Source organism: Danio aesculapii, chromosome 12 (genome assembly GCF_903798145.1).
Source record: "Danio aesculapii chromosome 12, fDanAes4.1, whole genome shotgun sequence".
In the NCBI taxonomy this organism is placed as follows: domain Eukaryota; kingdom Metazoa; phylum Chordata; class Actinopteri; order Cypriniformes; family Danionidae; genus Danio; species Danio aesculapii.
This window is the reverse complement of record NC_079446.1, coordinates 28630810-28774988: the sequence shown is the minus strand read 5'-3', so window position 1 is coordinate 28774988 and position 144179 is coordinate 28630810. Positions and strand designations below refer to the sequence as shown.

The following is a 144179-nucleotide window of genomic DNA, read 5'->3' as shown; positions in this document are numbered from 1 at the left end:
TGAATTTAATCAAAGCAAGGACAATTTATTTTGATTATGTTCAAGGTAGTATATACATATACGTGTGTGGGTGTGTGCGCATGTGTGTGTAAGAATTTAAAAAGAAGTTTTAAAAAGGTATAGTGAAAAAATAATAATGCTAGAGGGGCTTTTATGATTAATTTTATTTTTACGACACATGGAATAAAAATCCCCCCCCCCCCCCCATTCTTCCAACCTGGGGCAAAAAAGGCCCCTGGGGAAGGTATACAATCAAGTGTCAACATAATATTGAGTAGCATTAGATACATATTTATTCAAGTTAGGTTGTTCAGACACTCCTGAACATAGTGTAAAAATGTGTGCTTGTGTAATCTTATCAATATATTGTAACATTTCTTTTTTTACATTTAGCATTTGACATCCCTTAGTAATATTTTGTTTACAATATTTAATACTTACAGTACAATGAGCACGATTGAGCTGCATTATAAGCATGTACAAATTAATCTCTTACGTGCAACTTTGCACATGTGTCTTCCTGTGGTTTCAGAGTTTAGGTTGTGATAATATTATATTTGGTTGCATTTTTGGTTCCACTGATACTCATTATTGTCATTATTGTTTTGCATTAACACCTCTGCAAGCTTTATTCTGATGAAATTAGATTCAACCTGCATTATTTTGCTGATAACTAACAGGTATTTAAGAAAGTATTATTGCATTTTCAAATTAACCTTTTATGACAGGAATCTTTATTACATAAGCTAAAATAAGCCTTTGCTTGCAGAACAAATGTAATAGCAGGCTAAATTTGAAATGAGGTTTGTCTTTTTTGTGTTAAGGACATTGCCACAACGGTAGTGTGTTGTGGGTTGTTTCCTGAGTGTTGCTCTGTGGTTTTAGTGGCATTGCATTTTTAAGTAGAGATATTCTCGCTTTTAAAATTGATTTCTCATAGCTGTAATTGAAATAATGCTTATTGGAGTATGTATTACCAGAAAATACAATTTCAGTCTAGGGTCAATCACACAGCAGAAATGTGCAACAATGAGAATCTAAAAGTGTGTTGAAATTAGAGATGTACCGAATTTTCGGTACAATTTACTATTGATTTGTGTTTAATGTGGTGTTGCTTGGTGTTTGCTTACCAGTTGTTTCAAATAAAGCCCCCCATCTAAGTATTTATTTAAGTATTCTTAATGGCAATTTCTTTGCAATTGATTATGAAATTTAATAGTTGAGTATAGTTTATCATACATTAAATCATATACGATTGACATCATCCGTCCAGATTAGTTCCTTTATGGCATGTCTATGTCACATTCATTATCACCGCAGTACATTTGACTACAAATGAGTCTTGAAAAGTTTTTTTTTTAATTCATTGCATTCTTTGTAAATATTTATGGAATGTTGAACTTCTTTAAAATTAAAAAATAAAATCTAGTACTTCTAGATATATATGTACATATTTGCATTTCCCATGGAGTATTAAATACATGCTCATAGGGCTGTATAATATCATTTCAGCATTGATATCGGAATATGTGTGTCCGCAATAGTCACATCGCAAGATATGCAATGTTATATTGGGTTTATGGTTGATAAACAATTAAAAATACATGAGATTTGTGAAGTCATTGAAAAGTATAACCTTAACGGAGTGAAACTTTGTTGAATTTACACAAACAAATTAAATTTAGTAATGTTTACTTAATGTTTTTAAGGTAAGTGGTTGTAAACAATTTATTTTGGCTGAATTTGAACAAATTTAGTAAATCCAAGGAATCATCTTTGAATAATTTTTTCGTTTATTTTTTACTTGTTTCTTAGCCCTATTAACTATTTTTGCTTGCAATTTGTTTATATTTCATACGTGATTCACACTCTTACACAATCAAACCAATCAATCTAAATGAAGGATTTTTCCCGCCAAATAGAGCTATTCAAGCTATCCGGTCAAATTGTATTCATATCGCAATCTATATCGCAGGAAAACAAAATATCGCAATGTCAGATTTTTTCAATATTGTGCAGCCCTATCTTCATTATGCGGTTTTAGTATATTCCAAGACATTTAATCAGAGGCCAGTTGAAAACCAAGGGAAATTCTTTAGAAAAATTTAATTTGACTACATTTACAAATGTCAGTCAAATTATGTGCCTATTTTAGTTTTTATTTAATAGAGTTTGGTTTTTCACACTCGGACTAACTTCTATGGAAGAAAATAAATCAGACCAAGCATTACCCAAACGAGAGACGGTGTAGAAGAAATTAATTTCACAAATAATTACTAAGAAGCACAAATGCATCACAATGAATTAAGCAGTTTTTTCAACAAAGACTGAAATAGTATTTTCTGTACTTCAAAATAAAATAAAATCCCCCATGTCATTTTAACAGTATGGACAAAATGGTTAACTGATTCTACAATATATTTTACTTTTAAGTCAAGTCTTTTATTTTACTTTTCAAGTCCTGCAGATTTGATACAAGAATAAGTGAAATAAGCTTGTAAAAAAAATTATTTTAATAAACATTTCAATCTAAATGTTCATTATGAAACCATAAACTATTTGTATAGCTGATTTTCAAGGAATTGTTTGTGAAACAATAAGAAAATTAGGAAAATAAAAACATTTTAAAAATCCTCATGTTTGTTTTAGGACAAAAATCAGAACATTTGATGTAAAAGAAATTGCAAGTGAATATCACAAATAATTACAAGGAAATTGAGCAAATGTTTTTCAAGTAAGGAAGTAAACAACTGAAAAAGTATTTTCTTGTAAACATACTCCAATAATATTTGTGGTGTTCACAGCTTTGAAAAGTCACACAGTGGAGGCATCTTATTCTGTAGTATTCGCCAGTTAGTGTAAGGTGTTGCACACAGGTAGAGGGTGGAGGGCGATCATGAAAGAAAAACATGTGAATGGAAAAGGGGGAGCAGAATTCCACGGAGAGGACATGACCGAATGACCCCTGCGTCACTGTCCCTGCAGCTATATGGCCCCTTGTGAAGGCAGATAGAGGAATGAGCGTGGCCCTCCACTCCAGCATGAGCACTGCCTCCTGCCTGCTGGGCACAGCCATATGAAAGGATCTTGCCTTTGTAATCCGCCCGGGATTACACCTCCCAACAATGCACAGCTGAAAGGGCGACAAAGACCCAGTATCAAACACAAGCCCGGGCTGATGAGAGGAACCTGCTATGATCTCCTACCACCAACACTGCCATCAGCGCCTCTCATCTCCCCAAGAGAGCTCTTTTAGCATTCACCCGCTCCTTTCTTCTGTCCCCTTATCTGGAAACACAGGCTTTTTTATCTCTGCATTCCTTTTCATTTGCGTTTCACTTGGGGGAGGGGCAGAACTCTGTCATCTGAGAGCCCCCCCTCGCCTTGTCCCATCCTCAACCACCCCGACCTGACAGAAATCACACTCCAATGTGGTCACACACCCCTCCAGAGACCTGGGGTCAATATATGAAGGCATAGGAAGCCATCTTTTTTTGTTATGAGAGTCAATTGCTATCAATCGGCTTATGTAATGCACTTCTGGTTAAATGGTATGATAACATTTTGGCTTGTAGGCTCAATTATGTCAATGGTTTTACCCTTTGAACTCTATGGAGCTCTTTGCTCCTAATTAACCTCTGCACACATGCAAGAGACACTTCAGGCACTTAGAAGATGTTTGTGTTGGTGGTTTAGGACCTGTGTGGTAAATATCTCTGAAGGAGATGTGGGGAAAATATGGTAGTTTGTCAAAAAGGATTTCCAAGGTATCAGTGGATACATATCCATCATGGTGAACTTAGAGGAGCAGTTTTCACTTCAGTGAAAGTAGTTCATTCAGTTATCGGATGTAGCATATAAAGATTGCAACTGTTGAAATGAATAGCATTGGGGAATTCTATGCTAAAAAATGTTGTTTTATAAATGAGAATTAATTTATTGACTTAGAAATGTGCATATGCTTAAAAGAGTTGTTGGGAATAGTTTTTTATCATCATCTTGTTGCAAAAATGCATAAATTGATAAATTTCAGCGGAACACTGTAGTACAGTAGTAGTATTTTTGCTACAATGAATGTGAGTGTGGTCCAGTAATGTTTTGGTTAAAAATATTTTCAGTTTATTACTTTATTGCACAAATAAATAAAGTAATACAGGTTTGGAAAAGTAGTATAAAGTAGAATTTGTCATCACAAAACTCAGTTTTGCAGCTGATTTAATGTTATTTATTGCTATGTTGTTGGTTGTGACATTTAAAGGTGCCTAATAGGTTAAATTGTGGAAAAGGAGACAATGTAAATGATAACGTATCATGTTAATCTTATTACTAAAACTGATAATACTTTGCATAATTCTCATGCTGTTCCAGACCTGTATGCAATTTTAATACAAGTTTAAAAATAAAATGAAATAACTAAAAAATTTAAAATTTAAAATTTTCTTATAGTGATTGGTTTGTGATGGTGAACTAGTGATGGTTTGGACCTGACTGATTTTAAGGGCATGGACAAAAATTCAATTTAATAAATTAATCAATAATATTTTTTCTGCTGCACAAAAATAATGATGTTTGTTCGTCATCAAGCCATGCAATTGTTTTCTTCATTTATTGAACATATGCTTGTTGAATGTAAATGTTTATATAAAAGAAAATAGATAACCTAAAATAGATGTTCAGCTAGTTTGTACCTGAGCAATTCCATGCAGATGTCAATCTGGCCATGAAAAGTTTTCACCAATTCCGAAACCGTTTCTAAATTTTTTGTGTAAGCAAGTATTTTACAGTACTTTAGAAATACTCAAAATGTCTCTGTCAATGTTTTTGATTTACTAAAGTCACACAAATGGCAATTTCACATCGGTCACATCCATAACAGAGAGGTGTCATTTCCATAACAAAGCTTTTCCCTCATAAATGCAAAAATGTTAAATCAAATCAATCATATTTGTTCTATAGTGAGTCAATTCTTACCTTTTTATTAGCATTATTTTTTGGGTTGTGCAGTTTAATTCACAGAATTTCTACAAAGCATGTTGTAAATCGCAGACTTTTTGGTCACATCCATAACGCATGTTTATTTTCTTCATTTAAAGTACAAAACATGTTTACAGACTGATATTTTTCTGATCCCTTAACTCTGTGTTTAGTTGTTCTGGAAATTATGTTTGACATATTATGTTTATATTATGTTTGAATTTAATGTCATATTCTTTCTATGTGAATTTATGTTTTGAGTTTTACTGCAGATGTCACATCCATAACGCTGGAAGGATGCTCACCAGTTTTTGCTGTAGTTCATATAATGATCATTTGCATGTTCTAAACCTTCATGCATTCATTTTTTTCTTTTCCATATTTTCCTGTTCCAATTTTTCTGTTCCATATTTTGGAAGAATTATTTTGTCCATACAATGAACATACATATTTTTGACCCCTCTGAATTTAACTGTAAGGTATAGAAAGTGGTTAAATCTTTCTATAAAGTGTATGTTGCACATAAATATTGGAACCAGGTTGGATCAATAAAATAAACTATATAGCTAATTTTTTAGCTAATCAATTTAGCTTATTTCACTTAATTTCCTGCATTTCCAGCATTATTTCCTGCATTTCGTTGCCCTGTACTTGTACATGTGTGATGACAATAAATTGAATCTAATCTAATCTAATCTTAAGTTTGTAAAATCTAAAAATTTTTGAGACGTTGAATTGTAGAATTTAAAAAAAATTATCATAAAGTAATATCTTGTTAATTATATTAGTGTATTTAATCTACTCTGGTTTTATATCTTCAGCTTCTTCATGCCGTAGCTGATATTCTGCTTGTTGGAACATAAAGCCTGTGGGATTCAGAAGTGGGCGGTTGGTTGTATCAGTATCCACTAATAATCAACCTTCAGCGCCTTCCAAAAGAGAGCAGGGAGGCAGTCCATGAGATCAACGATCTGTCACTGATAAAATGAACTGTCAGCTTTCATTTGTCTCCCTCTGGCACGCACTACTCGCCTCTCTAAATCATATCAATGACAGCACCGGTTACACTTTGCCAAGCTTTAAGATCCCTTACAAACAAAACCACATGCAGGAAATTTGTCAATTCAATTATGCCAAAAACTCTAGTGCTAGTTTTGAGACTAACTGGCAATCTACCAATTCCCTCGTTCTGAGCAGGTGCAATAACTTCACTTCTGTTTGTCTCATAATTTATGTTTATATATTTTTAAATCTTGCACATGCTTGTTTTTACGCTGTCTAAGCCAGTGTGTGCTGGTTGCTCACTGGCAGAAACCCAGCCTGAGAGTTACAGGGTCTTGGAAGCATGTCTTTCTCAGTTACTCAGCTAATAAGGCAGTGGACTGATTAAATCGGCTCATGGGGACGTGGATTGTGGCAGGCCATTTTAGCATTTCATTTATAAACTGCTAGTTTCTATTTTCATACCAATTTTGAAAAAGTACATTTTTCCATTACTAGTACCTCATTAATGCTTAATCTTTAATATGTTACTAGCAATATTTAATATAATACTACTCACTTTTGCAAAATCTACTAGTTTGTAATTAATGATGATATACAAAACAATAATAAATAGAGCTCCTATTTTGCATTATAAAAGGTCATATTTTGGTTTTGGGGGTCTCCAACAACTAGCTGATATGCATGCAAGGTCAAAAAACACTTTCATTGTCTTATAATATGCATTTATTTTTACCTAATTATCCCAATGACTGCCATACGATTTGTTCAGCGATTCATTTATTACCAAAACTCACCTTTACATGAGGATAATTTACTGTGATTGGTCCAATGACCCAGTCTGTTGTGATGGCTTGACTGGGTTCAGCGCGAGATAGCGAGATATACTCAACAAGGCTATAAAGTAACAGAGTATGTGAGAGCCCAATGCAGGAATGCAATAAAGCAATGCAGTTAAACACCAGCATATTACTTTACTCTTAAACCTAACCACAAGTAATAACAATCACACATATTCAGTATTAATCCACACAGTGGCAAAAGTCAAACTGTTTTGAAAATTCACAACATCACGTGTGTGAGGAACAGCTGATAGTGGCCATAGCAAAGACAAACAGCAGAGGATAGTGAGTTCAGAAACACTTTTAAATTGGTAAAGGAAGAAGCATGCATCTCGTTTTTAATGTGGTTTTGGACACAGTATGTGAATAGCCCCATAAAGATTTAACCTGAAACTTACAGTTTACAGTTACACTCCTTCCTTTCATAGCAAACGGCCGATAATCCCCGCGTTGCAGCATAGCTTATTGTATCAAAAATCAGAAAAATGACAGGAACAAACACAGCACACGGTTGGCTGTACTGTGGTATTGTTGTGAAAACTAACTTTAACCCCTTTATTCCCTGCAGCCGAATCTCAATCTGTCAGTGATCGTCATCTTCGTGTCATGATCAATACTGTGATCCCCCATGCTCCGCTAGTGTCACGTTTTTTCACATTTTACCGGATCAGGTACTTCAAATCTGGTATTAAAGTATAGTATCTACTTTCTAATAAATGGGTAGTGGGTCGCCTCACAGCAAGAAGGTCGCTGGTTCGGATCTCGGCTAGGTCAGTTGGCGTTTCTGTGTAGAGTTTGCATGTTCTCCCTGTGTTCGCATGGGTTTCCTCCGGGTGCTCCGTTTTCCCCCACAGTCCAAACACATGCACTATGAATTTGGTAGGCTAAATTGTCCATAGCGTATGTGTGTGAATGAGAGTGTAGGGATGTTTCCCAGTGATGGCTTGCAGCTGAAAGGTCATCCGCTGCGTAATACATATGCTAATAATAATAATAAAAGCGTACATTTTTTCTTTTCAAATATGGCCTCTGACATTCTGAAATGACTGAGTTGCAAGGGTGTTCATCAAAACAATCTGAATTTAGTCTTCGCAATTGCTATCTGTTCTGCTGTAGGATATTTATATCTTGCCCAATCATTAGTAATTGCAATCCTGTCTCCATTAGAATTCCCTTGTTTTATTTACTGTTCATTACTAGGTTACCAATACCACCTTCAGCCACTCAAACATGATGGAAATGCATCCTAATTCACATTTGGAAACAAAAATGTTCTGCAAAGTTTGATAAGATTCATCCTCATGTTACAATGGAAACGTGACTAATATGTACTACTACTTAATATCTAGACCTTAATGAACAATATATCTAAAAATATAATTGTTGCATGAGGTGCATTTATTAGATTTAAGTTTAAATTTGCTTGCCATACATGGATATGACTGAGTGTGAGGGGGATGGTTAAACGGCTCTGCTCTTCCTGTTTTCAGCTAGAGGAGGAGGCCCATCTGCATGTGGCCACTGTCTCAGCTGTTGACTGTATGTCTGTGAAAGACAAGAAGACATATAAAATGACCCCCTGACCCCATGAATAGTGTATACAGAACTCTTTTTATCTCTGACATGCTTCAGAGGGACTTGAACAAGACTCAGGAAGTCAAGCCAGGCATTTGATTTGTAAAAGACCCTGTGACAAGCACACCCAGCAGGGAGAGTTTATACATCGCAAGCCTCAGATCTGCCCCGACATCACCTTTAAAAAGTGACCTGACAGCAAAGGGCGGTGTACTTGTCAATATAATTTTTGCTTAATTTTTTAGAGTGTTTTTTTTTGGTATTTGGATTTTATGAAGTAGCAGTGGTAACTGTTTTCTGTTTGATTTATGTGATGGCAATAAATTCCATTAGAAATAATTCTAATATGTTGAATTGACGCTCAAGAAGTATTTCCTATTATTATCAATGTTAAAAAAATTGCTTATTTTTTTACATTTTGAAACTGCAAAATTGTAATGTCATGAATTCTGTTTAATTTAAATAAGCTATTCAAATATATATTAAAATGTAATTTATTCATCTGATTCTTAGTTGAAATTCTGCATTATTACTTCAGTTTTCGTTTGTCGCTATATTTGAAAACATTCTGATATGATAATTTGCTGATTTCAAAAGAATCACACTGAAGGCTGGGGTAATTATGATGAAAATTTGGCTTCAATTGAATAGCTCAAATATGGACAAATCCAACCACTGGGATAAAAACTATTTTAAATTACATTGTTAACCCAACAGTTAATTTGACCATATGTGGGTTGAAGCAACAGAGAATTTACTTTAATGTTTGTTGTTACATTTGGGTATTTTAAATGTCCAAATTATTCTTCCAAAAAATGATGAAACCAATATGCAGTATTCCCAGTATATTCATAGTGTTATGTGTAACTGTATTTATATATATATATATATATATATATATATATATATATATATATATATATATATATATATATATATATATATATATATATATATATATATATAATAAAAATATACAGTTGAAGTCAGAATTATTAGCCCCCCTTTGATTTTTTTTTTTCTTCTTTTTTAAATATTTTCCAAATGATGTTTAACAGGAAATTTTCACAGTGTGTCTGATTTTTTTTTTTTTTCTGGAGAAAGTTTTATTTATTTTGGCTAGAATAAAAGCAGTTTTTTAAAAACCATTTTAAGGTGAAAATTATTAGTCTTTAGACTGTATTTTTTTCGACTGTCTACAGAACAAATCATCTTATACAATAACTTGCCTAATTACCCCAACCTGCCTAGTTAACCTAATTAACCTAGTTAGGCCTTTAAATTGCACTTTAAGCTGTATAGAGGTGTCTTGAAAAATATCTAGTCAAATATTATGTACTGTCATCATGGCAAAGATAAAATAAATCAGTTATTAGAAATGAGTTATTAAAACTATTCTGTTTAGAAATGTGCTGAAAAAATCTTCTCTACGTTAAACAGAAATTGGGGAAAAACAAATAGGGGGCTAATAATTCTGACTTTAACTGTTTATATTTCTCAATCTTACCATAGGTAATCTTAAAAACAGCCATTCCACTATTCCCAAAACATTAGCTTTCTGATGACTGCACTGCTGCTGACTGTATCTTTCCCACATGCACATCTATTTTCTCTCATCTTTTCACACATAGCCTGTTCCTATGTATATTATTGTTTGAGGATGCTATTTTTATCTTCCTCTAATTCTCTGTATCTGTGCACTGCTTATTTTGCCCCACATTCTGCAGTGTGAGTCGTTTCTGAATGCTGACAAGCTGGTGAAAAACAGCCTCCTCCTTCTCGTCCTCCTGCTAAACATCTGTCTCTGCAGCACTGGAGCTCCTCCACTGATGCCCACAGATGGGACACACAGTAGGAGCCCATAGCCACACAAACCAAAAGGGCAAGCAACAAACATTATATGCTTAATAACTTAATAAGACATGTTAGAATCTTAGACATGTTAGAATCTGTTTCCTTTTGGCTGGTGAATGCTTTTTTTCATATGGTAGTTTTAGCATTGTTTTGGGGGACAAGGGGAGGGGGGTAACAGCTTTGGTTTGGTTGGTTTGGTTAAATATTTGTTTATTGTTAGTTAGTTTTCGGTAATAATTTGTGAAATTCACTAGCCAATTTTTTGAATGAAAATAGTTTCAAAGATGTTTTTTATCAGCATTATATCTTTGCCACCAGTTTTTGTCAATAAGTTAGTTGTATCACATATAGCTTATAATCTTATTAATTATAAATAATTTTCTTAAATGGAGTATGTATTACAAGGAAGAAAATCTAGAAATATTTTAAATGATTTTTTTGGGGTAAAATGTACACACTATTTCTGAATGAAATTGTTTCTCCATAAATCCTTCATCATTTCTTATTTACTTTGACATCTTTTTTATTATAGATTCTCAGCTTTTCATCTATTTAAATCTCAGTGCAAGTTACCTTTAAAAAATCCTTTTATGTACATAAAACTTGATTTTACTTTATTTTTACATATACTGTTTGATTTTCCGTTTATGGTGGATAATTTATTTTGGAAATAGAATTCACTCTGATTGACCCTTGGGAAGACACCCTTCTCATCCCCTGCTGGACAGGCCCATGGCTTTTGTGAATTAATTCAGGCCTGAACTCCAAGTGAACCTGGTCAGTGAAGAGGGTGCTGACAGTGCGTGGCTGCTGGGGCAAATACTGTGCAAACCCAACACCCTGAGTAAATATTGGAGCAGTCCATCAGATGATCAGGAGATTGAAACAGAGTCGTCCAAGTCTTTGCAAACTTTTTACAAGAATTGAGCCTAATGGAGATAGCATCTGGGGATACACAGTTTTTTCCCCTCTGAAATTGCTAAACTGATTGTCTACATTTTTTAATCAGATTTCCTAAAAAAGACGTCAAATTACAAATCAATATGAATGCAAATATAAGCCTTTTGTTTTTATTTTCTATTGTATTAACTATTTAGAAAAAACATGTGGAGAAAAATAAACTATTGGTAGTTTTACATATATTTAACCCTAAACACTGTAAAAAAACAAAACAAAGTTGACTCATCTTAAAATTAAGCCAAAAATTTCAGGACATTCGAGTTAACTTTCAACCCAATTACTGCAATTGACTCGATTTGAGTAAACGAGAAAAAAATTATTTTAAATTCTGCACTGCATTCACTGTCAAAAAGTTGACAACTTAAAATTTTAAGGCAACAAACTTAAGAATATTTTTGAGTTTACTCAACTTAAATCGAGACAAGTGCAGTAATTGGGTTGAAAGTTGGGTAATCTCAAAAACGTCCTAAAGTTTGTTGCCTTAAAATTTCAATTTTTTTACAGTGAATGCAATGCAATGCACAATTCACAATCTATAGAATTAATTTATATTAACAGCACACTGCTATTTGTGTGTAAATATAAAATTTGGATGAAAGTGGCCACAAGAAATATCAAAATGTCTTGGCTGACTCTTTCTAACTCCAAGTCTTAACTTGCAGTATCATCGTGCTGTGCCAATAGGATCGAATCCTCAAATCAGTGAGTGTTACACTGAACACCAAGGAGTGTTTACATGTTTAGAGAGCCTGAAGGCACAAAAAGGTGAAGAGGTCGTAGGAAGCCACCCGATGTGTAATGCAACATTCCTCTTGTCAAACTATACAGACAAGAGCAACACTGATTTAAATTAGCTCCATTGTATTGCAACATCCTCTGACAAAGGACACAACCTTACAAACATCATGAAGAGCCTTTTAATTAAAAGATCAATAAACCGGATTAAATCCACAAACAGATTTCAGAAAAATAAAATATTTATTTATCAGGTCAGATTGTTTTCGAAATCCATAAACATGTCAGTCTTTTTTTTACTTTTTAATACTCTTTCAACAGAGGAATCTGTAGTGCAAAATAATTGACCTGATGTCAACAAGAAGAAAAACATTTGAATATTAAGCATATACCCTGTTAATGCATCTATTTAGTAGTTCTAATGCAGCACAAAAACACACATAGCACGTAAACCATGTTTTTTTCTACGACAGAATAAGTTAAATAGTCCTCCAGTAATTAATCAAAAGTGTGGCACTCATCAAATTGCAGTAGAAGAGTCTGAGGTAGGCGAAGCACCAGGCGATGAGCTGGTTGAGTGGTCTGCGTTTTGACCAGAAGAGCAAAGGGTTGCTCTTTTAATTACCGGAGCCGTTCCTTCCTTCTCGCGCTTCTTCTGCTTCATTCTGCGATTCTGAAACCAAATTTTAACCTGCGTTTCGTTCAGTTCGAGTGTGGCGGCCACCTCCACTCTGCGCGCCCGGGTCAAGTACTTGTTGAAGTGAAACTCCTTCTCAAGTTCCGTGAGCTGCTTGGTGGTGAAATTGGTGCGTATTATGTTCTGCTGGCCATGGATTCCGTATTCGGCGACTTTAACTGAAAATTATGAATGAATAAAAAACACGACTTAGAAACTGTATTTTAATATCACATCATCTATAGCCATTGTAATTTGCCATAACTCACCTGTTTTAGGAGGGTTTCTCTTGACTTTCATCCAGTCAAACGTTGGCGCTTGTTTAATGTTCGTCTTGGAGTCGCTGTCACTGTCAGGAGAGACCTGGTACTTGCTAAACGAACCATAGCCGTGTGTTTCGGCTTCTCCATATGCATATGATTGATAGTGGCTTGCAGAGACCGAGCCAGGCCTGCAGTTTGATTCACTGTAAGTTCCAATGTTGGCTCCCATATTCACGACGGAAAAGCCAGGGGACTGAAGGCGCATGTGGTCATCTGCTTGAGTGAGAACGTGTTGATGTCCATAGTCCGAATGAGGAGGTCTGGTTTGCTTGCAGAAATTGTTGTGTCCAGTTTTTCCCATGTCCACGTTGAGGTGGAATGGCTGCGATTGAATTTGTGCGTAAGATGTGCCATGAGTTTCGTGCGGTGCCGATGTGAAAGTGTTTCCTCCGACTGGCCGTCCCTCGGGAATGTAACTATTTGTACTTGCACAAGCACTTGGCAAGTATTCTTGCTCTACAGGAAAACACCCAACTTTCGAACTATACGTGTTAGAACCACGGTTATAAATCGTATAATCTAAGTAGGAATTCATTGTTGACTGACCAAGCAAAATTGATTAAGCAGGGTCAATATAAGCTGATGTGTGGTCCCAGTGCCCCTACAACCTCTAAGCAGTATGTCAAACCACGCAAAGTTGTATCCGAGCTCATATCAGTTAAGTGACAGATCATGTGACTAATTTTGCGCCAATAGTGTGCGACCTGCGGTAGCACTCTGGGCGTTGCAGGTGTCCATCAAACGATTCGTATTTACATGACAAACACATCAATCGAATCCACCCATCAATCTGATAAAGTCGCAATGTAGGTCTAATGTGAATTAAAGCGAGTACAGCAACAGATAATTTATAGCTATTGTGTATTTGTGACGGTGAGGACAACTGAAGTATTTGTTTAGCGAGCTATAAATTAAAAAGGCCCCTGAAATACATCATGCGCAATAACATCTGACGTGAAATAGTTTGCCTTTGTATTTTTTACCTAATGATCTTCTTGAGATGTTTCAAAATGTGAAGTCCTACTTTAACTTAGAAGACCCCCATGTGCACAAATATAGTTTGTCTTTATCTCTTAAAAGGAGATATGGGCCTCTCTACTTTTAAAATAGAAAACATAATCTAGTAGTCTATAATCTTTCGTTAAAATAAGATATTTATGGAGCTAGGAAGTTTTGTTCCTAATAATCGGGAACTACTGGTATCGAATATGTTTTTTTCTCTCTATAAAAGTTTAAGATAATGATTTAGCTTGTAATTTTACCCTAAAGTGAACGCTACATTCTATTTAGGGCAGATAAAACCTTTTTAAAATAAACGCAATATAAAGTAGCACACTAAAACCTCGTAATAATGGCAATATTTTTTACACAGTGATTTGACTGATTTATTAACCCAAAATAGGTTAGATTATTTAATAAAGTAAGTGCATTAATAAAGCTTAATACTCTATGATTTAAATTAATTTCGCAAATAATACGTGAAATTGGCTTTTTATCATTTGAAGGGCAGCTTTGTTATGGGTTACGCTCTAGGGAATTTGCAGTTTTGTGGAAACGAGGTTGTTCAGAAGAGACAGAATTGTGACCCATTAAGCTGGATATTCATGCCCAGCCATGTGTGCGGAAGGACTTTCACCTTAGGCATTGTAGATGCCATAGCCAACATTAATAAATCTTGTTGAAGTTTCGCGGAAGACAGTTTTGGTTTGCTGCAGAGATGGTCCTACCAAGAGCGACTCTTTTTAAACTTACGAAAACAGATTATAAGTTTGGAACATCAAATGCTCTTGGTCAGTTGTTTACAGCAGTACGTGCTTTTTGAGTCAGTCAATCCTAGCGGGGGGTTCTTGTCGCTCCGGCGCTGATATGAGGTTATTTTTTTACTCTATATTTGGATAAACTTTGAAGCAACATTTTAATTAACAGCGAATACAATATTCTAATATATAATATATTTAGGCCCTTCAAACATTATTACAAAAGTCTAATATTTCATCAAATAGGCTATGCAATCTAGCTTTCTAAATTTCAGATTTCTCAACTAGGCCTATATTTACTCACCATAAAATAACGCCACGCTCCTATTTGTAGTATTTGCTTGCATTCTGTCATCCAATAATATATCCAGTGATACACTTTGGCTACAAACCTGTTGATTTGATATCATCTCTGGTATACGCTAGTTTGCTGGAGTTAGTGCAGTCTTGATTCAGATCTTATAGCCATTTGTTTCGTCCCTCTATATGTCGTCCTGTAATAAATATCACTTTGCATTTTGGTCCTTTTCGGTCGCTGACTCAATATTTTTGGGGATGAATTTTTCCTTTGAGTCAAATGTAGGCTATAACGACCTGGTTCCGAATAATTCCGCGATGTCGTAAGACAGACGATGGTGTTCCTTATCTGCATTTTCTGGACGGCTTTCAATAGTTATGTTGGTCTTTTCTGGAGGTTTAGCAAAACTCTGGCCTCTCGTGTCATGTGACAGTGTGGTTCCGGAGGCCCGCTGGAAGATGACCTGCAGGGTCAGAGCAACACGATGTGAGTCAGGGAACACGAATCTATCATCGCAGTTCAAAGGAAAAAGATATTAGTGGATCTTTATATATGCGAACTATTAAATACCACAGTACCTCACTCCTGCTGACAAAAATGAAAACTCAGTTTTTTCTTTTTTCTTTCCCTTTCTATTATTTAGATATAATTAAATTATTTTAAAAGCGCTATGCAATGTGAGTAAATCACAAACTTAGAATAAAAAAATATATATAGCTAACATACTGGACTACCTGGGACTACATAAGTGAAAAGTTATATTAAATTATCCGAGAAAAGTGTCTTTAAAAATATCTTAGAAAAAGTTTTTCTTTTAATTGCTTTTTTTAATTTATCGTTGGTACACATTAAATGTGTTATAGCCAACAATCTGTTTATAGCTTTACTATTAATACTAAAAGTATAGCATTTAGCAGGTTCCCTTTGTTCTTTCACTAAGTGTTTTGCTATGGGAAAACAAATAAGTTCAAACGTTTGGAAACATCGTTCATCGTGAATCGGATAATACTAATGCATCAAATATTCTGAACGTATACAGCAAAATCTCTATTTTAAACCACTTTAAAAATATGAACGATTACTATGGCATTCACTGTTATGAAAATTAATATATATATATATATATATATATATATATATATATATATATATATATATATATATATATATATATATATATATATATTTGTAAAAAAAAAAAAGCCCTATTTAATACATTTGACAAACTTTACACTCTTCACAAACTTTATACTGTATTTGTTTTAATCATGACTGGGGTAATAAAACCATAATCAAATAATGAAGAAACACTCGCTGGAAAAAACAATGGCAAGGGGAGTGTGCAGTGGTACAGAAGGACGCACAAAGCCCTGTGAACTCGTCTTGAACCTTAGCCAAAGTACTAGGGCAATTAATCACATAGACAGATCCTCCACCATTCACAAACTGAGCTTATTCTTCAGCATCTTGATTTCATAGAGAGCTTGAATTAAGTCACAATTCACTGAGACATTTGCTAATAAACATATTTTACGTTTATACACAGACTGAATCACTTTTATTAGTAATATTAAAAATTGCCTATATAATAATAAATAAATATAGTAAATCAGTTTTAACAATATTCTCTATAGTCGTTTGTTTTCAGCTCCGCATCTTAAATGTCTCTAAATAAGAGTTCTGACTTATTAATACATGTAAATAAAATACTGTCCTCTCTAAATATATAACGACAAAAATGCAATAAATGCTTACCTATAAGCGATAAAGCTCAAAGGATGAAGCCTGTCAAACCCCGCGGTGCAATTATAACATAATGTCACGCAAATCTAATCAGACACATTTTAGAAAAAAGCACGTTATACCCAAACCAAACACGCTACTTTGAGCATATTCAATCTAAAAGCGTACAGTATGGTACTGCTGAAAGGAAATCTTCCTCTTCTGAGAAGATTACATGTCTTGAATGTAAAAGCTGATGGAGGCAAAGAAGGATGTCTCTCGGAGTTGGCAATCGATATAAATTGAACTGCGAAACAAACAAAAATTAAGCAAGATCAGGATGTTGTTGTGAAGAAGTATTGACGTGGTGTACATACCAAACGATCAAGAACGTTTACCTCACACAACACAGACCAAGAATGAATAGATGCGTGCCATTTTAATTAAACAAGCTGCTGATAATGGCTCTTGTAGGTTAGTGACATAAGCAAAGCTTTAAGGCATTTATTTTATCCATAATGAATTAAAAGTGGCCCTGTAGCACGTGCCTTTTTGTTTTTAAATTAGATTTATGCAGATGGTACTGGAGGTGAATGCTCTCTGTATTAATGTAACAATTCTACGATGAATTACTGTAATTATTATTTTTAACAAAAAAATTGAAAATCGTTGATGAATAACTTTAAAATAAAGGTTCCAATTTATGTGCGTTTTCTCAGCGATGGAACTAAAATAATCTAAATAAACCATTTATTCCCTATTGTGAAGAACATTTTATATAATAAAGAAAGTCTTTATTAACTGTAAAGTAAATGCTCAAATGTAGAACATTTTATGAAATGGAAAAACTTTTTCTTCAATTAACCAATACCATTTTATGTACTCCAATATTAGCTAGCACTTTTACAATTAAATGTATGTGTTTGTAAAGGAGACATCTGTTTCGAATTATTCGTGCATGATATTGTAATTAGTGATGTTGAAGATGAGAGAGTACCGCTGTCTTGGGATGGTCCTGCGATCAATTCCCCAAAGGTCCAGGGGCCTTTGATCTCTCAAGTTGATCTCAGTGTTTCATTACTTTGCTCATGTCATTGTAACTGTGGATTCGTCATAGACGGTCTAACCAATCTTGTGCCTTAATCTAATCTTAAACGTTTTATTGATATTACCATTGCTTAACCCAGCCTACAACAGTATCTTACTTAACCAATATATTAAATCAATTAGATCAACTATATTTATATATAGTGCTTAGCGCAAACTACCCTTTAATAAATAATTATTTTCTACGGGATTCTTTACAGTAATGTAATTGTGCATATACCTTAGTCAGTACTAAAGCCTAAATTTGTCCACATATTAATGTTTGGGGGAAAATGTTAAAATATTTTTGTAGTTTGTCATTTTTCTTTTCAGTAATTCCTTTAAATTCAAATAGATTGTCTTTCTATTCCTAAAGATGTTAGGTGACCAAACTCTTGTTTTAATGGATATAACTGTTTAATAAAATCGTTTTGTTTTTAAATACATCGAAACGAAAAACATTGGCTATATTCACTGAGAAATGGATTAAATATTAGTTTTCAAAAGGTGGTTTATGTATACTCATGTATGCTGAGCACTGTATATGTGATGGGCATATCCGTTGCAGTTGTCCAGCCATATGAAACTATTAGCTCAAAAACTGCTTTATACACAAGAAATTGCATAATAGATATAAAACTAGATATATACTTATAATAATAAATATACTTAATGAAGAGATAAAACCATTAAATCCATAATACAGTTTTCGCCAGTGATCAAATATTTGAGGGACGTCTTGTTGTCATTTTAGCTATCATTAAATAGTGTATTCATACAATTTCAGTGGTATTAAAATAAACGAATAATGAATTTAACCCAGAGCGATGGAAAAAATATGCATCTCAGTATTGGCCTTAGCATGTTTTCGTACATAATATCGTTGCAACTATAGCATAGCATGTATCTAAGCTTCTGAAATATATAGACTTACTCACAATGAATGGTGCTTATGCTGTGGTGTTGGTCCTACATTCTCCCGCTTAATTGTCCACAGTAATGAGGACAGCTTCTTGCGAGGGAAAAGCCCCAAGAAATTTCTCCCAAACTCACACAAGTTAAGCTCGGCGAAAAGCCAGTCTTGACGAATAGGCTGCGTTGCCTTTCTGCTCTGGAGCCTCTTCATTAATTATTTAATGAACCACGTGACGTGGAAATAAGGGATGCGGAACCAGTATCTTTTCACTTCTAGCCTACTACATTCACCTCTTCATTCCCAATGAATTAGTCACTTTTGTATCAACGAAAAATTAAAGAACCTTATTTTATTAATTCAAATACATAATAGCAAAATAGTAACAATTACTGCAGGTTCTAGTTTCTCGTTATAAGTAATGACAATTCAGTTGACATATAACAGCACATAGTGAAACACATACATTTATACCTCTTTATTTTGTCACATTCCTTCTTCTCAGTTGTTTGTCCATTTGATGAACACAGCGTCACTGTGATGCACTTGTTGCTAGAAAAATAAAGTAAAATCAGGTTTAACTAATTAGCATAACAATTTTTGAGTAACACCAAACATCAATATTGCAACGTGCCATCACACCCTCAAGTAGGCAATTTTACGATTATTGTATTACTTTGTAGCCAATATGTGGCCTGGGGTCACGGTGGCGCAGTGGGTAGCACGATCGCCTCAAAGCAAGAAGGTCGCTGGTTTGAGCCCCAGCTGGGTCAGTTGGCATTTCTGTGTGGAGTTTGCATGTTCTTCCTGTGTTCCTATGGGTTGCCTCCGGATGCTCCGGTTTCACCCCACAGTCCAAAGACTTGCGCTATAAGTGAATTGAATAAGCTAAATTGGCTGTAGTGTATGTGTGTGATTGCGGGAGTATGGGTGTTTTTCGGTGTTGGGTTGTGGCTGGAAGGGCATCCGCTGCGTAAAACATATGCTGGATAAGTTGGTGGTTCATTCCGCTGTGGCGACCCCAGTTTAATAAAGGGACTAAACCGAAAAGAAACTGAATTTGGCAAGACTGTAGAATATCACAATCATAGTTCAACAATAACTAATGTTTTAATAAAATCCAAAGTTGTGTTTGTGAACATGAACTAACGTATTTAACTTAACATTAACTAACGTTAACTAATATGAATAATAATTAATGTATTAGTAATTGTTTCCTCGTGTTAGTAAATACAATAACATTAACTAATAGACAATTAAAGTGCTACCCAATCTTTTGTTCTTTCTTGTTGCATCTGAAAATAACAGTTAATATAAATAATGCTTTATAAGGATGATCCAGCTTGTTTTTAATTATTTAAAATTCTCATGTTGTCGCCATTTGTCACAACGTGAAAATGATGTAGCGCCATCAGGTGTCTAATTTTCAAGACCTTTACATCCATTTTAAAGCGATAGATAGATAGATAGATAGATAGATAGATAGATAGATAGATAGATAGATAGATAGATAGATAGATAGATAGATAGATAGATAGATAGATAGATAGATAGATAGATAGATAGATAGATAGATAGAAATAAAAATAAACAAAGTGTGCACAATTCCACTGTATTGCGTTGTGTTTATGTCAACTACATATTCCCCAAGACACGAATTTGCGACTGTATATTCACACAAATTCGGATCTACAGGGTATATATAGATGACAGACATCATTGGCATTTGTTGTTATTCTTCCAGATCAGCCTTGCAAAAAAAACATGTGGTTTTCTTTCATTGTGAATTTGTTAAAACTGCTAAAATAAAGCAACAGACAAAGTTAACTTTCATATTTCCCTCGAAACTGCTGTTTTCTACACTACGTCGTTTTCTTATTTCAACTTCATTTCTGCATTATCAAACCAAACCCTACCAATAAGACCTCGATTTAGACTTTTATGTTCAAGCTAAATATCTTAATCAAATGAATACAGAAGTCGTTAAAAACCAAAACAAATGTTATAATCACGCAAATCTGATTTACTTTTGGTTAAACAAATGAGATCACGTAAGAGATAGGTAAACTTACTATGTGCCTTACTGATCTGCACAACCGATGGTTCTCCTCTTGTTTCTTGTTGTCTCTATATTTCATTTGCCTCCATTAAGTATACTTTCATTAACAAATCCATTTGTAACATTTTAAGTATTTAGCATGACTTTTTTCTTTGGGACTTTCATTTCGTGTGTCTCTGCAGGACTAGCCTTTCAACAGCTTAGCATGAGACACCACACAACCTTTTTGGGCGCATAACGATCGATTAAAGATGAAAAATTCAAGATAACCTTAAGCGAAATATCGTTTATCAACTTCATTAGGCATCCTGCTGCTGCACGCTTCGATTAGTGAGCTTTCCAGAACGTGTTATCGCCCTAAATCCAGTGCAAACATACCAGTTAAATAGACCACTAATTAAATACCCAATAATTCTTATTTTAATTCAATTAAAAAAATTTATAGCTGTGCATAAACTATGTGTTTGCTTAAACGTGCTTAAACTACAAAAAATATTTTATTCTGTAAGCTCATTTGCATTTTCATACAAAAACAGCACACCTTCAAGAAAATAATATCATAATTTTATGATATTTACTGCTGTCTGTTGATTTGTTAATATTTGCCTCTAGCTCAAAAGCTGTGAATGGTGCCAGCAATCACAGAACTGTGTGACCTCAGCGTGAACTCAGATCCTTCACCAAGCATCGCACTGTCACGGTTTTCTTTCTTTTTCAATATTCAAAAGCGCTGATATTTGAATTTCCACCATTAATAATTCTATCATATTGTTAATCGTTTTTATCTCAGTAAGTCCCATAGCTATTATGATTATTCCTCGTAGTAATTGTCATATTTTACCAATATTGCTTAGACCTCGGTTAGACACCAAAAGAAAAAAGACAGGAAAGAGACTTCGTTTGTAAACTGTCGCATTAAAAAAACAAAGAACAAAAAACTTTACATTTTTCTACATGTTCTGGAAAATTCGACCTACATTATTTTCAAAGAAAACCTAAAGTGTGTATGCAGAATGAGAAAATAACAGATCAGGAGCTCGGTGTAAGGCGGGCCCTGCTGGTGATGAAGCAACATTACATCAATCTAACTAGCAACAAATCTAACATTTCTGACATTTATGATTCAAAGAAAACAAAATTGATAAAAGCCGAATAGTAAAGATAATCACATTTATTAAGCATCGCATCGACTGTTTGGTTTGCTTGCTCGCACTAGGCTACTGTCTTTCCCTCAGTGTCGTGTCAGTAGTCTACAAAAAAGTCTTTAAGAAAATTACAGTCCTAACTGTTGAGTCAAAATGTATCTCAAAATCACCATCTAGCAAGTTTGGCATGGACCTTGTGCTTCTTTGGGAAGGCATGTGTGCCACTTTCGTCTCCTGACCTCCGAGTGATCCCTTCCCAATGAATAATTGATGAGAACAGCGCCCAGATTACCCCTATCAATATGCAAAACACATTATAGGGGCAAAATGGGACTTTAATAGTTATGAATCGAAGTACTGTTTCTATCACGAGTAAATTGTAGTTACATCCGTGCAAAGTATCTTTTTTCTCAACAAAAACACAACCACATTTTTCTTATCCCCAAAATATTGCACCTATTTTAAATGTCCAAACATATAATACTGTACAAACTGAAAAGACATTCGCTGTAATGTTTCCCATTTTATGATACAAGTACACAATTTACCATGGAATGCCAACATTATTTTACCACGTTACCTTTCTAGAATATGCCGAATAATTATCTATTTTTACATCTTTTTTAGAAATAGGTTTTGGGTTTTGAGTAAAATAATTAAAAAAATATTTCTTCATGTGTTCATTATAATATAAATAAAACGTATTAAATAATCCGCGCACAATAAAAAAAAAGCTTATCCAAATTTCACTTTGCACGTAATTATTTTTTGTAGCAACACAATTATAATTTCTTTTCGCCCGAGTTCAAATCCGCCGTGATTTACAACTGTATTTTTGATCACTGGATATCATGTAAACCTGTGTGCCATTTAAAAAGCTATAAAGTAATTAATTAAAGGAACAAGCATTTAAAGAAGAAACTTGAGACTTACAGAGAAGACGTGTTATCTTTTTACATCCAGCAGAAATATTATGAAAATCATTGTTGACAGCAAAGTCAGCTTGGGATATTACGACTGTCCAGTTTGAGAAGACTCCGCATGCTGCCCACAACCTTTAGAATCCCGCTGAAGCAGTTAAACAGTCAGTTACATTCAAGAATGTGAATTATGTAGCGCATTGTCAACCCCCCTAAAACCATAAAACTAACTTTATGGACCTCACGTGACTTTTTTAGAGCTACCAAGTGCTACATGTTGGTGTTATGGACTGGACTTCAGAAGAAAATAATCGGGGAAGATGATTTATTTGTTGTGTTTCATACAAATAGGGCAGATTGTTAAAATAACATGTAAAATCGTTCTGGTGATCCGCTTAAAGTATTAGCCGTGTAAATTGAAAGTTTAAGCAATTGTTGTGTTGTGATACATTAGAGCTGAGTTTGAATATTGCCCATTATATATTCTATATCGAGATCCAAAATGTTCTCGCATAAACGTGATTTGTTCATAAGTATTCATTATAAATACGTTGAAACTTTATAGCCTAGAGAATTTCAGATGAATATGCACAATGTAAGGGAAACTATTTATAAAATATCAGGTGATTAACTGCTCGATAAAGGGAAAACAGTTGCAGATGTTTTGCCTGGATCAACGTTGGGATCACTAATCAAACAGGCCTACAGACAAACAGAGACATTTATGTGTATGACTGAAAGAAAACTTTATTATTCTTTTTGGATGAACTCGTTTTCATTTTAGACACAAATACAAAAAAATGGCAGAGATACCATTAACGTGTCAATGACAAAACATTTTTTTATCCAACTTTTAACACAGAACGTCCATAACTCACGTTGTGCACTACAAATAACATATTGGTCACTACTGTATAAAGACATTCTTCATAGGACATCTTACGAGCCCAAAGTAATTTTGTGCTGCAGCCTAAGTACACAAATGTAAGTGCGAAAAGATTAACTTTCTCGCGATGTAGGTATCATCTACGAGAAATCAAAAAAGCCTGGCACATAACAAGAATATAGCATGTTGCTTGAATAATACATGACGTTTCAATACAAGTTCATGATACAACAAAAGTTTCTCTCTTTTTACACTATCACTTAAGATAGTTAGGTAGTGCGAGTTGTACTGTACATAATTGTTGTAAGAGATCTAATACGTTGCACGAATAGCTCACATGGAACATGCTTTCCTCCACGAATAAACTTGACACACTTGACATTCACACTCATTTTATGGCAATTGTAACTAGTTTAGCATATGATAACATTCAACAGCTGACAATTTTGAGTTGCACGGGAGAATCACACGTCGTCAGGTGAGAACAAAGGTGCAGCGCTGTAACAGTAGTCGAATTTTCCAATTGATGTGGTGTGATTTGATCAATTTTGAAACGCGCTCCCCGCTGTAGCGAGACTCATACTTTTCAGTTTATTGTCCTTCTTCCATTTCATCCTGCGATTTTGGAACCAGATTTTGATTTGCCTCTCTGAGAGGCAGAGAGCGTGAGCTATCTCTATTCTCCTCCTGCGCGTCAGATATCTATTGAAATGGAACTCTTTCTCCAGCTCGAGCGTCTGGTAGCGAGTGTAAGCTGTTCGAGCCCGTTTTCCATCAGGTCCAGTCATATCTGGCATAAGCAAGGGCAAAAAGATAACAAGTAAACATCACAAATCCATCAAACGGAAATTGACTTAAGCGTCCATCACATTTTGGATGTTGGACTGCTGGTTCATATGTATATTCAAAAAGACGTGTGGTTTAGAAGCATTGCATTTTATGGCTTTACTGATGCACAATAATTTAACATGCAGTCACCTCTAAGAGAGTAGTTATTCTCTGTTTAACATATACTTATGCTAACTCAATGGTCCGTTAAAGCATTCATTTTTAAGACAAACATTAGAGGGTTGCCAATCGAATACTGCTGTCTATTTAAAATAAAATCTGAATAGAGAAACATGCATTTAATCCACGCATAACCTATAAATAAATTTAAATTAAAAAACTAATCATTAAGATAGGACTGTTGTATTTTTTATCATGTCTGAATAAAAAAATACAGAGATGTTTATACCATGGCTAATGTGCAGCTTCCTCATCCAGGGGAATATCTGTGGAGTTTGACCGTCGTTAGGTGTTGTAGTCGAGGTCGCCACAGATTCTTGCTTCTGCGTACGACTGGTGGTGGTGGTCTGTGCTCCTTCCTCGGTCTCGGACGAGACATTGGTCTCATCTGTGTCCGCAAAATGTGTGCTATTGCTGCTGGTGAGATTGTTGCTGTTGGTAAGTCTGTTGTTGCCGGTTGGTGTGCTCTGATCAGATGGAGGAGAGGAACCCTTCAATTCCAGAGTATCGCTGGTGGCACAAGACAGGGGATCTGGAGACGAGAGAGAGCAGCTCGACTGTCTGTACCGGGTCTCCTGACTCGGATTTTGGAAAGCGCGAGAATTATCTCCAACTGCCCCGAAATGGCCATTGTTGGGACGGTTTACACTGAGGTCTATTCCATTGTAGTTGTAACCGAAAGACCCGGAATGCATGCTGGTGGAGTCCCTGTAAGAAGCGTTCATAGCGCCGTTAGTACCATAATTTAGTAACTGATAGTCAGACCCATTCGGATAGCGCCCTGAGAACGAGTTTAGAAAATAAGAGCTCATTTGGATGTTTTAAAATGTCTTGGTTTGTAGATCTTGGTCGTTAAAATCCAGCGCCGCACAATTTATGATGTAATAATGAATTATAGCAATGCACTGTACTTCGTTTTTGCCATGTATGCGGCCAAATATGGGAGAGCGTTAGGGCATCACGTGCCTTTGTTGACCAGTCGTAAATTCTCTCTGATGACTTCAAGAGGTAATTCATGCTCTATGGTTACAAATGATGACGAAATGATGATCGTTTGGTTCAACTCAATGGTGCCTCCCCATCGCGCGCCACATCCCACGTTAGCGGAGGGCGTCACCTACTGGGAGAATTGCAAAATGACCAAACACCTGCACATTTCGGCAAGCCTTTTTACTGCAAAACACTGATTTCACTGCATAAAACTATTTTTTATTAATATACAAATGTATGCTAAATTACAGCAAAGGGTAAATAATCCACTTTGTTTGTATTAGACTTTATTATTAGAATTATTTATATTAGACTTACAAAGCAATTTTGGCTGCTTCATACGTTCATCAGACTCTTTATCAAGCCGTAAGCTATGAATAGGGTGTTTGTAGCTTCTTAACTTTGGTTAGCTTTATTTTTGTCATAACAAGTTATACAAAAATTCATTGAAAATATTAATAAATAAATAACATGGTGGAAATGGACAGATTCTTATTTTGCAATCTGGCCCTCTGATCATAGAGTTTCACGGAACAATGAAGAGGTTTATAATTGAAATAATATACTACAAAAATATTAAAATAGTAAAACAATATTGGTATATATATATATATATATATATATATATATATATATATATATATATATATATATATATATATATATATATATATATATATATATATATATATATAACGAGTCTTTCAGATTTAATATTTTGTCATGTAGTGCATTATCAAAGCATTAAGTTAGTAATGAAACGTCTCTGGCACAATGAGCCAGAGACGTTTCATTACTAACTTAATGCTTTGACAGATAAGACGAGCATGTATTACACATGAAGAAGGGTAAACCACAGTAATTGTTAAAGAATCATTTTATTGACAAAATGACATTGCTAACAAAGTATGGTAGCGTATTATTAATAGTGCATTCACATATACACAAAAGTGACGACCCAATAAATTAAGAATAAAAAAAGTCACATTTTCTTCTTTACTAATACACGTGGACTAAATACAGGACCATTGAACCCAAAGTTTTAAACATGAACTTCTTTTTCAAATTAGTCATTACAACGCTCAAACGTTTGAAAACGTTTATCTTATTACCTTGGATAGTCCAAATAAAATGCACAACAGTAGTTAAAGCACCTCCCAAAACTTTTACCGTCTTTACAGAGGTGAGTTCGACGCCTGTTTTTATAAGAAAGAAAGTCTCCCTTGAAGCTTTTTGGAGTCAACATAACACTTATTAGGTAGCTTTTTTTTCCTGTTGGACAGACCATGTATTAATTAAAACTACATTCTACATGTTATGTACAGTGTTTCTAGGGCTTCGCCATAAGCTGCTTTTTAGCATTTATCCAGCCTTTCCACCATCTTCCTCATCGCTGACCTTTGCCGAGTTCACTGCTTTATTCTCCTTTTTCCATTTCATTCTGCGGTTTTGGAACCATATTTTGATCTGTCGTTCCGTCAAACACAGAGCGTGCGATATTTCAATTCTTCGCCTTCTTGTCAAATATCTGTTAAAGTGGAACTCCTTTTCCAGTTCAAGAGTCTGAAACCGAGTGTAGGTTTGACGACCCCTGCGGCCAGTGCTGCCAGGCATTCCTGTCAAGTAAAGTGAAAGACATTCTAGGTCAACATCCAATAGCCTAGACATACAAACAGTACAACGTAAATACACCACTAGGCAACTAATTGTCCCTATTATCATTATTACGTTGATTATAATTACTGCAGGGACATCAGATTTCACATCTGCATTCTGCATCTACATATAAGACGTGCTTTTATATATAAAAATTATTTTAAATGACTATTTTAAATAAGTGTATGCTACACATTTACGTATCGGGTTACCAAAACCCGCTATTCTTAATTTAGCGCTTGGCATAACTTTTTTTTTCTAAGCACTGCAGACCATGTCTCTTCATTATGTGGGCTATGTTTTTATATGTTGACAGAGTCGTAGTGCTAAGTAGGCTAAAGTAAATTGCTTATCTACTTCTAAGACATGCAAGGAAATCAGGAATGTCTTACCATTACATGAGTTCATCCTCTGCATCCACGGGTAAACCGGGGTACACGGTTTATCTTCAGTGCTAAAATATCTCTCTGTGCCCTGTTCAGTGCAGTCCGTCTTGCACTGGTCCTGGGTTAGGACCAGCGAGTCTTCCAGACTTCCAATAGCGCACGAGCGTTCAGCGGTTCGGTAAATATTGGGTGTTGTGTAGTCACAAGCACTGGTGGATCCGCTTCTCCCAAAAACACCCCCAGCTTGCTGATAATACGAGGAGGTGTAAACCTTGTCCTGGACATTGGTAGCTCCGAACGTAGCGCTTGGATAATGTCTTAAAGAATCTGTATATCCAGAGGAATATAGCGGTATCTGACCCAAGAAAGACTCCTGTCCTCCGGGTAGAGACACGGGAAAAGTTGAGTTGACGAAATAGGAACTCATGGGGTGGCCAGTGTTATTGTCCGTGTGTTATGATTTGTTGTGTTTTATAGTCCAAGTGGTATTTGCCATTACTTTATCTGAGATTTGGTTTTAGCCGAAGGGGGGGTGGCGAGGTTCCAATCTGAGACCGCGGGGAAACGGACCAGCTGATCAGTGCCTGACCAATCCTGAGCATTTCTACCAGCAGGATAACGTGTAAGGTGGGGGCCCTCTTGTTGCATAGAATCGAATCCCCAGGGTATCTCAAAACACTGTACGCAAGTGTATTTCTCCGTTTACCTCATAAAAATAAGAAATAACAAAATGCAATAATATAGCCTAAATAATCAATTACGTCATAAGAGTACGTGGGTAATTATGAATGCACTCTCCAAATTTTCTCAAACGAAAAACTGTCGCAAAGCTCATATTGACGCACGTCATGTTTTTTGTCTTAATTTCAAAATCGCCATGCTTTAAATAATTAAATTTCATCTAATTGGCTCATTTCGTAAAATCATTTTAGATATGTACGGACCCTCGCTTTCCAGCACGAACTTGTACTGACCTTTACCTTTCTATATATTAAATAATATGGTACAACATCGCTGTTTATGCAAACGTCGCGTTCTCGTGCTGAGACAAAAATTAACCAGCCCAATATAGTCACAGACACAACTTGACAGCTATACGCCAATTTGTCAGATCTTTTCAGTTTTTAGGGAGATTGATATAACTTTGGCAGGGTTTAAATAGGCCTTTCAAATGAAAGTTTTTTTGTTTTTTTATCTACCTATCTATACATAGGCCTACATTCATCTTTTTAGGTTTCCCCCACATGTTGTCACTAATATCGAAATACTGTTTAATTTCTTTCCAGACGTCCAACATGCTCGCAATATTTAGTGAAATCAACATAAAAACCTGCTTCAGCAACATATAGCATACATTGTGTTACCACCCTGTACTTTATCAATTTTATTATATTAGTAAAAACTCAACACTAACATTAAATAGCCAGAGGATAAGTTCTAAAAAATTACATATTAAACGCCACCATTTCCATTTTACAGTTCAGTCCAGCCCATGCTATTCTTTGTTGTCGCTTTACTGAAAGGGTTGCTAAAATTATAACACAAGTACAAAGGTTTGGTATAATTAAACAGTTTAAAAAAAGAAAGAAATATTCCTTACTTGTTATTTACATTTTAATTAAATTAGTTAAGCCTTTTGTTAAAACGAAAGCAAGCATCTCAGAAAAAAAACAAAAAACCATTAATCAATTAACTGTTGTTTAAATTAATAAAAATTGATCTTTAGTGGTATTATTGAATATCGATAAGGTGTAACTACGTAAGCAGGCTGCGCTGTGATCCTATTGTTTTAAGTATATCCCTTCAAAGGTTCGGACATCCTTGTATTCTTTAGACTGCAACGATTTTGTCTTTATAATTACAAAAATATTAATTATCTGATTAAGTAGTCAGATCCTTTTTTTTCTTTTTTTCTTTTTTCCTTATACCCTCAGGCTGGAAACAAAACTAATCATTCTGTCATCCTTATGCTACAGTAATAAAACATTGGAAACCCACAACTGAAAAGAAAGAAAGAAAGAAAGAAAGAAAGAATAAAAGAATAAAAGAAAGAAAGAAAGAAAGAAAGAAAGAAAGAAAGAAAGAAAGAAAGAATAAAAGAAAGAAAGAAAGAAAGAAAGAAAGAAAGAAAGAAAGAAAGAAAGAAAGAAAGAAAGAAAGAAAGAAAATTAGGCTACTGTAATTAAACGATCACTGAGCGATGTCAAATTCTAATATCGAAGAAAAAAGACATACACGTTCAAATAATCAAAATAAAAACATCTAAGGCATGAACCATTTTTAAACTGCATTTGTCTATTACTTGTTCATTGTAGACACTTTGACTGAACACATCTAGGGATGCTAGAGAGGTCTATGAGTCAGGTCACACGCAGAGAAAACCCAAACACAGACACCCAGAATTTCACCACAGTTACCAAATCTCGTCACTAGATGACATCACAGAGCAAGATTTAAGAAAAGGTGTGCTTTCTTCAGGAGCGGAAAAGCGCGCAAGAATTATTTCCCATGTAATAGTAATTCAAAATTAAACATAGGCTAATCTTGGTCATTCAGATTAAGAATTATTTTTGTCTAAAAATAAATCAGTTTCAAAGTACTGCATTTTGTTCTCAAATACAAACACATTCAGTAACAATTAGAAAGTTGATTATGCTTTTAAGGCATATTTGTCCTAACAAATGTCTGTTTAAAAAGCAGGAACCCATCACTTTGAAGGAAAATTTCGTACATTTTAACAAATTCCGAGAAACACTATTAAACCAACAGCAAAAATAGCATCCAACTTTGAACAATCCAATAAAAACATTATAGCAAAATGACCGAGCTGAGGCATCACATTGCTATTCAGAAACTCAATATGGAGATTTGTAAACTCAATGTTAATGTAAATATCAGTCTGTGGCGGCCATCTTGTAACTCTGTAAATAAAGCTTATTTCTAAGCATGTATCTCCCGCCAAATAAGCCCTCAGCATTTAAAAAAACACTGACACAAAAGGCCTGATTGCGTTGCGCCGTGTCGATCTTAATAACCATCATACGGCGCTATAACAGTTATTATCAATTTAAATTATCAAAATGATGTTACTTTAATCTGTTTGTGTTGTTATGCAAAACACATGCTCGAGGAAGTATTTTGAAAGGAAATAGGCTATGTGCACATTGGGTTGCATCATGACATCGGTGCAGTGGAATACAGAAGACTATAGGTCTAGTCTTACCTTTTCTTTCCCGTCATCATTGCTTCACTGGAATGATCCAAAACAATCACGCAGGTTCGTCGATTAACCAGGATCTCGTGTCGTATTATTAGATGCACGTGAGATGCAGACAGAGCTCAAACTTGACAAATTAGAGAAGAATGAACTCAGAAGGTCCTCAGTGAATTTTGACCCTTGCACTCCTAACTGATGTGAAAATCTAAAGACGTTTCGTCCTAGCGTGACGTCGAGCTTTCCATCCATATTAACGCACACAATTCGGCAAGCTCAAGAGATTTTCCTTTTCCTCTGCTTTATCAAAACGTAAAAAACATAAAGGACAGAGGTGCTACTGACTGCGCCCTGACCAAAAGAATGCTGCATTATAGCCACTTGGGAAATCATAAAAAGTTCATGTTCACAGAGAGCTGCTCACGTGACCCCCGTCAGCCAATCCACTGGCAGAACCACGCATAAAGTTCTATCACAAAGTTGTAAATTTTCATAAACAGCTGTGAGTTTATTGCTTTGCTTCACCAATAACTCGGTCGCCGCCATCTTTATTCGTTAAAAGAGGGGGAAAAACACATCACTTCATTAACATCCATAGCTTGTGATAGCATTATTTTTTTAAAGATGGGAAAAAAAGGCTGTACTTTTAGATTTCAGATTTAGAGATAGTCCATAGTCAAGCACTACAAATGTTTGTCAATGTTTCTTTCTAAACAGTTAAAATGTGTAGGCCTTCATCTAAAATGATAACTAGCCTATGTAAAGACATACTCTAGTTTTGACCAATTTATGTTTAAACCCGAAATAGACCAATTACCCTAAAATAAAACCGCACAATTGCGTGTTTCTCGATGGTGTGCGTTCTTTTGTCAGGTGACTTTAGGAGAAAAATAGACAAATGGAACGTGAAAGCCTTTTACAGCACTAAACATGCGTGGAGGAAAGAATTGCTTCCTGTATCTTCGAACAAACACTTATTTCCGACATTTATTGGGGCAATAAAACAGTATAACCCAAAAGTGACCGAGCATGGTCTTTGGGTTATACCCTAAACAAGGCAATGCTCTTGAAGCTCAGCAGTGCATGCTGTCCAAAAAGACCTCAAAAGCATCACAAGAGGTATATATTCTGAATTAATTCACTTTTTATCAATTTGTAACACATTTAGTGACGATTTATATGCATTGTATTTGTTTACATTTATTGAGATACTCGGTCAGCATGTATTTGAATTAATTATATGTAAAGAAGGCTGTATTCTGTTTAATAGACTATTTAACATTTCCTTTTAATATTATTTTATTAGTAGGCTATTTTTTATTCTTAATTTTGCATTTAGCATAACAAAAACGAATTTACCAATTTACGTTCTTCGCAATTGTTCTTAAAACTTAATAATCTCACCTTATAACACAAGATTCTCCCCTACATTTAGAAATGAGAGATTTGCATCCAGTTTTTAGCTTATATTAAAGAGGAAAGGAAAAAATGGAAATTGGATTGCATATTGCATGCTAGACCTATAAACATAAATAAATATATTTCAATTGCGTATTTCTTTCAATAAACGGTAAACAAATACTACCATTCGTTTATTTTTAATAACTTGAATGGATAGTTTTATTCAAATATCAAGGATTGTCTACATTTTTTTGCATGCTTCTTTTAGAAGATATAAAATAACATTAGACCGGGATTTTATGTCATCATAAATGCTGGTTTAGGTAATAATAAACATATTATATATATACAGGTCTGTGTATTGTATCAATTTTAATGTTTGATTTTTCTGGGTTCCTCGTTACTTTTTTTAGTTTAATTTTAAAACTAGAAAACTACTGATTTAGTTTATAATAAAAGATACGTTATTTCTCCATGAGATTAAATTAAAGCCCCAACGAAATGTGGCGTACGTGTTGGATTTTTATGCAAGTTTTCGATTTATTGAGAATTAATTCACAACTGAACAAAACATTTTAATTACTGTCTTGAGATTGTTTGTTTGTTTTTGTTAGATTTTTAGGTTATGCTTTTGAAATGATCAGAATCGTGAAAAGTTTTTCACAATAAGCGAAAACACCAAAAATCTGAATTGGGCTATTATAGTTGGAATAGTACAGTTTTTTTAAATTCTATGAACAACGTTTCAAGGTGAATTGATTATTTCTTCAATAGTAGCCTGCAACATATTTTTAAAATAGTTTTTTTTAAGAACAACACCTTCTATCCTATACCTAGGCCTGCCTAACCACACGTCCGTGCTAACATTTTCTTCTGCACAGGCCAAGCTTCAATATTCGTTAATTTTTCTTAAAATAATTAAACTAAATAAAGTATGGCGCTTTAAAGAATGCCTTTACCTCTTGATCATAGTAGGAGAAACAAGAAAATAAATGTGTAATACAACATGGGAGGAGAAACAATGGAAGGAAATGTATGTGTAATATTTATCTCTCTCAACATCTCTCTTTGTTTCGAACAGTTTGCGCCTTGTCATATATATATATATATATATATATATATATATATATATATATATATATATATATATATATATATATATATATATATATATATATATATATATATATAGCTCCTGACATCCCATCTACATTTGTTTCATTCTGTGGCGACACAATAAATATTTTTGTGGGCATCTTAACTTGCTATGGTACATGAATATACTGTTATTTTCGCATAATTAAAACAAAGCCAATTCTCATAACATGGGCCTTAATGTTGAATTAAAACGCGTTAATGTTTTTAACATAATCATAATATCTAACATACTTCGTTTCTCTCCTGCATAAGTTTAATGACACACACTAGGTAATAATAAAAAAATTCAATATGATTTCTGTTGGTATTGGACTTTGGCAGTTCATTTGTTTCGTGAATACAAATGCAGATCAAGTCTAACAAAAATCACGGAATTAGTCATCGAATATTTATATTAACTATTCCCTTATACAGAAAAACGATTATTCGAAATTAAGATAACACGCCTACGACGTTATAAATCGGCTTACCTTTCTTACAACTATAAATGTCATTTGCTGAATTAAGAACAAGTAATTAAACTCCGTTTAAGCAGTTTTTTTTTTTTATATTGAGGTGAATGAAGCCTATAGTCTCTACGATTTTAATTACGAGGACTTTTGCAAAGCCAAATATAACGTACGTTCTTTATAACCAGGTTTTATATTTCTATCTTGTAGTATGCTATTTTTGCTTTGAAAAAATAAATATGAAAATTACATAATCCCTCAAGTCAAGTAAAAGAATTGCATTGTTGATCTTTTTATTACCGCAACGAATAAATGCAATGTAGGCTACACAACGAATACACATAAACATGTAGAATCAAACAACACGACATTTATTGACCAAAAGGAACATTGAGGAGAGCTCTGAGGACTTTAGTATCTTCAAATGTTAATCTCGGGCAATGAATTTCCTATAGGCTCCACCAAGCCGAAATCCCTGAAAGAAAGGTACCACAATTAAGAGGCATCTGGCACTTGGTGTTCATAAATGACGAGACTGAGATCGAGACCAGACTGCTCGGGAATCCAGCAAGAGTCATAAACGCCTGTAAATTGCCTGCATGAAACGAAGTGCTCATAATGAACTTTTGGCTTAGGGTCAAATGGTTTTTCCTCAACACTTTGTTGGAAATATACGTGAGTAGTAACGTTAAAATAATATAAATTTAATAATAATTGTTAATAATAATAATTAATAATAATGTTCCGTTCATTGAGTTTGTAACGTATTTAAGCATAACTATAAATTATAAGATCTCCAGGTCCTTTTTTTTTACCAGACAAAAACACAGACGACCCATGCTTGCCTTAAAGCATCTCACATAGAAAATAGATGGCAAATTTTATAATATTTATATATGCTTTAAAACTGTATCTATTTCAAAGGGATTATTTTAAAATGCACTTATATAATTTATTTATAAATTATTAATGTAATCTGTTTCATGGTTCATTTTACAACTTTAATAATTTTATTTGAAGAAGTAAGTTAATTATTTGCAATTTTACTTTCTTTTAATGGCTGTAAACAATTACAAAAAACACAACAAACTTTCATGAGTTAATCAAAGGGACAGTGGAAAAAAAGAACAAATGCGACAAAGGAAATGTTTTCTTGAATTTTATTGTGGCTTCTTTCAGGAACCACTTCCAGTTGAAGACAATAGAAAATACAATAGACCAGTGCTTCCACGGAACTGCAATATCAAATATTTACACAGCATTTTTTAGAATAACATTGTGCGTTTGAACCATCCACTTTCAGGAAAGCATAACGCATGGATACACTGACAAAATGATTGGCGCAATGACCCACATGTTAGGTAGTTCGGTTGAATATATGTAAACCTGAATAATCATTTCTCGAACAGTAACAAATAACAAAAGTGCATTGTCTTGCAGTAAGATATACACTCACTAATGCTGACTCCTCGTCCCATTTTAATAGGCTGAAACAGTTATTGAAGACAGAATTTCTTAGATTGTGACTTCCACTAATTCGAAGGGAACAGACGCCATGCAGACCATACACAGCCTTCGCCTCACATGCCCTCACTGCATCAGAAACCTCATGAGGACAAGCACACCAGTGAAATCTTACAAAACTGACACTCATTAAAACATAGTTAGCGGAAATAATCACTGTCTGTAAACATAAATGCCTCGTAAGTTTGCAATAAATTGAATACAAGATGCAACAGCCTTTGCGTGTCAACGACGTTTGTGAACTTCAGACTTTTATTTAATTGAAGTTGATCGATTGCAGTGATGTTTTTATGGTCAATAGACTATTTAGAATTGCTTGAAGCCTCCGAGTCCTCTTCTCCAGATGTGTGTTTTTCTGACACCTGGCTCCCCTCTTGCCTCTCTCTCTCTATTTCCTCTTGTTCTGCTTTGCTGCTGGGAAACTTGTCTTTGTTGTGTTCTTTTTTCCACTTCATACGCCTGTTCTGGAACCAGATCTTCACTTGCCTCTCAGTGAGGGCCAGTGCGTGAGACACTTCGATGCGCCGCTTGCGGGTCAGGTAAGGATTGAATAGGAACTCCTTCTCCAGCTCCAACGTCTGGTAGCGGCTGTAGGTCTGCCTGCCCCTTCTCCGACCGGTAGCTAAGGGGGGAAGAGAAGCGTCATTAATACTGGTGAAAGACTTTTTGATTAAGATACTTATCGTATAGTTTTAACGCAAGAGTGGTAATTAGTAACTTTAATCCGGTGTCATTAACCGGATATTTTACCTGCACGCAAATAGTGCGTTATGCTGTAGGCCTACTTTGTTCTTATACATTCCTTAAATAAAGGTTTAAAACGGAGCTTTTATATGGGTGGCATAGAAGAACCCTTTTTTCTGGGATCAGGTCTCTTAAAAATAAAGATTCCTTATTTACACTAATGGTTCTATAGGAACCTGTAATATTCAAGGCAAGGTTATTTGCTGGAAAAAAAGCTTTATTTTAGATTATTACTTCTTTATTAGTTATTTAGTAGTTACTTTATTAGTTATTAAGATTATTCGTTCTTTACAATAAAAAAATATTTTATTTTAAGAGCTCTCCACAATAATCTTTTTTAGTGTGAAGACCATTGGCATTTTGAAGAATATTTTGTGCCAAAGGAAATATTTCATTAATAAGTTAAGTAGTTATTTTTGGAGCCCTCGATGCCAATGAGAAACTTTCTCATTAAGGATTGGGTTCTCAAAAACGATTTTCTTCGTTTGACGAACACTTTGATAATCTAAAGATTATTTTGAGCAATTAAAATATTCAGTGTGCTAGTTGGAACAATCAATGGCACTACAGGATCTTTATCATTAATAGTAATAACTATAATTGTTTATAATGCAAAGATTTTGTGCTTGACACTGTAAAAATGTTGGGTTCCACGCAGTCGGTTTGTGTTGGGACAGTATGAAGGAATTAAGTCAACATATTAATTTTTATTAATTTAAGTTGACTGAACATAAAGCAATTAGGTTGCCAAAAAAAGAATTGTGTTGTTTTAGCTAATTTTAAATAAATAGTTTGAACAAACAGCAAACATCATTATTTTAGTGTATGATTGTTTTTTGGAACATTAATACTATTAATGTCAATCAAATTAAGAGTGAATGGTTATAATGAAGTCTGTGTATTTTAATAAAAAAATACATGTTGTAAAATAAGGTGGGTAGGCCTATATATCTATCTGTTAATAATGTAACGAAGTGTCAAAAATCCTGACAGTTTCTATTCACTGCCATAACACAATGTGTACACACGTAATCCGGATATTCTTAAGAGGTGTTAATTCCTTAGTAATCTATAGGTGCCATAAAGCGTTTAATTGGGGGTCATAAGAAGGCCTAGCATTGTCTGCAGTGTTTTATATGGGACTATAACAGACTAGGTGTTTCTCTTCACTCATCTCACCTTGTGGTCTCATCCATGGGAAGAGCTGCGCTGTGCACGGTTCTGGACTGTCCAGATCATCCCTGATACCGCTGACCTTTAAGTTACAATCCCCAAACTGCGTAAAATCCGAATCTGGCGCGCCGAAGAACGACTGTTTCTGTAAACCGTCCTGGCCCAAGATGTTTCCCGTGGCATCTCCAGGGTACGCGACTGCGCACGGGCTCTGCTGGTAAGACGCGTGGGAGAATGATGATGTACCGTGGTGGTAGAAATCCGGGAACTGAGCCGCGTGCTGAAACGCAGATCCTGTATTGTGACCGTACAGCACAGATGGTCTGCCTCCAAGATCCGGCGCGTAGCCTGAGCAGTCATAGTAGTTGGAGCGCAGAGAATCGCCTCCTTTAAATTTAGTGAAGAGGGAATTGACGAAGTAGGAACTCATTGCTTGAAAGATCAACTCCCGGTGAAACTTTGGCAACCAGTATTGAGATAAAGAAATCTCTAGATAAATTATGTTGTTTGAGCTAATTCAGGTCTGCTATTGCAATAAAAACGAATTCATCCAGGTGGAAATTATATGCGTAAAATGTCGTAAATATTCATGCAAACAAATGTATCCGTAGCTGCACCCACATGACTCCTTAGTGACGGTCCCCGAGCAATAAATAGTTTTCCTTTTTTACTCATTTCATATGGGCGTCAGTTATTGATTCCTTGTATCATTGGATGCGCGCACAATCTCCAAACAGACAAAGCGCGATCTTGTGATAGGAAGAGCAGGAGAGACTGAAAAGAAGAGATGAAAAAGGGGAGAGAGGGAGTTCTCGGAGGTAGAGGGGGAGGCGGAGTACAAGCCTTATTGGTAAACCATTTCAGTGCCAACCCGAGAGCACAAGCACAAAACCAAATGCTTCCAGTGGGATAACAAAAATTCTGATCCATCACATTATGAAGGTTATACCTTATATCTGTTATCATGTTCATATATATGACTATATGATTTGGATATTTGTGTGGCAATTCATCTACTGTAATATAGACTGCTGCAATTAGTGTAGCTACATCGTGTATGACATGTAATCAAGTACAGTAAGAGTGAGTGAATTGACGGTAAAAAGGTTTAAATCAGTCAACTCAAGAAACCTGAGACCACCCGTTAAGTCTGTTTACAGTAGAATATTGCCACACAACTCTCACATCAGAGAAGGGATCCGTTTTAATATTTTACATTTTATGTTTCAATTCACCCAATTTCCAGTCAGAAGGTAAATGTTTATTATTAGTCACTTGGTTTATTTATGTTTTGTATATATTGTATTAGTTTTTTAAAAATAAGTAAGTGTAAATGGTTAGGCTGGAAGAGGCGCGTTATTCTGCCTGCTTTTAGAGTAATACCGCCATCGTGTGGTGGACATTGTACGTTCATTTAGACACATTTGAGCATTTAAAGGACGAGCAAAATTCAGCTCATCTATACTGTGTGATAATGCAATAATATTAATGGGTGTGAACAAGAGCATTCGATAAACAAAGATACCAGCATTTTTTGTTTGCTTATTAAAAATCGAAAATGTTTTAAAAATGTTTGCACCGTAAAAGGGGAACGAAAGGCAAGTGTGATTGTCTGAACAAAATAAGAAAGCAAACAACACGGGGCTGAACAGCTGCGAGATATTTTCAAAGCACAGTTGCTTTCATTTTCCGCTGTAACTTTACGAGCGGAGAAACAACAATTCGATTTTATGCCTTCATTTTATGCACTATTACATCAAGCCACGCGAAATTAAGCGTATGCATAATCTGTCTCGCCAACACAACCCCTGCATTTCTCTTTAACATGAACACGTTTTATTTTTATTGGTTTTATTATTGTTAAAAAACTAAATTTATCTTCTCATAATAGTAAGCATTAAATATATTAATATTATTTATCCTAATAATAAAAAATTAACGAATCTAAAATGTGGACTTTACTAGAACTATGTTAAGCTGCTTTCACTTTTTAGTAATTTACTTTTACGTTTCTCTTTTGGCATTATCAGAAAGCACCGTGAAAATTTTTAAGTGAAGCCACATGCATTTAAAAAGGAATACATTTTTCATATGTGAAATAATTCTAATGGCTACCAATACCCCAAACAGGATAAACTAAAAATTATATAATTGTATAATAATTATAATTTCCAGAAATAATCCAACAATAAGGTTAAGAAAGAAGACGGACATAATGAGCAGCGGGGCGAGGCAAGCCCTTGGATGCGATGTTCTTGTGATTTCGGCAAACAGTGTCCTTTTGCGTGCGAAAATGCATTTATATTTATTATACTGATATAGTTGAAGTTTGTCTGATTATAACTAACGAAACATTTTCCGTAAATGATTCATTAGATTAGACCATCTGAATGGGTGTTGTAACGCTTATTTTACTACAGCTGATGAAACACCCAAACCACCGTTGACTCGTCCTCGTCAGTCCGTAATTGCTCTCGTTATATGTAATTTATTTATTTAATTTGCTTATTTTTATCATTTATGACTGCATAAATTCAACATAACTTACAGCATCATTTTCTAATTCAATGTTTCTTAAATTTTACTATGACATAAAACGTTTGATAAAAATATTTTAGTAATACGTGCACTGGAGATTACAATTTATATGCTCCTAAAACTCCTCATCAGCTAATATAATTTGTAATTATTTAGTTTGTACAATCGAAATGCTGGGCTGGGTTGTCCTTATCTGACATAAGGATGGACGAATCAAACCATTGGGTTAAATTTGTAATTTAAAAAGAAATGAACGCATAATTTTGTCCATATTTGACCATATTTTGATTTAAACAACCCAGCATTTAAAAAAATGTGCATACTCTGTTTTATATAAATTCCTGTGTTTCGAAGAATTATGGGGCAATATTGGACCCTGTTTATTTTCATGTTCTAAAAAGTCATATTGGGTGGACAAGACCCGTAAACCACTGATGAATTGAAATATTTGACCTCTTCTTTTAGATCAGCATTCTAACAAACAAAAAACGTTCATTAAAATGTTTATTTATACTAATTGGCTCAGTGTGACATGAAATAGCTTACAAGACTGTGTTAAACAAAGGATATTCACATTCAATTAATTTAAATCATGAACTTATGGCTTGTTTCAATCCAATAATATCTACAATTAAAGGCTGAAGGAGGCACCAGCCCTCTGCATTCTCCAAAATAGGCTAAAAGATTAACTGCAATTGTAACAAATTACAGCAAAAAAATAGCAAAATGGCATTCTAAATAAAATAAGTGAAGACAAAAATGTGACATTTCCAGTCTGGAAGACAGGTAGTGAATGCGCACCTTCTCACCTTCAACTCTTCACTCATTACAAAACACCTTCCCTGAGTCTTTATTCTCTTACTGAATGACTTGTGTCATCCCCGGTCAGTGGCTGTGCTCATGTGGAAGTACCCTGCGAGGAGCTTTTCGGAGGTCGTGCGAGAGGTGTGGTCTCGGGACAAGAGGAGCCGGGGTGGAGATGATGTAGAGAGAGTTGGGGTCATGAAAAATGGTGGGACGATGTAGTCGTCCTGGACCAAGAGGAGGCACAGCCAACATTGTGGCTCTTGCTCTCGACTCGGCCAGAGAGGAGCTCAGACTGCCTTGACGCCAAATGAAAGACCCATTGACTGTAAAGCAGAGAGAGTGAGAGTAAAGTGTGAGTTTACTCTGAATATTTTACAATAGCATAAGTAAAAGAAAAGTCAATGATAATCACTTGTTAAAGGTATCTGTTGTACACTAGTGGCCTTCATTAGATTAGCCTGCTGCTCTGCATTTGACACTACCATCTCTTCTAGACCGAAGTGTTTGAGAGCTGCTGCTTGGGTCTGGACAGGCTGGAGGAGACCGTGTTCTAGAGAGGGCCAGGGTTTTCGGTTTTGCAGTGATTGGGAATGAACATTCGGGAGACTGGGCCTGTTTCTGGCAAGAATTTGATGTTGCATTGTAGAGTAGATGGTCTTCTGCCTCCACGATATCTCTGCAAGCGTGTCCAACTGGAAAGAGAGTGTAAAAGTAAGAATTTACTAATAAAATCTTAAACATTAGTATGAAATGACTTAAACTCGACAATATACTTAGAATGAAATGTGGAGGAAAGCAAAAAAAATTCATTCATTCATTTTCCTTTGGCCTAGTCCCTTTATTTATCAGAGGTGTCCACAGCGGAATGAACCACCAACATATCCAGCATATGTTTTTTTACACAGCGGATGCCCTTCCAGCTGCAACCCAGTCTTGGGAAACACCCATACACTCTCACATTCACCCTCATACACTATGCCCAATTTAGCTTATTCAATTCATCTGTTGCACATGTCTTTGGACTTTGGGGTAAACCAAGAGGAAACCCACGCCAACATGGGGAGAAAATGCAAACTCTACACAGAAATGCCAACTGACCCAGCCGGGGCTCGAACCAGCAACCTTCTTGCTGTGAGGCGACCGTGTTAGCCACTGCGCTGCCGGCACAAAGTATTACTAAAATGAAAATAATTAAAATGCACAAATATATATATGGAAAACTTAATGAAAATACTAAACTAAAACAAGCTCAAGTGCTAAAAGAAATATATATCAAAGCTAAATATAAATATTTGAAAATAAAATTTTAAATAAAAAAGTTATAAAAATATAAATGAGTAAAACCTAAACTAAAATAAAATGAAACGGAAAATAAAGTTATTTATTGCCTTTTCAACTAAATATAATAAATGTTTAAGCTGAAGCATTAAAACTATTAAGACTGAAATAAATACAAAGCTAAATACAAATATCAGAAAAAAAGACTCATAAAATCTAAAAAAAAGCCTATTATTAGCAAATTACTAAAAAATGAAATAATAAATCAGTTATTATAAATCTGAAAACTGATATATAATTTAAAATAAAAAATACATGGAAAATAAAATGAGAAATATTTCTTTGGGATGCAACAAATAAATTTGATAAGCTACATTTTTTAGAATAAATATATTAATTATAAACGTATAATAATCTTTTTAAATAAAAATATATTAAAGTTGTTAAGAAAGCTAAGCTAAGCTAAGAAAGCTAAGAAATTTAACAAAACTAATCAAATTTACATTGAAATGAAAAACTACAGGGGTCACACGGTGGCTTAGTGGTTGGCACTGTCGCCCCACAGCAAGAAGATTGCTGGTTCGAGTGCCAGCTGGGTCAGTTGGCATTTCTATGTGGAGTTTGCAAGTTCTCCCCGTGGTGATGTGGGTTTCCTCTGGCTGCTCCAGTTTCCCCCACATGTCCAAAGATATGTGATATAGGTGAATTGAATGAGCTTAATTGGTATGGAGCTAATAATATGCCAAAACAATCTGAATTTGAAATGTGTTAATTTGACTTATTGACAACTGTAATTTATTAAATCAGGATGTTTCTGAAAAACTTTGTTGTTTATTTAAATATCTTAATTTGAATGTGAATTTCTTAATTTGAATTTTATAACTTGAATATTGAACATCTGAAATTTAAGACAACTGAATTTTTCAAGGCTGAATTTTTTATGGACGCATTTTCAAACTTCAGATTTTTTGTGTTCTGAATTCAGACTGCAGATATTGAGTTTGTAAAAATAAAGTTTCAAATTTTCAAGATGAAAAAATTCAGAACATCAAATTCAATATCCTAAAATTCAACACCAGAAATTCAGATCTGAAATTCAGACTCAGCAGAAAGTAGGTCAGGGGTGATCAACAGGGAAGAGTAGTCGATCACCGAAAAGTCAAAACTAAGAATCACTTACCTCTGCTTGATTCATGGTTATGAACTAATTACGAGGGTGAGGGGTTGGAAATAGGTAAAATAAACTTTTTTTTTTATCTACATATAGCCAAATGTAAAATTAAACTCATATGTATTTTAGCTTTAAGTATAAGAAAGGCTGCTCTCTATTTCAGGTCACATAAAACAAACATGTTGAAAACTCATCAAATGGCCTTTCCTGTACACTGTTCACACCAGTATAGACTTTAACACCCCTCTTATGTTGTTACCATTTGAAACAAAGTTTTAAGCACTTAACGAACGAGGTTAACAAGAAATCTCTGATGAATTTGTTCATAGTGAGTCACCTAATTAATTTTTAAATGAGCCGATTCAAACAAATCTGAATGAACAATTCAGTGACAAAGATAGAGATTTGGCGACAACCATTGGACATTTTGGTTTCAATGTGTATTAGCCAAAAATAATGTCATATTTTTTAAATATATGGAAAAATCAGATCATTCAAATAAAAATAATAGTAAAGTTAAACATGACATCAAACATATCATTATAGTTTCCCTATACTATATTACATGCTATGCTGTACTATAGAACTATTGTAACAAATAGCATGTTCATCTTGTGATGAAGAAGTGTGTGCATGCAAATATGTCATTTACCACAGTTGTAAAATGCTGGAAAAATTTGAAAATGCACCTGGAAAGAGCTTGAAAAGTCTTTAAATGTGACTTTGGTAAAGGTGTAAGAGGCCTGTGTCTGCTGAAATAACCCATCAGAGGTTACAGTATAGGTCCGAATCAGCTCTTTATCCCTCAAAACACCAAAAACATAAATAAAGTTGATTAACCAGTGAGATGTAATTGAATTAAATATTCGAATTTGGTTCACTGAAGCATGTATATATTTATTACACAAACTACTGAAAATAGCTGACCCCCGATAGTCAGTTGGCAGACAAATTGTGTCCTCATGAGCCTCACATACACCAGTAAACTCACAGCTCAGTGATTGCCCAAAATGCTTAGTTTTGACTTTTCGGTGATCGTCTACTCTTCCCTGTTGATCACCCCTGACCTACTTTCTACTGAGTCTGAATTTCTGGTTTTGAATTTTAGGATATTGAATTTGATGTTCTGATTTTCTTCATCTTGAAAATTTAAAAACTGCATATTTACAAACCCAATATCTGCAGTCTGAATTCAGAACACAAAAAATCTGAAGTTTCAAAATACGTCTATAAAAAATTCAGCCTTGAAAAAATCAGTTGTCGTACTTTTCCTATGTTCAATATTCAAGTTATGAAATTCAAATTCAAACCAATGTTTAATGGCATATAAAAATTCAGATTTAATAAATTATAATTGTCAATAATTCAAATTAACACAATTTAAATTAAGATGGTTTTGGCATATTATTAGCTCCATAAACTGGCCATAGTGTATGTGTGTAAATGAGTGTGTATGGGTGTTTCCCAGTACTGGGTTGCAGCCGGAAGGGCTTCCGCTGTGTAAAACATATGCTAGAAAAGTGGGTTCATTCTGCTGTGGCAACTCCTGATAAATAAAGGGACTAAGACCAAGGAAAATGAATGAAAAACTAAATTTAAAATGATATTAAAATGCATCAAACTATTATACACATTTAATTTCAAAACTGCTTTAGACCCAAATTACATTCATTCAACAAAAGCAGAGATTTTTCAAAATATGATATGTTTTTGGTCACAGTTAAAAAAACCCTTAAACTCTGACACAATATTATATAAATGCTTTTGTATTTTGCCTGAATCATCCATGTAATTATTGCTTTTTCTCTTCCATACCTTGTGGTCGTGTCTGCAGTGTGGAGGAAAGCTGGCTTGTTCATGCGAGTGGTTGATACACTGAGTAAGATGATTGGCACTTTGAAGAAGCTGGCGGACCTGATTCACCACACCCATATTCAACAGGAGAGTCTCTCGCTGCTGAAGCTCTCGGACTCTCTCGGCCTCCTCTTTCTCAATCCGCTCAAGAGAAACAGGTGTCTCTTCCCTCACGCTGGACTGCTCTAGCATTGCTGGTAACTAAAGAAAAGTCCATATGGAATTCATCAGCCTATCAAATACAGGCAACAGAGTCCCTCTAGTGGCAAGTCAAAGCAACTGAATGACTTACTGAGTTTGAGGTTTTATGTGGGGGTTGAATTTTTCTTGGTTTTACTTTTTCTCCTGCAGATTCACCTTGAAGATCCTGTTTGCGTGATCCTTTCTTTTCTCTCTCTTTCTGCTCTTGCTTCAGACGCAACTCTTGCAGCTGCTGCCTACAGATAGATACGAAATGAAATGGGTCAAATATGGATGAACCCAATTGTTGGGATAAAATTGATACTGGAAATTTTGAGTTTCTCCACATTTGACCTAAAATTGAGTTAAAACAATCCAGCAAATCAGCAGTATTTGCACACCTGGCACACTCCTCTCTGGCTTTGGAAGCTGCAGTTTCCTGGAAAAGAGAGCTGCTGTGTTGGAAATACTTTTCATATTTCTCTCCTCCGTCACGAGGGAAAATTCGCCGGAAACCACCCATGTGTTTTGCTTCATATTTCTGCATCTGCTCCATACTTGCAGCTTGAGACTGACGAAGCTCCTCGTTCCTTTAGAGAAATAAGGCATGCATGCATGGTTCAAGGTTAAAGGGTTTCATCAACGCATTTAGGCAGCACTTAAAAGATTAAAAAAACAGTCAGAAGTGTGAATTAAGAACTGAACTGTGAGTTAACAATTTCGAATGTGAGATTTTAAATAAAGCTGCAAGACTCAAAATTGTGCAATATTAATATTAAAGTCTGAAAAAACAGACTTTTTTGTGTTGACAATAAGCCTTTATTAACTAGATCTGTAAAAGGCGACTTCCTCATCATGTCTTTTGGGCTCTTAAATTCATTACTTTAAATGTAGAAACTACAAAACCGTTGGGGTTGCTGCTCATTAAGGTCATTTTCAACAACAAATGGTTGTTAACCAAACATTCTCCCTAAAAATAGATTGTTCAATTTGATTTAATGACCAATAAAAACACTGTAAACCTCATACATAAAAAAATATATTTCACTTCATTAAATTCATTTATTTTCCTTCGGCTTAGTCTCTGATTTATCATAGGTCACCACAGCAGAATGAACCACCAACTATTCCGACATATGTTTTACGCATTGGATGCCCTTGCAGTCGCAACCCAGTACTGGGAAACACTCATACACTCGTGCATTCACACGTGCACTCATACACTACGGTCAATTTTTTTTCACCGAATTCACATATAGCACATGCCTTTGGACTGTGGGGGAAACAGGAGCACTTGGAGGAAACCCATGTGAACACGGGGAGAACATGCAAACTCCACACAGAAATGACTTCTCGTCCAGTAGGGACTCAAACTAGCAACCTTCTTGCTGTGAGGCGTCAGTGCTAACCACTGAGCCACCGTGCCTTCCACTTAGATAATTTACAAATTAAAAAAGAAATGAAATAAGTACATAATAAAGTCAAAATTTTGAGAAGTGAAATATTTAATTTCGAATAATGTCTCATATGTATGACCAAAAAATAAATAAAGAGTAGCCTATTTCAAACTGTTCTTGCTGTTTTTGTCTAAATCATTCATTGAGACTTTTCAGTTTCACTTTGATTAGTTTAGTTAAGTCATTTGATCACAATGAGCAAGGACTGGATTTCCAAACTTGATATTCTCAGCACTGAAATCAGCACACACGTCAGATGGGCATTTCAGACATTGTGAACATGCAGAAAAATGCTTGAATAATATTAATAATCATTATGGACATTTTCCAAGGTGAAATGCATATTGGGTTCTTTCACAAGCTTGAGTAGTGTAGTTTAAATGTAAAAAGGCACGATTTCATTCTATTTTCATTTGTAAACAATCTTGTTTATAGCAATTAAGTCTTTTAACACAAAATAATCTATAGCGTGTGTATGCACTATTTTAATTATGCAGTAAGGGGCCCCGCTTCACTTATGATGCAGTTAGTATTCTACACTACACCAATGAGCTCATATTTTATAGCATACTTTATCATCTACTATACTCTGCAGTAATCTTTAAAAATCAGCAAACGGACCCCAAAATCTTATTATCTTATAATTCAGAAACTTAGTTTGAGATATCAGGGAATTATTCATTGCTGATCGGCAGGGTCATAATATCAATGTTCTGCAATATGCCTCAGTGAATCAAAGTTCTATATTTAATTTAATTGAATCAAATTTATTTACTAATTTATGACTAATTTATTTATCAATAAAAAGCACTTTTTTTTTAAAGGCAATGCTGTGGCGCAATAGGTAGTGCTGTCGCCTCACAGCAAGAAGGTTGCTGGTTCGAGCCTCGGCTGGGTCAGTTGGCATTTCTGTGTGGAGTTTGCATGTTCTCCCTGTGTTCGCGTGGGTTTCCTCCGGGTGCTCACCCACAGTCCAAGACATGAGTTACAGGTAAATTGGGTAGGCTAAATTGTGTGTATGGATGTTTCCCAGAGATGGGTTGTAGCTGGAAGGGCATCCGCTGCATAAAACATGTGCTGGATAAGTTGGCGGTTCATTCTACTGTGGTGACCCCGGATTAATAAAGGGACTACGCCGAAAATGAATGAATGACTTTTTTTGAGGGATATTGAGTGGTTCTCAATGATATTTGTAATATTAATTAAATGGTGACAGGTATGCCTTCCTGCACCTATTAATGGGCATGACCATGAAAGACTGCACAGATTCTTTATTTTACTGTTTAATTTCCATGTACCAGCAAGTGTGTATTAAATTACAAACCATGCATTTAGTTTTATAGACACCTACAGTACAAACCCCTATTTTACAATAACACTTACCCTGCCTAGATTTGCTGGCTAAAGTCATATTTTTGGTGCAAACATGCATTCACAATGGTATGAACCATAATAGGGGTGGTCAAATATATATTTACATTATCTATTATTTTAATTAGTGATAATATTTTAGATAGAGATCATAGCAAACCATTTCATAAGGCAGACTCCCCCCAATACATCTTGTTTTGATGTTCTTCAGGGGGATAAAACATTAATTAGGGGGGGGTTGTCAGAGCCCCCCAACCTCCCCTGTAATTTGCATCCTGGTTAGCACTGTCACCTCACAGCAAGAAAGTCACTGCACAGAGTCCCGGCAGAACCAATTGGCATTTTTGTGTGGAGTTTACATGTTCTCCCCATGTTGGCATGGGTTTCCTCTGGGTCTGAGTCCAAAGACATGTGCTACAGTTGAATTGAATAAACTAAATTGTCCGTAGTGTATGAGTGTGTGTAAATTAGTGTGCATGCTGTTTCACAGTGCTGGGTTGCGGCTGGAAGAACATCCACTGCGTAAAAACATATGCTGGAATGATTGGCAGTTCATTCTGCTGTGGCGACCTATGAAATAGAAACTAAGGGATATAATAGAATATAATATATAATATAATAGAACTAAGGGTGTTTGGGATATAAACTTGCAAATTTGAGAGCAGAAAAACTAAATTATGATTATTTTTTCAGTATTTCAAGTTTTCTTAATGTTTTATGTACAACCTGGGGTTTGCAAACCAGCAGCTGAGCTTTCAAGTGCTTTAGAAAGGAGAAAGTGGTGCAGTCTCCACTTTTAGACATGACATATGAACAGCCACTTGAAGTGCAGCTGTGGTCTCTGTGGTACCTGGCCTCTCTCGAGCGGTTCTGCTGGAGTCTCTCTTTTACTCTGCGCTTCTCCTCCTCTGTGATCTTCCTGCGGTCACAGGCCCCTAGGTTAATCAGCACCAAAGTGTCATACAGCAGGCTGTCCTTCACCTCCCGGTCTAAACGGGAGTCTGTGGTGAAGCTTGGGGAATGGTTGACCTAAACACAACAAAGTTTGCTAGCTTTTGCTACATCACATGTCATTAACTGCTTCATAGGGCGAGCTGAGCCACAAATACAAAATAAGCCTCAAAAGGAGCTCAAACCTCAAGAAGCCAAGGTTTCAGTCGACGATCTAGTAAGACATCAAATCCCAGGATCTCAAAGCAAGCGCTGCCAGACGCGTGATTGGGAAAGCAGGTTTGGTAGTTGTGTTTGAGAATGGGGTGTGCTGATATCAGTGTTTTAATGATGACATCCTCAATATCCGTCCACAACTTCTCAGTGTCATAACTCATGTCTTCCATGTGCTTCTTGAAGCTAGAGAGTTTCCTATAAGGACACAAATAAAGAGCAATCATCTCCTATACTGTTTTAATGAAAAACATCATCTTTAAGAACATACTGTAGATCAGTGTTTCCCTCTGGAGGACCACCAACACTGCATGTTCTGGACGTCTCCTTTGTCTGTCACACCCATTACAGGTCTTTCAGTCTCTGCTAATGAGATGATGATCTGAATCAGGTGTGTTTGGTTAAGAAGACATGGGAAATGTGCAGAGCTGGTGATCCTCCAGGAACGTGGTTGAGAAACACTGCTGTAGATTACCGTTTGCTGCCAGTATCTTCATCGCGTACAAAGTTCTCACTATGCTTGTTGATGGCATAGTTAGTTAAGTGCATGCAAACATCCTCCTGTAGATTTTAAAGAGAAAGATTGAATTATCAACCTATTTACAGTCAGTGTTACCAGATTTTTACTTACTTCTATTATGAACCATTATAGCATTAAGCAATTATAATTACTAATGATTCAACTATTTGATTCGATTTTTGGCTGCTATACAGACACCGTTTTAAAAACTATTAGCCAACAGCATGACCAGTTTTTGTCACTTGCTTAACAAAGTGCTTTCACACACTCTCTGCCTATCTGGGATTTTGATAACATTGTGGGTTTCACTACCGTTACTGCAGCAGCTGTATTGCTATGCAGTGAGTGACCAGAGTAATGCATGCTGGCTTGTCTCATTGTAGAACTTAGAAAATGTAGTTTTTAGATGGATTTGCATGAGCTTGGGAAACAGTTTAGTTTACATTATCCAGAACAGATTTCAACAAATCTAATACGATAGTGTTAAAGCCACTTTATTTTTTGTCACAGAAATACATCACTATTGTTGAGCTATACTTGTTAGAACATTCCTGAATCAAATCATTTCAATTGAACAAAGAGTCGATCTGTCAACATTATTATTATTATTATTAATTGTATTTTGTGCAGATTTTAGTTTGACTGGGCAAGTGTCTAATTATTTAATCAGTGGAACAACATTACAATATTCTTTAACCCTTATGTGCTGTTGGGGGTGTTTTCATCCACTCTGGGGTGATTTGAGTCTTAATTTGGTCATAACCTTATCTGTGTTTCAGCTAGTGGACTGCTTTTTAGTGACAAATCTTATTTTGACACATATTTTAAGAAAATGCTTTGAAATGTAAATAAAACCCCCAACGATACACTCTGGGGAAATTTAATATCCTTTTGCTATGTTAGGGATGAAAACATCCACTGAATTAAAGTGCTGTAAAAATGCATCAGATTAATTTTTTTTTCTTTTTTTTTCATAAATCCGTTAATCAATCTCAGTCCTAATTAAAAAAAACTAAATTGTTTGGAAAATTACAGGATTTTACCTCTTTAATTGTCAAATTTATAAATGAGGTCACTGATTTGGTGAAAAAAACAAACACAAAATTACTTATTTTTAATATAAAAAGTAATTGTGGACTGATTTTTTACCTTTTTATCATGTAAAAGATTAGTAACAACATCGCCTTTGATGCATTGTTAGTTTTTGTGCTGCATAAGATTTTCATTTTCTCTCTCCATAATTTACTGTTTGTGGCTGTTTTTGCCCCACTGACTTCCATTTTAAACACATTTTTGATTGCAAAACCATGACACCATATAACCATGCATTTTTGATTGTTGTTTGTTGAAAAAAATTATTTATCTAATGCATTTTTACAGCAGTTGAATTAGGTAGATGTTTTCATCCCTGACATAACAAAAGGGTAGTAAATTTGAACAGTGCACAAAGCTTAATAGACATTATATACAACTTAATGCCTTCACACATTCCAGCAATAAACTAGTGTTTTTATATGGGCCTTTTTAATGCTATAACTGATTTAAAAATTGCGATTTTAAATGTTCAAAAAATCAGCCAATAAATAATAAAACCTACTTCACTGGTGCATTTCAAATGATTAATACTAAAACTTATTAATTTGTTGCAATTTTGAATATTCAGTCTCTTACCAAGTTGTTGACAGTGGGCTCAGTATAATGTGTGGTGCAGAAACGGACGAGTCCCTCATCATACATGAAGACACGGAAGGGGTCACAGCTGGTCACCAGCACATAAATGCGCAGGTCAAACTTGAACCCATCAATGATGAATGGCTGTAGAAACAAAACAAATAAAAATGTACATGTATGTTTACCTGTTTTATTATGTTGACCTTTTTTCCAATCTAACTGCATATAGACCATTTTGAGAGATGTAAACGATAACAATGGTCCTAATATATTTCCTATTATACATTGTTAATTTCCATAACTTTCGGGAAACCAAAAAGTTTTAAATATTGATACATGTTATAATAGCTGTTTTAACGTAAAGTTATAAGTGGATTGCCTTTTTTGCAGTTATGAAATAGTTTAACAATAAACAGGAAATGTTCATGGGCCAAGAACATCACAAGATTGAAATGGTCTATTAGAATTATGACAGTGTTTCTTTCTATTAAGCAAAGTTTAATGAACATTGTGTTACCTTGGACATGTACACCTGGCAAATCATGTGTTCTCCTGGCCGAATATCCTTGTTAGACTTGGTAAGATAAATACCACGACCTTGGCAACCTGAGTCTGGCTTGCAGATAAATGTTTTGTGCTTTTTGGCTCTGGTGTAGGCTTGGAAGTCACTATAACTAAAGGTCATTGAGAAAGAGAAAATGCTAAAGAATAAAACTTGTGAAAACAACTGTTTATTGAACCCAAATATACTCACTCCGCAGGAAGGCACCATGTGCGAGGAAAAATGTTGTACTCCTTCGGAAAGAGTTTTAGCATGCGGTTCATATTACGTGCGAGCAAGTCCTTCCTGCAGATTTCATTCATGCCGGGAAAATGGTTGATTTTCTGTGTGAGGGAAATGTAAGCATCTTGTTAAGCAAGTGGAGAATCAGGATGATGAATAAGAGTAGAGTGTTGTTGACAGTAAACACCTGGTAACGCTTCATATCCATCACTCTGTCTAATGAGACTGAGCAGTCAGTCCAGAATAGAGTCCAGTCTTCTCCCTCTGCTGCCTCTCGTATCCCATATCTGCGAGCAGCACGACGCACTAAAGAAAAAAAAAACATACCACTGCATGAATATGAATGTTTAGACACTTTTTAACATTACAGTAAATTATAAAAATAAAACAAAACTGTTTAGTGTTAAAATGACATAACAGAAACTCACCACTCTCATATTTACAGTTGGTGAGGTTTATCCACAGTCATCTGAAAAACAGGAAGAGGACAAAGGGACAGACCTGTGCATTGTTCGCTTCATTACTATAATTTTGTTAAAAGTCCCTTAAATGGTTTATACTTCTCAATAATTTTAGCTCAAATTGTTAATATGCGGTATTGCAAGAGCTATTATTACAAAAAGAAATCTGTAGTTTATTCGTACCAAATAAAACATTACTGTTACTGCAATGCATTATATACACTCACCGGCCACTTTATTAGGTACACCTTACTAGTACCGGGTTGGACTCCCTTTTTGCCTTTAGAACTGCTTCAATCCTTCATGGCATATATTTAACAAGGTACTGGAAAATTCCTCAGAGATTTTGATCCATATTGACATTATAGCATATTGCAGTTGCTGCAGATTTGTTGGCTGCACATCCATAATGCGAATCTCCCATTCCACCACATCCCAAAGGTGCTCTATTGGATTGAGATCTTGTGAATGTGGAAGCCATTTGAGTACAGTGAATTCATTGTCATGTTCAAGAAACCAGTCTGAGATGATTCACTGTTTGTGACATGCTGCGTTATCCTGCTGGAAGTAGCCATCAGAAGATGGGTACACTGTGGTCATAAAGGGATAGACATGGTCAGCAACAATTCTCAGGTAGGCTTCAGCATTGACATGATGTTCAATTGGTACTAATGGGCCCAAAGTGTGCCAAGAAAATATCCCCCACGCCATTACACCACCACCACCAGCCTGAACCGTTGATACAAGGCAGGATGGATCCATGCTTTCATGTTGTTGATGCCAAATTCTGACCCTACCATCCGAATGTCGCAGCAGAAATTGAGACTCATTAGACCAGGCAACATTTTTCCTGGCAATCTTCTATTGTCCAATTTTGTTGAGCCTGTGCAAATTGTAGCCTCAGTTTTCTGTTCGTAGCTGACAGGAGTGGCACCCGGTGTGGTTTTCTGCTGCTGTAGCCCATCTGCCTCAAGGTTCGATGTGTTTTACATTCAGAGATGCTCTTCTGCAGACCTCAGTTGTAACGAGTGGGTATTTGGGTTACTGTTGCCTTTCTATCAGCTCGAACCAGTCTGGCCATTCTCCTCTGATCTCTGGCATCAACAAGGGATTTGCTCCCACAGAACTGCCGCTCACTGGATATTTTCTCTTTTTCGGACCATTCTCTGTAAACCCTGGAGATCGTTGTGTGCGAAAATCCCAGTAGATCAGCAATTTTCTGAAATGCTCAGACCAAACCGTCTGGCACCAACAACCATGCCATGTTCAAAGTCACTTAAATCACCTTTCTTCCCCATTCTGATGCTCGGTTTAAACAGCAGCAGATCGTCTTGACCATGTCTACATGTCTAAATGCATTGAGCTGCTGCCATGATTGTGATTGGCTAAAATTTTGCATTAACAAGCAGTTGGACAGGTGTACCTAATAAAGTGGCCGGTGAGTGTAGATAAAACCTAACAGTAAACTTTCTATTGATTTGAGTCTCCCAAAAGTACAAAAAATAAACACTGTTTTGACATTAAAATAACAAACTTTTTTGGGCTTTAATGTGAGGTGACACTGATGTGCCTCAGAAAAAAATGACATTTTAAAAAGAGACTATTTAAAACAAAAAAATTTGAGCAAAAACTAAAAGTGCATATAAAAATGCCTACTTCTTCTTCCTCTTTTTCTTCTTGTTGGCTGCTGGCAGTGGGACTGGAGTGTTGGAGGGCTCCGCATGAGTGTCACTTCCCCAGCCTTCTCCCTCCAGCCCTGGATCAGGCTCACACCGACACACTTCACTCACTGAGAGCTCCGCTGGTGTCCCCATTCTGAAAGCACACATAAAACTTTGATGAAGACTGAGTGACCTCTGAGACACTTCTAAATTTAGCGAAGCATCCATTAAAGAACGTAAGAGCTGTATCTTATACTGATGTCACATTTCCAGAGTAAAAGTCAATCAAACTTGTCCATAGTGTGCTTATAAATAACATTTCTGTTCCCATGTCTTTCAACCAACAACATGATTTAGGTTTCGTTACTTACTGAATCTTATTTTCTGCATTCAACCTCTTCATTGGGTCAAATAATTTGATATACATTGACAGATGTTGTAAGCATCATGTTTTTGTCACAGTTTCTACATATAGACAAGTGCTCCACCAGTCAACAACATGATTTAGGCTTTGACACTTAAAATATAGAATATGTTCGGTTTAACCACTTCAATGGGTAAGACATTTTTATTTCACTGATAGTTGAAAACTTAGAAAATGCTAAGGCTTAGCATCATGTTTCTTTTGCAGTTTCTCCCCAGCTGTCAACAACATGATTGAGGCTTTACACTTAAACTGAATCATATTTTCAGTGTTTCAGTGGATCAGATAAAATAAGATTATGAGTAGCTGTTGTTGATCATAAATAGCTGTTGTAAAAGGCAAAATGCTAACCCTTAGTATCACATGTCTTCACAAAGATGAGTACACTGCCTGTCAAAACACAACTTAAGTTAGGTCACTTTGACTGAATCATATTTTTTTTGTAATTAACCCTTTTAGTGGATCATATAATTGAATATCACTGATAGTTGCTGTAAAGTGATTGATAAAATATTAAAAGTCTCATGAAATGAAAATAAAGCTTTTAAGATGTTAAACCAGTATTGTTACTTATTAAAATATCTATAGTGTGCTCCAAAACTGTAACAAAATTCACTTTTAGAGCATATAAAACTGTTATAAACATGTAAGGCTTGTGGTTTGTCACACCAAGTGGGTCAACGGTTTTATTCACGTCACCTCATACTTCAGTTTCTCATTAAATCATGGCAAATTAAATGCTTTTGAGTATTTGACATGCTCCACCCCCTCAAGACACTTCACATTTGATGTGTTTCACTGGCAGAGCGGTAATAAGCAAAATGCTATTGGCTTGGGATGGGCGATTAATCGAAAAGTAATTGAAATAGCCATTCAGAACCTATAATCGATCTAATAGATTACTTTGCCTACTGTGTGTGGAGTCATGTGACCCCTCTCTGTTAGGGCTGAATAATACTTATTATATTATGTTTTATATTTATTATATTATTCTGATATTATACTTCTGCCATGCACACACGTACAGTCTGGCGCAGCCTTCGCACTCTGTCCAACGCTCTCTTCGTGTTTTGGTTGAGATTATGTCAAATACTAAATGAAAATTTCAAAGCATTTTACAGGACCATTAAGATTTAACACAACGTTTCTGCTTCTATTCCTCTCCATAGAAGCTTGCCCCCTGACAACAACATGATTGATGTTTTGTCACTTAACACTTTAACTAAACCACATTATCAGCATTGAACTAGTTCAATGTACCAAATAATTTTATATAATTGATAGGTTTTGTAAGGGACAAAATGCTAAGGCTTAGCATCGTGTTTCAGTCTCTGTTTCTACCCGTCTGACCCATATTTTCAGTATTAATCAAATAGTTCAACATTATAGATAAGGAGGGTACCTGTCAACATTAAGTTCTCAACTTAACTGAATCAAACTTGTCGTATCAAACAACGTTAATGGGTAAAATGTTTGCATAATTTATCATGAAGACCCTTTACTTGATATTTATTAAAACTCAGTCTTGGTTCCAACTTTAAAAAAAGCCATCACTGAGGGCATGAATGAACTTGTAGTTGTTTTTGAACACAACAGTCAATTACAAGTTGGAACAAAGATAAAACTCCTATGAGACCTTCCCGAGGTAACTGTATTTTGATCCAGTCAATTAATCCCGACCATGACCTTTCGCCACTGAGCTCAAATGAAATGGCCTCGTGGCCTCCTTAAGAAGGTCAAAATAAATAATAAATATATTTTAAAGAGGGAACCATTTCACCAAGCTCCATCAAAGAATTGACATTAAGAAAACACTTTTGACGCTTGTGACCAATCATCAATGTAAAATCACATTCATTACCAATTCAATATACGCACTAACCTGATCTCCTCAGAAGCAGGGCAGCAGTGTTTCCTCAGATGGAAAATTCTCCAGTTCACACTGCTTTGCTTTAGCAGTCCAGTAGAAGGCTATCATCCTCCCCACTGCGCGCTGTCGTCTGGGTACTGGCATATAATCCCTGACAAAAAGGAACAAATTTGCCACTTCTGTGATGGGTGGCCCAACTTGGATATACTTACATGATGACACACTGAAACCTTAAGATCAAGTGACCTATTAGAAACACAGGAGACCTAAACCTGATACATCAACATGAAAATCAAGGCCAGGAGGCGGACAAGTATCAGAGAAGAAAGACAATCCCTACTTGTCAAATGTGATGAGAAAAGTGCTTGGAACCAAGAACAAACAGGCATACTTCATTAGAAAAGAGGTTGCTGTTTACACTTAGCCGATATTTAAAACAATGCACAGTCTAGTATGTAATAAGGATATTCAGGGCCTAAAATGATCACTTGTCAAGCATTTGAGTGTTCATGAAACAGTTACTTGTCATTTGGCCAGTAAACTATTTTATAATGAATTGTAACACTAGCGGAGAATGTTATATGGTTTAGTGCAGTTAGCAAAGACTAACTATTGGTCATTAAGTAAATATAGGAATCTGATGTGCAGGTTTGTTAGATTTTCACAAGCAGCCAAAATATTTTATTTACTTTCCAAAATAAATGCTAAAGCTTTACATGGTAAGGAATATACATGGTAAACAATATCTGTTAATTAACAGTTTCCGTATTTTGTGTTTTCCGATTTACGGTTGTGAATTTCATTAAGGGAGCTTAATCTCTGCTCTGTTGGCATTTGATGTTAAAAATTCAACTCTACAGTTTAACAGTGTGACTTTTATTGACATTTTACTTTGAAATAATAATAATAATAATAATTACTTACATTTATATAGCGCCTTTTATGGGCACTTAAAGCGCTTTACACATAGGGGGAATCTCCTCATCCACCACCAGTGTGCAGCACTGATATTAAAAATAATATCATGTATATGGCAAGGCAAGACAAGTTTATTTATATAGCACATTTCATACACAGTCATAATTCAAAGTGCTTTACCTAAACAGTAATACAAGAGACAAGTATAAAAAAATAAAAACAAATATTAAAAGTGATTAAAAACAGATAAAAACCCATGCAGAGCTCATTCAGTAAAGGCACAGCTAAACAGATGTGTTTTCAGTCTTGATTTGAACGTGCCTAATGTTGGAGCACATCTGATCATTTCTGGAAGCTGATTCCAGCAGCAGGGGTGTAGTAGCTGAAGGCGGATTCACCCTGCTTTGAATAAACTCTTGGAATTTCCAATTTATTTGATCCTACTTATATAAGGGATCTGTTAGGTTTGTATTCAGTGAGCATATCTGTAATATATTGAGGTCCTAGGCCAGTTAGTGATTTATAGACAAGTAATAATACTTTAAAATCTATTCTAATATAACTGGGAGTCAGTGTAAAGACCTGTAAAGGTGTGATGTGCTCTGATTTTCTGGTTCTGGTCAGAATCCTGGCCGCAGCGTTCTGGATGAGCTGCAACTGTCTGACTGTACTTTTGGGAAGGCCAGTGAGGAGGCCGTTACAGTAATCCACCCTGCTGCTGATAAAAGCATGAACAAGTTTCTCTCTGTCCTCACTGGAAACAAAACATCTAATTCTTGCAATGTTTTTAAGATGATAGTATGCCTATTTAGTTACTGCTTTGACATGAATATTAAAACTCAGATCTGACTCCAGAATCACACCAAGTTTTAATAAGTGACCTTATTTTTTGTTGCTTGACCCCTAGAGCCAAGGTTCGCATTCACCTTGAGAACCTCATCTGTAAGAAATAATATATAAATAAATGAATCTGTAAAATAACAGAAAATGTACTGGAGGCTTATTACAAGGTTTTTGCAGCATAAATACAACACCAACTCTAACAATATATTACTTAAAACTATTAAAAATGTTCAGAAAAGAGTTTTCCGAAGAATGATCAAGGTCTCATAATGCGATTCAAAAGCATAAATAATAAAAATAAAAAAATACGGAAAACCGCTAATTTATAAGATATTTTTACAGTGTATAAAATTACCAGTTAAATATTATTGTGATGATGGTTTTTTTTTAATTTAATGAGTAAAATGTAATTAAATAATAACAACTGACTTTGCAAGTTGCCTCAAACTCTTGGACAGCATGTTGTACAAATGAAAGACAACAGGTAAACTATTCAGCCACAGCAAAAGAAGTTATTTAATCCAAATATGTGATTTTTAGAATCTTGCATCTACAATGTCATTATTCTACAATGAAAAGGCATCTTTGGATATAAAGTAAAAGCCATGGCACTGTTCAGGTCTATAGTGTGCTGGTATGTTGGTTTACAAGACATTTGTTTTTCAGATGTTTTCTGAATCGTAGGCTGACTAGTAGATTTTGATGTGGAGATACTGATGTTCTAAAAACTAAATAAAAATAGTAAAAAAAAACATGTTTTTATATTAAAAAAAAAACATACACACAGTGCTCAGCATAATTGAGTACACCCCATTTAGAAAATGAATATTTTTATTTTAATATAGGCTATATATTTTGGTGCATTTAAACAAAACAGTTTTCATTCATTCATTGATTTTCTTTTCAGCTCAAGGGGGTCACACACCAGATGCGTCACTTTGCGATGCGCCATGCATTTTAGAATTCTAAACTTAGGTTTCTATCAGGGTACACACACCGCGCCGCAAGTCGGCATCTGTCCGTGGCGCCCGGCCACGACTCAGGACACTGTTCATATTTCTGCAACGCCACAGAGCACCATCTGATTAGTTTCATTTTAAATAACATGCAAATGTGCGTGTCTGGTCTGCGATACTTTTAACTGTCATGTGCACGCCGTGTCGTGGCGCATTTGTTGTGTTACGCCCTTCAGGACACTGTTCATATTTCTGCCACGAAACAGAGCGCCATCTGATTAGTTTAATTTTAAATAGCATGCGAATGTGCGCATCTGGTGTGCAATACTTTCAACTGTCATGTGCACGCCGTGCCACAGCGCATCCAGTGTGTGACGCGCTTTAGTCCCTTTATTATTCTAGGGTTGCCACAGTGGAATGAACCAACAAACTTGTTTGTTTACACATTGGATGCCCTTCCAGCACTGGGAAAACAAAACAGATTTATTAAACAGATATATTTATTAAAATAATATTTTAGTCTCCAAACATATTTAGAAATTGAAAGATAATACAATTAAATTCAAGCTAAATATTGCAAAAAAAAAATTACAACCTACAAACCTCTTGATTTTTCCTCTTTTTAACAAATGTATTTAATATTTTTCTATAACATATACATTTGGGAGTACTAGTTTTTAGACTGTTATCATAAGTTACTTTGTTAGATAAGCTCCAGATTTGGCTTCAGTACTGACTAATGTAATGTATATGCACAAATGTAATATTGTAAGATTTGTGAGGGGTGTACTCATATATACAGAGCACTATACCTGTAGGACCGGAACAGAACCTTTTTGCAGTTTTAAAACCTTGCCTTTTCCAAACCGTGGTAAACATTGAAACCAGTTATGGTAATAGAATAATTCAGAGAATAAATTTTAGCTGGAATTCCTCGCTGAACAAAGTAAGGATCTTGGCATACAGTACCTTTTGAGCTGAAAGTCCATTTGACATTGAAAGAAACAAAAGCCTAGACTAACCTTTCATGTTTGCTGCCAATTTGAAGATAGCATGAAGTAAAAGTGTTAAAAAAACAATGAAAATTGGAGGCAAAATATCATTGTTTGGGAGAAGTTCCTACAAATACCAGGCAAAGTCAATGCAAATGTGAAGGCTCATTCAGCAACATGTGGTTTATTCCCTGCAGTGATGTCTAGTGATGTCCTGTGGCCAAAGATGAGCTTTAGTGTTAAAAATCAAGGGTCTGTTTGCTGTTCTCTAATTTTGATCATCGTTTTTTCCACCAACCACTATCATGGTTATTTTGTAAAAGACATGGTATGGCCAAAACCCAGCATTATGAATTTGACGAATTTCATAGTCAATATCGACAATATTGCTTCAGTTTTACAACGGTGTTATTAAACTTTATGTTCATTATTATAACAGTGAGGTTACCTTACGTCAAATTCATCTAAATGTAATATTTGGTATGACCTGATTGACCAATTTTATTTGATATATTTTTGTCAATTAATTATTAAGGTGTTCTTATTTTTGCACTATGATCTTAACTGTTTTGTTAAATTATTTTGGCTTTAGTACTGTTTAGTATTTTCTCAAGTTATCTGCCTTTACCAGACGGCAAAACATTATAAACAATCCAAATGTAACCATTAATACCAATACATTTTACCTTCAGAGACCCAGAGAGATGTTGTCGTTTACATTTTAACCGAAACAAATGTTCTTATTGTTTGTTTGTTTTAGAAGTAAAACTATAGATGCTAACATTTTACCAAGAAATAACTTTCTTTTCAGTCCACCGTGAAATATTATTTGACACTGAAATAACACGGCAAACATAATGTAAATTAAAACAACTCACAGAATGTATAACTCTTATAGAGAGAAAAAACTAATCTAATTAACGCTAATGATAGAGAAAATATTCTATAACTACCTGTTCGCAAGTGAGGATAAAGCAAAACATCGCCGTGTCTGACCCCTTGCACGACTTTCACTTCAAGTTACAGTTGGCATGGCAACACAACGCGTTTCAAAACCAGATAGCTAGCTAGCCAGCTAATATTCGTACACGATTAATTACGTCGAATAAACTGAATGAATACAGCGGTATTGAAGTACGCACCTGTTGCTGGACTTGTCAAACAAAGCGCAGTGGCTCTGGAGGGGGCAAGTGTTACGTATTATCATGGCCGTTTAGGAGGAAATGTCAGAGGATCTTCTCATGCTTACAATGTTGCCAAGCGCTCTCAAAACGAAACGAGGGCACGGGGTCAAGAGAACAAGGAGAGATGGCCAATCTAAATTCTCGCTTGCAAATGCTTGAACTCTGATTGGTCCACACTCCGGCGATGATAATTTATTTTTTAGATAATTAATCCGGGGCTGGCATCAGATTAAATGTTATTATATAAACATTACCACACGCACAGTGGTGTAAAAACAGGTTTGGATGGTTTGAACGGAACTAGACTATACTTAGCTATTTAGCTTTGACAAGTATTACCTCAAATTACTGAGGTATTTCTGCTTATTTGTTGTTGTTGTTTACAGTCTCAGCAATGATATAAACAAATAACTAATCTTAACCTAGCATAGGCTTCCTTCACGAGCAAGAAATGCATAATTAAATGAATTTAAGATACAATCCACAAAGAATAATGTATTTTTGGTCTTTTATTCAACTTACATTTGTTTCAATCTTTCAAGTAAAACAATGTGGAATTACAAGGGAACATAAGGAATGTAACAAATTAGAATAGACACAAATCGAAATAAAAATAAGACCATCACCATGTTCTACTAAATACCCCAAACATCTTTCTGTCCAACAAGGGCAAAGAAAGCTATCTTACATCTCACCTGACTGCCAATATTGAGCCAAAAAATACAAATAAAAAAGTAGATTTTTTTCTTAAGTTATTTCAGGTGTATCTTATGCACTTAGCATCAGTCCCTTAATAAAATGGGCCAATACTCCAGAAGAGCCGGGGGGGGAGGGGTGAAAGATGGGAGAACTGACGATTTTAACCGGAGAACTGACTTCAGTTTAGGCTTCACAAACAAAAATGTCGCTGTTACGATGAAGGGTGGAAGAGCTTATTACATTTAAAGCACTACAGATGAGCAAACTTCTATACGTTAACATGGATCCTTGTATGGATCAACAGGCACTCTCATTTTGTCAAACTCATTTAGATTCTGTGTTGAGAATACGACTTAATGTGTAAAGATGATCATAATGATTAACACTTTGGGAAAGAGATAAGAAAAATAGCAAGATGTCTCCCATTTTGTACTGCTATAAAGCAAATGACAAGCAAATTTCAAGATTCATCACAAGCTCAAGAGATACACATACTTTAGAGCTTACAAAATGCAGTGAGGTACCAGTAAGGATGTACTGACAAGTTGATGTTTGAAGGAGAAAAAAAAAACTAAATTACAATGCATTCATCAATGTCTTAGACATTTCAGATGTGCAATTGTGGAAAAGCAGGCAGCAGCAGAATTTAAAAGTAATTGACTGAAACGTTATACAAGACAGGTGACCTAAGCAAATAGTTACTCCAGCATAGAGCAGAGAAATATTTTTTTTTAGACCTGTTCTCTTCTTCATACCCTGGAAGATATAGAAGATATTTTCTTAATTTATCAACTGGCTTGAAATAAACAATCATCAAAACAGCTGACAAACATAATCCAGAACGCAACAGTCTAAAAACTTTACAATTGTACAATCCCCACTAAATCATTTCAATGTGGCATTAATGAACGTCTTCCTCATCAATACCATTTGCAGCACTAGTAAACTCTGTAAAAAGTGTACAGTCTATGTGACCAATTTTCTAACATATTTCACATAGTATTTCCAGTCTTTGATTACAGTACATAGTGTGAACAAACAATAAATCTTGCCTCTCGCCCAGCTACTTTGAAGTTCCAAAGTCTTTGTGGCAGCGTAAAATATCACCCAAATTATTAGAACATTTTTAAATACAAGACCAAATCTTCATCATTGTCCAGCATCTACATACCCTTTCCACATTATAAATGGCTTGCCTTAAGATAGCTGAGAGGGAAAAAGCGAGGTTAGATCTAATCACAATGTGCAACAGATCTTCTTTTCCCGTCTTCGCTCATACAGCCAAACCATGGCCTTTAATTAAATTGATCCCCTTTCCTCCATAAAATAGGCATTATCTTCTCTCTGGAATTCTGATCTAACTTCTTTTTAAACCTAAATGCAACTTCTCCATCACGTTTTGGAGTGCCGGTTTTGGGAGGATGAGGAGCGTGTGTTATTAGCTGGAGTACGTGCATGAGCAGCTGCAAGTGCAGCAACACTCCTGAGAACCCTGTCTGGAGTCCCGTCCCCAGATCCAGCACTCAGCTCAGCTTTGTCAAGCTTCTGGGACTTTTTCTCTTTTCTGCTCTCCCTGCCTCGGCCTCCATCGCTTTTCCTCTGAATACTTTTGCTTCTTTCTGTATCACTGCCAGAGGAAGTGGCTCTGGATCGGGTGCGTATGGGGTCTGTACTTTGTGAGCTCAGACTGTGGGTGCGCTGGCTACTGTTGCTGCTACTCCGACTTCTGCTGCTGCCCACTCCTCTTTCACTGCTTATACTACTGCAGGCACTATGACCTCTTGAAGACCTGGTCTCTCTTATTTCATCTTCACCTTCTTCCTTCTGATCAGATGGCTTTTTCTTTTCTTCCTTTTTTACCCTTTCCACTTCCAAGGGGGCGACCAGGCTGCCTGGTCGCTGCCGAGTTGATCGAGCAGAAGAAGAGGACTGTGGTGATTCAGTTGACTGACCAGGGGGTTGCTTGCCGCTCTCTGTTTTATTGTTAGACACCTTGGGAGAGTCCTGTCCTGGTTTCACCTTGGGTTTACTGACTTTTTCAGATGGTAATGGTTTGCTTTGCTGTGCAGGAGTCTTATTTTTGGGGCTGGAACTGGGTGTGTCTGGGCCTCTCGCCCTCATTGCTAAGAGCTTGGCTGCAGCATTAAGGGCCGAGCAGCGTTTGCCCAGTACCTCAGGTTCTGGGGAAGCTAAAGGGTTTGACTGTGGGCCTCCAGATTTCCGGGTTACTCTTGAACATACTTCACCGCTGGACTCCCCTTCCGTGGAATTGGTGGGTTTAGCCTTGTTGTCAGACCTTGCTTTTTGCCTCGTACTGCTCTCATCATTTTTAGCAGTTGTGCCCTCTTTCTCCAACCTCTTTTGAGCTGATCTTGTCAGACATCTTTTTACACTATTAGAGTCCTCAGAGTCTGAAGATGAGGAGGAAGAGTGGGATTGGTGCTTTTTGTCAGAGACCTCTTTAGATTTCTTTTTTTCAAATTTTATATCACCCCGTTTTCTTTTTACAGGGTTCTTGTTCTCTGCAGCCTTCTTGGACCGAGATGATCTTGTACCACATGAGGAAACAGAAGATGGTGAAGAGGAACGGACTGACTCCTGGCTGCTTTGTCTATTAATGCTTCGTGTTCTGACAGAAGATCTGGTTTCTGTGTCTTCTGGTACTTCCTCTTCTAATGGCTTATCAGGACCATCACTTCTCTGAGCATCATGACTCTCAATATCTGATGAGGCAACTCCTGAAGCACTAGGTGTCTGATCCTTTGGCAAACATTCCATTCTCCTCTTTTTTGGCTGAGATGAGATGTCATTTTTTTCTACTGTATCATCCTCAGCAACACTGTCTGTTTCCATTATCTCAGTTTCTGTAACAACCTCAGTCTCTGTTACAACCTCCTGCTCCTCCTCCTCAGTAACAACCTCTTCCTCAGTTAAAACTTCCTCCTCCTCAGTTAAAACTTCCTCCTTGGGTGAATGTTGGCCTTCATGATTATCAATCATGGTCTCAACCACAATGTTTTGGGATTGAGAAGAATCTGCATCTGTACTCAGTGTGGACAAAGAATCTGTCGTTATTGGATTAGTGGCAGATAGAGATTGTAAAGACGATGAAGATATTTGCTGTGATGGTGAATCTGACTCTGCTTCAATTGCTGTAGTTTGAGGTGGTGACGGAGGAGAAATTTGTTCAGACTGAGGTAAAGACCTTTGGACTGTTGAGACAGTTTGTACAGCAGAAGTTTCTGGTACCTCCAATATAGATGAAGATGCTTCAGGTTCAAGCTCAGAAGTCAAAGCAGGGAGAGGAGTAGGTTGGATGGATGGCTGATCAGTGGGAGTAGGAGCTACAGTGCATATAGGCTCTAAAGTGGTTTGTGGAATGTCTGTAGTTGGATCAGTTTCATGTACGCATTGTGAAGTGACTTGAGTCGATGTATTTGAGGTCTGCAAATGATTTACTTGCTGATTATCTGTGACTGAATTTTCCTCAGCTTCTACTGCAGCCATTGAGGCAGTTGAAGATTCTGAATAAGCAGTGATTTCACTGGTATCAGAAAGTACAGACGTGTGGGCAATTTCCTCTGCACATATTGGAATAGTAGTAACTGGAGGCTCTCTGAAAGAATATGTAAACTGTAGTGTAGGAGAAGAACCAGTACAAGTTTCATGGGGTGCTGCTGTAGAGGTGCTGTGTGGTAAAGATACAAGTGTACTGTTGTCAGAGTCATTGCATGAAATTATGGTGTTCGGACTGGCGGGAGTATCAACATGCGAGTCTACACCAGGTTCTGATGAAGACATGGACAGTAAAACAGATGTAGTGGTTTGAATTGTTTCAGAATCTTGTTTAGGAGGTGAGGACACTTCAGCAGCATTTGAGGATGAAGTGGGGTTGAGTGTTGGAGAGCTTATTGGTGAAATTTTACTCTCAGCAGGCAAAGCCTCGGGCATGACATTAGACCTTGACAAATTAGGCTCTTGGCATGAAGGAGCACCAGCAGACGGTGAAGATGGGGGTGAGCCTGTAGTTGTGGTGGAATCTTTACGAGGACGTCCCCTTTTCCGTTTTGGTGAGTGAGGGGGACTCCGTTCAGGACTTGTTTTCTGAATTACAGGTGTGTTGTCTTCTGACAACTCCAGTGCTCTTGGGGGTGTTTTCGGTGGCCTGCCCCTTTTCCGCCTCGATATAAGACTGGAGTCACATGGAGCAGAACCGTCCTTGTCAGTACTTGTTTCTGTTCTTTTCTGAGTAAATGCAGATTTCCGATCCACTCCTCTACCTCTACCTAAAAATTGCTCCCCTAACTGTGCAGCCATTCGGGACTCTGTCTCTAGCCTTCGGCGTACTGGTAAGTTCCGCAGGACAGGCATATCTGGAGAATGATGTGTTGGAGAACAGGGGTTGTGTCCTCGACCTGTACAACTATAGGGTAATGGAGAAGAGGCCTGTTCCTGCTCTCGTGGTGTTGATGGTGGGGAAGAATGTAAGGATGTGGAAACAGATTTGGGAGGAGAGACTTTAAGAGTTTGTGTTGATCCATCAGATGAATGAGAGACTGTGTCTTGAACTGGCTCAGTCTTTTCAGGCTCCTCTGATGAACTTTCCTGCAACCCTCCACCCCCACTCACGCCTCTCCGTCTCCGCTTTGGCTCTTTCTCCTCCACCACAGTGACCAGACGACCTGGAAGCTTTCGAAGGACCTTGGCTGATGGAGAATCTTCTGGAAGTCCCTTGAGAATTTCCCATTCAGCAGACTGCCGCTTTCGTGGTGAACGAGAGTTAGGTGATGCCAGAGTGGGAGATAGAGAGAGCTGACCCTCCTGTTCAGAGTGGTGCTCCGGAGAACAGATGGAGTCTGATGATATAGAGGTTCTACGATCTCTGCTCTGTACATTTTCAGACCCTGCTTCAACCTTTTGGTCTTCACTGTCCTCTCTGCATGCAACAGAAGAGGAAGACAGATGGCCACTAGAGTCTCTGTCCAATGCAGGAGATGCAGCAACTGAAGGCACAGAGCTTGATGGGGAGATGGACTGTTGGTGAGGGGATGGTACATATCTAATTTTTGGGTATGAATCCCGCATAGCAGGGGACAAGGTTGTTGAATCTAAGAGCTGCTGGTTGGTTGGTATGGTCTGGTTTTCTAATGACGCAGATTCTTTGGTTGTACTTCGCCCTCGTGGGCCACTACGAAGCTTCTCAGGCACTTCTCTGTTTAGGGGAGACTTTTGTGTGGACCCAGGGGTTTGGCTTATGCTGCGCTCAGTGTTCAACCAGGCCGCCCTTCGGCCTCTCTCTGGTGATGTCTGCGTTAGAGATATATCATCAGCAGGTGTCCCTCTGAGCCTACCACTGACCCTTGTAGAAGGAGCACCTTTCTCTTTGTGTTTGCGAGGGCGACGGGATGGAGTAGTATCCTCTGTACTGGGATGTACAGAATCCTCTTCATCACTGTCAGATGATTGATGCAATTTCAAACCTTCTTCTTTTGCTTGATCTAAACCTTTTCTTGCAGCCTCAACCTGCTCCTGTAAAGTACAAAGAAATTATGTGAGTATAATTGGATAAAAGTTGATTTTGCCAAAAAATAAAAAAATTATATATATATATATATATATATATATATATATATATATATATATATATATATATATATATATATATATATATATATCAATCAAAGCTTGGTTAAAGTTTTAGTTAAGTTTTTACCTCTGCCTGCTTCAACTCCTCCTTGCAAATATCTTCAAGGGAAGCCTCAAGAAAATTCATGGCATAACGCTCTATGGGAGTGAGCTGTTAAAAAAGGAATGGACAGTTAAATTTGACAAAAAGAGTACATTATAAAAAAGCAGGTAAAATTACTGCATTAAGTACTGGTTGGCACTCCTTCTAACATTAAGAGGTGTAGTGAATTTGAGTTAATGGTTGATGGGTCTGTCTTATCACCATCTTTGCAGGTGCGTAATCTTGGTGTTCTCCTTGACTCTCAGCTTAGTCTGAAGCCTCATTTTAAACATGTAACTAAAACGGCCTTTTATCATCTTCGTAATATAGCCCGCTTACGTCCTTTTCTCTCGAGGCCTGATGCTGAAAGACTCATCCATGCTTTTATCACGTCTCGCTTGGATTTTTGCAATTCTCTGTTCGGAGGGTTACCAGCAAATTCTCTCAAGATTTTACAATACATTCAAAATTCTGCTGCACGTATGTTGACACATACATCGTCTCGGTCGCACATCACTCCCATACTCCAACAGCTTCACTGGCTGCCCGTCAAGTCTCGTATTGATTTTAAAACATTGATTTTAACATATAAAGCGGTTCATGCTTTTGCTCCAGGTTATATTTGTGACCTGATATCCATTTCCTCTATCTCTCGATGTCTACGCTCTGCCTCAAGTCCTATGCTGTTTCAGCCTCGCTGCAAACTCAGCACCATGGGAGGTAGGGCATTCTCTTTCCGTGCTCCCAAACTGTGGAATGCTCTTCCCACTAACATCAGGAATGCCGGTTCATTAGACGCTTTTAAAAAGCTACTTAAAACTCATCTTTTTAGGACTGTTTTTAATTTGTGATATCTCTTTTATTCTTACTGTGTTTTTTATTGTATTTTTTTTATTGTTTACTGTGCTTTGTTGTTTTTACTTTCTTGTAAGTGCTTTGGGTTTTAGAAAAGCGCGTTATAAATAAAATATTATTATTGTTATTATTAAGTAAAAAACAAATAAAAATAAATATATTAAAAAACAAAAATAAATAAATAAATAAACCACACTGTAAATAATACAACTTTCTAGAAATAAAAATAGTAAAGAGTAAATATCTATATAAACCTGTTCAACTAGGGCAGCGATTTCCTGCTCAGCCTTGGAAAGCTCTTCCTCTTCTTGGTCTCTACTGTCACCATCATCTAGAGGTATATTCTCGTTAAACTCTGCAAGCTCAGCCACCTGCTCTGCCTTGGCTTGAGATGCAGCCACTATGTCCTCTTCATCTTCAGCACGACACAGGGCCTGGAATAAAAATAAAACATAAAATCTCATCTAGAGTCGTTTGTAACAAATAAAACAAACACCTTGCAAGAAAAAACAAATTCAATACCCCAAATAATTACGTTTAATTTACCTGTTCCAAAATAGTGGTTTTTTGTTTATTGATGGACTCCTCATCATCTGACTGAAGAACACTCAGTTCAGCTTCTTTCTTTTCTCCTTCTGACACATCAAACAACTCTCTAATAGTTTGCTGTGGAAAAGAAACAGTTGAAATATTAATAAATCTAAATTTTAATCATGGCTATGATTTCTCTGTAAAAATAATCTTAGTTATATCATACCTGCTTGAAAAAGGCAGTGGTAAAGTTTCCGCCTTCAATAGCCATATCTCCCAACATCCTCTTTTGATTGGCTTTTTTAAGAATATTTTCTTCCACTGTGCGTTCACTGATCAGCCTAAATAAATATGTTAGATGTCAAATGTGCTACAAAAATATGTGCCACGTTAATCATTTATATATATATATATATATATATATATATATATATATATATATATATATATATATATATATATATATATATATATTTATATATATATATATTTATATATATATATATATATATATATATATATATATATATATATATATATATATATATATATATATATATATATATATATATTTATTTATTTATATATATATATATATATATATATATTTTGTCTTTACCTATAGATGTGGACATCTCTCGTCTGCCCAATTCTGTGGCACCGGTCCTGAGCTTGGGCATCCATGGTTGGGTTCCAATCACTGTCATAGAATACAACAGTATCTGCTCCAGTCAGGTTAACACCTACACCTCCACTGCGGGTGGAAAGGATAAAGCAAAAAATTCGACGGTCTGCATTGAAGCGGTCCATCAGAGCCTGAAGGTAGACAAACATTCAAATATTGTCAAACATACTTTGTTCCAATTGCTTAAACCAAAAGATGTTGTAAAAAGTGGGCTCAATATATATTATAGTAATTCACCTGTCTCTGTTCCACTCGTGTACTTCCATCCAACCTCAGATAGATGTGTCCATGGTAGTTCAGGAACTGCTCAAGTACATCTAGCATGCGTGTCATCTGAGTAAAAATGAGGACTCTGTGCCCTTCTGCTTTCAACCTTCTAAGCAGGAGGTGGAGTGTCTGAAGCTTACCTAAACAGTTATAATATATTAATGGTCTCATATTCATTTTGTATATTATACAAAACACAGTACTTACCAGAGTCATACTGAATAAGCCTCAAGTCAGGGAAGTACGTCCTCATGTTACTCTGGATTCGATGGAGTGTGTGTGTAAGTGGAGAGACATAAGAGGATAGATCCGAGGAGAAAACAGCTTGCTGGTGTCTGAGGGAGGGTGGTGGGTGGCAGCTGTGCATGGTGACAGGTCTTGCCTCCACTGGAGGAATAACAAAAATGAACCTGTGGAAAAGGGGCACATTTTTATTATGACGTTAATAAGAACATCATTACTTTACATTTTAACTTTTATAAATTAACTAAAGCATACCTGTCTATGACATCAGAGAGAAGCCGAAGCCTCTCCTCTGAGTTATGAATCTCTTCCCTCAAAAATGTATTCCTTTCCAGGATGTCACTGGTATGTTGTGACTGAGCAATCAGACAAGAACTATAACCCGAGTAACTCCAGTTGTTTACAACCGGACGTGCTGGAGATGGACAAGGGCCTGGGAGGAAGGTTAAAAAGTCCAGCACCTCACGGCCATACACAGGCTTAGCAGTGCAGTGCAGCTCATTGATGCGCATGATTTGAGAGATTCGGTCATCTCGCTGAGCCTTCCGGGTGTCTGCAAGCCAGGACTGTCAGAAACAAAATAAGTAGATAAATACTACAGACACAGAAGAATAAGGGTATAAAATATTGTACTGCGAAACCTGAAATTGAAATTAATAAAATAATAAATGTTAAGATTAATACCGTGTAGAAGGGGGAACGTGGTGGAGCTGGCGGCTGAATGCGGGGACGGTGAGATGCTGAACTACTGCTCTGTGATGAGGATGTAAGTTTAGGAGTGCTCATTCGCAAAGTAATCACTTCATTACTGTCCTCACATGCTGATGAGGTATTTGCCTTTGATACTGAAAAGTAGAAATAGTTGAAAGATAAATACTAAAAAACTTAACATTCTTTTGGCTTAAAGGCATAGTTCAACCCAATGTTGAAAAAAAAATCCTATTAATTACTCTCCCTCAAGTGGTTCTAACCTTTATGAGGTGCTTTATTCTGTTTAACAATAAAAATATATTTTGAAGAAAGCTGAAAACCTGTAACCACTGACATCATAGCAGGAAAAACAAATACTATAGAAGTTAATGGTTAGAGGTTTACAGCTTTCCTAAAAAATGCCTTGTGTAGCAGAATAAAGAAAGTTAAATAGGTTTGTAACAAGTGAAGGTTAAGTATATGATGGCAAAATTTTCCGTTTGGGTAAATATCCCTTTAAAATTTATCAGAAAAAAAAAAAAAAAAAAAAAAAAAAATATCAGGCATAAACTTACCTGGTGGTTCTGGGGATGGTGGTGGTGGTCCTTGTACTACTCTCAACACAGGGCGAGTTGGTGGGGTCTGGGAGGAAGCAACAGTTCTGGGCGGAGCAGCATAAACTGGAGGCCGTTGTGGAGGCTGTGAAGCAGTGGGCGCTCTAAGAACAGGGCTTGGCGAGCCGTGTGGATGAAGTGTGACCGACTGAGGAGGAGCAGGACGAGGAGAAGGAGGCACAGCCAGGGTGGGGATTGACCCACCTTCTTTACTTGGTGCCTGGCGTACAACAATCTTTACAATTCCAGGTCCACTTACCATGGATGTTGAGACTAAAAGTAAAAAAGAGAGAGTTTAGTAACTGCACAAATAATCTGGCTGAATCAATTAGACCGGGCACAGGCCTATGGATAACGGTAGCATAACTTTGTCTGGCATCATGGAATATAATACTGTTCAAATGTTTGGGGTCAATAAGATTTTTCTTCTTTAAATTTTTTTCCAGAATTTATTTAGTCCTATTTTGAAATAATTTTGCAACTTAAAATATCTGTTAATATATTTTCAAATGTAAGTGAATTTTTGCATCACTCCAGTGTTTAAAACAATGGTCTCAAACTCAATTCCTGAAGGGCCGCAGCTCTGCATAGTTTAACTCCAACTACCTCCAACTCACACCTACTTAATAGCCTCTAGTAGTCTTGAACACCTTGATTAGTTTGATCAGCTGTGTTTGATTAGGGTTAAGGCAAATCTGTGCAGAGCTGCGGCCCTCCAGGAACCAAGTTAAAGACCTTGGGTTTAAAGTCACCTAAAATCATGCTAATATACATGCCTAAAATGGTTGTGCAGCTAAATATTTTATTTTGACCATAAGAAAGGACAACAGATAGTATTTCACTGTCACTTTCAATAAACAAAAAAACTTACAAGAGTTATTAAGAGTTTTTTAATAAAATTACTGACCCCACACTTCTGAATACTGTTTTTTTGGTCCTAACTAAGAAAAATACGATAATTAAAACTTCACAAACTTAGTCTGCAAACACTGTGCAAAAGACATAATGAAACAGAAAACAGATAATGAGAACAGCTTATCCGCTTGTTAAGTGTGGCGTCATGCTAAGCGGCTTCCGGGTCCAAGCACTCCATCAAACTGTATGGGGAGACTCAACAAATGGTAATAATAAACATTTACAAAGTGATGTATTACTTCCCAAAATCACGATTGCAATATCTATGCCTAATATCCAATGGCCTGTAAGGGATTGATTTTTTTATAAATTATTCAAATATTGGTGTCCAGAGACTGTTGTGTACACTATGATTTTATTTAAAATTCACTTCAATGTGTGATATGACTAAAAAGTGGCCATGAACTAATATTTTCTCAATTCAAATGAGTAGCGGCTTGGAGCTGGAAACATTATTTCATACGTCACAACTTAACAAGTGGATTCCATTTATAATGCAAAACAATGATGTAAACAAAACGAGAATGGACCAACGAAAGAATTTCAAACCTCTACAATTTAACATCTATATTGTGGTTTGCATCTATCTATTATTTTAGACTGTGAAAGAATACCCTTGTTCAAGAAGACCTATTCATTGAGTTAGTAGTCATCAAACCATCTGATTAAGCTGTAACATGCAGTTAGAATAAAAGAATCAATGCCAGAACACTCATGCACATGCACTGCTGAGAAACCGGTAGATTGGTAACCAGCATACAGGCTGTACCCGAACAAGGATGAACTCAAGGACAGCACCAGTACCTTGAGCAGTGGTGAAAGGTACTGCTAGTCCAGAGCAGGTTGGGGTTGTGCTGGCTGGGTGGGGATTTGCTGAGCTGCTAACTGACTGACTAACTGTGTGAAGAACTGCCACCTGAGCTGGCTGACTAATAAGGTGGTGCTGCCCACTACTGGAAACCAGATGCATTACATTTCCTAAAAGGCACAACCACAGAAGAAAGTGTTAGGCCAGAGACTACACCAAACACTCAGAGAAAGAAGGCGTGCAGGAAAAGCGAAACCTATCCATAGCAGGCGGTGGATTATTACCATAAGCAGGTTATTCGGTTATTTATATGGAAGGCAATGGATACCTTGAATGGGCCGTGGCTGAGGGACAGGAACCTGGTGCAGCGGCGTCCCAGAGAGTGTGAGCTTGTTGCCCTGTAGCTGAAAGGTGACTGGTTTACTGCCCTGAGAGGATGACACCGGTCGGCCAGCCAGGGAGGCCAGCTGGGCAATACTCACCACTTCACCAGCTGTACATGTAAGAGAACAATGGAAATTATTTCTGGATTAACTAGTTAATCTCTCGATTTCCACTTGGTATTAACATATTAAAGGAAAATCCAATTCCAAGTGAGATGAAACGTATTACCATTTCCCCACTTTGCATTTGTGATCCCTGGTGTATAGATTACATTACAGTGATAGTTTACCCAAAGACTTTCATTTATTCACCCTCAAGTTACTCCAAAGCTTTATGAGTTTTTGTTGCACACTAAAAAACATTTGATTTGAAGAAAGCTAAAAGCCTGTAACCACTGAGGTTGTCACGATACCAATCTTTCAGTATTTGGTATCAATACTAGTGAAAAAACATTGTTCTTGGTACCAATTTCAGTTCAAAACCTCAAAACACCGTAAATCAAACAACACTTTTTAATTAAATAATTTGAGCAACACAGTTTAAAATGTTATCAAAGGCGATTTGTATTCATGCTACAAAACATGATTAGAATTCTGCTACACAGCCTAAATTGTTTATAAAGAGAGAGCATAAATCACATTTAAGTTGTCAAAGTTCTTGATCTGAAAATAAGTAGCATTAAGTACAGTTAATTACAATATAAACACATTTTTGTCATAAACAACATACAGTAGACCTATATGTCTAGTTTGATAAGCAGAGACCAATTTTAATTGATTACTTGAAACAGCTACTTCATTCATTTAGCAGAAAGATTTATTTTTCCATTTTGAATATTTGTTATGAAAACAAAGACTTTGTACTTCACATGTGCTCCAGGTAATAATTTCATTTAATCTGTAAAAACCTACGTCAGCACATTGTAGCAGGGCTCACATTAACTGGCAGAATATACATCTTTCATCTGAGCATTTCAGCTTCAAGCGCAGACTAAGTCATAATGTGAAAACAAAATACTCCATTAATTTTTTCCTAATACAGGCCAGAGTCATCATTTGAAACTTGTAAAAGGATAGACTTTGTATGGATGCCCATTAAAAACAGAACAGTGCACTCCCTGACCATCTTCAAGCCTACTTTTTTCCCATGCAGCTCACAGAAGTGCTGGCATGTTATATCTATGTTATATCCATGCTGCTATAGGTACGTTAAAAGACATTAGGTAACTAATAGTGATTTTAAAACAGCTTAAGCTAGTTCTGTATCTGAATGTTTGTCTGCAATGTCTGAGTGAGTAGCAAGCAGGGCTGGGCCAACAAACTATATCATATCGAATCACAATAAAATTTGTCACCATGACCACCTGAGCCGATTAATCGCACGACCAACATCTGACAGAGAATGTGCTAACAGAGCACCTCTACTGTCCAGCAGCACCACATGCTGACCTGCTGGAGCATCAACAGAGATCATTCACTGACCCACAGTCCACCTCTCTGCTCCAGGACAACCCACAGCAAGACTTTTGACAGATTAATACTATGAGTTTAAAACTATCAGGTGTAATTTAATGTGATTTTAAATAATTTAAACATTTAAAGAATGCAGTAAAAGTATATTAATTGTTTGTATTTACACTCACTGGCCACTTTATTAGGTACACCATACTAGTGTCGGGTTGGACCCCCTTTTGCCTTTGGAACTGCCTTAATCCTTGGTGGCAAAAATTTGGAAATATTCCTCAGAGATTTTGCTCCATATTGACATGATAGCATCATGCAGGATCCCAAAGGTGCTCTACTGGATTGCATTCTGGTGACTGTGGAGCCCATTTGAGTAGTGAACTCATTGTCATGTTCAAGAAACCAGTCTGAGATGATTCGCACTTTATGTCATGAAAAGTCATTCTCCTGCTGGAAGTAGCCATCAGAAGATGGGTACACTGTGGTCGTAAAGGGATGGACATGTTCAGCAACAATACTCAGGTAGGCCTTGGATACGATGTTCAATTGGTACGAATGGGCCTAAAGTGTGGCAAGAAAATATCTACCACACCATTCCACCACCACCAGCCTGAACCGTTGATACAAAACAAGATGGATTCTTGCTTTCATGTTGTTGATGCCAAATACTGACACTACCAATCAAATGTTGCAGCAGAAATCGAGACTCAGACACTATGGTGAGACTGCACGAATTGTAGACTCAGTTTCATGTTCTAAGCTGATAGGAGTGGCACCCGGTGTGGTCGTCTGCTGCTGTAGCCCATCCACCTCAAGGTTCGACATGTTGAAATACTCAGGCCAGCCTGTCTGGCACCAACAACCATGCCACATTCAAAGTCACTTAAATCACCTTTCTTCCCCATTCTGATGCTCGGTTTCAACTGCAGCAGATCATCTTGGTCATGTCTACATGCATTGAGATGCTGTTATGGGATTGGCTGATTAGAAATTTGTGTTGATGAGCAGCTGGACAGGTGTACCTAATAAAGTGGCCAGCGAGTGTATGCTGTCAATTACAGTTCTTTAGAATATTATATTTGATATCATAGAATCATACGTATATCATAGAGTATTGTTTAATCCATTTTTAAAAAATATATTCGTTTAACAGAACTCAAAGGTTTGAAACAAGTAAAGAGTAAATAAATGATGGCAAGTTAAATTTTATGAGTAAACTATCCCTCAAGACCGTTAAGTGCTCATTTACTTGTGTCCTACATCATTTTCACAAAACTTTCCACACAATGCATGAAGTACTACTTAATATATAAGCAAGTGAATGAAAGCATGTGGACCACAGATAGACTTGATCATAACCTTTGTCTTTCAGTACAGCTTAGTAAAGAATTAATATATTTTCTTGATGTGATGTTCCAACAACTAGCTTTTAACAATTTTTACTCAAGCAACATGTTCAAATGCATTCTTTCTACCTCTGTAAATGTTTGAAAACATACAAACTAAAACATTTTAAACTTTAACGATTATACTAAATGTAAAACTTTGATGGAACTAAAAATGCATCTTTATACAAGATGTAAACAGAGCCATTGTTTGTAGCCAAACATGTTTTGTAAAAAAGGAAATAAACTTACATGGCAAACGAGCCTGCATATCTGGGCTGAGCAGGACCCTCTGAGTCATGACGCTGCTTGGTTGAGGAGGTTGAGGAGGAGGAGCAGCTGTGATGGTGGGTGATGCTGAAGGGCGTACCGTCACAGGCTGGGGGGCTGGCGGCCTGACAGCAGGTGCAGAAGGGATGGTACTAGGAGCCAGCGGAGCTCTTGGTGCAGTGACAGGAGCAACAGGACAAACTGAAATGAGAGTAGAAAGTTATTCTCTCCCTTTATAATGACACATGAGATAGACATATGACACATCACATGAGAAAGACTTGCTGATCAGTATGTGAGCTGACCTTGAGTTGCTGGCTGGGAGGGAGCTTGGGAAGTGGTCACCTCTGTGATTAGAGGCTTTGGAGTCTGAACCGTGGTGGTGGTGGTGGGGGGGCATGGAGGACGAGGGCTGTTTGCTGTTGAACGTCCATCAGTCTTAGGAAGAGGCTGAAGCATCCTGCAGAGAAGCAAGAACATGCTCACACTTAATTTAAAGATGTGAACACATAATAGGTCTAAAACGCACTGCTTATTTTCCAGTTTTATACACTATACCTGTTGACCTTCATGCGAACAGGCCTGGGTCTGGGAGGAGGATCAGGGGACTCCATGATTTCCTGAATAAGTTGATGTGTTACCTTCCTCTGAGGCAGGAAAACATCTGCCTGGTATCTTGACACACGGTGTTCCAGGCCAACCAGGTCAAACATGAATAAGTCACAGCGCTTTTAAAAGAAACATTTTTTTTTTTTATAGTAAACTTAACTGAGGGTCCAAGAAAAAAACAAAACAACACAACCTTAGAAATTTTCTAAACACTGAAATTTGTAAAAATGTGTCACTTGATAAAATCCACTGTAGGTATTAGGGATGTACAGTATATTCGGCCACCAAATGTGCATTTACGGTTTTAGCCAAAATATTTTTACCACTGAAACAACACAGCTGAAACAGTATGTTGTGATGATGCAAACAGAAACCACGGCTTGCACGTGTTGTCTGAAGCAGCAGGTTTGCAGTGTGTCTATTTGCTCCGTTCTGATCCTCTGCACTCCCATCCTGAGTGTACTCGTTCTGTGTTATAAAGATCATTCCTTGAATGCGGAAAAAAAGCAGTATGTATGCGAAATGATCCAGACTGCGATGGATGTGGAAAACCCGGGGTGTTTCACTTGCAAGTGCAAGCAGAGCTGAAGCAGTGTGCGCGCAGCCCAGGGGTAGAGCAGAAGCAGTGCTATATTGATACTTATACATTATCAAACTAGTGTGCAACTTAAGCAAAACCGATACTAAAATTGTTGGAAATTTGGTTTTGTAGTACGGGCCCAAACAAATTTTTGTTGCATTTTTTAATAGTTTAAGTTCATTTGATTGACTATATAAAAATCTGTGAATATTATTGATGCATTTATTGAGTAAAATACTATTGCTACTTTTACTGTAAAAAGTCCCCATTCCCAGAAGTGATAACCCATTGTTGCAATGTGTTTTTTTAATTGCAATGCCTTGATTTTAGTAAAGTCATAAATACAATGGTACTAATAATTGTCATAATTTATTTTGGTGTTTTGGTTTCGGCCTTGGTTTTCACTTTTTCGCTCTTGGCCAAGAATTTTCATTTCAGTAGTAGGTCTACTTCGTTGACAGGGCTATATGTCACTGTAATTTGCAGTGACATATACTGTTAAGGAAAGTGACAAATACTGTGAAGGAAATGATGGAAAGCAGAAGATAAAGAAGAAGAAGAGTCTCAAATGAAGCCAAAGAGAAAGATAATTTGTATAGTCATTTCAGCAAAACACTAATTTTTTGAATATCCCGATGCCTAGGGGTCGACATGGTGGCGCAGTGAGTAGCACAATCACGTCACAGCAGGAAGGTCGCTGGTTCGAGCCCTGGCTGAGTCATTTGGCTTTTCTGTGTGGCGTTGGCATGTTCTCCCCATGCTACGGGTCCCCCCACAGTCCAAAGACATGCGGTACACAGGTGAATTGAATAAAAACTAAATTGGCCGTAGTGTATGTGTGTGAATGAGTGAGTATGGGTGTTTCCCTGTACTGCATTGTTTATAATTCACTGGTTTTGCCACTGACTGTACATCAGTAAAACGTCATTATAGAATCATGGTGAATTGTGGGATTAAGTAAGTACACTTGAATATATCCACTTTGGACATCCCAATAAATGTCTTGTCAGGTGATTCAGGACAGATACTGCTTTCAGGACTACTAGACACTTTTATACAAATTCAAGACACCCCTGATATAACTACATAAGCAAAAGTAAAGCTTTGGTAATTGCTTGTATTTACTTACCTCAAAAGGTGAAGTCTCAAGAGCCTGCTGAGCCAGTGAAGCAGTAGAATAGATGATGTCCTTTGTGATGAAAGGAGACTGTATGGGCCTTGGATCAAACAGGTTTGGGTGATTACACACCTTCCGCAGCTGCATCAGGATGTTGATCACAGACATGAAATGACCACTGGCTAAAGTCTCTCGTGTCCTAGGAGTATATGATGTGGGAAACAAAGAAAAGATTAATAATTAGGGGGAAAAGTATTATGCGACGTATTAACAAAAATTAACCAATCAACTATCCAAGAATAGAGCTTGCAAGTTACCATCATTGTCTTTCTTTAACCCCCATTGATGTGTGCTTGCCCTAGTTACTTACGAGGCCTGAGCCATGAAGTCATCATAAAGAAAGCGCTGTCTTTTGGAGAGTCGACAACGCACAACATGCTCATATTTTTTAGGCATTTGTTTCTCCACATCTGCTTTAATTCTTCGCAGCAGAAAAGGTCTTAGTACCTAGACAGACACAGAGACACAGCAAGATTATGTACAGCTGAATGTTTTAATATATATTACTTCAAACAGACCACAATTAAACAAAAAATGTTACTTATTTCATCCATAAATGCAATAAATGAGGCTCTACCTTGTGAAGTCGTTTGACCAAGCCCTCGTTGTACTCCTGGCTCCCTTCAATCATGCCAGTGAGCGGGTTTGAGAACCACTCCTTAAACTCACGATGGGATTGGAACACGTGTGGCATGAGGAAGTGCATAAGAGACCACAGCTCCATTAGGCTGTTCTGGAGTGGGGTTCCTGTGAGCAACAACCGCCTTTGACTGTAAGGAAATAAACAAACATTACATCTCATTAAATGGGTTTTGCACATAAAACAAAAAAGTACAAAAATGAGCAGAGGCCTGTTGCTAAATTTGCAGTTGGTTTTAGCAAACTCTGAGTTTTGGGCTCAAGAAGGTGGGTTGATTTTGATCGGGGTTCGTTAACACATTAACTTACACGACGCGGCTAACTTGCTGCTGAGAAAGTTTTATTCTGGGTTAGAGAGTGCAATCTTAAACTGAGACAATCAGCTGTGAGTAAAGTCATTTATATATGATGCAATAAAGCCACTCCCAATACCTGTTCATCTATCCTTATAATTTTAATAATAATAATTCGAATAATTCAATCTAATTTGGGGTGCGTCCCAAATCGCATACTCATGCACTAAAATACGCCATTATGTAGTATAAACAGTGCATTCACACTGGAAACTCTGAAAAGAATAAATGCACAATAACAGCACCAGATGATGCACTTATTTAACCGGTAAAAAGAAGTGTGGAATGATGGACACATCACACACTCAGCTGCCTCAGCTTTGCTCATGTAGTGGAAGAGGCGGGGCTATCGAGCACTCATGTTGGATTACTTTATTTATTTTGGTTTGTGAAAGCAGTATTCTCCTACAAGAGTGATTATAGTGCCTCCTGAAGGTGAATGCAGTTATACTTACGGCAGGTGTGATTTGGTACTAATTTGGCAACCGTCAAACGTCATCAGGTAAATGGTTTGAATTTCCGCTTAGTAAAAAAAACCTTTTCCATTTGGGATGACACTACATACATATACTCTGCTGTTGAGTGTGTAAGTGCATAAGTACATAGTACATAAGTGCATAGTGTGCCATTTAGGATGCAGCTTTTCTGTGAGTTTTGTTCAACATGCCTCTGTTAATCAATGATCAAGCCCATAACAGATACTGTTTTCAAGTACCTGTTAAAATTGAGCAGGCTTTGCCAGCGCTGGGACTTAAAGTTCTTGATGTTCTGGGCTTCATCCAGAATGAGGTACCTCCAAGACTTGCGTCTAAAAGCCTGATGATCTTGCAGTACTAGCTTATATGAGGTGATGCACACATGGAAAGCATTGGGTTTGGTCCAGCCCTGACAAGAAGGGAAAAAAGAAACAAATCTAAAATCAAGATGACTGAAAAACTAAATTAAACCACAAGAGAGTTCATTTTATTTTGTAATTTATATTGTCATTAGTGTAATAATTACTTGTCTCTTCAGTTTGCGCTCCTTCTGACTGCCATAATAGGTGAGGATTTTGAATCCTGGGCACCAGCGCTTCAACTCCATCTCCCAGTTGAGCATTACACTAGTTGGCACAATGATCAGATGTGGACCCCAGTTACCTATAAAAGCAAGCCTGTTATAAAATGGCGTACACCCACTATGTGCTCAACACAGATTATAAAGTATTATGTGGACTTTTTACCCTTTACACATGCTAGATGAGCTAAAAGAGCGATGGTCTGAATGGTTTTGCCAAGCCCCATTTCATCTGCAAGTATGCCATTGAGTTTCTTCTCATTCATGGTGACCAACCAATCCAGTCCAATGTGCTGGTACTCACGCAAGGTACCATAAAGCAGGAACGGAATTGGTGTTTTGACCTTGTTTTAAAAAGAAATCAAGCAACTACCGTTAACAATACTGCAACTGATAAAGTGTTCTGCGGAATCTGAGGACTTGCAGAGCTACCTTTGTTGTTGCCAGTGTATATCCTTTAGGTTGAAGGCTCTCAGCAGTAGCAGCAATATGGCTTATTTCTTTCTTAGGCCGAGGAGATGTTGGTACAGAAGGACTCTGATCACCCTCTCTCAGCAAAACCTCCATTCCTTCTCCTCTATCATCCTCATCATCACTCTCCTGCACATTATCATGCTCATCTTCTTCCTCAGTATCTACAGCTGCTTGAGAATCTGAAAATTCAATGGATCATAGTGGGAAAAGCTGATGATGTGCTGTCTTTATTTACTTCATACCACAACTAATCGGTGCAAGTGGCTCCCTCATCATACATTTTAGCTCACCTGAGGAGGAGCCACTATCATCAGCACTGTCCTCTCCCTCGGTCTCTTCCTCTGCCTCCTCTTCAGTTCCTTCTGACTCCTCTGAGGAGTCTGCTGATGCTGAGGGCTCCTCAAAATCAGAGGCATACGCTCCTCTGTATTTCTCTAGGAGCTCTTCCATGCTCATCTCCCCTGTGAAACAAAAAACACAAGTGAGTACTCCTTAACTCATAATTAAACTGTTTGAAAGGTTCATGCTCGGTATGACTTCAAAGGATGAAGGATTTTCTAAAAGGAATTACTAATATGAATGATTAAAATTATAGTTTGGTCAGCTAACATCTTTAGAAATAGAAAGACATCTCTTAAGTCTCACACTTTTGAGCTGTTCCATCTCCATTTAAAAAAACAGTACTTAATTTACCCTCTTTAGCAAGATCATCCAGTTCCTCTGTATGGTCTCCCTCGCCTTCAATAACTTCCTGGGCTTCAATGGTTTCTTCTTCATCTTCCGCTAAAGAGAAGCAAAGGTCAACTTAAGCTGCATATTTCCATTTATATTAATATGACTCTTGAGTTAAGAGTAAAACGCTACTAACCATCTTCTTCATTGGCACTGAATTCTTTGTCTTCATCTTCAACTGTTAAAGATGAAGCATCTGACTCCTCCTCCTCCTCCTCGGATTCAACATCCTATGGAATTAGAAAAAATATTTTAATGTGTGTGAACTGAAAAAAAAAGTGATCACTTTAACCAGAGACTGTTTAACAGAGGCTACCCCCAAACAATACTGCTGAAAACACTGCATATGACTACTGTGATGGAGTTGATCCTTGAAGATGGCTTTACCTGGGGAAGAGTTAAAGTACTGAGTAGCTGGTCAAGAGGCAGTGTGCTCTCCTCCCTCAGTAACTCAATCTCTCGCTTCTGTGTCTCTGCATCATTCCCCTCCTGTTGCTCCTCAACATCTATAGTCTCTTCGTCATCCTCTTCCTCACAAGGGGGCTCAAAGTCTCTATCTGCAGGACAAAAAGCCACAAGCTAAGCTCAGTGAAAACTTGTTTCATGTGATCAAAAACACACCATTTCTAGTTCAGATTTTCAGTTCAGTTTTATTACAGTAACTTTATCTAAACACAGACAATAAACCAAAAGCCAATCCTCACCATCCTCATCAACAGGATTAGGCTGTGATTGTTTAGAGGCAGCTGCTGTGTCTGAACTCTCTACAGGGGCGCCTTGCAGGGACTGACTTAACAAGTCTGAGTAACGCTCTGTCTGACCCACAATGAAATCCAGCTGAAGATCTAGAGCCTTCTTCCGCTTCTCCTCCAGTCTGGACTGTTGTTTATATTGGACCACCTGTGTACAGCAATTAGCGCGGATCAGATGAAAGCGTCAATCACTGTTCTTACAGCAACAGATTTCATAGAGATGGCAACAGGAATTCCTATAAAAAGGCACCTTTTCAACACTGCTCCAGAAGGCACGGACCTCCTTGGCAATAGAAGAAGCAACTCTTCTCAGTTTGGCCTGCTCCTCACGTTTTGCTCTCTCCTCCTTCTGCCTCAGCTCCTCATGGTGGCGCATCACCATTCGCACAACCTAAAAACATGTTGAGATTTTTGAAGAGTCCTGAAACACTAGATTACATTTTGAGAGTGTTTAATTGAGATGTTTCTTTTACAATAGACAATGCTTGATTCTGAATCTTGAATCTCTTAATTTCATCTATAGAAGAAAGCTGTCTATTTTGATGCATTTTATGTCATTCTCAACCTCTATTGAAGACATTGATGGATACAGTGTAGCTTATGAAAAACACAATCATTGATATGTTTGGGTCTCATAAATATTTATGCTTAATACTAGGGTAACACGCTTTCTTATATAAAAAGAACATATGCTAATTTCCTATGGCAGACACTTAAGGTTGGGATACACCAAGCCAAAGCTAAACAATTAGCAGAGACTAAAAGCAACGATGTTGTCACCATGCATTTGGTCTTGTTTGGACCAAAAGCTGCAATGAACACACCAAACAGATGGCAGCAAACTAAAACAAAAGTGTGCATTCTGCATCTGTGTGAGGGGAGAGGAGAGTATCTTTACACTCCCGCAGGTGGCAGTAATCTGCTTTCTCATTCCATGAAGGTAAACCAGAACATGAAATGCGCACATACAAAGTGTAAACAAAGCTGTATTTAGTACCATTATCACAGTGCTTGCCACTAATCAAGTAGGGATTCGCTCGTGCAAATTATGTCTAAGGATCTAATAATCCATATCGTTTGCAAATATTTGAGAAATGTAGCAAAATTACACCTGGCTTCTTTGTGTTCCCTCTTGACTTGAAATGTTTACGTTACTGCTTCAGACAGTGGTCATTCTATATGCTGAATCAGGCCAACCCAATATAATTTTAACCTGAGGACAGAGAATATGTGTGGAACACACTAAACAAACTACCTGGAACCAACCGGTCTTCACAGACCTTTAATAATACTGATCAAACAGGTTACATTAAGAAGGCTTAAATATAAATATTCAAAATTAATAATTATATATATATATATATATATATATATATATATATATATATATATATATATATATATATATATATATATATATATAAAATATATATATAACAAATGCAACTGATTGTGTATTTACAAAACAATATATTTAATAGGGCTGGGCTATATTGCAAAAAATGATCACAATATTATGTTTCATATCATCCGATATCAATAATTATTGAATATTTTTTAACAATACATTTAGGAATATTAGGATTTAACCATTTTATTTAATTTACCAACATTAAGGCAAATAGTTTTAATAGTCAAAAACAAAAATATATAATGCTCTTTATAATAAAATAAACATAAGTGTTAAAAAGACTTACATTTGATAAATAAAATGTTACGTGTGTGCAATGGTAAACTGTAAACGCTGAACAATCAAAGCAAACTTTAAGGTAGATCAACATCTGTAAGTTGAGAATAATAATGATACAGTAAACCTCAAACACTTTAAACAAAACAAATTATGATAATCAAACCTGAGCTTTCAAGTAAAGGAACCAATCATCATTATTCAAATACATTACAAATTGTGACTGCTAAAACATCTTTCCGATGGGGAGCTTGTGGCTGGGATGCACATAAAAAGAAACCAAAAAGCCACTTTGGCGACATCATTTTTTATTTACAATCTCCTTGCTGCTGCTATACGGCACTCATTTTTTTACGCGTGCTGTTATTCTGACATGAAGTAAAGAGCGTGAGTGCATGGATTCCTTAACCATTTACAATGGGCTTTGCACTCCCCTGGCGTCTCTCGTAACTAGGTGACCATCAAGCATTTTCTCAGAGGATGCCAAACGGACATCCAATGAGGCAGCTCCGATGCAATTTAATGGAGAAAAGTAAAAAGCACTGCAGTGTTTGGGTGCCTTGTGCTTGTCTGAGGTAATTAGTCTGCTGTTATTATTGAAATCTGTATATCCCATACAAAGTATGAAGCAGATTGGTTAGTTCTACTCTCGGTGCACTCGAGGCATGCGAAATAGTTGTTGATGTTTTTAACTAGGTGCGGCTGGAAAATGCACTTTATTCCCTCTCCCCCTTCTACGCTCTAGACTACTGCACTCATTTTTGCAGTTTTTCAGACCTTTGCTGAAAATCTCAAGGTAAACTCACAACTCTTTAATTATCCCAACATTTCCAAATTCAAAGTACATATTTGAAATATAGACAGCCTTAAATTGAACACGTACCTTTCGTGCAACTCCTCTTTTCCATCGCCTCTCTTGTGCAAAGTCTGCGGAGAGCCACTGCATTTCCTCACAGAGGTAATCCCAGTGATCTTTAGGCCGTACTGGTTCTGTTATACGAGACAGACGTTTCAGGGACCAAAAACCTTCACGTTTTAGTGCAAGGGTCCGATGTTCTATTTCTGCTTCCTGTTAAAAGTGAAAAACAAAAAGTTTGACCTCTTGTAATAGCAAATCAGTGTATTTCAGTGAAGTAAATGCTGTAATGCGTTTTCTCTCACATGCTTTGCCAGTTCTGCCAAGTCTGTATGCTTTGGGGTTGATTTTGGTGTGGTTGTCTGCTCTGACTGGGAACACTGGGAGGAAGTGGAGGGCATGTTTTTGCCATGAGAGTTGCGTATAGGTGAGGCTCTGCCTGTATGAGAACGAATCCAGTCACTAGATGAGGGAGACGGAGATGAACATGGCACAGGGGAGGTGGAAGGAGTTGAGGCTGCTGTAACCTTGCCTGCAATCCACTGGCAAACCTTGGGGCAGACAAATAAAACAGTGTATCTGGTTGCATGTCTGCACTTTATTACTCAGACTAGAGAACAAAGGAGTGACAGAGAGCCCAAGAAGAGATAAATGTGCTTCATAAATTGTCTAGAAGAACATCTTGGTGAGCAAACATCTTATAACCTCTCTCCTGGTTTCTAAATAACACATGCTACACTGGATAAAATACTTCCTTACACTCAGCTCTATTTTCTTGTTAAACTGAACATTTTATCATGGTTTACTCATCCTTTACTTGTTCAAAACCCGTTTGACTTATTTTCTTCTGTTGACCTGAAAGATGTTTTGAAGAAAGCTGGAAACCTCGAACTATCGACTTTCATCGTATGTCTTTCCTATTGGACACCAATGGTTCTTTTTCTGCTCTTTTCACAAAATAAACTCAAAGGTTTGAAACCACTTCAGTGTGAATAGATCATATTTTTGTGGTGAAATATCCCTTTAAGTTAAGTTACAGTGGAAAGGAAAAAAATAAGCTTGTAAGTTAAAGCAGTGACAGACAGATATATATTGCATGTCAATTGTCTGGCCATTTCTGGCATCAGCCAGAAAATTTGCCTCAGCTGACTGAACGGTAGATTTACTTTCACTGTTAGTGAATTGATATAATGTGTAAAATGTGTGTTTATTTTTCTAAATGTGTTTTATTACACTTAACACCAAAAAATAAAGGGATCAGCCTTTGCAAAACACATATCGGTCAATCACTTTTTGGAAAAAACAGGATCATCGCATCAGCTTGCAACGATCAAATCTGGTGGATGCCTGACACCTCTTACCTTCAATAACAAGTCTTGTCTGTCTGTCTTGCTCTGCCCACGCTGGAAAACACACATGGCTCAATATACAGCCAAGAAGTGCACTGGTATCAAACTGTGGCTTAGATATTTTATACAGTCTCAAAAACATTTGAAAAATGAACACACTTTGCTGACTACCTGTGATGCTCACTGTGGAGAAGTGAGACTTCTCTCCTCCGTCTCTAACGGCCGCACCGGTACACACACGCACACATCACTTACCTGCATTCCTTCCTCCTCCGTCAGCTGTGTAATGAAGAGTGCACGCGTAAATTCACCAGCATACAGTCATCCCTCCAGTTTCATTTCTCCCCTCCAGCCTCACACGAAGCATACACTTAAACACACACATTGTCTTCGTGTTTTTGTTTGTTTGTCTGTCTGTTTGTTTGTCTAGGGGGTTCGGCCAAGCCAAGCGAAGGGATGGCGCGCGCTTATTACATCAGAAGCCATGGTGGTTCGCGCGCTGAACGTCTGACCGTACCATTTGTGTTGTCTGTGGGTACAACCAGCATTGTTGTTTGTCCTGTTTTAAAGGAAAGAAGTTAATGGGTGTATGTATTTCATGTTATATGTCGTATGTGTCTGTTAAAGCACACGTGGATATTTAATGTTTAAAGAGATGCCATTTAAGGCGAGTTTAAAGGAAGTATATTTTATTTACCTGAATGGCTGGCGTCAATCGATGGGCGGAGTCTGTCGTATAAAGAAGGACGCCAGACTCCAGCTCGGGGTCAGTTTATCTGGCGAGCGAGCGTGCCGTGGCAGAGCCATGAGTTTCTCAGTAAGTAGATACGATATACAGTGGTTACGGTTTTGATTGTTTTGTGTTGTATGTATCCGTCTTTAGATTTGATACTTTGCATTTTATATATATAATTTGTTTTTGGTGTCAGGCCTCCTAGTGGGCCCACTCTGGGTTCACAACTTTACAACATCGCAGTTGGTGTCAGAAGTGGCGGCCGCCCAGAGGACAGATGATGATGAGGAGGGGGAGGCAGGGTCTATGATCCGCGGTGAAGGACGCAGCTTGGCGTAGGAGAGGCAGCTACGGAGCGTCCCAGCACCGGTGAGCCTTCTACTCGGTCCAGTGAGGGCATGGCGAGTATGATGTGGGATTTCCTTGAGGCGCAGCAAGCAAAAGACAAGTGTGTTCGTGAGGTGTGAGTCGCTACGGCCAATGGAGCAACGCCATAGCCCAGTAGAGTATCCACGGGGGAGACTTCATACCCACCACCGCAGTTTCATCACTCCAACTCTAACGGACGAGTCGTCCAGAAACTCCGTTACCACCCTTGAAGGCAGATGACGACATCGAGAATTATCTTGAGACCGAGAAAACCCATACACTGATCTGTTATGCTGTCAACAAGGACACAAAAAAAGCATCGGTATGCCCTGCTAGGAAATAAAAACTAACTGGTTTTTGTTATACACCAAGAGAGGGCGATGCTAAAATGTTGGACATTAGCCGCGTTTCCACTCTCGCGCCTAATGCGAGCGAGCCAAGGCCAGTTGCGTTTCCACTGTCACTTCCGGGGCCTGATTGGGCCAAAGCGGGGCTTTCTCGGGGCTAGCGGCTGGCCTTTTTCAGCCTACCTTGGCTGAATACCTTGGGCCAGCTGGGGCTTCGGGGCGGAGTGAATGAAGAGGCGGACTTTGCCCGAGTCTGGTAAAGTTGCATGCTGTCATTACACCGATCGTACATGAGTACATGCACTAAATAAATAAGGGAAAGGGAACTTGTAGCTGGTCAGTTTAAGATGGGCTATTCCATAAAACGCCTTTATAGGCTAGGGGTCTTTTGCTTATGATCACCCTTGTTTCCATTTTAAATGAAATGAAATGCTATTTCATATAATAAAGTTTTAACTTAAAAGGGACTTTTCTTTGCTGCGTCCTGTTTAATTACGCATAATAATCTTTAACCCCCATTAAAGACACAGCAGCCAGTAAAGATTGTCAAGTTTAAATTTGTGATTGTATGTGACGCGTGAGACCGGGCAAAAGAACGCTTGCTTGACAACTCTGATGCCGCAAGCGGCTTTTTTTTGTTTTGTTTTTTTGGGAGATCATACACAATATGAACACAACAAAGACATTACTTTACAAATGACGTGTCCACTTTTGTAGGCTCAATAATAGTGTCATATCTCGATTAAAATAGCCTAAGCTATATTGAAATTTAAGTAATTACAAATATCGGATATAATAAACGCATTAAATAAACCAATATAAAACCAACAAAAGCTATGACAAAGTAGGTGTATATACAATACATAAATTAAACCGTTTTTAAGCCATAACTTTTTTTTTTCATTTTAGAAAGACCTATCTGAAAATGTTTTTCTTTCTAAAAGCAGTAACCGCCAGAGGAGGTTTAAAATATTATTTATAAAGACCTTGGATACGATGATATTAATCAAATTGTGCAATTGTTTTTTTTTTTTTTTTTTTTTTTTGGGGTGAGTGAAAGCAGAAATTACCTTTTACGAACTCATTGGAGAACTGCAAATATAAAATGTGTTCTATGTACTCAAAGCGTTAAGTTTTTATATGATGTGGTAAAATTACATTCTTAAATTTAGACCATTTTTAATGAATAGCTGCTGAGTGCAACGAATCATAGGCTAGACTATATTTTATTGCTTGCTCTTATGTGCTGAAACGCATAACACTTTCCTTAAGATCACCAAATAATATGCAACATCCTTAAATAAAGGGGAATTACCTTTTTAAGTGTCATATAGCCTAGGGAAAACATGTTTTAGGTCTCTCCAAAAAAAATCATCTTCGCCAGTTAAAGCCAGGAGAAAAGGTACTGTTACTTTTACCCACATCCACCAACAAACTTCTGGTGAAATGGCAGGGGCCATACGAAGTGACAAACATGATGGGGCCAGTCACTTTTATGAGATTCTCCATCCAGAAAAGAAAAATCGACAGGTTTACCACATCAACCTGCTGAAGGAGTGGAGACAGACAAAGAAGGAAGCGGAGAAAGTATTGATTGTGAGAGAGGTGAAGGAGGATGAAGATGAACATGCTGAGGAGATTGTTACAGCCGAGACAAGCTGCTAAGCTAAAGCTGGATCACCTAGAGGAGGGCAAGAAACACGAGTTAAGAGGTACTCGATGCTTACCCGTCATTGTTCCAGGAGAGGCCAGTAAGAACAGAGGTAACATCCAGCTGACAGCCACAACACCAAGACAACGACCAAATTGTGTTCCTGAAAAACTGTTAAAGCCACTGAAGGAGAAACTAAAAACCATGAAGCAATTGGGAGTAATTGAACCATCGTCATTTGAGTGGAGCAGTCCTATAGTCATTGTCCCAAAAATGATGGATCTTTAAGGATCTGTGTGGACTTCAGGAAACTTAATGCTCAATCCAGGTTCAATGCTTACCCCATGCAGAGGATCGATGAGTTGCTGGAGAGAATAGGGCAGGCCTGCTACATAACTACACTGAATCTGTGCAAAGATTACTGGCAGTTTCCCCTTCATCAAAACTCCTCACTGCCTTTAGAACCCCTCTTGGCCTCTATATCAGTTTACTGAACTTCTGTTTGAGTTACATGGGGCATTTGCAACATGCCAGCGCCTCATGGACCGTGTTCTCCAGGGTTGTGAAAGTTTTGCGTCTGCTTGCCTAGATTACGTGGTAATATCACATGTGGGTGGACCATCTGAAGCGGGTAAAACAGGCCCTGGAGAAAATTCAAGGAGCGGGTCTGTCCTTAAATGTGACTAAGTGCGAGTGGGGACTGAAAGAAACCAACTACCTGGGGTACAGACTGAGCAATGGTGGACTCCGACCACAGGTGGACAAGGTAGAAGCAATTCGGAGGAGCCAAAAACCTAGGACCAAAAAGAAGGTACATTCCTTCCAAGGATTGAGCTGGTACCGACGCTCCATCCCCGACTTCACATCGACAGCAGCACCCCTAACAGACTTACTCACTAAAGAGATGAAGAATCCAATCGTTTGGACTGATGCCTGTGGACTACCTTAAAAGAGAGGCTATGTACACATCCTGTGTTAAAGAGCCCTGATTTCTCTCAGATTTATGATGAGTGGACTCGTCATATAGAGGGATTGCAGCGTTTGGTTAAGTTTTGGTGAAACTTATTTTTGCAAACCTTTTACAAAAAAACAAAAAACCTTTTTTGATCCACATCTGTTGTGATGCTGCGGAAGTAAAACATTATTTTGGTATAAATGTCAGTTGAATAAAATAACTGAAATGCAGATTATCATGTGTGTTTTTTTTATTGTTGTCTACAATATAGAAAAAGGTAGGTTATAGTTTTATAAAACTGATCAAAAATATTTATAGAAATAAGAGACCTATTAAAGGGGATAATACTGTAAATTAACATTTGTTTAGTTTTTTTTTTAAGCGGGGCTTCAGTTGCTGTTGCTTTTAAAGTGCCCTGTAACGGGAGAACCGCATCCACTACTTTCTGGTTGGCATGTAGTTCAAGCTCACATGCATTTTGTGTAGATAAACACAACTTGTAATATGACATTTTCATATTGTCTCTAGGCTTTGATTAATTTTATTTATAATGCGTTGTGTAGAAAACCTACATGCCTCACGTCAGAGGCAGTTCCATTTTAAATGGTACACTGGGTGAACCACCTGCTTTTAGAAATGTACTAGAAATAATAATAATAATAATATTATTATTATACAATTATTATTCTAAATGTATAACAGAAATCAATCCTACATGTAGCCTAACTGTAAAAAATGTAAAGACACTACTGGAGTGATGTGCTAAGATCTCTTAAGAAATCTTTTGCTTTAATATTAAAGACAATTCTATAGAATACAAAAAAATATCTTATGTAATTATCTGTTGTCTTAGACCCGTCTTATGGCTGAGAATTAAGTCTTACCTCCCTAATTCATCATCTCTCCTTTCTGCTTCATAGCCATATAGTCAAAATAAGATCATCATATTATAACTTTAGTTTTGTCGACTTGCAAAGCTCGCTGTGTACCGACACCTCTGCATAAAAGTTACTCCGGTTTCATAGTAAGTGGTGTGTATTTTATCAGCGTGCATGTTAACAACCATATTCACACCAGGAGCAGAACAGAGCGTGAGGCGCATGTATGCGTCAGTTTGCTTTCACCACCGTTGTTTTGGTTGCGCTTGGAGAATAAAAACTTGTGCATGCAAAATACGCCAAATGTGAATGGCCTCTAACGTCTTTATTCGGGGATTACTACTTTAAATTAATTTACACTTGCATAAAGTAAAACGTATCTCAAAGCTTACTGGGGCTCGTTTTCTCCTCGTGCCACCTCCCCAGCAAGATGCCGTCCTGGGCATCGACCATATTGCTCATGCCTACATACGCCACTGCTTACACTACTTTAAATGTTTACTGTGTTAACCAATATTGATGGTCATTTTTAATAACCCAACAGCGTTGATTTAATTGTTTTCTGAATCCTGTCATACTTTTATCAACACCATTTTTAACAAGGCTTTAAATCTAACACCAGAGTGACCCGGTGGTACCTCACATTACAGCGTTTCCAGTTCAAGATAAGTCATTGCCCTGGGAGGAAAAATTTAGTAGCCGACTTCCTGTCCAGGTTTCCGGACAGTACGCGGCTTGGAGAGGGGGAGGATAATGTGGAGAAGTGAGACTTCTAGTGAGATTGTAACTAAACATGCCATCAAACACACACAAATATATATATATATATATATATATATATATATATATATATATATATATATATATATATATAAATAAAAATAAAAAAATCACTGCCACATATCTGATAAAGTTGTAATGTGAGTTAATAACTCCTTTTTTTTTACCTTATTCGCTGTTGGATTGGGCACAGCATTACTGTCCTCATTTTGGACCTCTAAAGAGCTATCAGCCTCTCCGTCGCTGCTTTCTTCCACAGAAGCATCTAGAGGGTCCAGGATGGCGTGCTGAGAATCTTGCACTGTTGACAAAAGTTTGTCTGGTAACTGTTGCTGCTCCAAATCCAGGGCACCCCCTAAAGATATTAAATCTTGGAGTGGTTTGCCATCTGAAGACTGTTTACACTGATTCCCCACAGGGACAATATCAGACACAGGACCCCAGACACTTCCAGGAGATGGAGTAAGGTGGCTTTCTGAATTATGGAGTTTCACTGAAGTTGATGAAGTGTCAGCAGAGGATTCCTTTTGAAGTATCAAAGCTCCTTTTGAGCTGTTCTGTGAAAGTACATTAGAAGTGGAAACAGTCCGGGATTGAGAAAGAGTGTTAGACACAGGGTAGTCAGCAGGTAACATAACATCCTTTAAGTTGGAGGATGCAGCTGTATCAGTTTTAGCAAGGCACTCTGAAACTTTGTTCGATTCATCACTAGGTGATTTATCCAGGATAGAGGAGTTCTGCTTTGTTGCAATCCTAGCAGACAGGGAAGAAGGTTGTTTAAGGGAAGTTCTGTCTCCCTTCTTTAAGATCAGTAGCTTTGGGTCAATCGTGCCCAGTGAAATTAACGACACACCTGGGGTGTTTTCCACCACTACAGATTCTTGCTGATCATGCACAGAATCAAGTGTAACATCCAGCACTGTTGACGATAACCCTGTCATTGTTTTTGCAAGAGTGGGACTTGAATCATTATTTTGTTCGACAATAGCAGATACCTCTTTTTGTGCAGAGGGCATGATGGTTAATTCTTCGGTGGATTTGAGTGTAGCTGGATGAGACCCTAGATTACTCTGGACTTGTAAGTCTTGCGTCAATGTTTCCATTGGTTCCTGTTCTTTGTCAGTTAACAGCAGCTTAACATCACTGTGAATGGCAGCTGATGTAAAGCAGGGCACAGTGCATTCATATACAGCAACAGTTGACTGGGATTCAGGGCACTGCACCAGAGACTGCTCGCTAACCTCCATCTCGGCATCCTCAGGCTGTCCATCTATCTCACTTACAACCAGCCAGGTATCCTCCATGTCTGGCTGCATTAAAATACCTACATCAATCAAATCTTTCACTTCAACAGCATTGAGAGCCTCTGCATTCATTTCCTGCCTCTCCTCCTCATTCACAATATCCAGTGTGTCGTTCAGGCAAATCTGAATCTGTGAGAGTTTATGGTCTGTTGGAATGGACTCTTGTACTTGTTGAACCAAACAGTCAGAAAGATTTGGCTGGTCTGATTCTAACCCCCCTGAAGTCACACAGTTCTCAGCATGGGTGAGCAGTATGCTCCCATCCTGTTGGTAATTTGAGGACATGGATATTTTTATTTGATTGGCACTGTCATTCTGTTTCAAAATCGCATCAGAAGAGCCACAACCCATGACCTGTGACCTTTCACTCATTTTGGGGACCTGTGCAGTGTCAGTGCATGTACCATGCCCAGACAACTTTGGTTCATCAACAGAAACATTGCAAAGTACTTCTTTAGCAGCCACATTACAGTACAGATCTCCCCTTGTACTAGTCTCTTTAGACAAAGTAACCATTTTGGGGCTTGTATGAAGATACTGTGAGCTTAGCTCTTGCACACACTGCATGTTCTCAACCAGGGTGGGGATGCCAGGTGTTTTTGGAAGCGTGCTTGCCTTTTGTGTTTGACTACAGTTCTCTGTTGGATAACAGCTGCCCTTATCAGAGTCATTTGGAGTGTTATTTCCTCTGTTGGGAGTAATGTGCTGTCCCCCTTGTTTTGATGAATATCCTGAGTGAATAGAATTTTCACTAATTCCTTGCTTTGTTCCCCCAGCTGACAAGGTTTCACTAATGACATCTTTGTTTGATTTAAGCAGATCTTGTGTGACATCTTCCATAGTTTCTTTAGAGTCAAATTTACTAAGCTGCTTCGCTGAATTTGTTGTACTTTGTTTCTGCAGCACAGATGAGGCCCCGGTCTGATTTGTCTGAAAAAGGAGAGTTGTTTTTGGGTGTTCCATGCCTTTATCGGTTGACTTAACTGCACTTTTGACAGATGGGGTGACTTCAGTTTTTGGGGCACTGGGGCTTTCTCCAGATGTGTGCTTTCCAGACACGTTCTTGTTGTCCAATTTGATTGTCTCTGGAGGCAGGGGTCCCTTTGCGGTCTGAAAAGGGGCAGAGACACCGCCCACATCTCCATGGTGTTGGCTCCAATCTTGACAGTGGCCTTTGCTGGATCCTTCTGCCATAGTGGTTTCCCTGTTTCCAAGCCTTGTTTTGCTTGTGTTACACCCGTAAAGCAAGCCTTGTTTTTGCGTAATATCCGTCCTGCTCTCAGAAAGTCTGGCTGATGGAGTCTGAGTCTCCAATGTGTCTGTAAGCTTTTGTGAGTCTTCAGCAGTAGCTGACACCGGTCCTCTTTGGACAGCTGATAGCTTCTCTGAGTTGTTGATGCCGCTGTTTTGTTGATTGTGAGCAATGGCCTGTTCTTTACATGCAGTCTTTGAGTCCCCTTTCTGCTGCTGTAATCCAGTGCTGATGTCAACTGATGACAGTGATAGAGTGGCAGCTGCGACTGGCTGCAGGGCATGCTGGGGTGGCCCGGCCACATTCTGCGCAGCCACGGAGGTGCCACCCAGCACAGCCTCTGCCGGACAGGTGGGCCGCTGCACCGCCTTTTCCCCAGACTGCCCTGCTTCAGAACCGGCTCTGCTACACGCTGAACCTGAAACACAGAAGTGAGACATGACATGATTAACTCTTTATAAAGTGCAAGATAAATGCTTATAAACTTTTCAGGAAAGTATTTAAATAGCTGACAGAAATGGCACTTTAATCATAATCTCAAACCATATTGAAAATTGCTGGATTATTTAAGAAATAAAAAGAAATGGCTGGAAAGTTTAAATAATTTTAAGAGTGACAGACGCTTCATTTCTGAATAAATACACCGCAGCGCATTCTGAGAGAGCCTGTATAAAACTTAATGGGAATGACCTAATATTTGAATAAATAAATACCTGTATGTGATGAAGCACCAGTCTCTTCCGTGATTTCCACTTCCAGGATGCTGAGATCAAGTGTACTGCTGCATCTGAGGGTCTAACGATAAACACTGAATGAATTTCATGAATTAGATCTTCAATTTGTACTAACATATATCCAATCCAAAAGACATTACTGCATGACGGAGTATGAGGAGAGTGATGTTCTTATAATGCAAAGTATTGATTAATAAACTGCAGCATGATTAAGTAATTTACTCAAATCCTATCTGCTCGACGTGGTGCGTACTTACAATGCAAGTGCAGATTAATAATTCAGAGAAAACACTGGTAAAAACAATAGGATTGTAAAATTGTAATGGACATTCAGAATTTTTAATGGATTTTAAAATCCTTTTGGGCATTATGACTTAATTTACTGGAATTTCCACTTTGTCTTTAGGATCTGATTTTGATTTTAGAATTATTAGACTGCGATTAGATTTTTTTTTTTTAATGGAATTTCACTTTTTTTTCTCTATAGGATATTTTAATGGTCAGTTAATTATTTATAGATCACTATAGTATAGGATGTTTTTTTTTACTCAAAGACCTTTGATTTTTCTTAAAGTATAATCATTATAATAATAACATATAAAAGTTACAATATAATAAACATTTCAGTAAACATTGTATATTACATTATAAATAAACATATTAAGTTGAAATACAAATGAAACAATACACTTTGTTAATTTGTTTTTAATTTAATCAGCCTCTTCAGTTTTGCTAATAACAAAAATAAATAAAATAACAGTATCTCTTTTTTTAGAAGTGTTTGTGTGTGTGTGTGTGTGTGTGTAAAATACAATATATGTGGTATTTTTGTCATGAATTGTGTGCCTGCTTTTTTCCTCTTTTTCCTTTTGATTATGGTACATAGTAAAGCCAAAATGTACATTTTCCCACAACAATGACAGAGGTTTAAAATAAACTAAGGTACTATAAAGTATTTTCGGTCATCTTCATCACATGGTAAATTCTGACCAATGACGTTGGCCATTTCAAACGGCTATTTGGCCATTTCAAACGGGCCTATTCCTGCTTCAGGAGCCTACTCCTGCTTCAGCGGCTGCCGCGTATTATGTCTGCTCAAGCAGGTAAGTTAAGCCTTTCAACTGTGATCAAATCATTAGTTCTGCACTGACACGTTAGTATTTGCTTGCTAAAAGAAAAAAAATGACACTTTCTTTGTAAACTTTGTGTTTATGCAATTAACATACTACTTGTTTTTTCTTTCTTTGCAGTATTGGATGCCATCTAGTCCTGATTGCATTTTGACAGTTCCAGTCCTGCACAGTTATACTTGCCGATCAAGCACCTGAAGCTACCAAGCAGATTTGTGGACAGCTGTGAGCCAAACTCTTGGGAACCTAGCACGGCTACCCCTCAACTGGAAGCAATAACTGGAAACCAATGTAAAGACCCAACTGGTGTGATATGTTAAGATCATCCAAGAAATATTTTTTGCTAAGAATATAATTTAATCTTTTTTACAGAATTATCTGTTGTCTGAGAGCTGACTCTGGTGGCCAAGAATTAAATGTCTCCTTTCTGCTTCATATAAAACAATCTATCCTACAGGAGCCAAGCTCAGTCAAAATAAAATCAGCACATTATTTAAACTTTAGTTTTATCTGGTGATTAAAGTTGACATGCAAACTCACTGTGTGCAGACACTTCTGCATGAAAGGCTGTTACGCCGGTCTCACAACGCATAAGCAGTGCAAATTTTTTCTGCATGCATGTTAACAACTGGGATTCTCAGGGAATTGTGTGGGAATGGTTTTCTGCATGCATGCATCGGTTTGTTTTCTATTGAACTAGTTTGTTTGCATTCTCGTTCTCTCTTTCTCTCTCTGAAAAAAAAAAAACTAAATCAAAGTATAAATTTGTTTAAATGTTTAAATATCTAGAACTTTATCAGCCTGGAACTCCTGTAAATATTTTATTTCCTGAGTTCACCCCAAAAAATTCTTTACTTTGGAAATCTTAAGGTACAAATGGTAGAGAAAATACACACATGAAAATCTTACTTTGTTTTGTTTAACTGAATATATTTTTTATGTTTTGTCTCACTTAGATGCTGATACAAAAAGCAGCTTGGCCGCAGCATCCAAAGTGGGAACTTTTTGCAAGAGACAGGGTGATGGAAAGAGCTGAAGATCGGTGATCAGGCATAAATATATTGATGCCCCTGAGAGGACTGATTTATAACTTAATGTTATATTTAGTTGTCCTGTTTTATCATACGTGTGTGTGTGTGTGTGTGTGTGTGTGTGTGTGCGTGCGTGTGTGTGTGTGTCATTGATAACTTTTTATAACTTTTACATTGTAACACAAAACATAAAATAACAGTCAAAATGTATAAGTAGTTTTAGGTTAATAAAAAATTAAAATGTTTTTTAAGCACCAAATCATTAGAATGATTTCATGTAGGACGCAAATGCCTCAAATGCAGCTTTAACATGATTGGAATAAATCATATTTTAATACATTCAAATAGAAAATTTAACATATTAAAAAGAAATAATTATTTACAAGGTTACTTTTATACCTGCATTTTTATAAAATAAAGCAGTCTTGTCCCAAACCTTTGAAAAATAGTCCATGTTGTCTTTATAGTTTTAGATGGCTTCATTTATGACTGATTTTACTTTATGCTTTCAATATATGTAATTATGCAATTGAAGTAATATTGTGCTATTTTGCTACATAGTAAAAGTGAACTAGTTTTGTTTTGTGTTAAAGTCACAATGGCCCTGCATGTTCATAACCACTCTCCTTTGTATGAGTGCTTTACTGGGACCTTATAGGCACATTTTGTGCCTGGACTCAACTTAGTATTAGTGGGTCCTAACTATTTTGCTAATTACTAAATACCCACAGAGCATGCTCATGGGGCATACTTCAGACCCAGATACTGTGCCCCAGTATACCCATACTATGCCCAGTGGGGCTATATACACTCCACTTTGTGTTTACTTGCTATGGGCCCACAGTGGACTTCTGTTTTGTGTGGGCCAGCCTACAGTTTGGTCTGGCGGCATTGTATTTTTGGTCTAGGCATGTTTGTTTGGAAATTTGTGCACTAATACTGTACACTCAAGTACATGAAAGTGAGCTTTGGCAAACTGCATAATACATTCAAAACTATTGTATAGTAGGCTAAGAGAGACAATAGAAAAGCATATCTTAATTAAGATATAAATTGGATCCCATTAAATTACTGTAGAAATTATCCTAAATTACTTTTGTCTTGTCGTATAAGAAAGAAATGCTATTGAAATCCTATATGAATTGTTCCAAAATATGATAAAAATTCTAATTGGATTCCTACAAAGAAATCATATTGGAATCCTTTAGGATTTTTCAATACCACTCCTATAAGAAAGCTCCTATTGGAATCGTATAGGATTTAAACAAAATTCTGTAAGAAAACCTCTAATGGAATCCTATAGGAATGGTTCCAAAATATGATAGAAATCCTAATTGGAATCCTTAAGGATTTTTTGACAAGTCGGCTTATACCAAACACATGGTAAATTAAGAAAGGTACTGTGATTTTAAATAGGAACATTAACAGCTAACATGTTTTAAACACAATCACTTTCGTGTTAAAAAAAGATAAACTGTTGTATAGCCGGACAAACAGTCTCACATTCAGTACAATAGTGCGGGTGCTTCACGATAAGCTAGCCTTTAGCTACAATTTGCCGCCGATTTGGACGTTATTCTTATAACGTTAAAGCCGTTTATACACTTATAAAGACAATTACAGTGTTAACAATACCGAACACAAATAACAAATGCAGCCGGTAGATCTGTATGCACGAAGCGGGCGCGCTCACATGGGCCTTTAGCAGGCTAGCAATGCTAACAGCTCATAGACGTTACAATGGAGCCGACATGGTAACGTTTAATTTATATGGTTGGTATTTAAATGGCAGGGCGCTACAGCCTGTGATTTTTGTTGTTGTTGTTGTTGTAATAGTAGGTGAGACATTGTCTGTTATTATTTTATTATCTGACTCAGACAAACGCAATGAGATATATATTTATATACACACACCGTCTCAAGCTCTCAAAGGGCTGAACTGAACGGGCAAAGAGCGCGCGTGCACACATCGACTTCCATGAGAAGTTATGCAATGACCAGGAACAAACTACAATTCACCAAAATTCATATTGCGGGGTTTTAAAGGCCTGTCACTAAACATACATGTGTTGCTGGACATTTTCTTATACACCCATTTACAGGAACGACCTCTTGACGTCACAGCGCGGGGTCACGCTAGCCAAAAATGCCAGTCAAGTAGCGATGCCCGACTCGTGAACAACTCGTTCTGTCGAGTCGGATCTTTCAAAACGAAAGTTAGCGGAACTGTTACTGAAATTTAATTACTTTAAATGACCACGCAATTGTTTTACAATTCAAGCAATAAGCACATGAAATTGTCTCACTTTTATTAAATAATGTTAGCGCGCACACAATTTATTTATAAAGCTGTAACATTTAACGCATGCTAATTTTTGTTTGGGATTTAAGTGATTTGACAATATTAAATTGCGTAAAAACTATTAAAGACCAATTAAACACATGGTAGTTTATTTTGTGCAAATAATACAAAACGCCAAAATGTCTGAGACAAAGAATCACTGAACCAGTTTCTGAACCAGTTCTTTGTTCAAAAGAATCGCGCCGCAGAAATGAGTTGGAATTTCTATCACAACAGTTAGCATTTATAATGTCATGTTTTATTATATACCAGAATATCTGCATTTCGTGACTTAAATATCAAATGAACGGATGTTTTCAAAACTCTTTTAAAAGTTACATTACACACTAGAGACTAAAGTAACGCATAACATGCAACTTCGTTGTTGTAACGTTAGCACCCTCAGTAGCAGACTAGTTTCGTTTCCAGCTGCTCAAAAGTGTGTAGCACAAAGGAACCCGGAACACTCGCTAAGGTTTTATATAATCTGCATTAATAGTAATTTACACCTTAGTATGATCAATTGTGAAATGTGCAATTGATCCAACCGAGTCAGCTCAAGAAAGGCCGTACTGTACTCCTACAAATCTAATACTTCAATCACTCGCCTACTTGAAAGTCAACTTGTCCCGCCATGACACAATCCCCCCCAGTGACCCCCTTTCCCTCCTCCCATCACTTCCTCCCCAGCTTCCCCCCTCCTCTCAGCGCCGCCATCTTAAGTTCCCACCTACCTGAAATTTCCGAGCACTTTTCTTTTACTAAATTCTCGCTGAAGGAGTCGCCATCCGCATCAAATCGTACTCAATCCGTGTTAAGATTCTCCCGATCTGTCTCTCGGTACCCAGTGAGGTACTGGCAGGTTCGTAGGATCAAGTTGTAGAACGGTCCGAGTGAGACTGGGTCCGGGATCGCTGAATCTAGCGGTAGCGGGGAGGAGACTTTCGACGCAGCGAAATGGAGGAACGAACGACTGCTGACCAAGTTGCGGAGCGAGCAGACATCTCGCGAGACGTGCTTCAACCCGCGCTTCTCTCACTGCAGCCTCTAAGGCAGTCTCTACTGCACCCACATCTCTGCATTTATTAAAAAAAAATCACAATAAAGTTATATTTCTACAATAATTATACATTTAAAACTACGCAGGCATGTAAGAAAACATATTTGGCTCCTGAAATTATATATATATATATATATATATATATATATATATATATATATATATATATATATATATATATATATATATATATATATATATAAAAGATTATATTTTACTGTCTGGGTGCCAACAACACTATCCAAGCTATTAACATGAACATTTTCATCAATTTTAAGTTTAGTTTATTTAGTTTAGATATTTAGTAAACATATTTAGATCTTCTGACTACTTAAGGAAACAATTGTGTAAGAATGTCTGGTGCACATCTATATTAAGCATTATGCTTAAATATATAAATCAATACACCAAGACACAAGTAAATAACCAACCATTTGTTTAATAATTAATCTCTGTGGTTTTCTTTTCAAGGGGGAGAGGGAACATATTTAAAATGTATAAAACTGTTTTACTCAAATAATTAATCCAGAATGTCCCATATCTTTAGACAAGAGTCTTTCTAATCCTACTGTTTAGCTGCAAGTAAGGGACGTGCACTCCTTGGGTCCAGTTGACATGCTTAGTGCCACTGAGTTTGAATGATGGTTGTTGGCAACACCCTCAACTGTGGAAAACAGAAAGAACAAACACACACACCCTCTCTCTCCCAAAGTATGAAGATGTTCAATTCTCTGAACTGTAGAGGCTGCCTTTGACACATACTCAGTACATAATCAGTATATTTCAGCAATGGTAGTGCTTGGCTGGACAATAATCATCACTGACTCATTTCAACAATTGAGTGCATTTGGTGAGAACTGAAACATGACATTATAACATAAACAGTGAATATATTTATTATGGAAGGTAATTAATGTTAACAATAATTATTACAAAAGCAATATCACTATTCTACTATATTCTAGCCCAGCTCTTCGGTAGAGTCAGACTAATGAATGGGAGACAGTTCTTTCCCTTTAAATTTTAAAATATTATCCAACAAGATGTACAGTTCATAATAACTTTTTTAAAGAATAAAATAAATCTTAAGAAGTTCATTCTGATGTTCACGGAAGTTGCCTAGTGGATGACTTAATTATTTAAAACAGATTGTGGACCGTGTGTTTCTTTTAATTCATACATTTCCCAACAGTGCTAAATCAGACAATGAAGTATTTGACTACTTCAGACAGAGTCCAATTTCTCCCTCTTCAAAAGCAAAGCTGAGGACCATAACTCTACAGTAGGATTTCTCTCGAGTTCACCAAGACAAACAGGTTCACAATTTTTGATCCATCACTCAACACAATCTGTCTTCATATTATTAGCAGTAATTAATAGTCTTAGAACATCCACAGGCCTCTTGTAAAGAAAACCCCTACATAAAAACCAGGGCACAGCAAGAGAGTACCTTAATTGCACCAACATAACCACAGTGGATAAATATATCAAACAGCCCTGGGAAGTATGTTTGCTCCCCAGATTGTTTCAACACTTGTGTATGGTCATTGAAGCTTAGCTCTTTTGGAGTATCCTGCAGAACCTTGCCATGTGAGGAGCTATTTCTTCCACAGTTCTGGAAGCTCCTCAAGCTTTACCTAGTACTATCTGGACTCGCTGTCTTTATGTGTGGCAAAAAGGGTCAAGTCTCCTGCCCCAAGTCTGGGTCCACGGGGTGGGGTAGCAGATCTGTTCACAGATGGAATGAGACGGGGTGGAGCACCAATTGACAATGCCCCAACTAGATTTGGGGTCTTGGTTAGAATGCCATTAGGTACATGTGGGTGTGAATGCAGATGCCCAAGTCTAGAGTAGAGATCAGGGTGATGGGATGCTTGTGCGGCGGCTCCAGCAGGATGGAGATGAGAGTGAGATAGTAGCCCAGCATGAAGCTGTTCTAGGTGGGCAGCATGAGATGGGCTAGGAAGATGTGGCGCGGCCAAGTGTGGGTGCATCCCGAAATACCGTACTCTCTCCTCCCGCAACATCTGAGCACGTTCTTCTTCGAATGGGTGGGGCATCAACCCAAACTCTGGCCTGCCCACTGAAGCAGAAGCAGCGGATGTAGAGGTAGGTACTGGTGGATGGTGGGGGCTGTTCGCCACAGCTGCTGCTACTACAGCTCTTTCCGCCTCAAAGTAGCGCTGTAGTCTAAAGTGTGGATCAGAGCGAAGTGCAAGGTGGGGATCTGACCTCAGAGTCAATATGTCTCTGCGTTGTTGCTGTTGTTGATGGATGGCCAGATCCCTCCAAGGGTCCCAGGGAAAGCTGGGAGTAGGTTGGGAATGACCTTGTGGAGGACCGTGTGGATGCGGCGCAAAGCGATCTGTTGCAGCACCTAATACCAGTCCAGCTGTGCCATAGTCCATAGCCCGTGAACGATCTAAAAGAGACAGAGGATGGTGGGGAGGGTGTGGAGTTGGAGGAGGAAGAGGCACGCCAGGTGTAGGTGTCAAAGAAAGGGTTGAAGAAGGGGTGGATGGGTGGTGTGGATGCCGACTACTGGGCCTTTCAAAGTTATGTGTGTAAGAGATGGGCACTGGCTCAGGCTCCTCTTTACGTTCTTCTTTGACCTTGACTTGGGCTACGAGCAACCCAGAGGCAAGTCCAAGTGCAGGTTTGGATAACGGAGTTGTGGTCCGATCAGGTTTCTTAACTGGAAGTGAACTAGAAGAGGCTGGACCGTTGTTCTCTCTTTGAGAAGAGTGGCTGGATTCTGTGCTGAGTGTGTGTGATGGCTGTCGGTGAAACAGATCCAGAGGAGAGGTGGCTAAAGGAACATTAGAAGGTGAGGTTGTGAGGATAGATGATGTTGAAGACCGAGGCCTGTCCGGAGCTGTGGAGGAAGCAGACACTGGAGGCCTGGATGCAGAATGGTGTCTCTTGTCGGACTCTCTTTCCCGTTCTCGCTCTCTGCTTTGGCCATCAGACTGAACCCCACTTCCACTGAGTGATCCTAAGCCATTCATATGTGAACTGGGGGTGCTGCTGCGGTGCTTGAGGGATGGGACACCAGGTGACATTCGCACAGGCTGGCGTCCATACAAGACACTGTCTCTGTGTGAAACAGTGGAGTCAATTAAGTGTAAAGTTATAAGACACAATGCGTCATGACAAATGACAAAAATCTTTGAAAATTAAAATTGCAGACAAAAATGTAATATAATGTGTTTTCAATGTCGTACCTGTCCTTTTCATCCTTTATATGAGTCAGTTCTCTTCTCTCCACTTCCTTTCCTCTATCATCTCTTTTCTCAGGGCCTTTGGCCCAAGATGATCCAGAAGGAAAAGAGGCAGGAGGAACATGCAGACGATTCCACGGATCGTGAGGGTTGCCCAGTCCTCCAACTGCACTTGCAGAGGGTTCAGTCTTATGCCCAAAAACACTGGCAGCTACAAGGATATGAATATAATCTGATTAGTCTTTGACTGAAAGAATTTAACACATAAAATACTAATTAAATGTGTTTAGTAAAGTTTAAATGTAAATGCTTTAAGTAGACTATAAAAGCTACACACTGAAGGACCTTAAAGGGTTTGTTCACCCAAAATTGAAAAGAATGTATTTGATTACTCACACTCATGTCATTCCAAACCCCTGAGACCTTTCAGATTTTCAGAATACAAATTAAGGTATTTTAGGTGAAATCTGAAAGCACCCTCAATCTACATAGCAAGTTTCACGACTCCTTCAAAGTGTCTAAAAATGATCAAAAAAATCCTCAAAACAGACCATATGGTTTAGTGGTTGATTTAAAATATTATTAAGCACATAAAAAATCCCTCAGATGTGCCTGTGCTTCAAGTAAAACAGAAAAAGTAAGGTTTGGGCATCCCAGGTATACATTAGTGCATATCGATCTCATGAACACACAATGAGGATGAGGGAACCCCTTAGGTTTAATCTGAAATATCTTAATTTTTATTCTGAATACAAACAAAAGTCTTAGGGGTTTGGAATGACATGAAGGTTATTAAGTAATAAAGTGATTTCTATTTTTGCGTGAACTAACTCTTTAACTGGCACTGCAATTGTTTAATTGATTGTATTTGTCCATAGGTTATAATAAAAAAAAAAATAAAAAAAAAACAAGTTTGCTTAAATTGTAAAATGTGACTGGAACACAGTTTAATCAGCAAAACTGTTCAACATAAATTCTAGAGTATGGAAGTTAAAGACTTAGTATAAACTGTATTATTTATAAATTATTATATAATTAAATAATTTATAATAATAATAATAAAATAAACATTTTGTTTCACCACTCAACAATTTTTTTTTGTCTGAATGCTGAATGAAATCATACACCACTAAGGGTGATGTATGATTTCCATAACTATGTTTTTGTAGTTAGGCCAAGCTGTAATATTTTATGGAGTAAAAAATTGTGACACAATATATTTTAAAAGACTGTTATCCAATAAAAATGAAAAACTGCTTTCAGAAAGGTTGAGAACCACAGAGTAGAGACCTGCACTCCTGCACACCCTATACAACCTAGTGCAGTGTTTTGAGGTTGTGCAGGTTGAAAGAGAATAAAATCATATGCGGAACTCCCTCAAAATGGATATGTAATTGAATAAACCAAGTAAACTGATATTTACCTATTATTTAGAAGCAAGAAGGACACATGGTTAAGACTGTTAGTAGTAGAAATCACTAACAGATGAATGTTTTTTCTTTCAATAGAAGCATTTTGTCCAGTCAACATTACAGGGTTATTATGACTAGCTTCAGACACAGTATTCACATGTATTTTGTACCTGACAAGTCAACTTGCAGCCACTCGAACTCTTCCACAGTGTTTCATTTTTGATTGGTACATACAAAACATTTCACTGAGCTCATGCCAGAGCCCTGGAAACATGATGGAGACACGAGTATGTAAATGTTCCTTAATCAGTTATTAATCTGTTAAAATAACAGATTTTTTTGTAGGAGTGGGCCAAAATCTTGCGGGACTGGGTGGGAGCAGCACTGAAAAATCTGTCCCAAGCAGGTCTCTACCACAGAGTCATGCCGTTGATTAATATATATCCCTAATATCCAAAATAGCATGACAAACCTATCGTGGGGCTGCCTAGGCCTCCAAAGGCACCAGAACCCAGGGCTCCCAGAGAGGAGAAGTGGGGTGAATGAACATATGGGTCTGCAACAAGAAACACGGCTATTAGTAATGATGAAACCAGCCGTCATTGTGCTAATAAACACAAAGGAAATTATGCTCTACAAAGCTAGCAAGTGAAGCAAGCCTTAAGAACAGAACTGCACAGAGCAACAGAAGCAGCATGTTTTATATTGCTTTTTGATGCCCCTTACTTTCTCGGAGACAATATCTTACCCAGATGTGCTGCTGGGGTGAGGAAAGAAGAGTGGGGCGTTGATGGAGGCATGAATGGTGTGGAGGACGGATTGACTCCACCTGAGAAGACATGGGTCAACTCAGACAAAAGCTTAAACACCCATAAATGGACTACCATTGAGTGTTGACATTTAGCCAAGTTTGTGCTTTATATCCTCCTTAAGCCTTTCTTATTTAGAGCCCTCACATAACAGCACAGGAGTGCTGTAAAATCCTTTAGTGAAGAGTTTTGCATTTGAAAACATTTATGCTGGAAACAGCTTAAGAACAATCACAGGCTTCAGACACCCGTGTCATTCCTAAATGAATCATCAACATAAGCATGAGGAGAATCACTCACCAGTGGCTGCAAACAGGCCTCCTGGTCTTGTAAGATCATGAGCTGGGCCAAGGGGACCACCAAGTGGTCCTAGACCTCCTAGTCCACCAATACCAGGGCCAGGTAGTCGTGGCAATAGTTCATTACGCAAGTCCAGCTTTTGTGGATCAGCGTGCATAAGCTGAGGAAGATAACAACAGAATGCAGGTCAACAGGACAAGCCACAGACTTCTCATTAGTCAGCTGTACATTTGTGTGTATTTGTGTTGTTATTTAAAGAAGTCTGGCAGCTCGAGATATAACAAAGTTTCCAATGTAAATGATAAAATACGTTTAAAATAATGTACAAGAAATAAAATACATTATAACAATTTTTTGTATATTTTCAATACATTTTAGTATAAAAAGAAAGTCATGATGTTTCACATAAAATTTTTATGTACACATGCTTAGTGAATGAGACCCATTATCTCTATATATAAAAAAAAGCAGTATGATGGTCATAAGTTTATTGGACAACAGTTATTACTAAGTTTAAATACTAGGAAATATATACCTGTTCATATCCCTCTTTATTGCATAATAACTATAAACACAATAAGTGACACAAGAAACACAAGAAGTAGAAAACACAGATCAATACAAAAACCTTGACTTTTTCTTGATGCCTTAGAATCATCCAAGCCACACGGACATGCATAGCACACCATTTTCCAGGTTTCTGCAACAAGATCATCCATGTACAGCAACAGAAATTGCAACTCAATCAGAGATTAACAACTACTTTAAATTAAGTGTAAAGCAAAGTAGAGTAAAACTTACATTACTGACTTTTGGTGGTGGTGCAAATGAATCTGTCAGCTGTGAACACAGAAGACATTAAACAAGAGCAACATGCGTTAATAAAGTATGGTGATTTTGATGTTTGATTCAAACGTTTATAACAGAGCATCTTTACCCTAGCTTTAGGTTGCAGATGGGGCGGTACAACTCCCAAACCTGAAGTCATCTCAGGAGCAGCTCCCTGAAGGGCAACAAGCTGTCAATAACAACAAACTATTGAAACCCACTGGATGGTTTCAAAATAAACCAGGACAAATTGGTGGATTGGTGCCAATCATAGGCTTTAAGAAAATTCAAGCAGTCACCCTGACAAGTTAGACTGTCCAAGATATTTAAAAGGAAAAACACTCTAAAAGGCCTTTTTACATAGAACACGATTAAACGGAGCAAATGTACGATAATCCTGAAAAAAAACAACAGATCCCTAGAGAGCTATTTGCAGCAGCTACAGTCATGGGTTACAATTAAATGCAACATGACAAACCAAGTTTTTTAGTTCAATCAGTATCTCGATGTTATCCCCATCACACTCGGAAGAAACAGGCCGCCCAGTTAAATTTTAAGCTTAAGAACACATGTCTGAATCAGTTGAACAAAAGGGTGAAACTTGGTGATGTTATAGCATAGAAAGCAGTACCAGAATAGTAAAGACTATTTAGGAAAGAATTAGTTGTAGATTGTTTCCCTAAGAACAGGGATAATTCAGATAAAAGTCACAGTGACTGCAAAAACATAAACAAAAAAATATATGTGGCAAAGAATGTGGCTTTAACAATTTAGGGAATTCCGGGAGTTTTCCAGGAGACAGAACAATACGGGAGATGGGCGGGAGATGCGTCTGAAATACGGGAGTGTAGGCAAGTATGGTCGTAACATAAATGTAAATTGAAATAATAAATTAAAAGGACAGTTTGTTTCTGGTCCCACAGTGGACAGCTGCCAAACAAGCACCACCTTGCATAAAGGCATGAATTTGGATGAACTTTGAAGTTTATTGATGTGTCATTAATATAATGTAAAGACCCCAGGGGTCGCAATCCAATCGAGAGAAAATAAAAAAATAATTCAAATGGCTGATTTTTTTAATGTAACTATTAAATAAAAATTTTATCCTCTCTAGTTTATGGATAAAGTAATTCTAATAGTTTTATCAAATATATTTGATTTTTGGAAACCACCAGGTGACTCCCACTTTGGGAACCACTGCTGTAGACCCACAGTTGTGGTTAGCGAGCAGGACTGGTAAGCCAAATGTTGCTGGTTCGATTTCCAGTTCCCAAATTTAGGATGGAGAGAGTGAATGAACCGTACTCTCTCCATCTTCAATACCCAGGTGAGGTGCCCTTGAGCAAGGCACCTAACCCTAATTGCTCCCTGGGAGCTGGAAGCAATAGCTGCCCACTGCAAATCTGACCACAAACAGTAAGAAAAAAATATATTACTGCAATTTAAAAAAAGTTTTAGAGATTTTAAAGATTAAGATTTTAAAACGCCTGTTACTGTTGTAATTGCAAAATTGCAAAGTTGTTTTTAACAACCAGTTAATCCAGTCTTCAGTGTAAACATTTCTTCTTCTTTTTATTATTATTGTCAACAATGTTAAAAACAGCTTAATAAAATTGTGGAAATAGTTCCACATTTTTTTTCTGTAATTCCTTGATGATTAAAAGGTTCAAAAGAACAGGGTGTGTAAACAGAAATAATGTCGCATCCGACTAATGCACCCTTGCTGTATAGAAAATAGTGTACAATATTAACTAAATATGCTGAACAACAACAACTAAAAACTTCTCCAAACAGATAACTGTAATTGAATGCATTTCCGTGATGTACAAATAACACATTATTAGCTCTCCTGGAACACGGATTTGATATTATATTAATATGAAAGCATTCTTCACCTGATTTTAATATTCATATATAAAGCTTTTAGATTTCAATATTCAAAACACAAACCAAATGGCAAGAAACTCTTACCTTAGGCTGAAAAGCTCCATGCAATGAACTGAAAGGTCCCGTGGACGGAAGAACGGGCTGTATTCCAGGCACAGATGGTGGGTACTGAGGAAAAAACTTTAAAGGAGAGAGAAGAAATTAAAAATAATTACAAACAAAAAAAACTTGCATTTCGATTAGACTTGAAAAGTTCAAAAGTTACAACCAATTTTATTTAAAATTAAGTTTCCTTAATACGAATGCACAAAACTATTCAAAACAACACTTACTGGGTGTCGAAACAGACCGTCTATCTTGCCTGGATACTTTTCAAACTAAAAAAAAAACACCACAAGAAAAATATCAAGAGGCATGAATGGTCATAATCGTCCACATTAAGAAATCGGCTACACTTGACCCATTACCAGTGGTGGTGGTGCAGCTGTAGGATGTAGGAAGTGTTGGTGAGTATGAGTGTGCTGGTGCTGGTGATTGTGGTGATGGAACTGGTAGGCCATAGTAGGGATGGATGTCTGGGCCTGCGAGGATCTGCTGGATGTCCCAGAGTTTGAGTTCGACACAGACGGCCCTCCAGATGCAGAGGCACCATTTGATTCTGTCAGGATCAGATCCTGATCTGTTAAATGAAAAGAACGAGAGGGGAAAATGTATCTTTCTAGACAAGAATATAAATGTTTTAGCAATGACATGGCAGAAGTCAGTTAGACAGCTTTACCTGTTGAAGGGTGGGGTGACACTTGCATGAGAGGAGGTGGTGGAGGAAGGCTGGGAGACGGTGTGAAAACAGCACCAGGACTAGGTCGAGAAGAAGGTCTTACTGTTCCAACACCCCCTGGGCCCCGACCTAGAGACACACTTGTAGCAGGGGTAGGTGGTCTGATCGAAGAAGAAGAGGATGATGAAGCTGGAGGCTTGCCTGAGGTACTGCTCCTAAGGTCAATGAGGAAAATCAATGTCACAATGCATATTCAAGTGTATGCATTGAGTAAAATTTAATACAGATTGCAGCAGCCTCTGTATAATTATGGTTTATAATCAGTGCTTTTCCATCCGCTCGTTAAGTGTAAGGTCACGAGAAAAGGCTTTCCGGTCCAAGCAATCTATCAAACTGAATGGGGAGACTCAAAAAATAGCCATGCCTAATATCAGATGGCCAGAAAGTTATTAATTTTTTATAAATTGTTAAATTATTGATGTCTGTGATGCAGCAAGTACAGAGACTGTTGTGTACACCATGATTTTATATAAAATTCACTTTATTGTGTGATATGACTAAAAAGTGGTCATAAATGAATATTTTCTCAATTCAAATGAGTAGCGGCTTGAACCCGGAAACAATATTTCATACCTCACCACTTAATAAGCGGATTGGTGGGTATGGTTCACTTTTTTGTGTACTATACTTGCTATTTTTATTAATAGCACCTTAGCCATATGATAATAAAAAAAAGAAAAGCAAGCACTGCAGATCTCTGATTGGCAAAACACAAAACAAGACTAAACGAGAGACAAAACCTTCAATGTACAATGATGCAGACACAGCAAATCGGCTCAGTAAAAGATCATAACCGTTATTATGTACTGACGTCATTTATATCATATTCTCTATATCGCTTCCTATAGCAAGGGAGGTGACCACGAGTAATTATAATGCTCCAACTACTTAAAAAGCAGAGAAATATGCACAATTCACTGTGTTTGCTGGAGAGTCTTTCACTGACACTGAGGTTACAGCAGATTTCAGGAGCCAAGGGGGGTGCGAGACGTTGAGGCGTGTACTCGAGTAAATTATGATAAAGATTTTTTATGTGTTCACTAGAGTGAATCTGATCAATGTTAGCTCCACATCTAACTATCAGGCACCTGTAGAGTTTATGCGTTCCAGTAAAACATATACAAATAAAATGGACCGGGTACTTTTTAAAATGAATGACGGTGAATGAGAGTAAAATCGGTGAGCTGTCTGACAAAAAAGTGCCCTTCTGAATCTTTCACTAACATCGAAGACACTACTGACTTTGCTTACATGGACATCTGTAATCTAGTTATTTGCCTTAATAGACAATAATATAATTAAGGTGTTTTTGTGAAGTGCTTTCATGTAATTTTGTGTGACTTTAACTGCAGTTCGGCAGTTTCACTTTCACTCATGAACATTTCATTCATGCTCCCGTGATAAACTGGGGTATTAGACGCAAATAAGGAGTAAGGACTGGTGGAAGAGTGTTATGGAATTTAATAATGCACGCCAAATGAAAAAATAAATAAAATTTCGCATTTTGCGATGCGTGTGTGTCTGCGGTCCCTTACGGACAGCCATGTGTGTGGATCTTGTCGGAAAATATGGTGAAAAGTCCTACATGACCGTAATAGTTTGATTGCGATGTTTACTTCAATAATGCCACTGATGTATGCATACCCCACATCTAGAAATTCCATTTCTGTTTAGTTCTGTTATGACTTTATCGGATTAAGGTAATCAAAAGTGAAATTGGCCCAACTTAGGGAGCATGTGTCCTAAAAGGTTGAAAACCTCTGCTATAAAGAGAAAATGAAAGCTGTAAACTCCATCTTTGCTTCTCTCTTTCACTGTAACCCTTTCTGTTGTGTGCTTAAACATAATCACCAATCCTAGGCGTTTAAGTACTCGCTCGACACCGAAAACAAGTAGGATAATATTTTCTTAAGTTTATTTGCTATAAATGCTCAGGCCGTTCTGTGCATGTACTTGAGTTTTTTGGTGTATATATATATATATATATATATATATATATATATATATATATATAAAGAGGGTTTTCTTTGAGCAGGTAAAATTAAAGGTACAGTTGATATATCTGACTGCTTGTATTAAAGGACAAAATTGTATTACAAATAATATAAAAATCTAAATATATTTATTAACTATAAATTTTAATACAAGAATTCCTGTGTTGTGAAGTACAATACAAAGTTGTGGATGGAAAGTATCGTCAATGCACCGTGATATAGAGTTGAACCAAATTGTTGACATGATAATTGTAATTGAACCGAACCGTGAGACAAGTGTAGGTTCACACTCCTAATTGGATAATATTAAATGTCTGTCGCAACTTAAATCATTAGACAAGTGGGAAAGATGCAGACGTTCCTTTTATATCCCTTTTCCACCAGCATAAAATGGGTGCTACTTCAGAGCTAGTGCTCTTGTTGGTTCGGAACTAGTTCGTCTGGTAAGCCTTCTAAGAACCACTTTGCTTTTCCATGGGATTGCGAACCACAACAGAGCCAGTTTTTCCCAGCAATGGAAACACATAAGCACTAAATACAAATACAACATGCATTGCTAATAATGTTAATCGCTTTGCAAATTTACCTCAACATTCAAACAGAGTAAATTCAACATGTTAGGGTAGCGCATCATAGTTTTGTATAGACGAAAATTACAAGCAAGAATAACGTGTTCCTGCAGCACCATATTTTGTATATAAAGAAATTACGACCAATTCTAACATGTTCAGTATTTTCTTTCACTGCTATTTAAAAAATGCTGCTCAGTGCTCACAAGCATTTGTTTGTCTCATTGATCGCAGTAACCCTGTTACTTCTAGCCCAGCAATGTTTTAGTGCTCCTTAAGAACTACTTTTCCTGGTTCAGATTAGGGCTGTGCGGTTTGGGGAAAATATCTAATTGTGATTTATTTATTTATTTTTTACAGATATCGAAATTTCAATTTGGATTGTGACTTAATTTTGTAAGGTCAATATTCTGTATTGTAGCTTCTTACTGTTAAAATGCAGTGAGTGTTAGTCAAAAAAAGGAACTGAAAAGATATGACTTACTCCAGCTTTTATTCAAATTTGTTTATAAATATTCAGAAATTAAACTCTACTTTTTCTCTAGATCAAACAGTAATGAGTTATGGCATTAGTAATCTCTAAGGTGTAACAGCTGCAAACAACTCTGAAATTTTACTTGCCGCTAGATTGAGTGTCACTGGCAATGATTTCAGTTTACTTTTTAGCAAGACACTCCTCATATAGCATCCTATGGTGCTTTTTTAGGTCCTGGTTGTTGTATTTCCTCGTGCTGTGGCAACAATTCTGCGATGAAGGACCAGTTTTTGTTCAGTGTTTTTGACCGAAATATTCCAATATTATTGACATGCTGCTTTTTTTTTATATGAATTGGTCTGCAGACGAATCAGCAGACGCCATCATCTCACTTGTTCGCACTTTCCTGTTTGTTTGTTTTATTGTGGATGTTCTGCATAGTTCAGTTGCTCAATTCTGATTGGACAGAACAAAAGTGTGCTCACTCAATTGGCTAGTAAGACTGTCACACACTGACGGCGGTCACGCATTTGGGAGAAATTATATAATGCCCATATATTTCATATCGCAGCCTCTTGCGGTTAGCTAATTGCAACGTTTCAAATCACGATTGCAGTTCGATTTGGATTAATCGCACAACCCTAGTTCAGATGCAGAACCAATTTGGATCAAGGCTTTGTCTCCGAACAAGCACTCAAACTGCCTCGGTGGAAAAGGTGTACTGTTGGTAGCTGAGGAACAGATGGGGTAACTTAGAAAAATGTCACTTGAATGTTATGTCTAAAATCCCTCCCACTTAAAAGTAGTCCAAGCAGAGAAGAGACATAGGGCTCTCAGCTCGTCACCAGTACCAAGGCGACCAGTCACAAAGCTCGCACTATGCGTCGTTGTGACGTGTAGTTACTTTTTAAGAGGTGCACGTCAGTGTTGGCGTCAGTCACGGCGAGGGCTATGCGACCGTGCAAAGGCTGCGCCAGGCCATACGCGTGTACTTGACACAGAAGTATGAATCAGCCTTAAGTAATGCAAGCTGAGCTGAGTCCTAACACATGGTGGAAAAAGTGGTTTATGATAGGAAAGTACTAGCTGACAAAATAAAAATGTTTTTTTGCGTCAGGATTTTTCCTAAATAATTATACCATAATAATAGTTTGGTGGCAAAACTTGAACTGAAAACTGACCTGTGGTTGTTGCCCATTGGGTACATCGATTGTGACTTTAAGTGGAAAGGGAGGAAATTCTTGTGTTTGTGCTGTGGTGAACTAGCATTATGGCGGTGATGGGGTCCACCATTTCCATTGCGCTGCTCAGGAAGTAAATTGGAGACAGAGGCTGTGGAATGGGCTGCAAGGCTAGGAAGAGAGGATGAGGTAGAGATGGGCTCGGGGTAAGGCTGCTCCATACTCCTCTCCTGACTTCTCTCCAGGCCAGAGACCCGGGGTGTGACAGACAGGAGGGGTACTGAGCTGTTTGAGGGCAAGAGAGGGCAACCATTGCCTGCAGCAGCACTTGCTGAGTTGGCGTTAACTGCTATGGAAAAAGAGAGGGCTACAATCAAATCTGTAATTTAGTTTCACATGCATTATAACAACAACTAAACAATTCATTCATAAAGCTTTATTTTGTCTTAACACAATTATGTAAACTGAATTCATCTTTATTTTAATTCATTCTGAACTGCAGTCTCATTAATTACCAATAAATAAATAAATAAATAAATAAATAAATAAATGACAATACTCTCAGTAAATGCCATCAGCTGGCAGAGAATATACACCTACTACTATCGGCAGACATTTACCTTCACTGGTGAAGACAATGAATGCTGGCTCCATATTGTCAGAAGCCTAAATAATGAAAAAAATCATTATTAAAAACACACATAAACACATATATAAATATTTAAATGCAAATTAAGGGTTAAAAAAAGAATTTTACCTTATCCCCTGATTCACTCTCTGTATCACACTGTGGGTTAAAAGAAAGAGTTTAAGTGACAGTCTCTCCTAAAAATGACCATTGACCATCATGAAAAGAAAAACTGAAGAAAAGAAAAACGGTTTAGATAATAAAAGATGTTCAAACACCAAATCAGCATATTGGAAATTAAGGAATACAAATTATGGGAATAAATTACACATTAAATTATAATAAAAATAAGAATATTTTTAAATTGCAATATTATGTCACATCATAACTATTTTTAAATTATTTTTGTTCAAATGATAGCAACATTAATGAGCATAAGACACTTCAAAGTCCAAAACATTAAAGAACTTACTGAAACCATGCTTTTGAACAGATGGTCTACAAAACACGTTTTAAAAGTCTGAACACATATTAAAGTCACACTTATGGGTGCCATGAAAAGAGCAATACACACTGAGAAGTAAAGAGCAACTCACAATATATCCTGTCTCCATGTGATTCCCAGATATCTACAACAGAAACACAAACATTAAATGAAATAAAAAGTAGAAAATGTCTAATTACATGCACTGCATAACAAAATAAATATAAATGTATATTTTAGAGCTGCAAGATGAAATGTTAGTTAAAAGATTGTGATCTCGAGTTGACCCCTCACACAACATGAATCCAGCATTTCTACAATTCTGCAGGACTATAGCGAAGTGGAGCCACATTGCTAGACAATATGGACACCGGACCTGAAATGGTGTTGAAAGAATCATTTTACTGTATTTATAAGGTAAAATTCACCTAAAAAGTCAATTCTGTCTTCATGTACTACGTTGCATAATGGCATATTCATGGCTGCAAAATCACATGTGCGCTGACACACTTGGGTTTGTTAAAGGATACCCAGCTGTGAATAACAGGTAATAAAGTTGTAATAACGTCCAGTTTGTTGCACAGGACAATTGTTTCACTTTAAAAGACCTCAGTCAGGGGTAGCACCGGTAGTAATTAGGCATGGGACGATAACCGTTTTCAAGGTATTTGGAAAAGTCAAGGTTTGGAAAAGTCAAGGTTTTAAAACTGCCAACATTTCCTGTTATACGCTTCCTATGGTGTATAAATAAGACTATTTTCCATTTAGTGTGAATGGAGCTCCGACGTATTACAGATGCCATTTTGTCATCATCACATGACATACCCGCTTCACTCCCATTCATGAAATCTCTCGCTGTGCATCATGGGATAGAGTAGCGTCCATCAGATGTTCACTTCAGAATCTCGCCAGAAGTAGTAGGTCATCTGGGTACTTCTCGCATATTGATTTTAGAATTCTATGAATTCGGACATACTACTCGGTTCACATTCTGTTTTTAGCATACTATATAGCAGGGGTACTTAATCTAAACCAATCAGACACACCTGGGCTAGATAATCAAGCTCTTAGTAGGCTTTCTAGAAACATCCTTGCAGGTGTGTTGAGGCAAGTTAGAGCTAAAATCTGCAGAACACCAGACCTTCAGGACCACGTTTGAGAACCCCTGCTATATAGAATGTAAGTATGTGATTTTGGACGCAGCCGTTGTGTTCAAAGCGGTCAAATAGTTATTGTTTTACCCAGACATTTTAAAAGAATATATTTTAGAGCAGTAAATCACAATACCATGATATTTTTATCCAAGGTTATCATACCTTTAGAATCATACCTTGGCCCATGCCTAGTCCTAATTATGAACTGGATATATTAGGGCTGTGCAATTAATCAAAAAATTGGTTTCAATTTCGATTTTGGCTTCTAACGATTATGAAAAAAAAACATTAATCGAGATAAAACGATTATTGCAGCATATACTACTCCCTTTCCAGTTGTACACATTTGTTGCTCTGCTAAGCTCAGTTTCACGTGAACATTACTAAAAGCATGTACTGTAATATAACTTTTGCAGCATGGAATGTGCATCGGTCATTGATGTACATTCGAATCATTCATGTTTTTAGAAGTGCGAATGAGACCGCATGCTGTTGTGTGTGTGTGCTTAGCCTCAAGAGACGAGTAAAGCACACACATATAAAGTCATCTTAATGCGAGCGCTTTAATGGTCAAATAGGTGTCAAAATGCGGTGTTTAGTGATTATTCATATTAACTCTCATTTGTGTAATAAACAAACGAGTTGAGAATCAAAAGAGATGTGAAAGAGAAACCATATATCAGAGACGCACTGCTCATAAAGTGACAGCGCGCAATATTCCTGCTGCTGACTGTTTTTAGCAATATTAATCAAACAACAAAAGGAGAAAATCACTCACTGCTTGACTGAAGGCCTTTTGTGGGTAAAGTTTTTTTCTTACAGTTAGGATGCTTAAAGCACAGTTTGTTTCATATTTTTATTATATTGTATTCCTTTCCCTTTCCTTTACAGGGGGAAAATAACTGTATACATGCAGCTGAAGTCGGAAATATTAGCCCTTCTGAATTATTAGCGACCCTTTCCCCCCTAAATTTCTGTTTAATAGAAAAGAAGATTTTTTTCAACACATTTCTAAACATAATAGTTTTAATAACTCATTTCTAATAACTGATTTATTTTATCTTTGCTACTATGACAACACATAATATTTTACTAGATATTTTTCAAAATACAAGCATTCAGATTAAAGTGTGATTCAAAGGCTTAATTAGGCAAGTCATTGTATAACAGTAGTTTCTTCTGCAGACAATCAAAAAATATATTGTTTAAGCGGGCTCATAATATTGATCTTAAAATAGATTTCAAAATATTTAAACCTGCTTTTATTCTAGCCAAAATAAAACAAATAAGCCTTTCTCCAGAAGAAAAAATATTATAGGAAATACTGTGAAAAAATCCTTGCTCTGTGAAACATTATTTGGTAAATATTTATTGAAAAAAAAAAAAATTCACAGGAGGGCAAATAATTTTGACTTTAAATGATAAACGTTTTTAATAATCGCAATTAAAATTATGACCAAAATAATCGTTATTATGATTTTGCCCATAATCGAGCAGTCCTAGCATATATGTTTTCTTGTTGTCAAAGTGACAATACCCACTGACATGAGCGGCACTCCACAGTGAAATGTTATGATAATACAGGTATGATCAATACAAAAAGCATTTTAAATAGTTTATTCTTTCATTGTGAATACAGTGAGGTGTGTGTGGCTTTTCTGTAGATCCAATAAATGCCTTTATCCACAGTGTGAGTGTTCTGCATGAGAATAACCACATACAGAGTGTCAGTGGCGGTATAACTACTATAGCCCATGTAAAGTTGAAACTCATAATCTCAAATGTCTGATTTTACCAGTGAAAATTGTCTGTTTATAGTCAATTACAAAGCGCAAGCATGTGTGTCTAACATAACAATTCAACTTTTGAATTATAAATAGTGAATCAAGAATCTTGATCTTTATTCTAAGCAAAAATATTGTGATTCTCATTTATTTCCAGAATCACGCAGCTCTTGTATATTTATCTTGTTTTTAAGGTGTTGAGTGCCCGTGGTTAATTATAAACCAATACATAGACCGGGACTAACCAAATAAACCAATATTTGACCATTCTGACATTACTGCATTAGCCATACTGTTGCAAATGTTATTCTACAGTATAAAAAATAGGTCTAAAGCCATGTATACAATGACTAAAAGAATTGGCAGTGCCAGTTTATACTGGTGGCGAGTAGATTTCAGAAATAATGACAATTTTACTGCTGTTACCTTGTATATCTAAATGTGCAGTACATACACTGACAGTGGCCAACCTGCTCTCCATCAGGACTGATAAAGCCCTTTCACTGCTGCTAGAGCAGTAATAGCATATGCACAAGTCATGCAAATGTCACTCTTTCTTATTTCTCCAACAATACGGCTCATCTCCCTCTATACTGCTCAATAGTTTTAGAAGAATCTACTTTTAATCTGATTTCTTTTGTTAGAAGCACATTTACACAAAGCTATTCAATAAATCTTGTACTTCATTTAATGTTAAGTTTTAGTAGATCTGTAAACGGCGTAGAAACTGCAGTACTTACCTTAGCATCTCCCTTTCTCTTCAGTTTAGATTTGATCTTCCTGCGCTGATCCCAGCTGTTGGTGTACGTAGCAGGAGGTCCTTCCTCCGGCTCTGACAGGGGCCCTCCATTTTCATCTAGGCCCCTCTTCCTTTTACTTCCTCTTCCCATTATGCCAGATCGCTCTGGAGGCTTGAGGGAACAGTCCATCTATCAAAGTAACAGCAGAACGTGTCAAAATCACAAATATATATGAGCTCTACACTAAGACTGCTGTCATTTTAGTACCTTGGCTTTTATATATTTCTCATTTGTTGCACAAAATTCTAATTTGCAAGTAGACATACTGAACATCACACTTGATGTGCTATTTTATCTATAATCTCTATACTGTACTGGATAATACCCTCACAAATATTAACACGGTTTTCACACTTCTAAAGTGATTCGTTTATGACTTGTTTTCAATTTGTGCTTGCAGATTTTAATTACAGCGCATTTTACATCAAAATGAGAGAATGTATGTTAGAGGGATGTGTTCATAACACTGTGAAAATGTATTTTTTAAAAGCTGTCCATAGTATTTTCTGAATGATGCAGTAACAACTGAGATATGATCAAAAAAGAAACAAGAATTTTGAACCTGACTTCATCTAATGTTCAGATCTTCATGCTAGACCAGCATGCAAATAAGTGCATGTATAACTAAAGAATGCCTCATTTGCATAATCAAGCATTACATATATAATAAAAAAAAGAATTTTGCAATTCTTATTTAATCAAGCAATTACATTAGTAAAGTGGTGGCTTTTAGTTAATTTATTTTACCTTATTCACATAAAGCGTCTTAAATCATAAACACATTTTGCTATATCAAATATAATTTACCAGCATGTAAGTGTAAACACATTACAATCAACACGTAACAAAAAACTGATTCTAACAAATCTGGTTAATTTTAAAGGGTACTATTTAAAGGTGGAGGATAAGCACACACACCTCCAAGGCCTCCAGGCTTATGAAGCTGGCTATGGCGAATCCATCAATGATGTCCTCCTCGCAAGACACCGATTCTCTCTTCCTCCGCCGCGGAGGCCGGTGTCTGGTCCCGGGGAAGCCGGGTCTACATTCTCCTCCGCCGGCGCGGAGCAGAGAGTCTCCTCGGCAAAGTTCTTGGTCCGAGGCCGAGGATGGCGACGAGGCCCTGTGCTCAGTGAGGTCCGCTCTCCTCCGCCGCCGCTCGCGGTCACGCTGCGATCGGGAGCGACGGCTCTGCCTGAAGCCTCCGCTCCGACTGGGACCGTCCATGTCAACGTCCGTACGAAGGCACTTAATTAAAACACACCCCGGTGCGGCCTGAGAGATTTTACAGCTGTTAAAGAATGAAAAACAACGCCACCAGAATCTGTGCAGTGGACCTCAGATGGAAATGTGCCTTTGGGTTCCTGTCTTATAATTTAATGAAGTCCAGCAGAGGCTGTATGGTGTGAACACACTGCAGTCTGAGTATAGTCATGTCTGGGCATCACCGGGCCTGTTTTATCCAACAACACAGCGGTTATGAAAGATTCCAGATAATCCACTTACTGTCTTTCTGTCAAGACATTGTCACTTTCGTCTGGGAAAGGGAAACAAAGTTAACCATCAGTGGCGCAGTGAGGCTTTTAAACGCTTAGTATGCTGCTTTTTACAAATTGAATATAAAGTACACAAAATAATAAAATACACGACTAAAATGGCAACCAAGGCATGACTAAAAATAAGCTAACGTTACCTCACAAGTTAAGGTTGTTTTCGTAAGTAAACTTAAATAAAAGGCAACTTAGCTTATCAGTGCTAGGTTTAATTGGGGCACAAATACAACATTTTATATGCTAAAATGTTTTTCCTGAATCTAAAGCAGATTAATCGGTTAATAAAGCGACGAGCTAAATCGCTCTCCCAGCTGACGATGTTAGCTTGCTAGTTACATTAGCCAACCCAACGTTAGTCAGGATTCGCGGATTAAAACACATTCGACTTTAAACAATCAAATTCATCACAATTTAGTTTATTGTACTGTAAACGACAGCATGAAAATTAATCGATTGTGATGGTGTCAATTATTCAACGATTATTATTTATCAGATGTAAACATCCCGACGAGGAAACAGTAAGAAACGGTAACGTTACGTGAACCATCTTACCACATATCAAATGTCATTTTAAAAGATTAATCACTCGTTTTACAGTTGTCTGGAGCGTTATTTCCATTCTAAAACATCTGTCGAGGGGCCCAAGGCTATTTAATACGACTCTAATAAAACAAGCTAACGATGTAGCTTGTGCTTCGTTGACACCCCACCTTACACTTCAGATTTAAGGATATAACCCGTATCACTACATAAAGAAAACAACAGATGAATGCACCTCTACTCATAACCATTTGTCTATTTAGAGATTTTAAAACAAACCCAGTCAGATGATAGAACAAACTAGCCCATTAGCTTTCTTTGACGAGCAGAGGAGAAAAGGGTACGTGATGCGATGGCTTTAAATCGCAACTCAAGTATAAAACCTTTTTCCGTCTTTGTAACCAAAACTAACCCACACAGTCTTGTTTTATTTACATTGCTCTAAGGCACGATCGCGAACAAAACAACAGTAATGTTTCCTATCACACCCACCACTCGCGCTGTATAGAGGGCCATTTTCCTCTGGCTTCTGCTTTCGTCCAAGCCTCCATTTAAAACGATAATAATATACAGCAGGCCCCAAAGCCTCGGGCTGGAGTTGCACCGATAAGGATGTTGAGCGAAGCCCCGTCAGCGCAGGCTGGGCTCCTCCTTCCGCGGCCCGCTGTGTGATCCACTGTGTGCGCTTAAGCTGGAGATTTCGCCGGCGTCCGCAGCTGGAGCAGCGTTTTTCTCAAGCATAACGTGAAAATCGACTTATGAAAGCTTGTTCTTCGTCCCGATCGTCAAAAATGGATTTCTTCATTTTATTTCGAAAGCTGAGGCATACATGAAGCCTGGGTGGATAACCAGTAGCAGTCAAACTGCATTGTGTGCTTCTGTCGGGGTTTCTTCCTCTGTTGATTCACTAAAGACAGGCTGTACTGAATACGACAACAGTACCGCCATCTACTGCCACTGAAGGGCCTACAATACTGGTAAACTAACAAATACTGGCTCAGATTCAGTCATTCCTACTGTGCTAATGATCATAAAGCACCTGTTATCGCAAACAAAACGTGTTTAAATTATAATATTAAGATATTTTTTTGATTTAAACAGTTTTTCTGTTTGTAACAATATATATGCACAATTAACCTGAACTGCAAAGTGCCTGTTATTTATTTACTTATTTATTTTAGGAAAGCAATTTTATTAATCCAGTTGTGCATGATATTTTATTCATAAATATCTATGATTTTATTGTTTTCTTTCCTGATGTCATCATTGTTATGGCTTTTTATTCAATTTTTTAAAATCTTTGTTAAGATGCTTTGAGACAATCTACATTTTAAAATCCCTTTTAGAAATAAAGATGACTTAACTTAATGGGTTTTCATTATTTTAGATGCCACAGACCTCAAAATATAACCCTCCAAAACCCTACAACCATTTCAAAATGTAAAACAGATATATTATCTTGTATAACGACACAATTTACACTGTTAATGTTATTGTACTAGTGAGTAGTACTAATAAGTAAGTACTATTAAGGATTAAAATGCACTTTTTCTTTTAAGATTTCTTAAATTATTCTTATAGCCTGTTTGTTTGTTTTTTTTAACTCAAATGAATGAAACTTCATTCGTTCGTTCAAGCTTAGTTCCTTTATTCATCAGGGCTCGCTACAGCAGAATAAACCACCATGAACGAAACTAATAAAAACATTTATTATGAGAATTATTATTCTTCTTACAGTACTTTATGAAGTCCATTTAGTATTTTCTTCATTTATTGACATCAAATAAACCAAAACACCAAATAAACATTGCTATTTAGTAAAAATCTGTGCAAAAAAAGATATATGATGTGCTGTATATGAGGTTAAAGGGATTTGAAAATTTATCAGTAATACCCATATATGACAAGTTCATTCATTCATATTCCTTTGGATTAGTCCCTTTATTTATCAGGGGTCGCCACAGCAGAACGGATCGCCAACTATTCCGGCATATGTTTTACGCAGTGGATGCCCTTCCAGCCACAACCCAGTACCGGAAAACCCCCATACACACTCACATTCACACATTTAATTTATTATTATAATTAATTTTTTTAATTGAAGGAGAAGACAATTTTCATACAATGCAGCAGTAAACATTCCACTTTTCTTCTTTCTATTTTTTGTTTTAACTCAAGCCCCACCCCCAGACCTGAACATCCCAAGGCAGCTTAACACAATAATTAGGGTCAAATACAGTAATTAAACAATCTGGAGTCATGTCTGTCATAACATACCATTGACGATGGAAAAAAACAATTACAAATAACAGGGGGAAGAAAAAATGAATAGATACAAATTTGCAGGACAAACTAAAATTAAATACAAATTATTATTTTTATTATTATTATTAATATTATTTATAAATAATAATTTAAGGGCGTCACAGTGGCACATTGGGTAGAAATGTGGTGCCTTACAGCAAGAAAGTTGATGGCTCGAGCCCCGGCTGGGTCAGTTTCTGTGTGGAGTTTGCATGTTCTCCTCGTGTTGGCGTGGGTTTCCTCCGGGTGCTCCGGTTTCCCCCACAGTCCAAAGACATGCGCTAGAATTGAATAAGCTAAATTGGCCGTAGTGTATGTGTGTCAATGCCAGAGTGTATGGGTGTTTCCCAGTGTTGGGTTGCGGCTGGAATGGCATCCGCTGCATAAAACATATGCTGGATAAGTTGGCAGTTCATTCTGCTGTGGCGACCCCTGATTAGTAAAGGGACTAAACCGAAAATGAATAAATGAATGAATAATAATTTTAAACCTTTAAAAGACTGAAAATACTTTATTTATTAATAATTATGAGATAAAAATGTAATTGCAATATATAAAAGTAACAAATTTAGAGAATTATACAGTACCCAGTTTTCTAAAATATACTAACAATACAATAGTATCATAAAAACAACAGTCATCTTTTTTATTGAAGAGTTTTGGTTGAAAATTACAAGATATATTAACATAAAATCAGATACATACAATACACAATGAATAGCATCCATGATTAATAGGATGGAAAAGAAGGTGAATACATAATAATATATTTTTCTTAATTGTGCATTTGTAAATTACAAAGTTGTTTTTTATTATTTTTTTATTATACTTGAGTCTTTTTTCCTCTCTGATTTGTTTTATACATTTTTTTATTCATGAAACCACAATCAGGAGATGAATATAAGAGAGATACAAGAGAGGGAAAATACAAGTTACATTAACTGCAGAAAGAAAAAAGACTAACAAAACGAAGAAAGTGGTAAGTAAATTACAACTGTATAAAAGTCTATAGAAATAAATAAATTAAGAGCATTACAGGAAAGCTATCTAAATGAAATCAGTCAATAGACAACAGTTATTCATATAGTACTTTTATGAATTTTTATGTGTCATAAAAATGGATTTTTATGTGTCATAAAAATCTGACACATTTTTTGTTGTTACACATTCAGAAAGATTTGAGCAATAAGTCAACTTCAGTCAGAAAATCTCGAAAAGTAGGGATTGAAGCCATGCATTTTTATGTATAAAAAAAATCCAAACAAAATAAAACAGTTGGAGCTAAATTCTTTAGATTTATGCGCAGATTCTGAGTAATAACAAATACTTTCTTTTAAACTAAAATATTGTGCGAAGGTAGCTCCTACCTTTGTGTTTAAATAATGATACAAGTCTAACCAAACCTTCTAAACAAATTCACACTCAAAAAAATAAATGTATTGAAATAACTGAGTCAACTTCCCAGTGTTGTGTTGCGGCTGGAAGAGCATCCGCTGCGTAAAACATATGCTTAATAAGTTGGCGGTTCATTCCGCTGTGGCGACCTCTGATTAATAAAGGGACTAAGCCGAAAGGAAAATGAATGAATAACTGAGTCATTCGTTGTTGATGGAAAGTAATTTATGACGCATTTCCCGTGACGTAGCCCTATACAAAGGAAGTATTGACTTTCATACGCGGAAGAAGGTAGAGTGGGGAAAACAATCGGGTTGATCGACGAACTTCAATAAGAAACAAACGACGGCGTGATATTTGGTCTGTTCAGCTGTTGGTGTCTCCGGTGGACGTTTTCCACATAAAGAAAAGTCAAGGTACTAAAGAGAGCGATAACTCACAGGCCTCTCGTTTTTATTTCCTTTGTCGAGCTAAATTTAGCAGCTGAGCTCGTTACAATTATTTGGGATGAGCCTTCATCTTTTTATGAAATGACATTAATTTAGTACGTTATGATTCAAAATATGAGCGTAAATATTTGTCATGTTTTTCATCTTGTAAGTGTTCGTAATCCTGAATTGTTCGGTTCATTGACAGCGTAACTCACACATATATATACTAATTATAAAGATGAATTTTTTCAAAAGTAGTCTTAAAACTGAGAGGGTATATAGTAATTTGACAGTATTTACTCGGTTGGTGATGTCACTTGATTCATAATGTCTTGAATATTTTATTTGAGAGTACACTCAGTTACACTCAATTAGCTCTGTCATGCCTCATGACATACCTGCAAAATATGATGTCAGCATCACGTGTCTGGGAGCCATTGTTATTAAATCACAGTAAATCTGAATTCCTTTTTTGTGACTTAAGTGGCTCAGTGGTTGGCACTGTTGCCTCACAGCAAAAAGGTCGCTGGTTCGTGTTCCAGCTGGGGCAGTTGGGATTTCTGTGTGGAGTTTGCATGTTATCCCTGTGTTGGGGTGTGTTTCCCTCACAGTCCAAAGGCATGCGCTATAAGTGAATTAAATAAACTAAGTGGCCGTAGTGTATTTGTGTAAATGAGTGTATGGGTTTTTCCCAGTACTAAGTTGCAGCTGGACGGGCATCCTCTGTGGCAACCAATGATGAATAAAGGGACTAAGCCGAAGGACAATGAATGAATGAAGTGCCATCTAACGCCATTTGGATGTTTAACAGATCATGGAAACCCTTAAAATTGTCCTAACTGCTATCTGTTTTGCTCGTCAGATGGAGTTCCTGTTTGGAAGGAGAAAGACTCCGGAGGAGATGCTCAGACAGAATCAAAGAGCACTAAATAGAGCCATGCGGGATCTAGACAGAGAACGGCAGAGACTGGAGCAACAGGAAAAGAAAATAATCGCAGACATTAAAAAAATGGCCAAACAAGGACAGATGGTAATGAGGTTTCACTTGATGTCCAGTTGACTTTATTTACACTCATTTACAAGTAACATTCTTTCTCCGGCAGGATGCTGTGAAGATCATGGCTAAGGATCTGGTTCGTACAAGACGATATGTTAAGAAGTTCATCATGATGAGAGCCAATATCCAAGCTGTCAGCCTTAAAATTCAAACCCTCAAATCAAACAACAGCATGGCGCAGGCCATGAAAGGAGTCACCAAAGCTATGGCCACCATGAACAGACAGGTACTGTACATCCGCTAAAAAGTCCTGCCTAAAAGACCGTTTGTTCTTATGCGTGTGTCGATATTTATTTCTTTTTTCTCTTAATGCAGTTGAAGTTGCCACAGATTCAGAAGATCATGATGGAGTTTGAGCGCCAAAGTGAAATTATGGACATGAAGGAGGAGATGATGAATGATGCAATTGATGATGCGATGGGAGATGAAGACGATGAAGAGGAGAGGTGAGAATATATAAATATATATACATTTTTATAAATATTTGCTTATTGACACAAACACATTTTGCATTATTCTTGTAATCTAGTAAAATCTGTAGTTGAAATCAAGTGAAATATTATCTAATTACTTAAGCTCCGTGTCTGAATATACAGATAAAGTCAGAATTATTTGCCCCCTGTATATTTTTTCTCCCAATTTCTGTTGAACAGAAAGATTTGTATAATAGTTTCAATAACTGATTTCTTTTATCTTTGTCTTGATGGCAGTACATTATATTTTTCAACAATTCATTTTGTTCTATCTGAAATAAAACAAATAAGACCTTCTACATGGGTAAGCTAAATTGTCCGTAGTGTATGTGTGTGATTCAGTGTGTGTGGATGTTTCCCAGTGATGGGTAGCAGCTGGAAGGGCATGCGCTGCGTAAAACATATGCTGGATAAGTAGGCGATTCATTCCGCTGTGGCGACCCCGGATTAATATTGGGACTAAACTGAAATGAGAATGACTGAATTAATGAAGACCTTCTACAAAAGATAAAATTATATAGGAAATACTGTGAAAAATGTCTTGCTCTGTTAGACATAATTTGGGAAATCTAAAAAAAATATTCACATGAGGGGCAATAATTTTGTCTTCACCTATATATTCGTGTATGTATAAATGTGTGTGTGTGTGTGTGTGTGTGTGCATGGTTTCCGCTACATTCATTCTTCCATGGCGGGGCGCCACGCCAAGATTCATCCCGCCACGGCTACATTACAGCTTCTCATTCAAAACATTTTGTTTTTTTAATAGCGGGTGATAATCGCACCAAAACGTATTAAAAAGTGAATTATAACAAAGCAAACTTTTCTGTAACCGTAGTAGTGCTGTACGTCATTTGTTTAACCCTTTAAGATTACGTGCTGACTGATGCTCGTAGGCTGTTACATAAATGCGATCTCGACTTCTAATTCTGCGCTCACGACATGTGTCATTGAAATAACGCCACAGGTAGTTGGTAGATCTGCGTAAAAAAGGCCTGCCGCCACAGCTGGAAAAAATCCTAGAGGAAACACTGGTGTGTATAAGATATTCAGTAAACCTCTAATTAAAAAGTAATTCACCTCCCCCACCTTACTGTAGCTCTTAATTCTCTGAGTACCATCAATTCCTTTCTTGTGTGTATTGTTTCATCACGTTTAATCGCTTTGGACAAAAATGTCCACTAAATGAATTAAAGCACAACATAAATTACATTTTAAAAGCTAAGTGAATCAAGTATAAATGCATGGTTATCATATTGGTCAGGGTCAAGTAAAACAAAACAAGCGCCCCCACCCCTCAAAAAAAAAAACATAAAATGTATTGCTACATAGTAGACCCTGCAATTTCCTCACATGCACTGATTTTGTTTATATGCAGTGATGCTGTTGTTTCTCAAGTTCTTGATGAGCTGGGTCTGAATCTTTCTGATGAACTTTCAAGTAAGTGTGAATATTACAGCAGTTATTGCTCTTTAGAATAATGCACTGGCTTGTGATTATATTGACTTCTCTGTTCAATTGATACAGACCTGCCTGCTACTGGAGGAAGTCTGTCAGTTGCTGCTGGGAAGAAAGCTGAGCCGCAGCCTACGCTGGCCGATGCTGATGCTGACTTGGAAGAGAGGCTGAATAATCTCAGAAGAGACTGAGAAGGAAAAGACTTTCAGTACAGGTTTTAATTCAGAATTGTTTTTGGTCAAGAGTTCGCTTCACTAAAGTGTAGACTGATAATGCAAAGAAAAGGGGGAAGATGTGAATGCTGTTGTTTTTTTCTGACATGAGACGCTTGAATGCGTCCCTTTGGTTTTTCTGTCTCCCTTTATGACATGTGCTGTTTAAATGTTACCAAACACGTAACCCAAATGAAGATGCAATGCATCAGACTGCTCCCAAGTCTTTTTAAGGGTGATGAAGCCAACAGAGTATGTTACCCCACAATTTCAAGTTGATCTTTAGGGGACACTTTAACACTAAATATTTCAAGGATATAAAAACTGGTCATCCCTTATTCTAATAGGCACAGATGGTTATATTGATCTTTTTATATATGTGATGCAAAACATCACTCCACTTTTCAATCTGTTTATATAAAGGTATAACAGAGAATTGCTGAAATACCCACGCTATTATACTATCATAATATTTTCATTGTTATCTTTTAGTAGTAAATACCTTCATCTAATATATGTGGTGGTTCATATATATGTTTATCAGATTGATTGAATCTATAGTGCCTACACTTAGGCTTGTTCATTAAACTATAAACCTTCATAAACTCAAAGGTTTATGAACAAGGCAAAATCTCATTAACTTTGATCATTTCATTTAAAAAAAAATATTTGGCTGCTGTTTTCCAAAGCTTGTTTTATCATAAAATAATCTAAAGACTTATTAGTAAAAACTAAAAGACATATTACTAGTGTATTTATCTCATGGTGAATTAAAAGAGGTGATATATTTTGACAAATTATTTCTGGTTTTGCATATTTTTTTTGTTTCAATAAACATTTTTTCACTTTCTATGAAGGGAATGATTTTCTTCTGTGATCATTGGCTTATTTTATAGTGAAATAATGTCACACTTGTGTATGATTCTCACAATGTGTCTACAATTTAACTAACTTAGGCATAACAGAATAAGATTATTACATTTTTCTTATAAAATTGTTCTCATAATTTTGCCATCCAAATCCAGTGATTTTTTTTTGGGGGGGGGAATAATAAATGAACAAGAATAGCTGTAGTTAGTTGTAGGACAACTTTGAATGAAGGTTTTGATCCACTTCAAGTTCACAAAACTTAAACAAGCATCAATTATGGAATCACAGGAGCGTGTTCTGTTTTTATTATTTTGAAAAACAAAAGTTCTTGTTTTGTAAATAATCCTATCAATTTTTATATCTATGCTGGACATACAACATTTCTGACATTAAATAAAAAAATAACAGCAACATTTTCCTTATTTACAGCCAATGGATGTCAGTAAAGCTATGTACAGAGATCCAGTTGTACACATCCACAAGAAACAAAAGCTATTGATATGTGTGGTGGTGAGAAAAATAAGCATTTACACACACACAGAAAGAAAAAAATCAGGTTTCGCTGTTAGATAGAACAAGATGTTTAGCAAAAAATCTTTAGGGAAACACCACACATGCTCTGAAATGACTCCCATGAGGCACAGAATGTATGCTAAGTTAATAAAGACACAACAACACTTTTGGACATGGATGAGGTTTAAAGCAAACAGAAGCGTAAAATAAATGTATTTTCAAATAAGATTTTTGAGGTACATCAAAAACATCATCAGCAAACCAACTGCTGAATCCAAAAATAACGTTTAGGGCAGCGTCCTTAAACCAGCACGGGATGCTGAACCGATTTGTTGACACCTGAACGGCCATACAAATAATTCTTTCAACTTGTTTACATCAGGGAACTCTTCTAATCCTGCCAATATCTTTCCTATCTAAATAACTACACTATGCTTACAAAAATATGTACATTTTTTAGGCATAGGATATTCATGACATTCATGCACAATTACATTTTCAAAAGCAAACGTCATTCTCAACACAAATATACTGAGGAATTACATGCAAATGTGCAGCAATACTCCATAACCAGTTTAGTGGACATTAAAACAGTGTTTGCAGTGAAGCCTGCAATAACCGATATCACTTCACCTCCGTCAAAGTACCCAGAACATGACTACAAGTAAAGGTTCAAAACAAGGCCACACAATGATTGTGAGGAACTAAAATAGCAGTTAGCCGGGCAGCTAGTGCTTTATTATCAGAAAGCAAAGCTGTATTGCTGCCTTTTCCTTCTCGACGAAACAGTCTATGTGTGAGCAGATTGAGTGCAGATGCCATCACACGACTGATCAAATTCTGCTTTAATGTGACGTTGTGAAGTATCGCTCCAGAATGTGGCACTCAAGCCGGACACTTGGCCAGAATCTTTGCGACTCATTTCCGACAGGTCCTGTGTGGAGTTTGTTTCTTCTGGTTTTCGACACGACCTTTACTTTTTTCATCGAGCCATGGCAACTCAAAGTTCCTGACAGAAGACAAAAGAGGACTGACACATTACATGACACTTAAATTGTACTTTAACATTTAGGTGGAAATGGAAAAGATGTCAAAAAGAAAAAAGACTCTTACTGTGGTGTCAAATTGGGCAAAGGCCGTCCAAATGCCACTACGGGCAGAAAGGGTGTGACCATGATGGCCTCCACTGTACAAAAAAAAAAAAAAGAAAATATGTGACAGGCATTCATAAATAAATACTGTATGAAATGAATCTGCCTGAGGGTCATACCATTTTCCAAATCGGGGTGAAATGAGGACACCTCAGGCTCGCTCTCCTGAACAACATTCGGTTTCTTCTTCTCCATGCGCTGCTGCAGTCTTTGAAGCATACGCTGTTCACGTATTCGCTGAATGTCCCATCTAATGAGGAGAAAAGATACAAGATAATAAAGGAAAAGCATTAATATGATTATTTGTTGCTTCAGGCACTTACATAAAAGAATACATATTAATGTCTTTCATCTTCAGAAGAGGAGTTATTTTATTCTGGGATATTGCTGTGAATGCTGTTCTTTTGAATGATCTGCTCATCAAAAAACTGAAAAAGGCATATCTCTTTATTTTTAAACTAATAATAAAAATGAACGTCTTGAGCACTAAATCAGCATATTAAGATGATTTCTGTGACATTAAAGATCTCACCTTTTTCGCCTCTTCTCATCAAGTTCTAACTTGGCATGCCGTTTCAGGAAAACGCTGTCATCAAGACTCTACACAAACAAGAGACCGGTTAATGACAGTGAACGTCATAGTCAAGATTCCTGTACAACAAAAATGATGAGTCTTACTTCAGGGAGATCAGCAGCATCTTCCTCCTTTAGGGGTTCCATAATGTTTTCCCTCCACGATGGTACTGCGAAAATATTTTTCACATTACTAATAGTTAACCAGCATTTATATATGGCATTCTGCATTTGAATCAGGAACCTACTTGCAACATCCTCTTCTTTCTTTGGACAATCTTCCTGTAATGAAGAATCTGGAGGTTCCCAGCAGCACAAGTACATTTCAGTCGTTGTCATGTAGGGAAGTTCTTCTGCTTCTTTGCTGCTTTCTCCCTCTGCATGCTGGTCCGTCTTTCTGGACGATTTCCCAGTGTTTGCCTTCTCTGGGGTCTCCTTGCTCCGCAGCTCACGCTGACATGGTGATGGCCCGCTTGTGTCTGATTTTTGGGGAGTTGTCCTTGTGGACTTGCCTCTTGACCTTTGCGTCTTTGTTTCAGTTGCGCTTAGTTTTCTAGTTTAGTGATTACAGGTCAAATCAGCCAAGGCAAAGGCAGTTTATATAACCAAACAATTGATTTGAAGAAAAATCACAAAATAAATGACCATTAAAAACAACCCATTCTTACCTCTTTTGCACTTTGCCACTTGACTTGGATGCCTGAGTTTGCACGCTGTCCCCCAAATCTGATTCCCAAAAGTCATCGGTGTCTGGAACCCATCTCTCTAAAGGCTGGAAGAGCCTCTTGTCACGTGGTTCCTTGCTTAACAACTGCAAACGACGTTCCATCCGCTCAATACGGGCAAGCAGCTGTTTCAAAGAAAGTCACATTCAACAGAAGTGAACATTGTTGCAAGTACAAGCATTCAGCCAAAATAATACTATCAATCAAAGGTTGGGGCCAGATTTTTTTCAGCATAATTACTGTAATCTTTAATGTGACACGATCCTTTAAAATCATTCAAATATGCAGATTTAGTGTCATGTTTAGATTTTTAGACAAAGCAAGCCCAATGTTTTCACTTCACAGTTGTTCACATTTGGTGAAATAATCCTGATTTTTAGTCACGAAGGTTTAATCACAAATTTTCTGTACTTTTCTAAGTATTAGAAATTTGGGGAATCAGATTTTCTCATTAACATAAATCAACAGCTTTTATTTAAAATAGTTTTTCTGACACTTTTGATCAAACGAATGCATTTTAAGCTCAAAAACCCGTTCTAACCCCAAGTGCACATACCGTGTCTCTGTCTGATTTGAGTTCATCTATTTCCTTGTCCTTAGCCTGTAGCTGTTGCTGTTGTTGTTCTATCAAGTCCAGTTGAAGCAACAGCAGTTGTTTAAGGCAAGACGCTTGTGCATGAGGATTGCCACTGATCTTCTTCATATTGGTCCTTTTACCCTCCGAGTGTTCGTGAGATGCCCCCATAGTCTCTTTAGCATTTTTCTCACCAACAGGGTCTCTAGAATTAATATGAGAATTCATGGATACAAACTCTGGCTTGTTATCAATGGCGTTGGTCTGTCCAAAAGGAGTTTTACTTTTTACAGGGGTGCCTTCACCCCCCATTTGTTTAGCTTGAGATGACAGTGTTTCTGTGCCCACAGAGCCAGCCTCTGAAGCCACGATCAACTCTCTGCCAGGCTTTGAAGGCAATGAAGCCCGTTCTAAGTTCTTTTGCGAGATCAGATGTTCTCTAGTGTCGTCTGGTGTGTCACATAGAGGATCTCTGATCTCTCTTTGGACACTAACTGGATGTCTTGTTTGAGATGGGCTGAAGTCACAATTCTTTGAGTACAATCCTGCTTTAGAAAAGCATTCGGGTCGCATATTCATGGCGAAGGAAAACCTCTACACGATGAACCATGGCTCCAATAGAGGTGTGTCTGCAGACTTGAAAAACATAAATCACAAAATAAGAATCAAGTATGTAAAATGATAGATGCAAATGCCAAATGTTTGTTTTAAGATTCCACTGAATGCATTGCAAATATGAAAACTGCACACAAAATAACGCATGCTTCATGTCTATGTATACAACCTAACTTCCATTAAAAGGTTTAAATAAACCCACTCCGTGATCAAATATTGAATAAAACACCAAACGCAATCACATACCAGATAGTCATAAATGTCTACTGACTTGAAATCAGTTGCTTGACCTTAAACAGATCATCGAATCTCACTACCGATATAACATTCACGCATTTATTATACTAACTATTAAAGCTAACAGTGAATTGATTCTCAGTTTACGGTTCAAGAGGCACGAACCATTTTAACTTGAGCTAATAATAAATAGCCTGCCTCCATTTTGATCATGATGCTAGCTAGCCGCTGTTAGCAAACGAGGTGATAAAACATCAAATCATTTTCGTTACACTGCGAGTTTGCAAGCATTCTATACCACATTTCTATGCCGCATTTGCAAAACCTAATAATCAGAACAAACATGTCCTAAATGAGCTTTCTATCCTACTTTTATTGCTGTTTGTCCCCCATTTTCAGGCTCGAATCTGCACAATGTCCCAATATACGAGTGCGTTTGTCTCAGTGCGCATGCGTAGTGTCAGGACGTGTTTACATTCAAAGTAATGGGGTTTGTCTAACAATATTAAAGGTAAAATAAGCATACACACGTTTATCTACACTCGTGTTGAGTACGGTTATCTTTGCGTGTTGAATCTGGTCAAGACAGACAATATATGTTCGGGAAAGTATGTATATTGGAACGTATTTGTCTGGCGGAGGCAAAATACGGAGCATACCGTACAAACTTGGGGAGAGAACCTTGGCAACGTCATTTCCTCTGACGTTTTGGCACGCCTTCATTTCTAACTTTATTTAGCAATGTTTAATAACAGTGCTTCACGTAAGTGCTCATTTTGTAGCGATTTACTTTTCTACGGTTTTTGTATTATTGTACATAAATCAAAAATTTAAATAAATAAAAAATAAATTTATTAGACATAATAAGACGCAATATAAAAGCGTTATATCAACTCCCAGGCCAACTTATTAAACAATATACAATTTATTATGAAACAATATTTTATATCACGTAGACGTATTCTGTTTATATTATGTTGTTTATTGACTTTTGTTTTCCACAAATACTTCAATAGAGAAATTACTGAGAACTTTGTAACTGTGTGTGTTTCCCAATAAGGCCATTGCCTGAGCAAAACAAGTGTCCAAAATGTGTTGCTGAATTGAATTTCAGTAATGTCTGCATAACAGCAAAATGTGTAGAGTTTTATATTTCACACGTACGAGCAAGTACGTATATATATATATATATATATATATATATATATATATATATATATATATATATATATATATATATATATATATATATATATATATATATATATACGCACACACACACACATTGGTTTCATGTATTTATTTTGTGTGTAATTAATTAGTTTAACCAGCAGAGGGAGCTGTAGTACAGTAGATTAACATTGTCGACTCAAAATAGAGAGGGTTGTAAATAATGTGTAAAGGACTAAATGCTGTATGTTCATAATTATTTCATATAATGAATTACAGGCCCGTAACTGGGTGGGTTCTGGTGGTTTGGAAGACACCCCTCACTGACAAAGGTCCGGAATTTGTCCCATACATGAGCACGTTTCTCCTATTTTGACAGTTATGCCATCATAAACAGTCAAACATTTTTCACTAGTCAAACATCCCAACATTCAGCTGTGCAAGAAAACCTCTGACAGAAGTCATATTTCGCTACAGTGTTGTTTTTAAATAGAGAAAACATTTGACAAGCAACTTTTATTCTAAATCTTGGACCTTATTCTTGAAAGAAAATATGACCAATAAAAGATGTGAAACACCAAAGCAGCCCATATTAAAATCAGTTTGAATACTATTTTGGCTATTGTTGTTATCCACGAATTTTCAAATGTATTGTTTTTACAAGAGAGGCCAGAAAAAAATTGTGAAGCTCTTTATTATTATTATTATTATTATTATTATTATTTAGTTTTTTATTAATCAAATTGACAAATTTTGACTGAGGAAAGTTGAATGTGCTGGCCAGTTTGTTGTTTGCTTAATAAATGACAATAGGCTACAGTTTTTAATTTAAAACTTTTTTTTCTAATGATATGATGTAATAAATGTTTTTTTTATTAATATTTGTAATATTTTTTATTCTAAATATTTAAGAAATATTTTTGGTACATTAAAAAGTGTGGTTATGATGACCATCTGACAAGCTAATTCTGCAAAAAAATTTGCTTAAAATGTCACCAAAATGCAGTATTTAAATCTCATAATTAAATATAAAACCAGGTGAAAAACTGCAAAAATGTCCACTTTTTGAGAAAAAAAAGTACCACCCTTTTCACCAGGCTACAGGCCTGAGTTTGTAAAGTTAGGTTCAGTCAGTTCCCTCAGAAGGAAACTACATTACATGACACAGATCCGGGACTGATGTGCTCACCCTCTCTCTGTATTTGCCTGAAAACTTAAGCTCATTAATTCACTTGGCTTATGCAATCTGTTGATCTAAAGTGACTGAAAGTGTGTTTGTGTGTTCACAGTCTGTTTTCATTCATACTGTAACTTTCTTTAAACAGAATGAAAAGAAGATTCTTGAAAAGGAGAGACAGAGATGAAGAGAGAAAAACTCGAACTGACTTTATCACAGTTTGCAAAATCAAAGCCTGATCAAATGGTGAAATAAACTTATCAGTTAATGCTTTTAAGTTACTACTCAAAAATAAGTCTTGGGGTGTGCTCACACTTGGCAGTAGGGGCGATTTTAAGATATTTCATTTTAGGGGGGCTCAGCTCCTGAGGTAAAAAAAAAAATTATATATATATATATATATATATATATATATATATATATATATATATATATATATATATAGTACATATAGTAATTTAATAGTAAGAAATTTATAAAAGTTAAAATGTTTAATATGGGTTGTATGCTAAACTAGCAATATTTCACTGTACTGACGTTTGGCCAGCGGAGAAATTAAAATGGTCGTGCCCAACTGAGTCTGGTTTCTCTCTAGGTTTTTTTTCTTCACTTTCGCCAATAAGTGAAGTTTTTTTTCCCTCACTGCTGTCACCACTACCTTGCATGGTTTGGGATCGGTAGAGCTGCACATCGTTGGATTTGCTCTACAGTGTTAGGACTCTGACACTGAACTGAGCTTAACTAAACTGAACTTAAACACTACAAACTGAACTACACTGTTCCTATTTACTATGACCTTTTATGTGAAGCTTCTTTGACACAATCTACATTGTAAAAGCGCTATACAAATAAAGGTGAATTGAATTGAATTGTACTGCAAAAACAGAGATAGCCATTTGAGTTCTGAATGATCCAAATAGGCTCAACACACCTGTTTACCGTCTTCATATCAAATTTAAAGGGGACTGAGACAATAATTTAGTGTACAGTTTATGAGCTAATCGCAAAAGTTTTAGGGGGCCTGAGTAGAAATATAGGGAGGCTACAGCCCCTTAAAATAGGCCTAGCAACGACCAATGGCAGGTTTGATTTAAGTGAAGTTTATTTATAAACTAATTTAGAGAAAATCACATGCTTATGATTGATCACAGCTGGACCCACGATTCTCCAATCAGACAATTCTTAAGTCACTATAAACAACCATGGTCTTCATACCACAGTCATCTTCATCTTGAAGAATACCCCTATTCTTCAAGATTACCCCTATTCTAAAATCTGTGTGGAGTTTGCATGTTCTCCCCATGTTCACGTGAGCTTTCTCCAGGTGCTCCAGTTTCCCCCACAGTCCAAAGAGATGCGGTACAGGTGAATTGAATAAGATAAATTGGCTGTAGTGTATGCGTGTGAATGCAAGAGTGTATGGGTGTTTCCCAGTGTTGGGTTGCAGCTGGATGGGTATCCGCTGCGTAAAAATGAATGAATGAATGAACTGGAATAGACTGACTGTGATTTGTCCTTCTCGATGCATTGATGCCAGACACTGAGTGAGGGAGCATGCAGGTATTTATGGGTGACTGTTATGAGGTGGGATGGGTGCAGGTGTAGGTGTGCTTGGTGATTAAAATTCGGGTGATCTTGCTGATTGCAGTGATAGAGAACGGGTTGAATCAGGTGACTGTGGGTGGGGAGATCCTGGCCTGGCTGTGACAAATCCTACCCTGTCAGGTTTTATTCTGCCAAAACCACTGGCTGGATGTGCATTATTCCTTATGATACTGACGTGTCTCTTGCAAAAAATCTAGTGAATCACTGATAAATCTACAGTGCTTTGTTCTGTGTGAAAATCTTTACACCTTTATGTCAATTTCAGCATCATCACATCAAAATTGATCAACACTGCAGATTGAACCATCATAAGCACAGTAGACAAAACTACAGTCTTGTGGCATCTGCCATGGTCTCCCAGCCTGCATAATGTACAAATGGCTCACCTCCAGTATGTGTCTGCTTGAGTATTGAATATGCGAGCATGTGCATGATTAATTATTAGATTATGCTGTTCATAATTATAATATCAGTCAATATTTACACCACCATATGCTGCAGAAACACAGGGGTGCTCGTCTCTCCACAGCACAATGGCTTTCGCAGCAGGAGAAGAGAGGAGGCTAACGTTTGGCAGGTATCTCTCTAATGCTCTTAGCCATCTGCCAATCGCCTGGGCTCTCCCCACAAGAACATAATGTTTCTGATTACTGGGTTAATTTCAACACAGTTTGGCACAGCGGAGACTCTGCAATCTCTCGCTGCACAGTTAGCACATTTGGCCAGGAGCCATCATGCTGCCAGCCTCCAGTCCGGTGTTGAATAGGTTCAGGTTTGGTCGGTGAATATAATATCTCTACATTTCTCCTCTGCCAGAATCAGAACATCACAGATCGCTTTATGTAACAGATGTATTCAGTTTTCTCATCTTCTTTCCATTCATGATTTTGTTGGTGGATTATTTGCCACCTTCTTGTACACATGACTCTTGCTTGACTGTCTTTTAAATTGGCATCTGTATTGCCTTGCTTTTAGTCACCGTAAGTTCTGCTGCTTTCTATCTCCACAGCCAGCCTTAAGTGTGAATGACCTTGGTGGGTGCACGGTGTGTCAAGTGTAGGAGAGGATAACACCGGGGCTCACGTATTTGTGTTCACTGCAGCATTTTTTGGAATATCATATCAAAAGCCAGTTAAAGTGACTTCATGCAAACTTTTTGGTGAGATGCAGTTTCTGAAAGCACTTAAAATTGTTTAAACTATCGTCTAAAGTACTAAGGAAAAAAGAATAATAAAAATATTTTTAGGAAATTTGCAGTTTTTGTAACATTTTACAGTGAGGTTTCTTTTAATTTGTTAAGGTAAACTAACAATGAGAATTGCTTTTATTAATTTTAGCTAATGTTAAACATTTACAAGGCTAATATATTTTTTGTTTACTGACCCAGCTTTGTATTTTTTAAAGGACACATATTTTACCCCTTGTTCAAGATTTAGGATAAGTCTTTTGTGTCTCCAGAAAGTGTCTGTAAAATTTCAGCTTAAAACACCCCTCAGATTATTTATTATAATCTTTCAGAATGTTGAAATTTTCTGCTCTGAACACTGTGTAGCTGTTTTTGTTTCCTGTGCCTTTAATGCTAGTTCTCCCTGCCCACCATTCCCACCTACCTGTCATGCTGTGTTCACGCAAAATGGTGCTATTTGTGCATAAATAGATGAGTGAACATTTAAAGTTTCATGTCAAATTCACTTCACAATAGACGTGGATTCACGTCACGGGCAGGGCTTCTGTCTGCCCGGTGACTTTAGCTTCATTGCTAAATGGCTAACATGGATTTTATTGAGAGAATAGCTGTTTATGTGCTTTAGGAAGACTGAAAAACAGCCTCGATTCATTTGGAGCCGTGCCTGAGTTTGCTAGAATTATTTTGAGGTGCACCCAACTCCTCCAGAAACTATATGTGGATGATGAAGGCTTTCAGCTGTGCTTCTGACTGAGCTGAGCTCAGTTTGATGAACTGTTGTCAACTCAACTCAATTCAATTTATTTCTAGAGCACATTCGACAAACCACAATGAGTACCAAAGTGCTGTACATAAAAACACATAAAACACATGCAAACATACCACGTTTATGAGTGTTGGCAGAAGGATTTCCCCCTGGAACACCAACTGCAGGTGCTACGTCATAATCACGCCCCTATAAGAGCAAGCTCCTGACTGGTTAACACAGCACGAATGTCCGCTGAAGTTCAGATTTTCCAACTCGAGCGATGGACGTGAAACGCATGATAAGCAGATCTCACGTAACGTTTGTGAGACATACTACAGTAAGAACTTTACCAATGATTATTTGTTATATTTGTTGTGGAGTTAATGCAAGCCTTTCTGCAACGATGAGTCTCACACAAAGTCGTTACAAAGTTCACGCACACACACAGACACACACACAGTGCACGCATTTAACTTTGCACTGATTTTGCACAATAAACAGGACAGGATACACGTTACTATCCACTGCTGTATGGATGTCATTATGTTAATGTACAAAATAAACCTGATTTAATGTCCACAAACTGGGATTGAAGCATCTTCTTTTATAACTGTAATGACACGTGGCTGTGGTCATAAAGTAAAGACGGTAAAATCGCTGTAATTCTTCACAAACATGCACTGTTTTAAAAATGTTTTAAACTTGTAAAACTCCTTCTGGATCACCTCTGATGATGATTGATGATCACAGAGAGCTGAACAAATCTTTTAATAGTTACTTTGCACACATCCTGTCTTGTTAATATGATTATACACATTAGTACGAAGACATGTTAATACACGGCTGTCAATCATTTCGGTGGGCGGAGAAACCACACTCCTACGTCCCATTGCGGTGGGCCTCAATTTAAAAAAATGCCGGGAAATGAAAAAAAAAGAGACTTATTGTGTTTATATCACCCCAATATGACTATGGACACACTATACCTACACACAATTCTGTCCAAAAGATGATTTTCATCATAGCTGCCCTTTAACATTAGTTTAATTTATATTTAATCATCATGCCTCATTACTGTCCAAAGTGATTTCTAAATGAAATAATCAAAGTAAGAAAAGAGCAACATAGATATAAAGGGTTGTTACTGTTAGAAATTCAAGTAAAGAGTAAAATGGAATTATTGTACTAGTTTATTAGTTAGTCTTAGTTAGTTAGTTAAATATATTTGCCCAAGAGGGAAATTTCATTTGCAGCTTAAACCCACAAAGACATCTGACAATTTCACACTTGGTATTTACATAAATAAATTATTTAAAAACCCAAAGTACCATGCCACTACTACTCTAAATAAATGTCCAATCTACTGGCCTTTAACTGCATCAGAGAGAGGAGGAATTTAAAAACTTAACTGTTTGAGGGATGAATGATAATTTTGACTTATTTCTGGGAACACAACATTGACATCCTGATAGTAACAAGTTGAAGGTGTATGATAAAGGATGCCTCTCAACGATAATCATGTTAGCCTACTCCATAAAAACGGCTGTTGTAAAACCCCATAAATCCCAAAATATGATCTGTCTTCAGTACTAACATGAGGTGTGGCTGTAAAGGACTGCCAAAATACAACATGTTACAGTTTTTTTTTTTACTGAGATTACAGGTGCACAGCGATATTAGCTGATCTATAACAGTATATTTCTGTCTAAAGTCTGTACTTCTTTATGTCAAGTTTTAATGCATGAACCTTGCTATTGCATATAAAAGAATTCAGTCTTGCAAAGCTGTCTGCGAAAGTACTAAAGAAGTGACAGGTGTGACATTATTGGAGGGTCAAACCACTATAACTTTGCCATATCTGAATTAGTTTCTATTCTAGTGCACTTACTACATTTCCTTTCTCTGGAAAGGACTCAAGAACTTCCCGTTTAATGACAGAGAGAGCTACTTCACAAGGGACAAAAGCAAAAATTTATGGGTGAGAGTCTGGAACAGCTTTTTACTGTACTCTTTCATACACATACTGTTTCATTTTCTTTCTTTCTTTCTTTCTATCCATCCATCCATCCATCCATCCATCCATCCATCCATCCATCCATCCATCCATCCATCCATCCATCCATCCATCAATCCATCCATCCATCCATCCAACCGTCCGTCCGTCCATCCACCCAACCACCCAACCACCCACCCACCCACCCACCCATCCATCCATCCATCCATCTATCTACCCATCCATCCATCCATCCATCCATCCATCCATCCATCCATCCATCCATCCATCCATCCATCCATCCATCCATCCATCCATCCATCCATCCATCTATCTATCTATCTATCTATCTATCTATCTATCTATCTATCTATCTATCTATCTATCTATCTATCTATCGATCTATCTATTTGTAGTTAGTTAGTGTTAGTTAGTTGTTGGAACTGGGTGAATCATGACCTGAATTCTCTGTTCGTGAGTGAGCGTGAATCCTGATTTAATTGAAATTGTTCATTGCTTTTGCTTTTTTATCTTAAATGTTTCTAAACTACTAACCATAACTATAACTAGTAATAATTACCTATAATTAGTAATAAATGTTAATTAAGTTGCTAGTTCTCTTATATTACTGTATTGTGCACTTACACATTTTATGCAAAGCAGTTTACAGCATGCATTACCAATTGCATTAAGGCCAGTTCACACTGTAAAGTCAGAGAGTGAGTGTGACCGGTCAATAGGTGGCGCTGAGTCGCCGTCCTTGTCAAGCTAAAAGGCTTTAACATGTTATACAAGTTTCTCAGTTGCATTGGTATATTTCTCAGATCTTAATTGAAATGTGAAAAACAGTAAGTGCATTTCTCAAAACAACACATGTAAATAACAAAACACCATGGATTACCTGCAAAACCCAGTCTCTTGCTCAAAATCCTTAGTTCATCCCCAAAGCTAAATTTCTGTGTCAACGAACATGTCAGTGTGGTCAGAATGACAAGTCCTTGTGTCATTGTTTGCGGATAAGACAGTCAAATTACTTAGTCATTTTGTCAGTATAACAGTGGTGTTCTGATCTAAACTATGGCTAAAACAATTTTTGTTTTGCTGTTTGTAATGTAATGTGTTGACTGATCATGTCATTGTTATACATAAAAGAAAAGATAGCACAAAGAAAAAAAACTAAAGTAGAAATGTAAACTGGAGAATTTCCTTTAAGATGCACCTTCATTAGAAAAAGTCAAAATTCACCTGGTAGAAATGTACCAATTGTAGACAGATTTAGAAAAAAGTCTAATGGAAATGTAGAGAAAAATGCATCATGACAAAACATTATGACAACCTGTTCAGCCATTTTGCAT

The 144179-nt window shown here is 37.1% G+C and overlaps 9 protein-coding genes and 2 long non-coding RNA genes across 21 annotated transcripts; 2 read left to right on the top strand and 9 right to left on the bottom strand.

Moving 5' to 3' along the window:
* Positions 1-12175: 12175 nt before the first annotated feature.
* On the bottom strand, positions 12176-31356 carry hoxb1b (homeobox B1b). 3 transcript variants are annotated; one of them, XM_056469154.1, is made up of 4 exons: positions 30991-31356; positions 19184-19269; positions 12888-15459; positions 12176-12797 (listed from the first exon to the last, which is right to left on the bottom strand). In XM_056469154.1, the coding sequence occupies exons 3-4, from the start codon at positions 13474-13476 to the stop codon at positions 12463-12465; spliced, it is 924 nt and encodes a 307-aa protein (XP_056325129.1). In that variant the 5' UTR covers positions 13477-15459; positions 19184-19269; positions 30991-31356; the 3' UTR covers positions 12176-12462. The 3 variants fall into 3 exon arrangements, with proteins under 3 accessions (XP_056325129.1, XP_056325128.1, XP_056325130.1); XM_056469153.1 differs by having other exon boundaries at positions 19192-19269; XM_056469155.1 differs by lacking the exon at positions 30991-31356 and adding an exon at positions 22855-22950 and having other exon boundaries at positions 19192-19269.
* Positions 23580-25711, bottom strand: hoxb5b (homeobox B5b). Its single transcript, XM_056469156.1, has 2 exons — positions 24965-25711; positions 23580-24517 (listed from the first exon to the last, which is right to left on the bottom strand). The coding sequence occupies exons 1-2, from the start codon at positions 25545-25547 to the stop codon at positions 24270-24272; spliced, it is 831 nt and encodes a 276-aa protein (XP_056325131.1). The 5' UTR covers positions 25548-25711; the 3' UTR covers positions 23580-24269.
* On the bottom strand, positions 26646-28418 carry hoxb6b (homeobox B6b). The gene is made up of 2 exons (XM_056469157.1): positions 27774-28418; positions 26646-27341 (listed from the first exon to the last, which is right to left on the bottom strand). The coding sequence occupies exons 1-2, from the start codon at positions 28192-28194 to the stop codon at positions 27088-27090; spliced, it is 675 nt and encodes a 224-aa protein (XP_056325132.1). The 5' UTR covers positions 28195-28418; the 3' UTR covers positions 26646-27087.
* A 3779-nt stretch (positions 31357-35135) lies between the features above and the next one.
* hoxb8b (homeobox B8b) lies at positions 35136-38229 on the bottom strand. The gene is made up of 2 exons (XM_056469550.1): positions 37437-38229; positions 35136-36135 (listed from the first exon to the last, which is right to left on the bottom strand). Exons 1-2 carry the CDS (start codon positions 37858-37860, stop codon positions 35816-35818), a joined length of 744 nt encoding a protein of 247 aa, XP_056325525.1. The 5' UTR covers positions 37861-38229; the 3' UTR covers positions 35136-35815.
* On the top strand, positions 35768-45148 carry LOC130238510 (uncharacterized). Its single transcript, XR_008838636.1, has 4 exons — positions 35768-36052; positions 40858-41127; positions 41270-41486; positions 45059-45148. It is a non-coding gene; the product is annotated as an uncharacterized LOC130238510 (long non-coding RNA).
* ttll6 (tubulin tyrosine ligase-like family, member 6) lies at positions 40854-52744 on the bottom strand. Its single transcript, XM_056469549.1, has 13 exons — positions 52654-52744; positions 52413-52531; positions 52196-52326; positions 51959-52115; positions 51442-51585; positions 49726-49811; positions 49223-49448; positions 48937-49115; positions 45660-45848; positions 45371-45515; positions 45040-45279; positions 41188-41467; positions 40854-41098 (listed from the first exon to the last, which is right to left on the bottom strand). The coding sequence occupies exons 2-13, from the start codon at positions 52431-52433 to the stop codon at positions 40854-40856; spliced, it is 2043 nt and encodes a 680-aa protein (XP_056325524.1). The 5' UTR covers positions 52434-52531; positions 52654-52744.
* A 1604-nt stretch (positions 52745-54348) lies between these two features.
* LOC130238511 (uncharacterized) lies at positions 54349-61600 on the bottom strand. The gene is made up of 3 exons (XR_008838637.1): positions 61493-61600; positions 56654-56792; positions 54349-54501 (listed from the first exon to the last, which is right to left on the bottom strand). It is a non-coding gene; the product is annotated as an uncharacterized LOC130238511 (long non-coding RNA).
* Positions 61601-62028: 428 nt separating this feature from the next.
* On the bottom strand, positions 62029-101797 carry srcap (Snf2-related CREBBP activator protein). Of its 3 annotated transcripts, none has more exons than XM_056469456.1 (34): positions 101575-101797; positions 96318-96399; positions 93216-96022; positions 86292-86537; positions 86014-86199; positions 83694-83834; positions 83396-83591; positions 83079-83248; positions 82828-82921; positions 82653-82742; positions 82238-82420; positions 81918-82138; positions 81652-81829; positions 81432-81568; positions 81145-81314; positions 80015-80207; positions 79748-79884; positions 79390-79576; positions 77630-77799; positions 77377-77531; positions 77054-77272; positions 73898-74062; positions 73566-73739; positions 71808-72119; positions 71227-71387; positions 70798-71108; positions 70507-70709; positions 70270-70439; positions 69967-70163; positions 69574-69688; positions 69363-69482; positions 69071-69250; positions 67947-68030; positions 62029-67762 (listed from the first exon to the last, which is right to left on the bottom strand). In XM_056469456.1, the coding sequence occupies exons 3-34, from the start codon at positions 95544-95546 to the stop codon at positions 63626-63628; spliced, it is 11733 nt and encodes a 3910-aa protein (XP_056325431.1). In that variant the 5' UTR covers positions 95547-96022; positions 96318-96399; positions 101575-101797; the 3' UTR covers positions 62029-63625. The 3 variants fall into 3 exon arrangements, with proteins under 3 accessions (XP_056325431.1, XP_056325432.1, XP_056325433.1); XM_056469457.1 differs by having other exon boundaries at positions 82250-82420; XM_056469458.1 differs by lacking the exon at positions 73566-73739.
* A 522-nt stretch (positions 101798-102319) lies between these two features.
* On the bottom strand, positions 102320-123245 carry fbrs (fibrosin). Of its 4 annotated transcripts, none has more exons than XM_056468997.1 (19): positions 122850-123245; positions 121183-121801; positions 120205-120393; positions 116639-116671; positions 116172-116201; positions 116035-116080; positions 115415-115763; positions 111136-111350; positions 110825-111036; positions 110690-110734; positions 110442-110537; positions 108580-108660; positions 108444-108482; positions 108271-108342; positions 107643-107802; positions 107282-107362; positions 107006-107089; positions 105125-105332; positions 102320-104996 (listed from the first exon to the last, which is right to left on the bottom strand). In XM_056468997.1, exons 2-19 carry the CDS (start codon positions 121489-121491, stop codon positions 103544-103546), a joined length of 3702 nt encoding a protein of 1233 aa, XP_056324972.1. In that variant the 5' UTR covers positions 121492-121801; positions 122850-123245; the 3' UTR covers positions 102320-103543. The 4 variants fall into 4 exon arrangements, with proteins under 4 accessions (XP_056324972.1, XP_056324974.1, XP_056324973.1 ...); XM_056468999.1 differs by having other exon boundaries at positions 108580-108645; XM_056468998.1 differs by having other exon boundaries at positions 115415-115760.
* Positions 123246-126314: 3069 nt separating this feature from the next.
* On the top strand, positions 126315-130537 carry chmp2a (charged multivesicular body protein 2A). The gene is made up of 6 exons (XM_056469211.1): positions 126315-126472; positions 127350-127517; positions 127591-127770; positions 127860-127990; positions 129396-129457; positions 129545-130537. Exons 2-6 carry the CDS (start codon positions 127350-127352, stop codon positions 129664-129666), a joined length of 663 nt encoding a protein of 220 aa, XP_056325186.1. The 5' UTR covers positions 126315-126472; the 3' UTR covers positions 129667-130537.
* A 310-nt stretch (positions 130538-130847) lies between these two features.
* Positions 130848-135560, bottom strand: msl1b (MSL complex subunit 1b). Of its 4 annotated transcripts, none has more exons than XM_056469209.1 (9): positions 135316-135409; positions 134076-134729; positions 133463-133644; positions 133043-133347; positions 132900-132964; positions 132754-132821; positions 132341-132471; positions 132184-132256; positions 130848-132100 (listed from the first exon to the last, which is right to left on the bottom strand). In XM_056469209.1, the coding sequence occupies exons 2-9, from the start codon at positions 134670-134672 to the stop codon at positions 131989-131991; spliced, it is 1533 nt and encodes a 510-aa protein (XP_056325184.1). In that variant the 5' UTR covers positions 134673-134729; positions 135316-135409; the 3' UTR covers positions 130848-131988. The 4 variants fall into 4 exon arrangements, with proteins under 4 accessions (XP_056325184.1, XP_056325185.1, XP_056325183.1 ...); XM_056469210.1 differs by having other exon boundaries at positions 130848-132079; XM_056469208.1 differs by lacking the exon at positions 135316-135409 and adding an exon at positions 135476-135560 and having other exon boundaries at positions 130848-132079; positions 132900-133347.
* Between the last annotated feature and the right edge of the window lie 8619 nt (positions 135561-144179).

Excerpts from the sequence above, each read along its gene's own strand:
- hoxb1b (XM_056469154.1), bottom strand. The coding sequence starts at position 13,476 with ATGAATTCCTACTTAGATTATACGATTTATAACCGTGGTTCTAACACG. Across the intron at positions 12,798-12,887 it reads GAGAAACCCTCCTAAAACAG|TTAAAGTCGCCGAATACGGA; the intron begins GTGAGTTATGGC and ends CATAATTTTCAG.
- hoxb5b (XM_056469156.1), bottom strand. The coding sequence starts at position 25,547 with ATGAGCTCTTATTTTCTAAACTCGTTCTCAGGGCGCTATCCGAATGGG. Across the intron at positions 24,518-24,964 it reads GAAGCTGCACATTAGCCATG|ATATGACTGGACCTGATGGA; the intron begins GTATAAACATCT and ends TGCTTATGCCAG.
- hoxb6b (XM_056469157.1), bottom strand. The coding sequence starts at position 28,194 with ATGAGTTCCTATTTCGTCAACTCAACTTTTCCCGTGTCTCTACCCGGA. Across the intron at positions 27,342-27,773 it reads GAGGATGAACTCATGTAATG|GAATGCCTGGCAGCACTGGC; the intron begins GTAAGACATTCC and ends TTTACTTGACAG.
- hoxb8b (XM_056469550.1), bottom strand. The coding sequence starts at position 37,860 with ATGAGTTCCTACTTCGTCAATTCCCTCTTCACTAAATTTAAAGGAGGC. Across the intron at positions 36,136-37,436 it reads CCCATGGATGAGACCACAAG|CTACCGGTCGGAGAAGGGGC; the intron begins GTGAGATGAGTG and ends TTCCCCCCTTAG.
- ttll6 (XM_056469549.1), bottom strand. The coding sequence starts at position 52,433 with ATGGATATGAAGCGTTACCAG. Across the intron at positions 52,116-52,195 it reads ACATGGTGCCTTCCTGCGGA|TTATAGTGACTTCCAAGCCT; the intron begins GTGAGTATATTT and ends AATGACCTTTAG. Across the intron at positions 41,099-41,187 it reads ACAACAGATACCTTTAACAA|TCAATGGGTCTTTCATTTGG; the intron begins GTGATTATCATT and ends TCTGCTTTACAG.
- srcap (XM_056469456.1), bottom strand. The coding sequence starts at position 95,546 with ATGGCAGAAGGATCCAGCAAAGGCCACTGTCAAGATTGGAGCCAACAC. Across the intron at positions 81,315-81,431 it reads AGCGCAAACTGAAGAGACAA|GGCTGGACCAAACCCAATGC; the intron begins GTAATTATTACA and ends CCTTCTTGTCAG. Across the intron at positions 69,483-69,573 it reads CCACTGCCTTTTTCAAGCAG|CAAACTATTAGAGAGTTGTT; the intron begins GTATGATATAAC and ends TCTTTTCCACAG.
- fbrs (XM_056468997.1), bottom strand. The coding sequence starts at position 121,491 with ATGGACGGTCCCAGTCGGAGCGGAGGCTTCAGGCAGAGCCGTCGCTCC. Across the intron at positions 115,764-116,034 it reads CATTGTCTTCACCAGTGAAG|CAGTTAACGCCAACTCAGCA; the intron begins GTAAATGTCTGC and ends CTTTTTCCATAG. Across the intron at positions 110,538-110,689 it reads ACGGTCTGTTTCGACACCCA|TTTTTTCCTCAGTACCCACC; the intron begins GTAAGTGTTGTT and ends TCTCCTTTAAAG.
- chmp2a (XM_056469211.1), top strand. The coding sequence starts at position 127,350 with ATGGAGTTCCTGTTTGGAAGGAGAAAGACTCCGGAGGAGATGCTCAGA. Across the intron at positions 127,771-127,859 it reads TGGCCACCATGAACAGACAG|TTGAAGTTGCCACAGATTCA; the intron begins GTACTGTACATC and ends CTCTTAATGCAG. Across the intron at positions 129,458-129,544 it reads TCTTTCTGATGAACTTTCAA|ACCTGCCTGCTACTGGAGGA; the intron begins GTAAGTGTGAAT and ends CAATTGATACAG.
- msl1b (XM_056469208.1), bottom strand. The coding sequence starts at position 134,672 with ATGAATATGCGACCCGAATGCTTTTCTAAAGCAGGATTGTACTCAAAG. Across the intron at positions 132,822-132,899 it reads ATGCTGCTGATCTCCCTGAA|AGTCTTGATGACAGCGTTTT; the intron begins GTAAGACTCATC and ends TTGTTTGTGTAG. Across the intron at positions 132,080-132,183 it reads TTGCCCAATTTGACACCACA|GAACTTTGAGTTGCCATGGC; the intron begins GTAAGAGTCTTT and ends GTCTTCTGTCAG.